Consider the following 144,179-nt stretch of genomic DNA (forward strand, 5'->3'; position numbering starts at 1 on the left):
TCATCCTCAGACAATTTCTGATGATGTCCAAAAAAGCCAAAATCTGATTCATAACGAACTGTAAAATAAATGACTTTGATCATGCTGAGCACCACAGCTGAGACCAATATTAATGATTATATGTGTTATTACATATTTATCATGTTGCAGTTGGTTTCATTGATTGAACATCTTCAAATTGCCCATTTGTGTCATGACTTTACACATGTAGGCCACCTGAATATGTTTAGTGAACAAATCTGGTCATAACACAATAAATGTGTAATAATACAGCTTAGATGGTTATTAATATGAAATAAATATTATTATGGCACATCAATCATGTGTATTTCCAGGGTTGCCACATGTTCTGGAAATCAGGGAATTTCAAATGTATCAGGGAATTTTGAAAAGAGCACTGGAAAAATCTTGTTTTTGTCTCAGTAGATGAAATGGTTTGTTTACTGAGATGTCATGTGTCATCACTGGCTGGGTGCAGCTGAGTACGTGCGTAACTTCCGTACTCCCTTATTCTTACTGCTTCTCCCCTTTATACCACTCCCCTCGAATTGCAATCAGTACCACCACCACTTCTTGCCACTAGCCTAGCAGCTATCGACAAGAGACAGGGAGGCAGGAGGAGTGGTTATTTGAATCTGATTCTCAGAGATTGTTGACGCAGCAGCCAGAGGTGGTGATCACGTATACATGAGTTGTGTCTGGGTGACTGTCTGAATATCTGTGTGCTCTTGTTTTCTGACAAAGGGTATGGCGGAAGTTTAGTTGTGAGAATGTTATTGTCTTTTTTACATGCCTGGATGTGGCTCAGCAATCATCTTTACCGTGAGTTGCTACTATCCTCATTAGCGTTGATTCTCAGAGTATTTGTGCAACTCACCAGCTACACAACCGGCAGGCCGGAAAGGACAGAAGGAAGAGTCCCTTGAAGACTTGCTACATCCCTCCAGCCAATCAACACATGAGTCTCCCTCTGCCAACTGGAAAGGCTCGAAAAAGTCCACCAAAGGCAAATGGTCTTCTGTTTCGCTGACCCAAAGATCCTCTTTGACGGTGTCGCCATGTGATACCTTCTCCTGGCCGGCCACCATTTCGCCAGTGTGCCCCACCAACCTTTCTTGTGCCCTGGATTCCTCATGTCGACAGCAGAAGAAAGCCGACACTTCTGTAGGACCACATGGAGCAGGATCCTCTTGCCTCTGTGCCCTGTAGCAGTGAGTTTTCGCAGACTGGCACTCGGCAGCTGCCGAGGTGACACCCCTTCCTATTGTCCTCATCGTGACTGTCCTCCAATGGAACTTTTGCAGCCTTTGATCCAACAAAGAGGATTTATGACTGCTTTTAGAATCGCAGCTTCTATTTGTACTCTGCCTTCAGGAAACAAAATTCATCCTCACGACTGCTTTGAGCTTTCACATTTCTTCCTGGTCTGTTTTGACCTTCCACTCGAGGTTGGCATTCTGTCTCATGGGGGAGTCATGCTGCTCTTATGGGATGACATTCATAGTCAACCCATCCATCTCCCTGACTACCTGTCATCAAGCTGTTGCAGTTTGTCTATTCCTTCCTCACTTGAGCTTTTCCCTTTCTACCATTTACATCCCTCCGTCATTCGATGTCACCAGGTTCGACTTCCTCCAGCTTATTGGACAGCTTCCTTGCTGATTTCTGCTGCTTGGGGACTTTAATGCACACCATCCCATTTGGGGCTCTTCCAGAACCTATCTGAGAGGTGCCCTCTTCGCTGCCATTCTTAATCAACTTAACCTTTTCTTCTTTAGCACAGAAGCACCCATGTTGCTTTCAGACTCGTCACACACCTATTCCCATTTGGACCTTTCCTTCTTCACTGCCTGTCCTGCACATCATCTTGAACGGTCCGTTCTTTCTGACACCTACTCGAGCGACCATTTCCTGTGTGCTATCCATTTGCTAACTCCTACCCCACCTCCGTGCACATCGAAATGGCAGCTCACTAAGGCTGACTGGAGACTTTACTCCTCCCTGGCGACCTTCAACGAACACGATTTCCGCAGTTGTCATGACCAGGTGGAATTTTTTACAAACATTATCCTTACCGTCAGAACATTCCATTCCTCACACTTCCTCTTTACCATGCTGTGTCCCAGTCCTTTGGTGGACTGAAGCCTGCTGTGATGTAATTCGCATTCTTTGGGATAACCAAACAGGCAGCTGAACTTCATTCACTAGTTCTTTTAACAGTTTCACCCCCCTCTTCCATCGTGTGCACCAACCTCCGACGGTTCTCTGGGAGCAAGATCCATTCCCCAATTTTCACACTGACAGTAGCAGACAATATCATTGTGTACCCTATTGCTATCTCCAACACCTTGGGTCGCCATTTTGCAGAAATTTTGAGCTCCTCCCACTATCATCCTGCCTACCTCTATAGGAGATGAGCAGAGAAGACTCGGGCAATAACATCTCTTCTCAGAATCCTGAGTGTTACTGTGCTGCCTTTACTATGAGGATGCTAGACCACGCTCTCACTTCATCTCAATCCTCCGCCCTGGACCAGACACTGTTAACTTTCAAGTGTTGCAGCACCTTTCTCTTGTGGGCAAGCACTTTTTGCTTAATACATACAACCGGACCTGGGCAGAGGGCATGTTTTCCAGCCACTGTTGTGAAGGCACTGTCATACCCACTCCTAAGCCCGGTAAGGACAAACAACTTCCTTCTGGCTATCACCCACTTTGTTTACCCATGTCATGAATGGTTTTCTGTGGAAATCCCAGACTGGCTTTGTTTTTCAATTTGGAGAAAGCCTACGACATTTGTTGGAGGACTGGTATCGTTTGTACTCTCTACACATGTGGCCAACTGCGCCATCTCCTTGAGGAATTTTTAAAAGACGAGTTTTCTATGTACGTATGGGGTCTGCCTCCTCGGACACCTTTATCCAGGAAAATGGTGTACCTCAGGGTTCTGTCCTGAGTGTCGTCGTCTTTGCTGTCACCATTAACCCTACAATGGCCTGTCTCCTGCCGGGCATCTCCGGCTCTCTTTTTGTTGATAATTTTGCCATCTACTGCTGCTCTTCATGAACCTGTCTCATTGAGTGGTGTCTTCAGCAATGTCTTGATCATCTTTACTTATGGAGCATGGACAGTGGCTTAAGTTTTTCTACTGACAAAAACATTTGTATGAATTTCTGGTAGCACAGCTGGTTTCTCCCACCATTTTTACATCTTGGGCCTGTTGCTCTTCCATTCATTGAAACTACAAAATTCCTGAGGCTCCTGCTTTATACAAAACTATCTTGGTCCTCCCACTTCATGCTCCCTGCAGCTTTTTCGATGGGTGTGAACCCTTCACCATCTTGGCTTCGTGCGGCAGCCCATCTTCACCTTGACCTTCATTCACTTTCTAAAGACACTGCACCAGGCTCGGTCTATTGCCTTCAGTTTCACGACCTAAGCATGGAATTTTGCAGTAGTATCTTTGTGTACACTGATGGCTCTTGGACTGACCATGGTGTCAGGTGTGCCTTCAACGTCAACCAACATTTTTTGGTACTGACGTCCGGCACATTGCTCAGTATTTACAGCAGAGCTCTTCACCCTGTATCAGATCATCGAGTACATCTGCTGACATACTCTTTTCACTGTGTCACTGCTCAGACTCTCTTGGCACCCTTCAAAGCCTCTGTGCAGTGTAGACTGTCCATCCCTTAGTGCACCGGTTCCAGGAAAGCTTCCACTTGCTCACTTTTTATGGAGCCACTGTGATGTTTATGTGTGTTCCAGGTCATATCGGTCCAAGAGGTTGCTGACACTGCTGCCAAAGCTGCATTCCTTGTACTTCAGCCCAATAATTCTTGCATTCCCTCTGATGATCTCTTGTTACTTTCTGTCAGGAGGTGGTGTCACTTTGGCATCGCCACTGGTCCTCCATTCATAGGAATAAGCTCTGGGTTATTATGCCTCTCCCAGTGGCTTGGACAACCTCCTCTCAGTCCTCCTGTGGCGAGGAGGTCATTTTAACTAGGTTGCATATTGGGCACTGCCTTTTTAGCCATCACCATTTGTTAAGTGGTGCTCCCCTACTACTTTGTGCACATTGCACCCAACTTTTAACTGTCTGCCATTTCCTGAGGGGATGCCCTTTTTTTTTTTTAGAGTTTACATTCCCTTTTGGGTTTGCCATCTGAGTTATTGGCCATTTTAGTGAACAATGCGTGGGCTGTCGACTCTGTTTTACTTTTTATCAGTTGTAGCAATATAGTGAAGGCCATTTAATTTTTAGTTCTGGGCCTCCATTTCACTATTGCGTACTTCATAGACCTTTCTCCACGTCCCTGTTTCTAGCTGTCCTATCTTCCGTCATTAAACGTTGACATGTAATCATTTTTAACTCCTCTCTTCATCTTTGTGTTTCACAGTTTTGGCATGGACACATATGACCCTAGTTGTTTTTGCACCCTAAAACAAAATGGGGGAGAAATACAAAGCCCTTACATTCTTTTGTCGACTTATGTCTTTACCTCCCCTTGAGACCTCAAAATTTGTCGGGGAAAAATTCTAAAACGTGTCTGTGGAATCAGAGAAATATCAGGGAATTTCACTTGGAGAAACTTGTGGCAAACCTGATTTTAGGTTTTTATATATGGAAATTATTTTTGCTTCTAGTATTGCAGTTCTGAATTGCTGAGTTCATCTTAAACTAAATCTTGTTATTAATCACATATACCATTAGGGAATATAACTTCTATAGGCATGTAAGTGTGAGAATCCATGGGTCCCTGAAGAAGCTTTTTCAAGATGTAGAATAAATAATTTTTTCCGCTTAGCTGAAGTACCTCAGAAGATTAAGCCATATGAGTAAACTGAGTGAAAGTGTGTTAGCAATCCTTTGTCCAGTTTGATACAGTAAGAGATTTCTAAGCACAAAATGGGCGGAACTGAGCTTCTCGGTTAACTGACTCACATGCTGGTCTCACATGTGAGTGGTATCTGCATTTCCAGGAACTTAGAACACGGGAGCCTAGTTACCCATTTATCCCTACTTTTGATATTCGTATCTGTAAGTCACTTTTATTTCTTTAGAACTGCACAATACAAGTTTTTAGGCATTAAGCTGGTACCTGTGGATCTATACAAGCCTGTTCTGTTATTATCCTGGATGTTTCTGGTATGGATGAGTTTAGATCTTGCATCAATAAGTTTGTGACACTGCAAACATTAGAGTTTTTCCAAAGCCCTCCAGTGCCCCAAGTAAATCATTTTTGCGGACTTGGCAGCAAACACTGTGTGCCACACCATATTTTATGTTCTCCCTTTTTGAGTTTAATCTTATTCCTGTCTTATCATTTGTTAATGTGACCTTCCATTTTCTGTAGTTAAAGTACAACTCAATCCATGCAAGGGGAAGACTTTTAATGCCATACTATTTTAGCTTCCCCTCTCAGAATTTTTTAATCTAAACAGTCAAAGGCTTTGGCAAGATGACAGAGGGGATAATTTCCACTATTTAATTCTACTGGAATTGAATTTGTGAGATATTATGTTGGATTCTCAGTATAGAAGCCTTTACAGAAGTCAAACTGTGTTGTTAAAAAGTTATTCTCTGAATGGTGGTTCACCATTCTAAGTGGATTTAGGTTGAAATACTATGCAGAGATGAAGAGGCTTACAAAGGCAGGAATAGGCTGGTGAGTTGCACCAAAGCAGTAGTTGGATGATGACCACAACAGCAGCTTCAACTCAGTTTATTGATGAAAATCTAGCTCTTGCCGAAATTAGCTCTCTCTCTCTCTCTCTCTCTCTCTCTCTCTCTCTGACACACACACACACACACACACACACACACACACACACACACACACACACACACTCTTCCTTCTAGCTACCACTCCATCTCTCTTACCAGTGTGTTCTCAAGGTGATGGGACATATGATTCATGCCCGGATGATATGGTGGCTCGAGTCTCACAACTTTTTATGAATGCACAGTGTGGCTTTCAACACGGCATTCTGCAGTGGACCATCTCATTATTTTGCCCACCCATGTCATGAATGGTTTTCTGCAGAAATCCCAGATTGTCGCTGTGTTTTTTGATTTGGAAAAGGCCTATGACACCTGCTAGAGAGCTAGTAACGTCCATACTCTTCACATGTGGGGCTTCCGTGGCCACCTACCCTGTTTCCTTCAGACATTTTTAAAAGACCGAGTTTTCGAGGTGCATGAAGGGTCTGCGTTGTCGGACACCTTTATCCAGGAAAATGGTGTGTCTCAGGGTTCCATTCTGAGTGTCATTCTCTTTGCTATCACCATAAACCCTATAATGGCCTGTCTCCCACTGGGCATCTCCGGCTCTCTTTTTTTTTGACGATTTTGCCTTCTGTTGCAATTCTCTATGAACCTGTCTCACTTAGTGGCATCTTCAGCAATGTCTTGATTGTCTTTACTCGTGGAGCATCAACAATGGCTTTCGCTTTTCCACTGACAAAACTGTCTGTATGAATCCCACGAACGCTGACTGCAAATTTGTATGTCCGTCTGGTTATTTGACCTGTTGTGCTGCCATTCACAAACAGCATTCCAGGAGGTGTTTTCCTACAGGATAACACTTGCTCACATACTGCTGTTGTAAGCCAACATGCTATAGTGTGTCAACATATTGCCTTGGCTTGCTCGATAACCAGCTCTACCTCCCATCGAGCACGTATTGGACATCATCTGATGACAGCTTCAACCCATCCACAAACATCATTAACTGTCCTTATATTGGCCAACCAAGTGCAACAGGCATGGAACTCTATCCCACAAACTGACACATGACACGTGTACAATAGCGTACCAGCATTTGCATTTACATTTGCAGTGGCTTGTCTCACACTCCCATTGATCCTGCAACGTTAATCACTTTACATACGTTGTCTCAACAAATATATTCCTGGTATTTCATTACTCTACATTAATTATTTTTTGGTGTTGCAAATTTTTCCATCAGTGTACCTGGCCTTTCTTTAACCATCCCTGGGGCAATGCAGAATTCTCTTCCCAGTAGCGAGAAAATGCCGTTATTCCAATTTTGAAATCACATAAATTGCCTCTTCAAACGGGCAGCTGTCGTCCAGATTGTTTACTCAGTGTCCTGCAAGTTACTTGAACATATGGTTAGTTGAAGGCTGTATTGTGTCCTTGAATCCCCGGATCTTTTGGCTTCGATCCAGGGTGCTTTTCGCCAAGGGCGCTCTACTGAAGATAATTTAGTCCACTTGAAGTGTGCTATCTGAACAGCTTTTGCTCAGCATCAGTTCCTTGTTGCAGTTTTCATTGATCTGCGTGTATATCTTATGATACCACATGGTGCCATAACGTCCTTGCCACCTTAAAGGAGTGGGGCCTCCATGGCCCACTCCTGATTTTTATCCAGAACTTTCTTCCATGTCACACTTTTTGGGTACAGGTTGGTGCCTCCTGTAGCATCCCCCCCCTGCAGGAGAAGGGGCTTGCACAAGGTTCTGTTTTGAGTGTCACTCTCCTTTTTGTGGCTATCAATGATCTGGCGGCAGCTGCATGACATATTTTGTCCCCATCATTTTTGTTCGTCCGCGACGGCTATTGCTGGAGGCAGAATGCAGGGAGCAATACACCAAGCACAATCCTGGGCTTTCACTCATAGCATCCATTTTTTGGCTGCCATGACCTACGTTATGCATTTCTGTCATCGTGTTTTTTAGGTCCGGTCTTTGATGCCTAGTTGACATGGCTTCCCCGTCTTTGCCAACTAAAGCAGACATGTAGGTCGCACCTGAATGCTCTTCTATGCCTCAGCGGTGTGGTCCACTCTACTTTGATATGGCTGTATGCAGCATTGGTGCAGTCACACCTAGATTACAGGAATCTCTCATATGACTTTTTATCAGCTTCGACATTACTTCTGGATTCGATACACTATTGTGGGGTAAGACTGGTAACAGGTGCCTTTGGACTAGGCAGCAGTTCCACTATTGTGGGTTCTGCACCATCAAAAATTGATGGCAGCTGCTCACCCATAGTACCCTAACTGTCATCTCCTCTTTCCAGATATGAGATCTACCTCCCAAAACGGCAACACAGGTCTGGGGCTACGATCACCAAGTTTGAGTCTTGGTCAAGCACACAGTTTTAATCTGCCAGGAAGTTTCATATCAGTGCACACTATGCTGCAGAGTGAAAATCTCATTCTAGAAAACTCTTTATCTGTAATTCTCTTTACATATTGGCTATTTTCTTCACATATGGGGGACATGGTCTCATCTGAAAAGTGAAAGTAAGCCTGTAAAAGGAAGGGACGGGGGAGGGGGGGGGGGGGGGGGGGCAGTGCTCAATTCTTGACCAGTGACCCTCATGTTTTTTTTTTTGTGCAATTTGGGTTAGTTTATGTTCAATCCTTGCACCCAATTTACTCTTTCATCTACCTACTTTTTTTCTCGTCAAGCAGAATGATATTTATGCCCGGTGCTTAATACCTGTTTGTATCACTTACAATGCTGGTATTTATGAATTTTTTAGCATTTGACTCCGGAAAGGCCATTTTTCTTTGTAGGGAGGTCTTGCCAACAGCAAATTTTCTGGATGGAAAGTCGCTCAATCTGCTCATATACTTTAAAATTTAAAAGTAAATCTAGCAATGCTAGAATGTATACAAAATACTGATATACCCATTTTCAAGTTGTTGTTTAAAGATTCGCGACTTTTAAAACTTACGTAGATTATCTTTTTGATCATAGAACTTTACATAAGAAGTTATTAAGAACATTGCGAATATCACATGACGAACAATTGAATGACTAAAGCAGTGTTATCAACCCTCATTCATTGACACATGTAATAAATTCATCGAAGCAGTGAAGTTCAGAGCTGTAAAAATTTCTGAAATTAAAAGTATACATTGCCTAATGAATGTATTATTTTGGGGTGAAAGAACACAATAATTGTTAGTTTTGGAATGTAATAATTCACTATGGCTTCATTTTAATTCTAATAAGTTTCACACTGTAATGAATCATTGTCTAAATGCCTCTCTCTCTCTCTCTCTCTCTCTCTCTCTCTCTCTCTCTCTCTCTCTCTCATTTGTTATAACTTACCGCTGTTATATTGTATTTGTATTGCAGTCATTACATTAAAATTGGCTATATTGATTCTGCAATTTATACTATTATGTTATTGCTAAGAATTGATTTAAAGAATAAACGTATATATTTATTTGTAAGATTTTGTAAATTTATACCACTGGAACTCTTTCAAAATATTTGATTGCGTAATACTGCCAATAAATACAATGACTTTCTTTCTTCTGTTTATAATTGTAATAGATGTTGGACACTTTGACTCCAAGTATGTTATACAGAAACGCAGTGATTTTTTGCAAAAGGCAAAACTATGTGTTCGAAGAATTGTGGAGAGGAAGGTACGTGATGTATTTTAAGTAGGTTATAAAGAGTAACTATAACAACAAAAACAATAAATTATTTGTGATTGGCAAGCTTTCGGAGCCAATGGCTCCTCCAGACAGAAGCGTTGAAGGGGAAGGAAGAAGGGTAAAGGAAAAGGCCTGTAGAGTTCCAGGAAAAGGTGTAGATTTTGGAAAAGTCACCCAGAATTTCGGATTAGGCGAAAAATAGAAACGACACATGTCATATACCAGCTATTATGTAAACACTGTTCAGCTTTCTACATCTGCATGACTACCACCAAATTATCAGTTAGGATAAGTGGGCATAGGCATAGTGTATATACTGGAAACTCACAATATCCTGTTGCAGAGCATGCTCTACAACATGGCATACGTGACCTCGGCACTTGTTTCACCACACATGCCACCTGGATTCTTCCGCCAGACACCAGTTTCTCAGAACTCCGCATCTGGGAACTAGCACTACAACGTGTCCTTGGTTCTCACCACCCACCTCGCCTTAATTTACGTTAATTTCTCCTGTCTCAGCTTTTCTTCACTGTAATTACTCTTTGCTTCACTCCGTTTTAGCTTTCTACATCTTTCATTGTCTTTCCCGTCTATTTTCACTGCCCCCTCCCACAACTGTTGCATACAATACACTTACCTTCTCACTCTTATTAACCATATACAGTTTTAGTAGTAATCTCTGTCTTGCATATTACCCTGTCTTCCACCTTTAAGCTCTCAGGTTTCCGAATCTTGCCCGATGCAGTCCCCAACAATTAGTCTTTCCTTCTCATCCTGTACCGTAAGTCTCCCATGACCCATGGTTCTGGGTGACTTTCCCAAAATCTACCCCTTTTCTTAGACCTCTCCAGTCCTTTTCCTTCATCCTTCTTGCTTCCCCTGCAACCCTTCAGCCTGAAGAAGGAGTCACTGGCTCCAAACGCTTGCCTATCACAACAGTCTTTTATGTGTGTGTTCTGCCACTGCTTGGTGAGTAGATTTTTTATCTATCCAATTAAATAATATTATAAAGAGTATCTGTGTGTGATGTTTTTATTGGTATACAACTTGTTATAAACAAAACTTATTTTTACCATTTAATATGTTTCCAGATATTTACCAGTGGTAAAGATGAAATTGGGTTGATTGTACTTGGTTCTGACAAGACACAGAATCCACTTGATTACCCAAATGTTAGTGTGGAATTTCCTCTTGCACTACCTACATGGCAGATGATATCCTTTGTGGAGAAATCTTTTCATGAAAGTGAAATAAAAAGAGATTGGATAGATGGTGTTGTTGTTGGCATGCAAGTCTTGAAAGATGAGCTAGAGTAATTATTTAAAGCTGTCTGTTTCATGACATTCCTGGAACATGTTCCAGAATGTGTGTTACACAAATCACAGTGACATAGTTGTGACTTTATAAACTTGAATCAATATGTTTTTGTAATGAAAAAGAAACAGAAGGCACAATACCTGCAGAAATAGGAAATTTTTTTGTGTGATTTTACTGCATGAATGTTTTTTACAGTTTTTCAGCTCAATAATTAAGGAGGTATTGATACAAGGCTTTGCCAAAAACCCATCTGTCACCTACAATTCCAGCCCTGTCACTGGCATTCCGTACCCCACAATATGACTGGGCCACTATGAGAGCAGCCACATCATTGTCAAATTCACTGAAACTACTGCATAGCAATTTGCTTGAGTATGGCTGCAGTTGTGGTCTTCTGTTTGGTTTAAGCACTGCGTCAATACCTTCTCTTTATAGCACTCAGAGGTCGCGATCTGCGACTGTTTTTACAAGTGGCAAGAGAACTTTTCCTCTAGTTGCTTGTTTTTCGCTGAAAGATGCAAATATTTTAGAATGTAGTGCCCTATGTATATCTGTTAGAATAGCCACAAGGTCTGAAAGTTATTTTCAAATGATTGAGCTCTTCTACAGAGTATTGAAATTCACAGATTCTTCCAACCTGGTCCAACAATGTCTTACATACTCCTCTTCTTCCATGGATTGTTTCCAGTGTTTGGAGACAAAACATTAGGCAGCAAAACGTGCCTTATAACCAAAATCTAATGAACATATAATTAAATTAACTAAAGATGTAATGTTGCACTCTCAGGTAAGACTGATCTTGAATACAAAGCCAAAGTGGAAATTAATTGTAAGCTGCAACATTCATCTCACTTTTTGTTATTGAAATTATTCACAGTGCCATAGGGAGAACTGAGTTTGTGTTTTATAGAGTCAGATACACGCTGTGGCACAGGGTGCTGTCCATTATTCTCCTGACTATGATGTCCAGCTATGGTAGTCTTCCTTCTTCTTTGGTCTCCATAGTGAATTTGATTTTGTGGCGTGTGGAGTTCAGATGTACAAAGAAGTCAAGAAGTTTGTCTCTTCCATGAGGCCAGATGACAAGTGTGTTATCCACACAACAGAAGAAGAAGAAGAAGAAGAAGAAGAAAAGAAGAAGATGGATTTCCATTTGGTTGACATCAGGGCCTCTTCCTCGAAGTGCACCGTAAACATATTCACAATCTCTGGTCAGAGTGGGCTGCCTATGCCGACTCCATCTGTTTGCGGGAGGTGGGTGTGCCATGAGTCAGTGAAGTGGGAAAGTTGACCAAGTAATATGCGTGACGTGTCATACCTCGACCGATATTGAGAACAGAATAAAAAATTCAGAGGCATTACTTTTCAGCACTCCCATGCATATTCTGCATGCAAGAAAAGCTTATGGAGCGGGTTTCTCATTCAGAAATTCTATTTCAGTGTTGGTTGTTTACACGAAGACCGTGTTAAGCATAATGGAAGAAGGAGAAATGTTTATCAGCATTCCAGATTTGGCAGTGGCAGGCTCATGGTCTGCTGAGACTCTGGTTTATTGTTTCACTATATTGCTGCTTGCATTGCTCAGAATCTCATTTTGTGCCAACATAGAATTGGTAGGTTCAGGAGGGCCATGCTAAATGCCTTGCAGGGCCTCAGTAGTGCCACCCAACTAGCACCTGAGAGGGCAGACAAGTGTTCGCTCATGCGTACGTGATCCTGCAGTGAAGTTGTGTACATTTAGTCAGGAAGTGGGCTTGTATACAGTGAGACAGATATCCACACAGACAATGTGATGGCATCTGGAGCAGCACAGACTGTCAAGCCCTTATTGCAGCTCTAGAGAGAGGTGAACTGACAGCGGTGCAACTGACAACAATGCCAGACACAGGAATGGCACTGTGTCATCATGTCAGACGAGTCTCGGTTCTGCAACATCGTCACAATTGATGTACTTGTGTTTGGAGGCTCTGATGCCAACAGACCTGGCCAGATTGTACCTGTCATTCTCATGCGGGTCCAGCATGTGATGTGATGGTATGGGGTGCAACTGGATACATGTCACAACTTCTGGTTCACATATCCAGTAATTTGGACATCAGTCATTGCATTTGTGTTTTGTTAAGGCCTATCGCTGTGCCCTATTTTCAAGGGCTCCGTGATTGTAGATTGTATTTTATTGGTCCTGTTGTCTACATAGCAGCTTATGCATAAGACATTGGACAAGTCAAGTTATAAATATACAGGCTGAAAGTAATTTCAAAGCATACATATTTAAGCTTACAATAATACACTTTACACACAAGTATTTATATAACACATTTCATAAATTTAAATATTCTTCAATGGAATAAAAGCCGTGATGCTGTAAATATGACTTTAGAGATTTTCCAAATGTATTGACCTCAGTGATAGCTTTTATGTTTTCAGGAAGTTTGTTATAAAGCTTAACTCCCATGTGAAAAGTACCTTTTTGGCACAGTGCTATGCTGATTTGAGTCATATGTAAGTTCCTGTTTTGTCTGGTAAAGTGCTCATGTATATCACAGTTTTTTTTAGCCTCTGGTCCTTGCCTATTACATTTAATTTAAAGAACAAAAGGGTTTCCATAATGTATACACACGGTAATGGGAGAATACCAGATTTCTTAAACAGGGGTTTACAAGAGTCTCTAGGCTTGCACCCAAACAAGATTCTAATGGCCCTTTTTTTGTAGTTTAAAAGTGCTATTAGCTATTTTAGAGTTTCCCCAGAAGGTGACCCCATATCTAAGACGAGAATGAAAGTACGCATGATATGCATTCAATACTGTTTTCTCACTACAGCATGATTTTAATGAACAAAGAAGATAACGTGTTTTGGTCAGTTCTGCATTGAGACATTCAATATGCTTGTTCCATCTGATGTCACTCTGCAGCCAAAGTCCTAAGAATTTGGTTTCAGTACTGTTACCAACTGGTTCGTCATTGATAGAGACTGATGGGATAAACATGTCCTTGTTAGGAACATTGTGGAATTTAAGAGCAACGGTTTTCTTACTGTTTATTACAAGCCGATTACTCTGTGCCCAGCTGCTAAGTTGTTTCGTGACTGTGTTTACTGTCTGCTGTAACTGTTCATCGTCATCTCCTTTTAGTAGAATCGTGGTGTCATCTGCAGATATGATTGATTTGTGTGCATCAATATTTAAGCTTAGATCATTTATGTACAGAAGAAACAGAAGGGGTCCCAATACGGATCCTTGGGGTACACCACATTTTATTTGTTTATAGTCAGATAAGTGATTAGATACAGTTTTTAGTTCAATATTTGTGTGCTTGACGCACACTGCCTGCATACGATTTGTCAGGAAGGAACTGATCCACTTGTTGGACAGACCTCGAATACCATATCTTTCTAGCTTTGATAGCAGAATTTTATGGTCCACCATGTCAAAAGCTTTTGACAAGTCAATAAAGACTCCTATTGTTTCCTGTTTTTTGTCCATCAGGTTTAGGATGAAATTGATGCACTCATAGACAGCAGTTGTCGTTGACCTCTTATTTCTGAATCCATGTTGTTCATTACATAGGATGCTGTTTTTATTTATAAATTTCATAAGTTTCTCATACATAACTTTTTCCAGTACTTTAGAGATGCAGGAGGAAATTGTGATGGGTCTGTAGTTATTTACATTGTCTTTATCCCCTTTTTTATATACAGGAATAACTTTTGATGTTTTTAACACATCAGGGAAAGTGCCTGCCTGAAGTGAGCAGTCGCATAAATGTGTGAGTACTTCAGTTAGGTTTGATGCGCTCTTCTTTAACACTGTTGCAGGTATACCATCAATACCTGCCGATTTGGAATTTTTTAGTCCTTTTATTGCTTTAGCTACTTCATCTTGTGAAACAGAACCGATGTACATTGATCCTCTACATGTACTTATTTTATATTCATTTGCCTGGATGCTCTTAAAGTTTGATTGTAACATATTTTCAGCAACACCTGTGAAAAAGTTGTTAAATGTGTTAGCTACTTCTAAGGGGTTTGTTACTTTTTTATTTTTATGTGATAGTGTTATATTTTTCCAAGGTTGTTTGTATTCTCCACATTCTTTTTTTATAACACTCCACATAGCCTTTGATTTATTAGCTGAATTATAAATGATTTCATCATTATGCATTATTTTTGCTGCTTTTATTACTTTTCTTAATATTTTGGAGTATTTTTTATAGTATGCGCGTACTACAGGTGAGGAATTTTTCGAGTTACATATTTCATGAAGTAGTCTTCTCTTCTGGCATGAAACCCTTATTCCCTTTGTGATCCAGCTGTTTGTTCTAGAGTTTCCCCGTATGGTTAATGTTTTCAGTGGGAATGCAAGTTCAAAGAAATGGGTTAATGTATCAATGAAAGTGTCGAATTTTTCATTAATATCATTCATTTTGTACACTCCTAGCCATTTTTCTTTGTGTAATAAGTTGTTGAAGTAGTTCACATTATGCTGATTATAGCTTCGATATGCTGTTCTAAAAGACATGTTGTTAATAATACTGCCTTGTACTTTTATGCTTAATATTTGAGCAAGATGATCACTAAAACCTGCATTGAAAATTTTTAGTGAGGTGTTGTGTAAACTCTTATTTACTAGAAACTGATCAAGAGCTGTTTGACAAGTTTCTGATACTCGGGTAGCTGCTTTTACTTCAGCCTTTAAATTGAAGGACGTTGCAAGGTTCAAAATGGTCTCCCTATTTCCACTATTCATGAGGAAGTCAATATTGAAGTCACCACAGATTATAAATTCACAATCCATTTTATTTACTTTATTTAGCAATGACTCCATTTTGTTTAAGAAAAGTTCAAAATTCCCAGACGGTGATCGGTAAACTGTAGCAATAACCAGGTTGAACTGAGTAATTTTTATAGCTGCAATTTCATAATCCTTTTCGACATTTGCCCTAGTTAAGTCAGGTAGTGTAATAAAATCTACATTATCCTTTGTGTAAATTGCTACCCCACACTGTTTGCTGTTTTTCCTGCAGTAGTAAGCAGCCAAGACAAATTTGTTTATTTTAGTATTCTGGATTAATTCTGGGTTAAGCCAGTGCTCAGAAATGCATAACACTGAGATATCATTAAGTTCATGTGTTAATAGAACGTTAATTTCGTCGATCTTATTACGCAGGGATTGCACATTATGGTGATAAATTTTTAAATCGGGCGTATTCACAATTTGGTAATTGGGAATCATATTTACAGCATCACATACCTCTAGTTTAAATTAGGAATGTCAGCAGCGTTGTATTTTTGTTCTTCTTTCTTGTTTATTTTGTTTTCCTCGCTGTTGGAAGGATGTTCAGGAAGCTGATAAATTGTTCTATCCCTTACAAGTCTTTCTTTGATGTTATCTTTTAACAAGATAATGCAAGACTACACATCACCTGAGCTGTACTGAGCTACCTCGATACAGAGAGTGTTCCACTGTTGCCGTATCCAGCATTTTCTTCAAATCTGTCACCTGTGGAGAACGTCTGTTCACAGGATGCCAAGAGATGGGTATGCCACCAGCCGCCAGCCACCAGTCGCCAGCCACTACAGTTGAAGAACTCTGACATATGACATTCAGTTGAGTAGCATGAAATGATGTACCCATGGCTGTAATCCAACCTCGATTTGATATCCAGTGTGATGAGAGCTGTTCTGCTTTTCCAGTTTCAATACTGAAATTCATATATTATTTTTATGCTATCCTAACCAGATTGGACTGTGGTGTCATACAGCATAAAATATCTTACAACGTGTTGAATTAGTTATGAGAAGTGTAGAACAGCCAGCAGGGGAAAGATGTTGGCAATGAGACAGCTTTTATGTATAACAGCAGTACAGTGTTTCACAGTGCATAATGCTTCCGCAGATTGAGAACAAAATGTGTGGTTTGCTTTCATCCATTTTCACAAACATAGCCTAAAAAATAATGTTGACATTACTGTGCATTTCACTCTGAGGCATATTGCACTCTGAGAATGTTCATCGAATTCAGTTTATTTGTATTATATTTCAGTAACAGTGACATAATAGCAAATTGGACTGTATGAGTTTTTACGGATTTTTTTTCCAGACACACACTACCATTTCTTCAGATTTATTTAATTTGGGTATAATTCCTTTCCAGCATATATGCTGTACACAAAATGTTGAACATAAAATGTAGCTATCTGCTGATTTAACATCTTGCTGAGTATACCGGTACAATATTTTGTTGTAACAAATAGTTCAATGTATTTTACACACTTATAAACTTATTTATACAGTTATAGTAATTTATACCATTACATTAATGTTGTACCTTAATGTTCTGGAAGACGATATTATAAGGAACCTCATACTTTTCCTGGATGATAATGAATTATTGCCTGAAAAAAATCTGCACAAATTTGAGTCAGATCATAACATTTCAATTTGGTCCAAAGATAGGCAACTGAGTTTAAGTTTTCAGAAATGTAAATTGGAGCACATCACAAAACAAAAAAAGACAGTATTGTATGACTACATTATCAAATAATCACAGTTTTAATTGGTCAACTCATACAAATATCTGGATGAAATGAAATGGTGACATAGACTCACTTGTAGGCAAAGCAGAATGCAGACTTCAATTCATTGGTAAGATACTGGAAAATGCAATCAGTCTATAGAGGACATTGCTTACAAAATACTTGTGTGGCCCATTCTAGAATATTGCTTAAGTATGACCCATAACAAATAAGGCTAATGGCAGACATTGAATGTATACAAAATAGTGTAGCATGATTGATCATAGATTTATTTGATGCATGGGAGAGCATCAAGAAGCTACTAAAAATTGGAAATGCCAGACAAGTGAAGATAGACGCCAAATATATGACAAAACCTAACTTATGAAATTTCAGGAACCTGTATTAAGTGAGGTATTTAGGGATTATACAATAACCGCATATGTATCACTCCTATAGGGACCATGAAGGCAAGATTAATTACAGCATGCACAGAACCATTTAAAGAATCATTCTTCCCACACTCCACATGAGCATTGAATGGGGAAAAACCATAATGTGTGGTACAACAATGTACTTTGTCGGACAAACCCACAGTGGTTTATACAGTGTGCATGGAGACATGGAATCAGTTGACAGTAGCTGGGTAATGGTTCATATTGATTCCCATTTCCCTGTTGCAGTAGGTGATCTTATGCCTCTAATTATTTTTTCATTGCTATCTTAACTTGCATTCTTCAATTCAGTTTATTAACCCTTCTTATCTCTTTGTATTAGGGCAAATGTACAGTTAACTTTTGAGGAATTTGTATTTTCAATTTATCAACTGGAGTTTTGTTTCATATGCAGCAGCAATGTTACAAATTATTTGTTTCAGTTTCTTTAGAATAATTTGCTGTTTCACGGGTGCTTCGAAGGAAATAAAAGATCTCGAAAGTGTCTTAATGACAACCGATGGCCTCATGTTGACAAGACAGCTGGTTGCCTTGCAGAGGGCAGGGCTTGACGGTCTGAACATCAGCTTAGACACCCTGCAGTCCCAACGCTACAACCAGATCACGAGGAGGAAAGGCTGGGAGCGTGTCATGGTTGGCATAGATCTAGCCTTGCAACTTGAATACGACCCTGTGAAGGTATTACTAGTGCAGCTGTCATCGCATGCAGACTTTCATAAACAAAAGATATAAATCTGTTGTTAAGAATATCAATACAAGAATCACCATTTTAAAGCAGTATGCCCACACCCTCGCCCCCATCCCCGCTCCCACCCTCACCGCTGTCTCCACACTGCAGCTGTAAGTGAAGGAAGGTATATTAAGACAGAAGAAGTAAATTTTAGCTGACGATGCTAACAGTTTCGTAGTTTATACAACATAAAAAGGATGCCTTGCAAGTTTACCAATTAAAAATCTTATATTTTCCTCCCAAGGGAGTCTTATGAGACTCAAGATCTTTACAGTTTCTCTTTTTTTCTTTTGTGTCTTTAGTTTAAAATAAGTTTCCACTATTGTGGTGTTGTTTTGGTAAAAATACTCGATTGTTTGGAAAAATTATTCTTAATTCTGTAGTCACATTTTTGTTGTGTCTAAGTACTACTGGTTTCAGTAGCAAGTGCCAGCATCAGTTCATCTTATTATCAAACATTTCTGTGCAAAATAAAAGCTGACCACTGTGGCCGAGCAGTTCTAGGCACTTCAGTCCAGAACCGTGCTGCTGCTATGGTCGCGGGTTCGAATCCTGCCTCAGGCAGGGATGTCCTTAGGTTAGTTAGGTTTAAGTAGTTCTAAGTCTGGGGGACTGATGACCTCAGATGTTAAGTCCCATAGTGCTTAGAGCCATTTGAACCATTTTGCAAAATAAAAAGCTTCTGTACAACTGCAAACTAGACATACCATTTTCAGGGTGCAGTTCACATCTATTGAAAGCACAACAGTGACCTTTACTTTTAGTAGATAAGACACCTACTGAGGTAAGTGACTTGATGACTGCACACAAGAAGTTGTCATTTATTCCATATGTAGCTACCATGCAGACTCATATTTTGTATTAGTTTGTCCTTACTCTTCCAAAAGGTTAAACCTTGTCTCTGCAGCCACAGCTTCCTCTCTTCAGCAGTTGTCTTCATCTCCATGTGTGAAGAAAATCCCATTCATTGATCATATTGTTTAAGTAGGATGTTCTCAGTCATCCCCTTGTTTTCTTACCTACGATCTTGCCTTCAGAAATGTTTTTTAAAAGATTATCGTCTCCAGTTTAGTGTCCAGTGTATTTTGCTTTGCCCTGGCCTATAACTTTCAGTGGTTCTTTCTTCTCTCCTATTTCCTTTAATTTTTCTGTCAATGCAGATAGTTCTTGTACTTCTCCTCCAGAACCACATTTCAGCAGGTCTGAGGCGAGCTTCCTTTGGCTATTCTAATGTACAGATTTTGCATCTGTGTGTCAGAACACTCCACACAAAGGTCTTTACAAATATTTTCTTAATGTGGAAGCTGATATGTTTATTCAGTTGCAGCTTCTTCTTATTTTGGAAGGAACTCTTCACCTGTGCTATTCTTTTCTTGAATGCCTTGAAATATTGATTGTTTTCTTGCAAAATGCTACTGAGATATTGAATTTCAGTTCCTTTCTTGAGTTGCTCATTGCCTGTTCTTGTGTCAGTCCTACCTCCTCCTCCTTTCTTGTCTGTAGCCATAACTTTTGTCTTCTTTGTATTCATTTTTAGCTTTAGTTTTACCACTTCTTGATTTAAGGCCTGAAACATTTTATTTAGTTCCTACTCTGATTTACTATTGTGATGTCATCAATCTGCAGTGTATATGCATGCAATTAAGTTTCCATATCGACATCATGCTCCAAAAACCACCTAACTGTGTGTGGCAGGGGGTACGTCTCATGCCACCAACTGATCCCCTCTGCCTTGTTCCACTTGTGAACAGTGCTTGGGAAGAATGACTGTCAGTACACTTCTGTATTATCTCTAACTTCTCAAATTTTCTTCTCGTGATCATTTCGTGAATTGTATATGAGAGAAACTATTATGTTGTCAGACTCTTCTCGGAAACTACTCTCTCGAAATTTGGGTAGTAAATCTTTCCGTGATGCACAACTGCTCTCTTATGGCATCTACCACTGGAGTTGCTGAGCATCTCTGTAATGATCTCACAGCGACTAAATGATCCTGTGACAAAACACTCCGCACTTCATTGGATCTTCTTTCTCTCTTCTGTCAGTCTTACTGGGTAAGGACACAGGGGTAATTTACATTCACTTAAGATTCTTCCTGTGAATCTTAGTCTGGCATCTGCTTTTCTATTGCTGTTTTATGTGGTCATTCCACTTTAAGGTTGCTCTGGATAGTTACTTCTAGATATTTTATGGTAGATTCTGTTTCCAGCAATTTGTCATTAATAGTGTAGTTGTACAGTATTGGATTTCTTTTCCTGTGTGTGTGTGTGTGTGTGTGTGTGTGATATGTTACATTTATTTATGTGCAGGGTCAACTGCCAGAGCCTACATCATTCACCAATCCTCTGCAGGTCATTGTGCAAATTGATACTGTCTTCTGTTATTGCTACTTTCTGATGGACAAGTGTAGTACCTGTGAACAATATTAAGGAGCCTCTGACACTTTCTACTGGATCATTTATATACATTGTAAATGTAATGGTCCTATCACATTTCCATGGCGTATTCCAGAAATTACCTTTTGATTCTGGTCATCTTTTCTTTGTTGTTGTTATTACTTCCTTGATGAACATATTAAGGAAGTAAGGTGATAGAAGGCACCCGTCTCTCACTGCCCTTCTGGTTTTCCTTCTTTCATATCCGGTTCAGTACTCTGACTTTAGTATATACTCAAAATTAATCATCTGTCCTTCCACTTTGGACATTACTTTAAGGAATGATGATATAATGGTAATCTGTTTATTAAACAATATTTTAACGATACACTATGCTTTCTGATCATATAGTGGCTTGATGATGGAATTTGATACTGAAATTAGTAATCATTAGACAAAATAAAAGTGAAGCTATAATAAAAGAAAGTAATATTTTGGATCATGTCAGTTGTTGTTCCAAACAACAGCACGTCAGGAATAGGTTCAAATGGCTCTGAGCACTATGCGACTTAACTTCTGAGGTCATCAGTCGCCTAGAACTTAGAACTAATTAAACCTAACTAACCTAAGGACATCACACACATCCATGCCCGAGGCAGGATTAGAACCTGCGAACGTAGCGGTCATTCGGTTCCAGACTGTAGCGCCTAGAACCACATGGCCACTCTGGCTGTCCAGGAATAGGTACTAAATTATTTGTCCGCTGATGACCTCACAGCCTAGAACACTAAAACACAAATGTTAATTGTTTGTTATGTGCCCTGGTAGAGTTTACAGCTGTTTACAGTTCACGATTGGTTGTTGGAGATTGGACATTACTCACATAGTGTATTTAGTGCACAGTGCAGAAAAAGGCAGTGTCCAGAAAAGTAAACAAGTGTAAAGGCAAAAGTTTCATGACAGGATGTTGTGTCACCATACTTGGAAGACAATTATAGCCAAAGACAGAAATTTAAAAGAAACTGGCTCATTTGAGCTGCGGAGACCTAGTCGAGGATTCTCAGTAGATAATTGTTAGCACAGTAGAATTTATAAAGAGACAATGTCAGTTCGTGTCAGGGAAGGTTGATTGGTGAGTATCTATCAGCTTTCTCGTAAAACTCACAATTTGAAGAATACACATCAAGGAAAAGGTAGAAGTCCAACAGTGTCAAATCTAGACAATAATATCGATCATCCAACAGTTTTGCAAAATCCCCAGTTGTACTTTACTTACTTACTTACTTACTAACTTACTCAGATTTGCTGTGTACCATACAAGGAACTGGTTTCCACTAGTTGACTTGATCAGCTGCCAAGTTCTCACCTTCCTCCAAGTTTGTGTCCATGGATTGAAGATTCATTGCAAAAGTTCCAGGTGTTAAAAGGTCTTCCTGTACATCTGTATCTGTCCATTGATTTCAACAACAGTGTTGATTTTGGGATTCTTCCACCTTACATGCGTAGAACATAACCTGCAATCCTCAGTCTTCTTTCAACAATAATTTTGTGCAGGCTGTGTAGACCTCTTATTCTCAGCACTTCATCGTTTGTAACTTGGTTGGGTTAACATCTTCAGAATTCATCTCTAGCATTGTTGGTGAAAAACATGGAGACTGTGTGCTGATTTTACTGACATTTTCCAAGTCTCACACATATAAACGATAAAGGAGTGTAGTCAAAGCTTTGTTGGCATATTACAGACCTAATTGCCATATGGACTGATTTTCCAGTTCTGCTGGTGATTTCTGCATCTGTGACCTCATTATTACATATAAAGCTACCGAGATATGGCAATCTGTCAACATCTTGTATTATCTTCTATTGCACTGTAATCGGGGAAGAGACGAGTAATTTCCACTTACTTTGCACATTCTGTTTACCTTATCCCTATTAATTTTCAGCCCTACACAATAGGGCATTTAATGAGAAAGCATATAAAAATTAACTTAATGCCTTCCAAGGAGACGGTCTCTACTTAGTCTCTACTCCTTCAAGCCTGACTTTGTAAGTGTAGACCAGACATGGCTTAAATTCAGAGAAATAGTATCGACAACAATTAAGAGATATATACCAAATAAATTGAAAGGATACCAAATAAATTAAAAGGGTGGTGCACAAAATATGTCAAAACTCAGCTGCAGAAGCAATGAAAAAAAGCATGTCAAAATTTAAAAGAATGCAAAATCTCCAAGATTAGCGATGTTTTACTGAAGCTCGAAACTTAGGGTGGGTTTCAGTGCAAGATGTGTTTAATAGTTCCCATAGTGAAACTTCGTTTTGAAATCTGGAAGAAAATCCAAAGAGGTTCTGGTTGCATGTGTAGTACACCAATGGCAAGACACAACCAATACCTTCACTGCGCAATAGCTGTGGTAATATTACTGATGACAGTGCTACTAAAGCAGGGTTACTAAACACGGATTTCTGAAATTTCTTCACCAAAGACAACAAAGTTATTATTGCAGTATTCAAATCAAGAACAACTGCAACTGTGAGTAACTTAGTAGTAGCTCTCCTCAGTGTCATAAAGCAGTTATGTTTCTTTCAGAGAATGCTGATACAATAGCTCCATTAGAAATCATATATAGCCCTGGAGATTCTAAAAGGTATCAGATAGATTATATAATGGTAAGACAGAGATTTAGGAACCAGGTTTTAAATTGTAAGACATTTCCAGGGGCAGATGTGGACTCTGACCACAATCTATTGGTTATGACCTGTAGATTAAAACTGAAGAAACTGCAAAAAGGTGGGAATTTAAGGAGATGGGACCTGGATAAACTGAAAGAATCAGAGGTTGTACAGAGCTTCAGGGAGAGCATAAGGGAACAATTGACAGGAATGGGGGAAAGAAATGCAGTAGAAGAATAATGGGTAGCTTTGATGGATGAAGTAGTGAAGGCAGCAGAGGATCAAGTAGGTAAAAAGACGAGGGCTAGTAGAAATCCTTGGGTAACAGAAGAAATATTGAATTTAATTGATGAAAGGAGAAAATATAAAAATGCAGTAAATGAAGCAGGCAAAAAGGAATACAAATGTCTCAAAAATGAGATCGACAGGAAGTGCAAAATGGCTAAGCAGGGAGGGCTAGAGTACAAATGTAGGGATGTAGAGGCTTATCTCACTAGGGGTAAGATAGGTACTGCCTACAGGAAAATTAGAGAGACCTTTGGAGATAAGAGAACCACTTGCATGAACATCAAGAGCTCAGATGGAAACCCAGTTCTAAGCAAAGAAGGGAAAGCAGAAAGGTGGAAGGAGTATATAGAGGGTCTATACAAGGGCGATACACTTGAGGACAATATTATGGAAATGGAAGAGGATGTAGATGAAGATGAAATGGGAGATACAATACTGCGTGAAGAGTTTGACAGAGCACTGAAAGACCTGAGTCGAAACAAGGCCCCTGGAGTAGACAACATTCCATTGGAACTACTGACGGCCTTGGGAGAGCCAGTCCAGACAAAACTCTACCATCTGGTGAGCAAGATGTATGAAACAGGCGAAATACCATCAGACTTCAAGAAGAATATAATAATTCCAATCCCAAAGAAAGCAGGTGTTGACAGATGTGAAAATTACTGAACAATCAGTTTAATAAGCCACAGCTGCAAAATACTAACACGAATTCTTTACAGACGAATGGAAAAACTAGTAGAAGCCGACCTCAGGGAAGATCAGTTTGGATTCCGTAGAAATACTGGAACATGTGAGGCATTACTGACCTTACGACTTATCTTGGAAGAAAGATTAAGGAAAGGCAAACCTACGTTTCTAGCATTTGTAGACTTAGGGAAATCTTTTAACAATGTTGACTGGAATACTCTCTTTCAAATTCTAAGGGTGGCAGGGGTAAAATACAGGGAGCGAAAGGCTATTTACAATTTGTACAGAAACCAGATGGCAGTTATAAGAGTCGAGGGACATGAAAGGGAAGCAGTGGTTGGGAAGGGAGTAAGACAGGGTTATAGCCTCTCCCCGATGATATTCAATCTGTATATTGAGCAAGCAGTAAAAGAAATAAAAGAAAAATTCGGAGTAGGTATTAAAATCCATGGAGAAGAAATAAAAACGTTGAGGTTCGCCGATGACATTGTAATTCTGTCAGAGACAGCAAAGGACTTGGAAGAGCAGTTGAACGGAATGGATGGTGTCTTGAAGGGAGGATATAAGATGAACATCAACAAAAGCAAAACAAGTGTAATGGAATGTAGTCGAATGAAGTAAGGTGATGCTGAGGGAATTAGGTTAGGAAATGAGACACTTAAAGTAGTAAAGGAGTTTTGCTATTTGGGGAGCAAAATAACTGATGTTGGTTGAAGTAGAGAGGATATAAAATGTAGACTGGCAATGGCAAGGAAAGCGTTTCTGAAGAAGAGAAATTTGTTAACATCGAGCATAGATGTAAGTGTCAGGAAGTCATTTCTGAAAGTATTTGTATGGAGTGTAGCCATGTATGGAAGTGAAACATGGATGGTAAATAGTTTGGACAAGAAGAGAATAGAAGCTTTCGAAATGTGGTGCTACAGAAGAATGCTAAAGATTAGATGGGTAGATCACATAACTAATGAGGAAGTATTGAATAGGATTGGGGAGAAAAGAAGTTTGTGGCACAACTTGACCAGAAGAAGGGATCGGTTGGTAGGACATGTTCTGAGGCATCAAGGGATCACCAATTTAGTATTGGAGGGCAGCGTGGAGGGTAAAAATAGTAGGGGGAGACCAAGAGATGAATACACTAAGCAGATTCAGAAGGATGTAGGTTGCAGTAGGTACTGGGAGATGAAGAAGCTTGCACTGGATAGAGTAGCATGGAGAGCTGCATCAAACCAGTCTCAGGACTGAAGACCACAACAACAACATATAGCCACTCATTTGATAAAGATCCATACCTAGAGACTGAAAAGTTGCTCAGGTCACACCAATGCTCAAGAAAGAAAAGAGGAGTAATCTGCTAAATAACAGACTCATATCACTAATGTTGATTTGCATTAGGATTTTGGAACATATATTGTGTTTGAATATTATGAATTATCTCAAAGATAATGATTCATTGATAAATAGCCAAGATAGATTCAGAAATATTGACCTTTTAAAACACAGCTAGCTCTTTAGTCACGCAAAGTAATAAGTACTGCCGACTGGGGCTCTCAAATTGATTCCATATTTGTAGATTTCCAGAAGACTTTTTGAAACAGTTCCTCACAAGTATTTTCTAATCATATTGTGTGCCTATGGTGTATTGTCTCTGTTGTGCAACTGGATGTGTGGTTTCCTGTCAGAAAGGTCACAGTTTATAGTAATTGATGGAAAATCGTCAAGTAAAACAAAAGTGATATCTGACATTCCTCAAGGAAGTGTTATAGACCACCTGCTGTTGCCGATCTACATTAACAATTTAAGAAAGAATCTGAGCAGTCCTCTTAGATGATGCTATCATTTACAGTCTTGCATATCATTTACTGTCTTGTAAAGTGATCAGATGATCAAAACGAACTGCAAAATGATTTAGGCTACCTATCCATATGATGCAAAAAGTGGTAACTGACCTTAAATAATAAAAATTGTTATGTCATCCGCATGAGTAGTAGAAGGCATCTACTAAATTTTGGTTACATGATAATTCACGCAGGTCTAAAGGCTGTGAAGTCTATTGAATACTTAGGAATTACATTTACAAATAACTTAAATTGGAATGCTCACATAGATAACGCGGTGGGAAAGCAAACAAAGGACTGTGATTTAATAGTAAAACATTTAGAAGATTAGGATTACTAAAGAGACTATCTACAACTATACTTGTCTGTCCTCTTTTGGAGTATTCTGCATGGTGTGAGATCCTTACCAGATAGGACTGACAAAGGACATCATTTAAAAGTTCAAAGAAGGGCAGCTCATTTTGTATTATTGGGAAACAGGAAAGTGCATGCCACAGATATCGCATGTGAATTGGGGTGGCAGTCATTAAAGCAAAAGCATTTTGCTGGAGCAGGTTCTTAAAATTTCAATCATCAATTTTCTCCTCCGAATGTGAAAATATTTTGTTAGAGCCCTCTTACATAGGGAGAAATGATCATTGTAATAAAATAAGAGAAATCAGAGCTTGTACGGAAATATTGAAGTGTTTGGTTTTCCTCAAATGCTGTAGGGGAGTGGAATGGTAGATAAATAGGTTGAGGGTGGTTCTCTGAACCCTCTGCCAGCAATTAATTGTGAATTACAGACTAGTCATGCAGATATAGATAATGTAGATAGGCTTTCAATATTGTGCACTGATTCTCTAATTTTATACATTGCTCAAATACTTTCGTGGCGCTTTGGAGTGACCCCTTCAAAATAACACTTTACCAGTGTTCTTAATATGTATTTTGGTAACCAGGTTGATAAGAAGTTACAACAATACTCTCTTATTACTCCCCAGTTTTGGGTTTTATTAATGAACAAAATCGCCGCAGTGTTCCATAACAATTACGGGCTGAAGTTTCCTGCTGATGGAACCAATATGATTTTCTGTGTTTCTGAGCATACAGGTTGTGTATGCTGTTTGGAGCCTGTTGTATGCTGAATCAAATGTTTTTATTGTTGTGATCTTCCATCTGAAGATTGGTTTCATGGAGGTGACCATGCTAGCCTATCCTGTGTGACCCTCTTCACCTCTGCATAACTACTGCAGCGTACAATAACTTGAACTTGCTTACTGCAGTCAGTTTTTGGTCTCCTACAGTTGTTACCCCCATTATATTCACAGATGACCACATATTGTGGAAATTGCATATTGTAATGTAGGATGCAACAATAAGGTACAGAAAGTTTCTGTTGAAAATTACGAATTATTTAGGAATAAAGGAGATGGCTCACCAAAAGGCAGAAGCACTGTCTCATCGATAGGCACACGAACAAAAGGTATGTAGAATGAGATTTTCACCGTGCAGTGGAGTGTGCACTGATATGAAACTTCCTGGCAGATTAAAACTGTGTGCCGGACCAAGAGTCAAACTTGGGACCTTTGCCTTTCGTGGCCAAGTGCTGAGCTATCCTTGCACGACTCACGACCCGTCCTCACAGCTTTACTTCCACCAGTACCTCGTCTTCTACATTCCAAACTAAAAGGTACGTTGCTTGGCGAGCTTCCAGAATGCACTTTCTTTTTCTAGCTGTAGGGAAAACATGTGCGCGCGCCCACACACACGCACACACACACACACACACACACACACACACACACACTCTCTCACATGCGCATGCATGTCTCCTTATGCTGTGGTCGCTCAACTGCCAGCTCTTTACTGGCCCATGGTGAGTGTTCTGGAGTGAGGTGGGGCTTTAGAGTGGGGTAGGATGGGGTGGGTTGAGGCAATGTGAGAGATGGAGAGAGATGGGAGGGGTTTGGAGGGAAGCATTTAGTGGCTCGTGGGAGAGTGGGGAGCCATCTGTGGGCTAGCTAGGGGTGCAGGTAGGGGGGTCAGGTGCCAGACAGCTGGGCACTCATAGACTAGGGTGTGACGTGAGATAACACCACACAACTAGCTGATTTGCGAGGGGGGGAGAGAGGGGTGTGTGTGTGTGGGGGGGGGGGGGGGGGCTGGGAGTTAACTTGGATTTAGGCCAGGAAGCAAAGGATGTGCTGTAAGTATGGCTACGAAAGTTGAGTATTCTTAAATAAGATCAGCTGGTGCCAATGTATTGGAAAGTAACTGGCACACAAAGTGCAATTGTGGCTCCTTTTTCTTCAAAAGTTTTAAATAGTCTGCAGAGCAAATTGAATTAGGAGGATCAGGCATTTGTGTGGGTCTAGGAAAGTAAATTGTAGAGCCAGATAAAAGGCGCACAAGACAGGAGGGGTACTACTACTCATCACTGCTGTATCGTGCTACTAGTACATGTCAGTGTGAGTGCACCGAGAGTGGTGTTGCCGTACATGCGTCTTTAAATTGGTCACCGACTGATCATTGCAGGCTGGCTGCTGGAGGCCGTCTCTGGGAGCCAAGCGTGCTGTGCGGTCCCTGCCGTGCCATCTGCTGGTGACTCGCACATATATTAGTGTGGAACAGTGCTGACTGACTCTCTGTGTGATTCTAGTTTGTAATGTGCACATCAGTGTTCTGTGTCTTGTTGAGTCCTTAGAGGCATATTGTTCGGAGGTTATTATTAAAGCCATATTTGTGCGACTTGGATCACACTTCAGTATTTATTTATTTATTTATTTCTTGTTCCATAGATCCAGTTAGTGAGTCAATCACAAGGATATGGAACGTGTCAAATTGTACAGGTTTCAATTTAAACTATACAAGGGCAATTCAATGGCAAATTGTACATAGTTTAAGTAAGACATACTATAAATACGGTAACAGATACAGTATCAGCTAGATAACATAACAACCATTTGACAGAAAAAGGAGTTTCAAATAAAGGTTAAAGGCAAGAGCACAAAGTTAAATCAGATATTAGGCCTACAAGAGTAAATACATGTACAGCCAATCTGTTGTTACAAAAAGTGAGCTAATTCCCAAATGCACAATTAAATCAATTGAACTACTTCTAGACACAATAAGTTTAGTGATGGTATACATTTTCTTTCAGGTATTCATCCACAGTATAATAAGATTTCTCTGTCAGGTAATCTTTGAGAACTCGTTTAAATTTTGGCAGTTCTGTATGAACACATTTGATATGTAGTGGTAGAGCATTGAACAGCTTAATGCTGGAGTAGTAAACTCCTTTTTGTACCAGAGTGAGACGTTTCATTTCTAAATGTAGATTGTTTTTGTTTCTGGTGTTATAACCATGGAATTTACTGTTGTCTTGGTAGATGGAATAATTTTTGCACACAAAGGTCAGCAAGGAAAAAATATACTGTGAGGCAGTTGTTAGGATACCTGCAAGAGTGTCTTTGATTAACCCCACACATTATTCTGATTGCTTTTTTTTTTGGATGGTGAAAACTTGTTTTGCAAGCGGTTGGTTCCCCCAGAATATGATAGCATATGACATCAATGAGTGGAAGTAGCGAAAGTAGGCAACCTTAATAGTGTCAACTTCAGCCACTGAAGAAATTACCCGTAGTGAAAATGTTGCCGAGCTAAGTTTTTTACATAGATGAAGAATGTGAACTGACCAATTACATTTACTGTCTATGTAAGCACCCAGGAATTTTGTTTCTTCAACTTTCTGTATTGGTTGATCTCTACATTTTATGTCAATTTCATTGGGATTACTTTGTGATGTATGGAACCTCATATAATGAGTTTTATCTGCATTGAGTGAGAGACCATTTGAGGAGAAACAATTTAAGATGTCATTAAAAACAGTAGTTGTAGTTTTTTCAAGATCATGATCAGTCAAATCGTCAATTAGAATTGTGGTATCATCGGCAAACAGGGTAAATTTGCTGTTTGTCTCAGAACAAAGAGGAAGATCATTAATAAAGATGAGGAAAATCAGTGGGCCCAAAACGGAGCCTTGAGGCACACCACACGTTATCATGCCCCATTCAGACGAGGCAATTTCTCCAGAAGAGCCATTTAGCATTACAGTCTGCTTCTGATCCTGTAGATATGATTGTAGCCACAAGCCAACAGTACCACCTAAACCATAGTATTCTGCCTTTTTCCAAAGAATTTGGTGGTTTACACAGTCAAAGGCTTTCGTAAGATCGCAAAAAATACCCACTGGAGACATTTTTTTGTTAATGGCTTCCAAAACTTGGTTGCTGAAAGAGAATATTGCCTGTTCAGTACAAAGACCGGCACGAAAACCAAACTGATTTTTGCTTAAGATACTATGGAATTTGCGATGGTCTACAATCCTCCTGTGCATGAGTTTTTCTAGAATTTTCGAGAAGGTAGTTAATAGGGATATTGGGCGATAGTTTGTAACAATGCTTTTATCCCCTTTTTTAAAGAGAGGAATCACTACAGCCAACTTAAGTCTGTCAGGGACAATCCCATCTTGTAGGGATGCATTGTATATGTTGCATAAGGCGGGACTAACAAATTTATAACAGTGTTTCAGTATTTTACTAGAAATATTGTCCACACCAGCAGAATTTTTGTTTTTTAATGATCTAATTACTCTTATGACTTCGCTTACAGTAAATGGAGATAAGGATAACTGTGGGATTCTGTTGCTAATAGCTTTCTGTAGGAGGGACAATGATTCTTCCATAGAACCATTACAGCTTGTCTTCTCTGCTGCTCTCAAAAAGTGGTTATTAAATATTTCTGCAACCAACTCAGGTTTCTTTATGATACTGTCCCCTGTTTTAATCTCTACCTGAGACATGTTCCCTGTTGTCCTGCCAGTTTCCCTCTTTATTACATTCCTTATAGTTTTAATTTTATTTTCTGAGCTTTCAATTTCTGATTTTATGCACATACTTTTAGATTTATTTATAACCTTCTTGAGAATGCTACAGTAAAGTTTGTAGTGTTGTCATTTCTTTGGATCATTACAAGTCCTGAGAGAACTGTATAACATCCTTTTTGTTCTACAAGATGTTGTTATCCCTGTAGTGATCCAAGACTTCTTGGCATTGCCTATATGACTATTTCTAACTACTTTTTTTGGGAAAGATGGACTCAAATACAGACATGAATTCATTTAAAAATGAATTGTACTTTTTGTTTACATCTGTTTCCCTATCAACTCGGCTCCAGTCTATCTCTTTTAGGCTATCACTGAATTTTTTAAGGCCCTGTTCATTTATTATCCTAAAAGATTTCCAAGAATGCTCGGAACTGTTGCACACACTGATGTAATTGAGCCTAAGCAAGTGACCACCATGATCAGAAAGGCCAAGGATTGGATGTACAGTGATCTCATTCCATGTAGACTTATCTATAAATATATTATCTATCAGACTTTTACTGTTAACAGCAACCCTAGTTGGGAAATCTACTATTGTCATCAGATTATAAGACTCCATTAAATGTACTAAATCAGCTTTACTATTGCTCTCATTTAGGAAATCAACATTAAAGTCACCAGTAATTATCAAGTTCTTGGACTTTGAGTACAGTATGGATAATAAAGAATCTAAGTGCTTAAGAAATACATTCAAATTCCCTGAGGGAGATCTATACAGTGCTAACACTACAGCCGTGAAGTCATTTACAGTAATCTCAACACCACATACTTCAATTTGTTGCTCTATACAATGGCTCTTTAAATCTAATGCATTGTAAAATATGTTGTTTTTTACATAAATTACCACTCCACCTTTTTCCATGATGGTTCTTGAGTAATGCGCTGCCTGACACACAGTATTACTTGGTTAGTACATCACCACAAACATATGGACCGGGACTGTACATGCTTTGACAGTTTGCTACGTCTCTCTCTTCTAGGACTGACATGGTAGCTGCCTTGCATTTCTTAATGACTCTGACCTTGTCAACCACAAACCGAATCTTAGTACAGTCATGATTTCCCTGAAGAGATTACATGACAGCAGAGACTTGTAAAATTGTGTTACCCATTTCTCTAGCCAGTGAAGATTCATTCTATACCTTCAGATACAGTGTCATTTAGGAGTAGAACAGCAAGAAATACGTAGCTCCTCTAACAGTAATGACAGTTTATCACCTCCCAACACTACATGTGCCAATGTTTCAGTGCATTTTTGAATATGTTTGTTAACAGATTCATCAACACAACAAAAATTTACGATCTCAGTAGCATCTTATTTTTTAACTCATACTTTACTATTCATCAGAATCTTCATCGCTGCTCTTTGATTTGTCAGAGCTCCCTGCTGTACTTTGTTTTATTTCATAGTCAGAATTAGTTGAAATACCACCTACCGTATTTACCCAAATCTAAGCCGCACTCAAACCTGAAAAATGAGACTCGAAATAAAGGAAAGAAAAAAAAAAAAATTCTCGAATCTAAGCCACACCTGAAATTTGAGACTCGAAGTTCAAGGGGAGAGAAAAGTTTTAGGCCGCACCTCCAAATCGAAACAAAGTCGGTCCATTGTAATATGAGACACAATTTAGGTCGAATGAATGACGATACAGCTACAGTAGTTTGGTTCGAGTCGTAAGCTTAGCAGTTAAGCTTTACCAGGTAGCCTTTGCTATGCGTCAGGCGCTCCATCCGTATTTATACTGGTACCCTTCCTTTTTCATGTGCTTCATCTGGTTTGAATCAATCGCTTATTTTGCTTTGATCTGATAAGTGCCGTTTTCCTTGTTATAGGCGTTTATGTCACTCTAAGCTGAAAATGCATTACTGTACTGTGTCATGCATTGTTTGTCGCATTCTGATAGTGCGTGTTTGCGGCCTGTCATCACTCGTGGCATGGCTTGCTTTTGTGCACGCTACCGCTGCCTACAATTTAAAAAAAAAAAAAAAAAAAAAAAAAAAGAAGAGAGAGAAATCATCTCATTAGCAAAACAATGGCAAGAGACTACTATTTGTTGTTCCTTACACTGCTGCTTTCTTTGATAACGATCAACAAGAACCAAATAATAGACTGCGTATGATAGAACATGTTCTGAACGAGAGTTAGGTGAAAATTTTTCTCCATTTGAAAATCTTTGCGGCCGCTTCTTTAGTACATCAAATTCTGCACAGAAATTAGAGTCATCTTGGATATAAAAATCTAGTCAGTTGCCGTGCTTCATTTCTGACTGTATCACTATTAGGCATAAGAATAATATGAATATAAACATGACACGATACGTATATTCTTCCGCGTTTGCTGTTGTCTCACTCTAGTTTCGTAGTTTATTAGGCAGACAGGATTTAAATAAGATAGCAGCAAACACGAAAGAATACGTGGCAAAATGTTTATATTCGTATTACTCTTATGATGAAGAGAATACTGCATGTGATTCACATTTCATCAGGTTCCTATTAGCAACCGTCTCTTCTCACAGGTAGGAAAAAATTCAGAACATTGAGTTGGCCATATTGACAAACATCCCAAACAGTCTTGCCGGTCGGATTTTCGTAATACATTGAAGTTCTGCTACATTCGAAGATGAACAATACGGAATTTGTATTTACTTCGTTGGATAATGTATGAAAATTGTCTTCCACCTTTTTTTTTTAATTTATTTACTGACGCAGAGGTTTTGGCGCCAGTATTTATCTTTGTGCCTACGAAGCATGCCTGTGTAGCGCTACATATATTCCACGGCAGAAATTAGTTGTTTCAGCACCTACTGACATTTTTCAGAACTTCCACTTGCTTTGCACTCGATTCCAAGCCGCATGCGGTTTTTTGGATTACAAAAACCAGAAAAAAAGTGCGGCTTAGATTTGAGTAAATACGGTACATCCTCTCCTTTGGATTCAACTTCTTAAGTATTATATTTCAAGTCAACACCTGCTAATCTGTGAGACCGAAATGATGAGCCATACTACTCTATTTCACTGTACCTGTATGTTTCATTTGTATAACATTTTATTCCATCATAGATGCTGCACTTATAGTTTCATATATGCATTGCAGCAGCAGACACAATAAAAGTAGCAATCAGCAGTGCTTAGTTTGTTGAATGGGTAACAAATATGCCATTGTCCCAGTTCCACATATCCCCAAAATTTGATTCTGCCAAATTCTGTACTCTCTGAAATCGAATGTTTAATCCAAAGATGAAAGTGAACAAGTTTGATGAAGTATTGCTAATATTGTTTATTACTCATCTTGCTGAATGAAGTGCATACCGTATCCTTTCTGAAAGGTTTGGAGAAGTAATGCACATACCAGTTTTCTAAAAACTTACATTGAGATTGTGCTCTCCTTCCTCTTGTACAAATTAGTAGAGCCCTTCAGATTACTCCACAATATGCCTCTTGGCAAGGTGGTAACGACAGTATTATGAAAAGGATAGATTGGCACTCACTGTATAGTGTAGATGTGTTGCTGGCAGGGGGGGGGGGGGGGGGGGGGGGGGGGGGGGGGAAAAGGAACACCACCTATTATTAAACACGTAAGCTTTTGGTGCAAACCCCCCCCCCCCTTTCCCTCACACACACACACACACACACACACACACACACACACGCACACGCACACACATGTGCGCAAATGCAGATCACACATACATGACCACTGTCTCCGGCTGCTAGGGCCAGACTGGGAGCAACTGTGCATCATGGGAGAAACAACGGTCGGGTGTGTGTGTGTGTGTGTGTGTGTGTGTGTGTGTGTGTGTGTGTTTTTTGTCCACTTTGGAAGAAGACTTTCTGATGGAAAGCTTACGTGTTTAGTAGTCTTTTTGTTGTGCTTGTCTGTGACCTAACATCTCCTGTATACAGTGAATAGCAATGTATCTTTTTTATAATATGGTCATTACTCCAGCCTAGATTTCTATTGTTTGTTTCCTTTTAAGACCTTATAAAGACAGTTACTGACAATTTCTTTTTTCTTATTGGAGAAAAGTAAAACCATATGGGGGCCAGACGTAGATTGTAAATGAATATGGAATAGAGTATTTTTATTCTCCCTGTATGCAGTGTCAATAACGTCACCTCACACACTTCATTTCTGGCAGCACCTCCTTCTCAACACATGACTGTCCCCCGCCACCTCACCATAGTCTTCAAGTTATATCCTATAGCACTTCTGGGTGGACAAATAGATGAAGGATGTAGTTTAAAACAGTATAACTAAACTTAAAAGTCAAACTGCCATTTTATAGAGACTGCCATCATTATTTAAACATACTAAACAACATCAAAACAGTCAAAAGAAATTTTTTTTTCAAAAGAGCGGAAAATTGTAGTGAAATTCATGAGAGGATTGTTTTAAATTGTTATATCTTAAATCAATAAGTATGTCAGCATTTCCCAGGATTTTCTGGCTTAATTAAGACTAGGTCATGCCACCACAGTGGTCAGACAGTGGACTTGACTTCCAGAGGACAACGGACCCGAATCCCATCGGGCCATCAAAATTTGGGTATTCCTTGATTTCCCTAAATGATTTAAGACAAATGCTGGGATGGTTCCTTTGAAAAAGATGACATTCGGCTGAGGAAGCTAATTTCTGTGGCATGTCTGATGACACAGTGCTGGTGGAAGCACGAGTATTTCAGAGCACACCATTCATTGCACATTGTTAAACATAGGGCTCTGCTGCAGACAACCCCTGTATGTTCCCATGTTGACAACACAGTTGAATTACAATTTCTGTGGCTCAGGAGCATTGAGATTGGGCAGTGAATCAATAGAAATGTGTCATCTGGTTGAATCATTCGAGTTTCGCATTACACCTACTTGACGGTTTTGTGCACATACACTGTCATCCAGACTGAATTGGTGCTTGCAAGGTGCACTTTGCTACAGACTTAGGCCAGTGGGAGCAATATTATGCTATGGAGGACATTCACCTGGTCTTCTATGGGTCCTGTGGTAGTAACTGAAGGCTCCATAACAGCTTTGTTCTGTGTGAACGTTATTGTGCACTGTCCGCACCCTGTCCCTAATGAAGGTGACATGTTTCAACAATATGACTTTCAGTGTCACGAGGCCAGAATCAAATTCACCCCTTCTGAATCTGATGGAATACATCTGCGATGCTATCAGATACCAGTTCTGCACCCAGAAACCACTGATCTCCAATTTATGGGAATTACATGACCTGTGCTTAGACATGCGGTGCTGCATAATGCTGGGAACATACCTCACATAATGCTGGGAACATACCTGAAATTTGTTGAACTTGTCCCACACAAAATCACTGCTGTATTGTGTTCCAACAGTGGACAAACACATTATCAAACAGGAGGTCATAGTGTTTTGTCTCATCAGTTTATATATTCAATGCTTGAATGAAAGGTGTGCTCTTTTCCTTTTTTCTGCCATTGCGTGTATGTGTAAAGCAGGATGTTCTACCATTTGGGCTTGTTTATATGATGGCTGTCAGTATTACCACCTGCAGAGATACTAAATGCTCCTTTTGTGAAGACCTTTTATCTTGAGAACACTTTCAACTTTGTTTCACAAATGGCAGCACAGTTTCATGTAATTGTTAAAATAATACTTTCAGCAAAAGATGTGTGCGTTGGAGTGGGGAAAAAGATTGGAGATGTATGTAGTTTAATTTTCATAAATTGTTAAGAAGGTTAACAGCTTGGCATGCTAAGATAAATTCAGACATTCTCTAAAAAGAGAGAAAAAGATTAATTTAACAGAATCAGTGAGGTATACAAATATAACAACAGACTTGTAGAACCATTATTTTGTAGGTTAGATTAGATTAGATTCAGCTTTTGTTCCAAGACCCAAAACATGAGACGATTCTCATGGGTGAGTAACATGCCAGAAAGTATAACATAAAAAATATAAAACATTTGAATACCCTGATCATTTGTCAGGAGATTGTCAAACTAGGTGAATACAATACAAACTGGAACAGCTAATATTTTCAGAATTGATACGCTGTCAGACTGAAACATTGTTATGCACTATTAATAAATTTATCAAACAAAAAGTACATAATCTTGACTGTTATGACAAAGTGCTCTCAGAACTGAAATCTAACAGACATTCTTATTTAAGCTGGCCTAACAGCCACTGTTAAGATATTCATCTATTGAGTAGGATGAGTTACCTATCAAAAAGTCTTTCAAACTCTGTTTAAACCATGCTTTATCTGATACCAAGTTTTTAATGGTGTCTTTCTTCAACAGATAAATTGTGTTGTAATGCGAGGTTTTAATGAAGATGAAGTGTGCAGTTTTGTGGAGTTAACAAAAGAGAAAAATGTTGATGTAAGATTTATCGAGTACATGCCTTTCAGCGGCAACAAATGGAATGATGGGAAGATGGTCTCATTTAGTGAAATGGTCCAAATAATTAGAAAGCAGTGGCCTAATTTTGATCCTCTGCCCAATGGGCCCAATGATACCTCAAAGGTACGTGCAGTATTACATATGAACATACATTGAAAATAATTTAATGTTTATGACTTACTACCAATCACAATAATACTTCACATCTGCTGGTGGTATGAGAGATGGACTGGTTTAGTTACATATTTCTCATCCCATTCAGTAAGTCTGTCCTGGCCTGGGTTTCTCTGCAGCTTTTCTACAACTCTTCCCATTTCCTAAACCTTGACAATCCTTTTCTTTCTTCCCTTTTCCATCCCCTTATTGTTTCTGCCAGAAGAAGAAGCCACTGGCTCCGAAAGCTTGCACATTTCCATAACTTTAAGGGGAGTTAGAAGCGGAAAACATTCTTTTTCACTTTTTCGGGTTTTTACCTGATTATAAAATTTGCAATTTTCCAAATAAAATGATATGTATATTACTTATAAACTTGCGTGGGAAGTATTTTATTTTATTTTCTAAAATATAATCTACACTAGTTGAAAATGTTAAAATTTTTACACGCATTACTTCAAGACCTAATAAAATCTGTAATTTTTTATATACAGGGTAGTCCATTGATCGTGACCGGGCCATATATCTCACGAAATAAGTGTCAAACGAAAAAACTACAAAGAACGAAATTTGTCTAGCTCGAAGGGGGAAACCAGCTGGCGCAATGGTTGGCCTGCTATAAGGCGCTGCCATAGCTCAAACTGATATCAACTGTGTTTTTTTAAATAGGAACCCCATTTTTTATTGCATATTCATGTAATACGTAAAGAAATGTGAATGTTTTAGTTGGACCACTTTTTTCGCTTTGTGATAGATGGCGCTGTAATAGTCACAAACATATGTCTCATAATTTTAGACGAACAGTTGGTAACAGGAAGGTTTTTTAAATTAAAATACAGAACGTAGGTACATTTGAACATTTTATTTTGGTTGTTCCATATGTGATACATGTACCTTTGTGAACTTATCATTTCTGAGAACGCATGCTGTTACGGCGTGATTACCTGTGAATACCACATTAATGCAATAAATGCTCAAAATGATGTCTGTCAACCTCAATGCCTTTGGCAATACGTGTAACGACATTCCTCTCAACAGTGAGTAGTTCGCCTTCCGTAATGTTCGCACATGCATTGACAATGCACTGACGCATGTTGTCAGGCATTGTCGGTGGATCACGATAGCAAATATCCTTCAACTTTCCCCACAGAAAGAAATCCGGGGACGTCGGATCCGGTGAACGTGCGGGCCATGGTATGGTGCTTTGACAACCAATCCACCTGTCATGAAATATGCTATTCAATACTGCTTCAACCGCACGCAAACTATTTGCCGGACATCCATCATGTTGGAAGTACATCGCCATTCTGTCATGCAGTGAAACATCTAGTAGTAACATTGGTAGAACATTATGCAGGAAATCAGCATACATTGCACCATTTAGATTGCCATCGATAAAATGGGGGCCAATTATCCTTCCTCCCTTAATGCCACACCATACATTAACCTGCCTAGGTCGCTGCTGTTCCACTTGTTGCTGCCATCATAGATTTTCCGTTGCCCAATAGTGCATATTATGGCGGTTTAGGTTACCGCTGTTGGTGAATGATGCCTCATCGCTAAATAGAATGCATGCAAAAAATCTTTCATCGTCCTGTAATTTCTCTTGTGCCCAGTGGCAGAACTGTACATGACGTTTAAAGTCATCGCCATGCAATTCCTGGTGCATAGAAATATGGTACGGGTGCAATCAATGTTGATGTAGCATTCTAAACACCGACGTTTTTGAGATTCCCAATTCTCACGCTTTTTGTCTGCTACTGATGTGTGGATTAGCTGCCCCAGCAGCTAAAACACCTACTAGGGCATCATCATTTGTTGCAGGTCGTGGTTGATGTTTCACATGTGGCTGGACACTTCCTGTTTCCTTAAATAATGTAACTATCCGGCGAATGGTCTGGACACTTCAATGATATCATCCAGGATACCAAGCAGCATACATAGCACACACCCCTTGGGCATTTTGATCACAATAGCCATACATCAACACGATATCGACCTTTTCCGCAATTGGTAAATGGTCCATTTTAACACAGGTAATGTATCACGAAGCAAATACCGTCCGCACTGGCGGAATGTTATGTGATACCACATACTTATATGTTTGTGACTATTACAGCAGCTGGCTGGAGTGGCCGAGCAGTGCTAGGCGCTACAGTCTGGAAACGCGCGACCGCTACGGTCGCAGGTTCGATCCTGCCTCGGGCATGGATGTGTGTGATGTCCTTAGGTTAGTTAGATTTAAGTAGTTCTAAGTTCTAGGGGACTGATGACCTCAGAAGTTAAGTCCCATAGTGCTCAGAGCCATTTGAACCATTTTTGACTATTACAGCCCCATCTATCACAAAGCGAAAAAAGTGGTCCAGCTAAAACATTCATATTTCTTTATGTACTACATGAATATGTAATAAAAATGGGGGTTCCTATTTTTAAAAAATGCAGTTGATATGAGTTTGACCCATGGCAGTGCCATCTACCAGGCCAACCATAGCGCCATCTGGTTTCTCCCTTCAAGCTAGACGAATTTCGTTCTTTGTAGTTTTTTCATTTGATGCTTATTATGTGAGATATTTGGCCCGGTCACTATCAATGGACCACCCTGTAGAAAGCTGTGGATTGCTGTGTTATAAAGGTTAAATTATGTGTTTGTATTGGTAGCACTGTCAAAAATAGTATCGTATCTTTTCATAGTATAAACATGCTTTGTACATCGAAGTGCTAACATTTTTCTGAGGAATAGTGACGAATAGACTGGTAAATCTCTCAAAAAGTATGACTCCAAAATGAAGTGTTTTTAAGAAATGTGGGTTTCATGGTAATAAATTTTTGAATAAAGAGAAACATTGTGTTCAGCATGTGGTGTGTGAAGTTACAGACAATGAAATACTCGCAAACTCATGAGTATCTAGAGAAACACCCATTAGTGCTTCGAAGATTAAAATAAAACATAGTGATAACACAGTTATCTCAAAACAAAACTCATGTAAATGGTAGGTTAGGTTATATTCTGATACATCTACACATCGTAACAGGGGTGTTATGTGAATGTGTGTGCTGTATGTATGTGGAGGGCCAGTTAGTTTACATGAAGACATTGAGGTATCAAATGGACTAGCCAGGAAACTTATCATTAATTCTGTCAGTTGTAAATATACTCATTCATTTTGGAGTTCTGATAAGTGTAAAGATAATTATTTTGAAATAAATGTTAGGTGGTTTTATGGATTGAGAGCTATTGGCAAAGGACACACTGCAGCAGAAACAATGTGTGTCGTGATGTATATGCCACGCCCACTTTGTAAAATGGACAAGTATGCAGGATTTATTGGAGCTGCTGTGAAATCCACTGCATGTGAGTCAATTAAGGGTGCTGCAAATGAAGCTGCTGAAATAAACGATGGTATGATTGACATATCAGTAGCTTTTGGGGCACTTGGTAGAAGCGCAGCTGAAGTTCTAAGAATTCTGTTGCTACAGTGACCAGTGGTGGATACTGGAAAGCTAATAGATTTCCAGATTTTAACCAAACATTGTTATAAGTATAAATCAGGTAATGAAGAAGGGCATATCTGTGACAGAAATTATGAAGGACAACTAGTCGTACGGAGGCCTGTGCAGCTGTTGAAATTTATAATCGATCTGTAAACTAAAGGGGAGTGTGTTACACTAAGTTCTTAGGTTGTGCAGACTCAAATGCATATAACAGTGTAGTAGCCACTCAGCCTTATGGTGAGAAGCTTATCACAGAACTGGAATGTGTTGGTCATGCCCTCCTGGATCTGGTTCATGGTGCAATTACCGCAATGCCCAGTACTCAAACAGGTCATACAGCCATAAACATTATATCCCAGCAGCAGTTGTGGATATCATAAAACCTGTTTACAGAGACCTGGCAATCCTGAATTATTGAAGAAGTGTCTGCATTGTCAGACTCAAAATCCCAATGAGTCGTTCAATAATCTTATAGCGTCAGTGTCGTCGTAACTGCTGTCTGCGTCACGTCTGCTGTGCAGCGAACTATGCTGATTTAAGTATTAACTCTATTTTTCTTACTTGTAACTTCTTCTTCCGTGTGTTTTTGCTTTTAGGAAGCTTTAATTGTCGAGTGCTAGTAATAGTGTTCCATAGATTTTGTGTTTGTTTTGAATACAGTCAGAGAAAGTCCGTTTAGTCAGCCATAGTACCAGTAGTGCTAGTGTTTGTTTTCAATACAGTCCAGAGACAGGTAGTGCTATTTTCATTGTTTTCTACAGGAAGTGTCTAGTAACCACAGTTTAGTCAACTATCAGCCGCCTTTAGTGAATTAGCAGTCTAGTTATAAGTTGATTAACTCTCTACAGTAAATTGATTTCTTAAGATGGATAGGATGTGAGACTGCTGTGTACGGACACAGGAGGAGCTGGCCACTGTTCGCAAACAGCTGAACGTGTTGATGGCCGCGGTTAGCCGTCTTCAGGCAGTGGTGAGTCTGGTGCGTTGCATGGTACACCCCAGGTGTTACATGCTTCACCCACTGACCCTGCTGTCGACACATCTTTGCGGATACCGGGCGCGGTTGTGCCACCCTCTTCCCAAGGGGAGTGGCGGGTTCAGCGGCATTCGCGGCGCACAAGGTGGAGGGTCAGTGTGGAGGCTGGCCGTGTGGCATCGCCCGTTCTGCCTGTGAGTGGACATGTGGCCACTCCTTCAGCAAGGTCCGAGCAGGCACATGGGGGGAGGGGTTTATTAGTTATTGGGAGCTCCAACGTTAGGCGGGTGATGGAGCCGCTTAGGGAAATGGCGGAAAGGTCGGGGAAGAAGGTCAGTGTTCACTCTGTCTGCTTGCCGGGGGTCTCATCCGAGATGTGGAGGAGACCGCGCCGGCAGTGATAGAGAGCACTGGGTGCACCCGACTGCAAATTGTTGCTCATGTCGGCACCAATGACTCCTGCCGTCTGGGTTCAGAGGTCATCCTCAGTTCGTTCAGGCGGTTAGCGGAGTTGGTGAAGGCGGAAAGCCTCGCGGGGTGGAATCTGAGCTAGCTATTTGTAGTATCGTTCCCAGAACCGATAGTGATCCTCTGGTTTGGAGCCGAGTGGAAGGCTTAAACCAGGGACTCAGACGATTCTACGGAGATCTGGGGTGCAAATTTCTCGACCTCCGCTATCGGGTGGAGAAATGTAGGGTCCCCCTGAATAGGTCACGCATGCACTACATGCAGGAAGTGGCTACAAGGGTAGCGGAGTATATGTGGAGTGCACATGTGGGTTTTTTAGGTTAGAGAATTCCCTCCCTAGGCCCGACAAGACACCTCCTGAGATGCGGCAAGGTAAGAGTAGACAAAATGCAACAGGGAATAACAATATTAATGTGCTAATAGTAAACTGCAGGAGCGTCTATAGAAAGGTCCCAGAACTGCTCTCATTAATAAGCGGTCACAATGCCCACATAGTACTAGGGACAGAAAGTTGGCTGAAACCAGATGTAAACAGTAATGAAATTCTAAACTCAGATTGGAGTGTATACCGCAGAGACAGGCTGGACAGTGAAGGGGGAGGCATGTTTAAAGCAATAAGAAGTGCAATAGTATCGAAGGAAATTGACGGAGATCCGAAATGTGAAATAATTTGGGTGAAGGTCACGGTTAAAGCAGGCTCAGACATGGTAATGGGATGTCTCTATAGGCCCCCTGGCTCAGCAGCTGTTGTGGCTGAGCACCTGAAGGATAATTTGGAAAATATTTCGAGTAGATTTGCCCAACATGTTATAGTTCTGGGTGGAGATTTTAATTTGCCAGATATAGACTGGGAGACTCAAACTTTCATAACGGGTGGCAGGGACAAAGAATCCAGTGAAATTTTTTAAGAGCTTTATCTGAAAACTACCTTGAGCAGTTAAACAGAGAACCGACTCGTGGCGATAACATATTAGACCTTCTAGTGACAAACAGACCTGAACTATTTGAAACAGTTAACGCAGAACAGGGAATCAGTGATCATAAAACGGTTACTGCATCGATGATTTCAGCCGTAAATAGAAATATTAAAAAAGGTACGAAGATTTTTCTGGTTAGCAAAAGTGACAAAAATCAGATTTCAGAGTACCTGACGGCTCAACACAAAAGTTTTGTTTTAAGTACAGATAGTGTTGAGGATCAGTGGACAAAGTTCAAAACCATCGTACAATATGCGTCAGATGAGTATGTGCCAAGCAAGATCATAAGAGATGGAAAAGAGCCAGCGTGGTACAACAACCAAGTTAGAAAACTGCTGCGGAAGCAAAGGGAACTTCACAGCAAACATAAACATAGCCAACACCTTGCAGACAAACAAAAATTACGCGAAGCGAAATGTAATGTGAGGAGGGCCATGCGAGAGGCGTTAAATGAATTCGAAAGTAAAGTTCTATGTACTGACTTGGCAGAAAATCCTAAGAAATTTTGCTCCTATGTCAAAGCGGTAGGTGAATCAGAACAAAATGTCCAGACACTCCGTGACCAAAAAGGTACTGAAACAGAGGATGATGGACTAAAGGCCGAAATACTAAATGTCTTTTTCCAAAGCTGTTTCACAGAGGAAGACTGCACTGTAGTTCCTTCTCTAGATTGTCGCACAGATGACAAAATGGTAGATATTGAAATAGATGACAGAGGGATAGAGAAACAATTAAAATCACTCAAAAGAGGAAAGGCCGCTGGACCTGATGGGATACCAGTTCAATATTACACAGAGTATGCGAAGGAACTTGCCCCCATTATTGCAGCAGTGTACCGTAGGCCTCTACAAGATCGTAGCGTTCCAAAGAATTGGAAAAGGGCACAGGTCATCCCCGTTTTCAAGAAGGGATGTCGAACATATGTGCAGAACTATAGACCTATATCTCTAACGTCGATCAGTTGTAGAATTTTAGAACATGTATTATGTTCGAGTATTATGACTTTTCTGTAAACTAGAAATCTACTCTGTAGGAATCAGCATGGGTTTCGAAAAAGACGATCGTGTGAAACCCAGCTCGCGCTATTCGTCCACGAGACTCAGAGGGCCTTAGACACGGGTTCCCAGGTAGATGCTGTGTTTCTTGACTTCCGCAAGGCATTCGATACAGTTCCCCACAATCGTTTAATGAACAATTTAAGAGCATATGGACTGTCAGACCAATTATGTGATTGGATTGAAGAGTTGCTAGATAACAGAATGCAGCATGTCATTCTCAATGGAGAGAAGTCTTCCGAAGTAAGAGTAATTTCAGGTGTACTGCAGGGGAGTGTCGTAGGACTGTTGCTATTCACAATATACATAAATGACATTGTGAATGAAATCGGAAGTTCACTGAGGCTTTTTGCGGATGATGCTGTGGTATATCAAGAGGTTGCAACAATGGTAAATTGTACTGAAATGCAGGATGATCTGCAGCGAATTGATGCATGGTGCAGGGAATGGCAATTGAATCTCAATGTAGACAAGTGTAATGTGCTGCGAATACATAGAAAGAAAGATCCCATATCATTTAGCTACAATATAACAGGTCAGCAATTGGAAGCAGTTAATTCCATAAATTATCTGGGAGTATGCATTAGGAGTGATTTAAAATGGAATGATCATATAAAGTTGATCGTCGGTAAATCAGATGCCAGACTGAGGTTCATTGGAAGAATCCTAAGGAAATGCAATCCGAAAACAAAGGAATTAGGTTACAGTACACTTGTTCGCTCACTGTTTGAATACTGCTCAGCAGTGTGGGATCCGTACCAGATAGGGTTGATAGAAGAGATAGAGAAGATCCAACAAAGAGCAGCATGCTTCGTTATAGGATCATTTAGTAATCATGAAAGCATTACGGAGATGTTAGATAAACTCCAGTGGAAGACTCTGCGGGAGAGACGCTCAGTAGCTCTGTACGGGCTTTTGTTGAAGTTTCGAGAACATACCTTCACCGAGGAGTCAAGCAGTATATTGCTCCCTCCTACGTATATCTCGCGAAGAGACGATGAGAATAAAATGAGAGAGATTAGAGCCCGCACATAGGCATACCAACAATCCTTCTTTCCACGAACAATACGAGACTGGAATAGAAGGGAGAACTAATAGAGGTACTCAAGGTAGCCTACACCGTCAGGTGGCTTGAGGAGTATGGATGTAGATGTAGATGTAGACCAAAAAATGTTTTTCTTGTAATGAAGACACTAAAGTGGGGGTCAGTCATGCTGTTATTGCTTTTAATGATGGCAACATTGGTAGCGTGAAAGTGCTACAACATATGGGAATTAATTCTGGAGCAAACTGCATCAGAGAATTTGAATGGATGGACAAGGTTTGCAATGGTAAAGCACTGTATGCAGCACAGTTGGCCACTACGGAGTCCAGAAAGAAGAAAACAAGAAAAAACTTAAAAAAGGTCAAGAGGATGATATACAGTATGGTGCAGGGTGCTTCTGAGTGACTAAAAATAAAATGTTAAGCATATATTGAGTTACAGTCTATTAAAACTTTAAAAACTCTTCTTGAAAATTTAGATTTTCTCTTGCATTTTCCCTAAATCTCAGAAACTACTTCGAGTAGCGAATTAAAATTTTCAGGGAGTAATAACATACGTATTCTGAGTCTTCTGAACTAAAAGAAGAACGTAATATTATGCATAAATAAAATTATTTAGAATAACATACAAAAAAGTACACAAAATTTTAACTGTGTAATTAAAAAATTGCATTTCCAAAAGCAGTGGCTGAAATGCAATTATTGTAAGACTCAGAACATATAGTTTAATGTCCTGTAAAAGTTTCTTGTCAATGGCTACAGTTGTTCCTGAAATACGGGGAAGTTAAGTCACCAAATTTAACATTGTCAGGATAGGGCGTTCAAACTCCCCTTAATGCACATTTTCTCCTTCCTCCACTTGGTGAGCAACACATTTATAGTATTTACACAACAGCAGTAGCTATTTTCTTCCAATTTCTTTTTGCAGGCATACCATGTCCCGGGCTTCAAGGGACGTGTGGGATTTATAACCTCAATGAGTGAACACTTCTGTGGCACGTGCAACCGTTTACAGATAACAGCTGATGGCAATTTGGAGGTGTGTCTCTTTGGGTATTCAGAGATATCTCTCAGGTGAGTGATGAAACATAGAATAATCATGTCCAAGTGAAAATTCATGCGAGGAAACCATAAAATTACTAGAAGACTGACAGAGTGATCAGTATTTTACCTTCAGGAGGTGAAATTCCAAAACTTCTTATAGACACATTCGTTCCTCTTGTCCTCACATTAGTCACGGAGTCCGAGTGACCTTTGAGACCTTCAGAAACTTATCCCTCTTTCCTCTCTCATGAAGGAACTGATATTTCCAAATGCTGAGTATAGAATAATACTTTCAAACTGTTTGCCATGCACATTAGGTATGTGGTTGGTATATGGAAGAGATAAACTGCAGTTAAATCCAGCAGGTACGAAATGAGTAATCTTTTCTTGAAGTTTTCAGCTTGCACCCTCCTCCCTCCCAGACATACAAACCAGATACCTCTAGCTAAATAATTTGTGAGTATATATAATTTGCCTCTGTCAGCATCATGTTACACTAACCTATTTGTGAGATTAAATTAAAGGAAAGTAATCAGAACTGGAAATTATGTAAAGACATTTTTGGCTATGTCCCTGTGTTGTATTAAAGTTAACACAGTATTTCTGTCCATGTGATGGTAACTATGATTCGCCAGCCACCGTTGCCGAGCGGTTCTAGGTGCTTCAGTCCAGAACTGCGCGACTGCTACGGTCGCAGGTTTGAATCCTGCCTTGGCTCAGATGTTAAGTCCCATAGTGCCCAGAGCCATTTCAACTGTGATTCATGATTATCAGAGTCTATATGTTCCAAATAAAAATTGGAACTTCATGTGTATAAATGTACAAATTATTAGACAATGGGACCAACAACTGACACTTTTAAATTGATGACTAGACTAAGACTTGGCGATAAGTTTGTTTCAGGACATGGTAAGGGGGGTGAGGGGTGGGAAGAATCAGCTCTCTCTTTGTGAGCATACCAGAAATCCTTTATCAACTGAAGGTAAAATAAGATATAAAAATACAGGGTCAAACAATTAATTTAAGTATCTTAAAAACCAAATGACTAATAAAATTGGAAGCTAAGAAAAGTAAGTTCATAGTAAGTAGGGTGAAACACAGGGGGCTGCAACATATTGCCATTGTTGTTTGACTTGTCTATCAAAGAAAAAAGAAATGGATCAAAACAAAATAAAAGTGAGAATGGAAATGTATCAGAAGCAAATAGGAGTAAGCAAGGAACATATTCTTTAATTAAAAAAAAAAAAAAGACATGTGAGGCAGATGTTCCTACAATTTTATGTTCAAAGCACAGCAGCCTGTGAAAGCAAAATATTTATGACATTGAAAAAAGAAAATCAGTGAGTGAAAAGTGTGTGTAGGTGAATTGTGGTGAAAGACTGGATATTGGAACTTCTGTTATGCTGCCCAGTATTAGTTGACTTGGTAGTAAAGGAGCAAGTTTGCAAGGGCGGATAACTGTTTGGCTACGTAAAATAGAGTGGGAGTATGGAAAAGCTAGTCCAAGATAGGATGAAAAAGATAACAGCAACTTAAAAAATGAACCCCATTCCCATCTAGTGAATGCAGTGGTTGACAATATCTTGTGACATTCACCTATAAGGCTCAAACAATAATTGCTAAATAAAAATACAAAATGTTGACAAGACTGTATCTAAGCTGTCACTCTCTTTTGAAACAAGGGTGTTTAAACCAACAAACACGCAGGAAAGCAGGGACAACTCACACACTAGAGAAGGATGGGCAGTATCATTGAAGGAGTGAGCATGAACCGTGTGGAATATGTGTGGTACAAGTAAAAAAAAAAAAAAAAAAAAAAAAAAAAAAAAAAAAAAAAAAAAAAAAAGTAATGATAGTAAAATTCCAATCCCGGGAGCGGAAAGACTTACCTTAGGGGGAAAAAGGACAGGTATACACTCGCACACACGCACATATCCATCCACACATACAGACACAAGCAGATATATATATGTCTGCTTGTGTCTTTATGTGTGGATGGGTATGTGCGTGTGTGCGAGTGTATACCTGTCCTTTTTTCCCCTTAAGGTAAGTCTTTCCACTCCCGGGATTGGAATGACTCCTTACCCTCTCCCTTAAAACCCACTTCCTTTCGTCTTCCCCTCTCCTTCCCTCTTTCCTGATGAGGCAACAGTTTGTTGCGAAAGCTTGAATTTTGTGTGTATGTTTGTGTTTGTTTGTGTGTCTATCGACCTGCCAGCGCTTTCGTTCGGTAAGTCACCTCATCTTTATTTTTATATATAGAAGTTTATTATTTTATTTACCGGTCTTGCAGTTTCCTTGATTTCTTGCAAAGTACAGTACAATGAAAACCTACCATATTGCATAACAAGTAGATGAGTATAAACTTCAGAATAGCATCATCGCCATTAAATGACCTATGTTTTCTTTACTAACAAGAGAAGGGACAGAAGCAATAAACACAAAATCAGAACTGCTTTTGCTTGATTACAGCAGGGACAATAATTTTTAACATCTACATTTACAACAGATCATATTTACAAAATGTTTTCGAAATTTGCTCTGTTTACTCAAATGAAAGTATTGCACTGCTCAATCATTCATTTACACTCAACCCCGACTGCTGCACATGCTGTGGGGTGTGTCATCTGGTTATGTCATATGTTCAGTGTTTCTCACCAATTTTTGGGGTATTTTGAAATGTACAAAAAGGAAAATGCAGAAAGTTATCACATTTTGCTGCACATTACCTGCGTCACAGAAAAATAGTGTATACAAATCTTCTCAGATTTGCCACTGAATAACTTTGTCCAAGCCTCACAATATTTCACCAACACAACTGTTCGTCATCTTCAGGTAGTGGTGGGTCCTGTCATCACTGCTGCAAGATGTGGCTGGTGATATTCGCACAGCAGAATTGAAATTTGTCAGGCTAGAAGCAGGAGTACGAATGTGTGGACAGGCACTCCCAGTTGGATGGAAATGCCATTCATAGTAGCCTTCTGCTTATGTGTTGTGGGCAATGACTGCACTTCTGGACACTCGTGTGGTTAAGAGCTGAATTAACTCTCTGCAAGGTACTGCATCAGGTCATACATCGGAGGATCTGGTTTCTACTGTTTTAATTTCATGGCAGTCAGTGCTGGATTCTGGGCAGTGCTTAGTCAAAATTCCATATTCCTGTTGGTAAGATTGCCCACCGTATGGATACATGCCTCATTCTTAAAAACACAGTCCTAGAGTGATGATGCTGAGGATACAATTTCAGTCCTCTTGGGAAACGTGTGGTGCCCTGTATTCAGGCAGTGCTCTGCTACCATTAATTTACTGGGTGGCATTTTTGTCAGCGCTGTTGAACACAGTGTTCTTGCACAATGTGAGGTGTCTGCCCTATATAAGGTTTCCCATAATGGCATCAGATCTTATATATGATCTGTGTTTTCTAAGGTCAAAATTGTCTTTAACTGAACACAAACGATTCCTTAGTTTTGCTGGTAGACGAAAAACACACTTGATTCTGTTTCTCTTAGCGATTCTTTTAATTTTGAAAACATGCCACTGAAATATGGCAAGAAAGCCATTTGCAGTGCTTGTCTAAGTATCTTCATTTACATCCCTACTCTGAACTTGCTTTGCTCAGAACACATTGCAAATCTGTTTACAAGAATAAACATTCTGCTGGAACACTGTTCTTAGGTGTTACAGTTCACCAGGCAGACTGTCGGTATCTGAAATCACGTGTGCTCTATGTGCCAGGGAGTGTAAGACACTACCACATTGTGCAGGGTGACGGCAACTTTTGGACCTCAAATATAACTCTGCGTGTATCAGTTTGCAGTAGAGACTAAGCCCCAGTGCTATGTCAGCTTTTCTTCTAACCGTGACATCCAGGAATGGTAAGCTGCTATCTTTTTGTACTTCCACAGTGAACTGAATATTCAGATGGAGCGAGTGCAAATGCTGCAGGGACATAGGTAGTGTCTGTATTATGTGGGCCACACCACAAATGTCTCTTCAGCATTCTGCCAGAAGGAGGAATGTTGGATATTTACTAAGGGAAATAGAGGATCTCCCATGGGAACACTGTCCACTTGATTAAAGTAGTTGGTGTTACATAAGAAATAGGATGAGGTATGCACATGTTTAAACAGCATCACAATTTCTTTCTCAAACTTGCTGCTAATAACCTCTAATGAGGGCAGCAGGGGCACTTTTGTAAGTAATGATATAACATTTGAGCTAACTAAAAGATCTGAAAGTTCTAGTTTAAGCATCTTCAGGTATTCTATGAAATCCTCTGAATTCTAAATATGATGGTCATAGTCATCCACATGATAAATTTCAAAGCTGTCACGTGGAAATTGCCAGTTGCATCTTGCAGCAGTGATGGTGGAAATCACCACCACCTGAAGATGCCAAAACGTTGTGTCACTGAAATATTGAGGGAGGGACTTGCATAATGTTATCTGGTGGGGAACCCAAAGTGTTTTTGCAACAGATCTATTAGGCAAGCCTGAAAAGTCACATATACTCCAAGCAGTAAGTACCTGTTATAAAATGGTCACATTAGTGAGCTTGGCAATTAATTAAGAGTTTATCAATAAATTTGGCTTCATTTTGCAAGAAATTGTGCTGTGTTCCAGTACTCCCTCTTCAACAAAACTAATGTCAGTTTCTGCTCCACCTCTTCAGCCCGAGATCCTATGTATACTCTTGAGCATTTGTGTAAGATACCTGTTTATTTATAAAAATAAAAGTAACTTCTATCATGACTTTCCCATTCTTGTCCAGTGGGTTTGTTATCCTGCTGTTGCCTACTGCAGACTACAAGATTACTGTTGAAGATTTCTGCAAAGTTTTTCTTCCTTTTTAGTGTACCAACATTTCACTGTGTGGTAATTGCCTGGTACTGTTTAACGGGTGTTTTAACTGTTGTTTCAGAGATGCAATACGAAGCAAATGCAGTGAGGATGACTTGCTTTCCATGATTGGGGCAGCAGTGAGAAGAAAGAAGAAACAACATGGAGGTAAGATACATTACAGCAAATGTAACTCTGTAGATAGAAAGAAAATTTCTGCTTAACAAGTCATAGCAAACATAAGAGCAAAATAGAATGAAAAGCAACAGTGATAGAACCTGTGTTTTTTGTGTAAACTTGAATTTAATTTTTTATTTAGTATTCATTCTGATTAATGCCCATTGGTCAACAGTATATTTCAGCCCTAGAATTTGGTTCTGCAAGGTCCACCAGATAACCATATATGGCTGTTGTAACTCCTTTATTGGACTTCAGAAGTTTTCCAGCAACAAATCTTTTTTTTTTTTTCTTTCTTTCTTTCTTTTTTTTTCTTTTTTAAAAAAAAGCTAAAATGCAGAAAACATCATAAAGCAAACACTCACAGAAAAGCATCAGTGTCCTTGAAACAATGGAAACTCCAGTAGGAATATCAACAATGTTGGAAAAGACAGATTACTACTTACTGATGAAGGCTGTGGCTGAAAGCTTTATGTAAGTGTCTTTTAATTCTTCCCATCTGCAGCCTAAGGTATCTTCTTTATGGTAAGTAACAGTCTGTCTTTTCCTTCATTATTCATTAGTGTTCTTTTTTTTTATTGCTGTTTAGCAAGCATCGTGTGGTATATAAGGGATGTGAATAGCGTCAGATGTTGAATCATCACTCTGGAGGATATGAAGGTGCTGCATATTGGTGTGAGACAGCATTATCTGATGAGAGTTTGAAAGAAACCTCATTGTGGATGTCCATTTGGTCCCCTGGTTAAACCTTGCAACATCTGTATTTTTGGAGTATTTGGATCTGACAGTGGCCTGATGTTGGAAAGTAAGGGCTTACTCATCATCAATGTTCCAGTTGACTACATCAGACCACTACAAGGGAGCATCACTGTGTAGTGTACTGAGTACATTGTAACCTGTTCACGTCTGTGACTGCCATCTGAGAACAAGTACAGTAAACTCTTGTGCAGCTACACTTTTGGCTAGCTAGATTGACACTTGACAAGTTTCAATTTGCGTGCACCTGGAGCCAAGCATTTGCTGGTGTTTTTTGGCAATCTACTGCTAATCAGTGCACTGGTGCGTGTCAAAAGTCCAAGTATCGTCAATTCGTGCGTGTGTTGGTTGAAGCTCTAGTGCGTTTCTTATTCGTATTGCATGGTTTCATGCCACTGCCATCTATTGGAACTCCTTGGAAGTACAGTACATACAGTATTGTTCTATGGAGCGCAACGTACGCCTGTCGAAACTGACAATTAGAGTGCGCCGCCTAACTCTTTCCACTTGTTGTCGGTACATCAAAGCTGAGTGTTTAACAGTGAACGTACAACACCCTGTTGTGTTGCCACGTGGGCTTGGGTAGAACAGAGGAAATGGCATAGATGTATCGAATGCTTTCATTTGATGGCTGCCACAGCCTGGTTTCAAAAATCAAAAGTTTGTCTAGGGCATCTCGAGTGTTGTCAAGTTGTGCATTTGTGTGTGTCTGATTTGAGGTTTTGTGCTCCCACTATGTGCCTTAAAGTGTCCAGAGATAAAAGGGGCCAAAAACCATAAAGGACTCAGTCGAGTGTCTGTAAAAAGAACACTGAACGTGACTAAGGGCACATAACATAAAATGAATGTGATCTTGTTGGAAAAAGAGCATCACACTTTGCAGAGAATTGATGCTGGTGAGCCACCCACAAAAGTTGCTGCAGAGTAGGAGTACAATTACTGATCGGAAGACAAATCGATCAGGAATTGAAAAATTTTTGTTCCATCCAAGCATTGGGCAGCGCAGTGAAATCTTGAAAAACAATGAGAAAAGGTGCACATCCTCAGTTAGAAGAGGCATTATTTTTGTGGCACGAATAAATAAGAGCCAAAGGTGTGTCAGTTTCAGGTCCTCTAATTTGTCAAAATGAGCTAATGAGCTGATAGAAGGAAAGAAGCAAGAATTCCTCGGAAGTAATGGCTGGCAGGATCATTTCAAGAAGCAGCATGGCATCCATGAAATTGCCATCAGTGCCAAATCATTATCTGGGGATGAAGCTGCTATGCTGATTTTAAGAAGAAACTGCACACAATCATTGACAAAGGAGGTTATACTGACAATCAACTTTACAAATGTGATGAAACTGGGTTGAATTACAAAATGCTGCCAACGAAAACCCTTGCCTCTAAAGAAGAAGAAATGGCTTCCAGATACAAAAAAATCAAAGAAAGATTTACTGTCCTCGCTTGCAGTAATGCCACTGGCAATCATAAACTGTGTCTTACTTTAATTGGCAAATCCAAAACACCAAGAGCATTTAGACACCAACCAACCAGCTTTCCCACTGAGGTACACGAATCAGTCTTAAGGCATGTATGAACAGTGCCGTGCCATCTTCAGAGAGTGGTTCCAGGCAGAGTTTGTTTCAGCTGTAGTAAATTACATGGAAGGAAAAGGACTTCCTTGAAAAGCGCTACTTCTTGTGGACAATGCTCCTTCTCACCCAGGTGATCTGCAAGATGGGGATATCAAAGTTGTATTTCTTCCACAAAATGTCACATCTCTATGTCAACCGATGGACCAAGGTATTCTTGAGGCGATGGAAAAACATTACAGACACAAGATGCTGGAATACTTAATAGGTGTGATTGATGCTGCAGATGATTTTGTGGAAGCTCTTAAAAAAATTGATGTTTTAAGTGTCATTCATTGATTGCTGAAGCTTGGAATCTAATTCCTCCAGTTCCTCTTGTTAGGTCTTGGAAAAACTCTTACATCGTAAGGCAACCTAAGTGGTGGGAAGGAGGAGACAACACCGAAACTCAAGCTGACATAATTTTGGTGAATTTACTGGAGAAGCTGGTTGTAAAGACACACACTTCGAAGACATTGAAGAGTGGATGGAAAATGGCATTTTTTCATGTGACTGAGGATGAAATCGTCCAAATTGTGACCGATCATAAAGCGTTAGAAGACTATGTTTCTGATGATGAATCAGAGAAAAATATTCCTCACACATTCTGTTACGAAGTGATCCAAACTGCCCTGGAGTACATCAGCCAACAGGAGGAGACGATTTATCCTGAAATAGTTTGATTTCAACGTTGGAGATGTATTGTTGCAGCAATAGTTTCTCAAGCAAAAAAAAAAAAGAAAAAAAGGCATTCGTGACTTCGTTACCAAAAAATAAACTCTAATGAAGCATCCTAGAACTTCTATGTCCATAACTTAAAAAGTTTTTTTTTTTTTTTTTTTTTTTACTTTTCTTGAAAGTTCCTCTGGACAGACTTTTCGTTCCTTTGAGTAATCTCTAGATTTGTTTCATAATTTTGTTCAGTAGTTTATTTTTTATTCAAAAGAGTAGGTAATAAAATTAAAACTCCTGTTTTTTCCTGCTGCCAAATAAGGGAGATTTTTTCTGTAAGAATGCAAAATAAACGAGCTTTTTTATACAGTATTTAAAAACTTTTGAGTTTTCAATCATAGTTTGGTGCCTTTTTAACATGTCAACACAATTTTTTCAGTAAAAAAGTGTAGGGTTATTTGCAACCATATCAGTAATGTTTTACATACCCTACGCACGTTTTACGATCGTATTTCGCAATATTGACGCAATTTGGAGTGTTCACATGTGAAAACAGGGGGACTTTGATTTATCTGGAATTTTCGTTATCGGAACTGACCACCGTCCTGATCATTTCGGATAAACAGGAGTTCACTGTAATAGTCTCCTTGCAACATGCTGTGTCATACAGCTAGGAGCAGCCAGACTATGGAATTGCCGTCCTGCGCATAGGCTGCCATTAACACCCAAGCAAATGACTGCATGTGAAGTGGTGCCATGATCAAGAAGTACGGACTGCTAATGAATGGCGTCACATTATGTTCACTGATGAGTCCCAGTCCTGCACTGCTCCAAATGACTATCGTGGAGAAGTTTGACAGTGACCCGGGGAGATGGGGAGAGGTCCCATTCTTCCACATTTTGGGGGGGGTGGGTCACAAAGGAATCCCATGGTGTGGGGAGCCATTGGGTATGACTTCAGGTCACGGCTTGTAATGGCCGTGGGAACTCTGATGGTACAGCAGTGTGTAATAGTATTGTGGTGCTATTTTTCAACAGGCCGGTGCTTGTCCACATGTAGTATGTGTCTCTTTAAATTGTCTGTGTGATGTTGATATACTCCTGTGGCCAGCAAAATCCCCATATCTGTCCCTGATATAACATTATGGGACCAACATGGACGTCAACTCCATCCCACTGCCTGTATCCATGATTGCAATGTCCAGTTACAACAGTTGTGGATCACCTTTCTCAGGAGGGTATGCAGCAGCTTTACGACATCCTCCCGCACTGTCCAGGCCAGACAGGGTGCATTGCTGTATTGATAAGTGGGCTCAAACTGATAAGTTCTGTGTAAATTTGACTCTGTTTTGTTATCACTGAAATAACATCACATACCCTCTAAATTAGCTATGTTTCAATTTGTTTTCTCCCCACCTTCTGAGTGTCTCACTTTTTTTCAAGCAGTGTAATTTAAGACAGACATAAGAATATGAAAATGGGATGGCATATCACATTGCTATTCAACTATGCCCCTAAGAAAATTGTAAGATAATGGAGAAGAGCAGGTGCACTATTACACTGACTAGAACGTAAACTTAAAGATAGAATTATATTGTGTAACCTATACCGATGACATAATACTAATTGACAAAGACATCACTGATATGCTAAAGCAATTTGAAATATTAAGGGAGCAAGCTAGGAAAATTGGACTACTAATTTCACCTGGAGAAAAAATTCTTGGCTGATACCAAAATGGCACTGGGTGAACTTATATAGGCAATGACATAGTATTCGGTGTTAAATAGTTTAAATAATTTGGTGAAAAAGACCACTGAACATCATAATGAAAAGAAGGCCATAGAATCCAGACTTCGGAAAGTACAAACTGTCTCTCAGTTAACTAAAAGTATTTTTCCTGGAACTCTAAAATCTAACATTGTACAACAGTGATCAAATTAGAATTTCTTTATGCATGAGAGAGACTCTTTGTCCAGCACAAGACATGAAAACAGCAAACTGAATTAGAAGAATGTAAAATTGTAGTAAAAATCTTAGGTCCAAGAATAAAGGATGGGATACATCACACAGAACCCAGTGTGAAATCTCCAGGCAAATTCCTAAAAGCTCTTGTTACAATGTGTCTCCAAGGAATCCAACTTGTGGGACATACAGAAAGAATGTATCCAAACAGGCAGCTCATTGGATTCCCACATACTTGAAAAATAAGATCCTACTGATGAAAACAAACAGGAAGAGACCTTAAGAAATTGGAATCACCACATTTACAGTATTCTGATGTAGTGATGAGTCACACAGAGTGCAGTTTCGCAGTAGCTTGATCGATGCTTGTACTTGTGTATGTAGTATATGCAAGTGTGTACAGCGTCTCTTCTGGTGTACTCACGATATGCTAATTTAGTGGCCGAGCAGTAAACCGGATCCCTACTCGGTTCCAGTGTGCTGTGCTAATCATTCTTCTTCACTTGACATTTATGCTTGGAGCTGCAAGAGAGGCCATTTTCCAGATAATGCCACAAAAACAACAAATTCTCAGATATCAGTTTAACTTACACGCTTCAACATCATAGACAACATTTCACATTAATATGTTGCAGAACACTAGATTAGTGTTAAAATTGCCAGAGTAAACATTGTTCTCCATGTGACAGATTGTCAAAAGATGTCCAAAATCGATAAATTTTATATCTCTGCACAGAGAAGCAGCTGGTTGCTCATTGTCATCTGTGGTGCTAATCAATGGGTTGAGCTCGTTGCTGGCACAGCGCCACCTCAGAGTAAGTGGCCCCTCATCCCAGCAGGTGTCGATGTTTAAACACCCGTATAGCTCCCAAGACTTACTGCGTCTGTGGATAACTCCATCTCTGCACAGAACTTCCCACATTTCCCACACAGTGGGCCCTCGTGTCTCTTACACACAATAAATCTTCAAACTTATTTCATTGGCTAAGTTAAATTTCGAGTGTGATGTGCTATTTCGTAAAAAATAGCAAACGGTAGACATGGATGTTATTGTGACTCTTTCCTAAGGCAACATTTGTGTATTACACTTGTAGAAGTGCACTGCAACATAAAACAGTAGACCGTAAGTTCAAACAATGGAAACTCCAGGTTGGAATATCAGCAGTGTAGGAAAAGATAGAGTGCTAATTACCATAAAGATGGCACGTTAAAATGCAGACAGGCACAGTTAAGACACTTACACATAAGCTTTTGGCCACAACCTTCATCAGAAAAAGAAATAGAAATACACACCATTCATTCACACAAGCAAGCACACTGTAGGGAAGCAGCCTACTCACGCTGTAGTAAATTCACATCAGTTTCCATTGAGTGTCAGCTAGTCTGCTGCAACTAGCTCTGACGTCATAAATGTTGCGCAATACCTTAAAAATCAAGCAAATGAACTAAAACTTTTCTAGCATGTCAGAAATAATATTAAATTAATGTGTGTTAAATATCAGTTCGATAACTTCAGCCATTTCCGAGATTTGGACGTTTTTCTGGAAAAATCATTGGCGCAACAGAACAGAGCTAGAGACTTCAAAATTTATATTTAGATTCATCTTTCATAATGATTTAATAAAAACAGTACTTTGGATTTCACATATTAAGATTTTAGTGGAAATTCATGATTTTCTGGTTTTCGTCTCAGAACTGAAGGAAGCGAGATAGATTAAGTAGGTTAATAAATAAGGCTAGGTTGTTTAGATTTAAATAGGTTGGAGGTCCGCTATGATTATGAAGATGTGTAAAGTTTCTTTTTAATACCTATAAAATTATAGCGATAGCGGATCTCAACAGGGCCAGTTCAGAGCTCATCTAGTGCGTGCAGGGCAATTAAATTAATTCTCTCGCCTAAAGTATTTAACTTAGCCACGTCAAAATTTTATTATCAATACTTACCTGCGTGCTGAATGCACGTTTAAATTAAGAGCTTCTTCGGCCATCAGCCAAAGAAGCTATAAATTATTATGTAACTTGAAGTGGTGCGTTACTAGCCCAGCGGCTAGTCGGGATAGCGGATTTGATCAGGCGTTCCCTCAGCCGTCCGCACCGCGGCTTTATATATAAGAACACTGCGCGAGGAAGCAAGGCCCCAGTTCTCTCCAGACGCTGAATGACACGCCATCTGTGTCGGTAGTCGCGTCGCATCAGTGTATCTGCTACAAACAGCCTCGGGTGCCGTATTAAGTTACTAGAGATACGCGGAACCATGAGAACATTTCATGTGAAGTGTTAATTCTGGAATGATTTTCATTAACTAGCTTCAGTTTGCGTATTGTCGTATTTTCACGTGCCGTCGCGGGACAGACATTCTACCAAATATTTAGCGTGGCGTTTGATGAAATATTTTCATCAAATTATGGCGAGCATTCTTTTAACATTTAATTCGGACATTTATAGTTGCATCAGCGCATTAGACTCTGAACTGCTCTGTTAGTTAGGTTGTAGGGATACTTGTGGTTTTTATTAGTGAATTTCAGAATATACTCAAATATTTTGGAAAACCGTTTTTGATTAGAAATCCCGGACAATCTCCTAATTCCTCAGAGCTATAAGCTGCAGCTATAAGAACATTCTCAGGCAAAGTGGGCACTAGGATATCTATTTACTGGCTCCAAGTTTTATTAAATCACTTTCTGGGGGTCACGGAGTAAATAGAGAGCCAGTGTTGAGAACGGCAAAAGACAGCAATAACAACATTCTAAAAGCTAGAAACTGATTCAACACGCAAGCATATATCCAGCAATCAGATTTTTTATTATTGTTACAAACTTATACATCCGCCGCCCCACATATGGTGCATCGGCCGGGAAACAACTAAGTGAAAGTGATTTTTAACTATTCGGATTCGCGAGTGAAATGCGACACGCAACTGAGTATAGAACAGTGAATGTGTTACGTGTGCATGTGGACGACGCAATTGGATTAACAACGCATCTGGATTGACGGAGCTGGCACTGAGTCTAGCGGTGCTGCCGGCATCGCGAGAAGCCAGTCTCGCCGCACCGCAGTCGTCCGCTGGAGCAGCCGACGCAGAGCCTGCAATTGCGGGCCACGCTAACACACAACAGCCGTCGGAGAGCCGTCTGCAGTTTAACGTGCCACGTCGCATCAGGAATCCTGGTACGCCGCGCCGGCAACGCCATACGTCGTGCAGAAGGAACTAAGTTAAGTGAAAAACTGTTAAAAATTTTACTAACCTGCACTAAAAGACTGTCGGCGATGGAACCGTCAAAAGAAACTGAGGTTAAACTTAAATCAGAACCTATGTCTGTTGAGGGAACTGTAAATCCAGACAACGGTTCGAGTGTAAATATGCATGAAAGTAGTAATGTTAAGGTGAAATATGAAGTATTGTCTCCTGGCAGTAGTGTGGGAAGGGGCAATGATTCAATAATAGAGACTCCTGTAGTAAAGCGGAAAGTAGAAATGATAAATTTAGTGGATGATAGTTTCTCTGATGAATTAAAAATGAAACAGTCATCAGAGATGGTAGAGTTTAAGAAGGAGAAGTTAGATATGACTAATCAATCAGAAGTTTCAGTTAGTTTTGATAATTCTGGTGTTGGAGCTAGTTTTTCGTCACCTGAGTGTGATAAAAAGCCAGCTCGTGAGCAACCCAAAGATGCTGGGGCTGTTGATTTAAATGTTATATTACAAGCAATAGCTGCCAGCAATGCTGAATTAAAGTCTGAAATGGTGGCCAGTCAAACAAATTTTAATAAACGGTTTGAGGCAATGGACAATAAATTAGAATCCAATAATGCTGAATTAAAGTATGAAATTGTGGCCAGCCAAACTAGTTTTAATAAACGATTGGAGGTAATGGACGATACCTTCAAGGCTGGTTGCAATAAGTTGAAAAGGATCTTGACAGTTTGAATTGTAAAATTGATTGCAATCATGAGGATATTAAGAAAAAGGTTGCTCAACAGTTTTCTGAAATGTATAAAACAGTTAAATCCGAAGTTGCTGAGGTTCGCAAAGACTTCCAAATGGAAGATGCGAAGCTGGAGCACAAGTTAACAGAAAAGATCGAGGCAGAATCTGAACTGTGCTCAGATAGATTTAAAGATGTTAATATAAAAGTAAACATATGTCAAGCAGAAGTAGAAGCAATCAAAACTGACACTACTCATATTGTACAAAGAGTAGATAATGTTGAAATGAAAGTAGAAAATATCAGTACTAACATTGCTAACATTGAAAGTAAAGTAGCTTCAGTAACTTCTGGTAATGGTAGTGTACAACAAGTTGTAGCTGCAAACGCTGCTTTTATCGGGTGTCGGCAGTTCTTGCAGTTCGATCCAGATAAAAATATCCACCCGCTAGATTTCTGGAACGATTTTGAAGATGTGATTCCACCAACTTGGTCTGAGCGAGAGAAAATCTCATTTATTAGAAGCCATTTAGCAGGTGACGCCATGCGTTGGTCAGCTGATGTTATGTTGAAATGTAAAACTTTAGCGGAATTTAAAACAGCTTTTATTAATGAATATTGGTCTAGCAATAAGCAAAATGAAGTGTTGAGAGAATTTTGGAGTGGAAAACGCTTCAATGCAGGCAAGGAATCTATTAAAGAGTTTGCTAGGTCATGGATTTCACGTTTGTCACATTTGGCGGAAAAGCTAAAACCAGAAATGATTATACTAGGTCTGGAAACCAAACTGCCATGGTACTGGCAAACTAGAATTATATCAGCCCCTAGAGACAATCTGGATCGTTTCATTGAATATTTGGAACGTGTAGAACGTGTTGCTGCCAATGAGGAGCAAGCACGTAATAACCGTAATGCCAATAATAATAATAGTAATTTTAGGAACGTGCAAAATGGCAATGTAAACATCAGAACAGTAGGTGTTCGTCATCCTAAGAGAGCTAGGAATTGGGGAAATAATTATCAGAACCAACAATGGCGTCCAAGGGATAATAATTTTGTTCCAAACAGAAATATGCATGTAAACAACAGTACGGAAAGTAAGGCTATGCCAGCTAACTATAATGAAAATAAAGGAAACAGTAGTAGACCTAGGCAGGAAAACTAGTTCCCGTCTATGAGGACACTGGCGCTCACCAGGCGGTTACTTTTCCTAAGCCAGTAGTTAAGGGAATGGGTAAGACAGATCAGAATACTCAAACTGAACAGATGGATGAAATGTCGGTAGCACCTAAGGATACAACAGAAATATTAGATCACTCACAGTATTTGATAGATACCGTGTTAGAAACGCTTTCTAAGTGGGAAGAGAAAGAGAAGGCGCAGCAGTGTAACAGTAGGGATGAGCTACAAAATACTGAATTGACAGGTGAAGAAGCAGAAGAAATTCATGCTTATATTTACGATGAGGATGATGTGCTCTTATCTAAAGTGCCTGTGCAGGATGTTGATAATGTACTAATAGATTTAGGACAGGAGATAAGTAGGAATGTAGAGGGTAGGCTGTTTGGGGTCAATGAACCCAGTAGCTGTGACCAGTTGTCACTTGAGAAGGAAACCGACGATAATGGTGAAAGTGGTTTAGCTGTAACTAATGTTATGCCCGGTCTGGAGGCGCAGAATCGCTCAGACTATAGTAATTTGGGTCATGTTCAGCAAACTAAATGTAATGAAGTCGTGCGGTGTTTCGATTTAAAATTAATAGACAGACTGGAAAAGGCAGCTGAAAATGTAATTCAGGAAACCCCTACACACTGTGACCTAAATGTAATGAAGACAGATGTTGATCACTTTAGTTGGAGACAAATCCAAAAGGAACTACTAGATGAATGTGAGGAACCACCTGTACAACCTAGAATAAGCCACCCTATAATAATAGTGAATATGTTGGGTATCAATGTACGTTGTCTCTTAGACAGTGGAAGTGAGGTGAGTGCAATATCTCAGTCCTTCTTTGATGCATTACCTGGTAAAGACAAACTTACTGTAATGAGGGTATCAGGACTAAGAATAATTGGTGCTACTGGCAAGGTGTCAAAAACAGTAAAGCAAGAAGCTTTGCTACCCTTTAACATAAATGGTAATGTAATTGATCATCCATGTTTAATTGTAAACAATCTCAGTATTGAGGTTTTAATTGGCATAGATTTCTTGTCGAAATATCAGAGTGTTGTTGACTTTGAAAGAAGCCAGTTAAAAATGGTCTTGCCAATAACCGGAGTAATTATAGTACCTTTTAGTGATAAACATGTAGTAACTGATCATGAAACTTGGGAGCTGCCTATACGAGTTCTGAAAAACAGGAGGTATTGGGACGAGGATGTTAATCTTAATAACAATAAGTTGAACACAGAAGAAGAAGAAGAAGCAATTATTTTAGACAAAATAGAAGCTAAATTGCAGGAAATCGATAGGATTTCAGGCAATCAAAAGGAAGAACTGAGACAGGTTCTAAAAAGGCATCATAAAGTATTTTCAGATCGACCTGGCAGATTCATAGGTAGCCAATGAATGCTGTAGGGAGGAGGTTGTTCTGTAACCTCTACACAGTGTGGCAACTGTGCAGTCCCCGCTGTGTGAGATCTTTCCCTTTCAGGTCTCACTCACTCTTCATCTTTTCTATCCACCTAAAATTTCTAACTCTTCTTTACAGCATTAAACTAATGAATGCTGTAGGGAGGAGGTTGTTCTGTAACCTCTACACAGTGTGGCAGCTGTGCAGTCCCAGCTGTGTGAGATCTTCTTTCCCTTTCAGGTCTCACTCATTCTTCATCTTTCCTATCCTCAAAAATTTCGACATTTTCTTTCCAAATACTAAATTTTCCAGTATAATTATCAATACAGCATTAAGCTAATGAATGCTGTAGGGAGGAGGTTGTTCTGTAACCTCTACACAGTGTGGCAGCTGTGCAGTCCCAGCTGTGTGAGATCTTCTTTCCCTTTCAGGTCTCACTCATTCTTCCTCTTTCCTATCCACTAAAATTTTCGACCTTTTCTTTCCAGACATGAAAATTTTCTGTCATGGCTATCAAGCCATGAGTTATGCAACCATTCTATCTACCGATTAGTGAAGAAAAATACCTAATGTGACAAACCTAATAGTGACAAACAATAGGGAAGTATGACGTAATTAAGATACAAATGTATTTGAGTAACAATTATGTATAGTACCCTGGTAATATAGTAACTACAAAGTGTTGTTTTATTGGAAATGGTCCACCAACAGTAATTTAAAAAGATGTATGAATTCATGTACAAGCAGGATCTGAAGTGTCAATGAGACCTAGTGTATGCTTTAGAGCTGACTAATAAATAGTAAAAGAGATTGCTTAGTGGTATGAAATATATGCAGATAAGTTGTAAGGATAAACTCACCTTGTGTAGCAAGGAAAGGCAGTATAATAGAATTGAACAGTGTTTGTGGTTGAGACGTGAAGGACACGTCCCTGAAGTATTTATAAGGTTGGAGCTGGCCATTATTTTAGTGTAGTGTGTGACAGGATACACCTACACGTATTGAGGTTATGAGTTGGAGGCGTGAATGCGACCATAGGTACCCTTATGTTAAATGAGACAGAGCAGCTCATGGTGTCCTATAGGTTTAAGGAATATAGCATTACGCTCGTCCATAATTATTTGATGCAGTTTAGTGGTAGGTCTGAAAGAGACTACCTGTGGTTTCAGCGTCCGATTGAGTGGAAATGGATTGCCACGTGAGCAAACTAATCAGCTGCAATACACTATGAATATGAAATAAATGTGCTATCCTATGCTTTAAATATTAATAGAGTGAGTGTTAAATAAGTACATACACTAGCAAAATAAATAAATAACATACTGACAGACGTGAAACATTATTTTAGCTCAGCATAAATACACTTCAAAGTAAGTAAGTACCTAATTGCAGATGTGGAACTGACAACAGCAGAGGACCAATAAGTGGATTTTGTAGTCAACTAAACGTAGTGTGTTTTGAACACTCAAAACTGTACTATTACCAAAAGTTACTCACATGTACAAAGAAGCTGAGAAAACAACCACTAATCATACTCATACTATCTCTAAGAATAAAGTAATCAAAGATGAGTCAGTTAAGTGCTTAAAATGCAAATGTATCAAGGATGTACCGAGCATTGGTTCAGTGTTCCGGCCCAGAAATAATAAATTCAGATTAAATATGATTCATCACTGTATGCCTTGAGCATAGATTTTCTCTAATACATGACTAAAGGCGTTTTGAGCCATTTGTTTAACGATTTTATGACAGTTAAGTAACCACGAGAGTAAAATTGAAAAGGTTCTGTTAACTTTGTTCCAGAAAAATGTTGAAGGATAAAATGTATATATCCCCATTTCATTGTGACCCACCCACAGATATTAAGTGAACAGAGTCTGAGGCACTCTTTTTGTTTGTTCTACAGGACAAACCAGATAATGGCAGCCTGGTAGCTGCGTGAAAGCGTGGAGTGACTTGGACACAACTCACAGTGACCCCTCCCCTTTCCCCATGTAATTTAGAGAGAACGTGAAGGACGCACACCATAGCAACTTCCCCTCCTCTACCCTTGTGAATGGAAGTGTAGGACGCCAGCCAAAGCGGCTACAACCACGTGTGTAAAAATTATTTGTGAACTTTTTCATTCAGGTTTAAAAAAGACTGCTAAGAGATAATCATCTGTTTATGTGTCATGTTATTTTCTTTGAATTTGTGTATGTAAAGATGTATTTAATGTATTTAATGGATCTAAGATTTTCATAATTTTTCAATTTGTATGTGTTTGTTTGTCTAAGGCAATATGTATGCCAAAATATTTCATGACTTTGCTTTAAAAATTTGAGTAATGACATTGTTTAAAAGGCAGTGAACATGCCTACAATTTAAATAATTAATTTAGGTAATCAGTTTTCTTTAATGTTTCTACAGGTTTATATTTCAATTTTGAATTTTCATAGGGAGTTAAACTGTACTCTTGCTTCCCTTTTTGTAATTAAATTTTTTTTCATTCATTAACATTCATAAGCAAAAAATTTAAGTAGAGGGTGATGTAGGGAAGCAGCCTACTCACGCTGTAGTAAATTCACATCAGTTTCCATTGAGTGTCAGCCAGTCTGCTGTAACTAGCTCTGACGTCATAAATGTTGCGCAATACCTTAAAAATCAAGCAAATGAACTAAAACTTTTCTAGCATGTCAGAAATAATATTAAATTAATGTGTGTTAAATATCAGTTCGATAACTTCAGCCATTTCCGAGATTTGGACGTTTTTCTGGAAAAATCATTGGCGCAACAGAACAGAGCTAGAGACTTCAAAATTTATATTTAGATTCATCTTTCATAATGATTTAATAAAAACAGTACTTTGGATTTCACATATTAAGATTTTAGTGGAAATTCATGATTTTCTGGTTTTCGTCTCAAAACTGAAGGAAGCGAGATAGATTAAGTAGGTTAATAAATAAGGCTAGGTTGTTTAGATTTAAATAGGTTGGAGGTCCGCTATGATTATGAAGATGTGTAAAGTTTCTTTTTAATACCTATAAAATTATAGCGATAGCGGATCTCAACAGGGCCAGTTCAGAGCTCATCTAGTGCGTGCAGGGCAATTAAATTAATTCTCTCGCCTAAAGTATTTAACTTAGCCACGTCAAAATTTTATTATCAATACTTACCTGCGTGCTGAATGCACGTTTAAATTAAGAGCTTCTTCGGCCATCAGCCAAAGAAGCTATAAATTATTATGTAACTTGAAGTGGTGCGTTACTAGCCCAGCGGCTAGTCGGGATAGCGGATTTGATCAGGCGTTCCCTCAGCCGTCCGCACCGCGGCTTTATATATAAGAACACTGCGCGAGGAAGCAAGGCCCCAGTTCTCTCCAGACGCTGAATGACACGCCATCTGTGTCGGTAGTCGCGTCGCATCAGTGTATCTGCTACAAACAGCCTCGGGTGCCGTATTAAGTTACTAGAGATACGCGGAACCATGAGAACATTTCATGTGAAGTGTTAATTCTGGAATGATTTTCATTAACTAGCTTCAGTTTGCGTATTGTCGTATTTTCACGTGCCGTCGCGGGACAGACATTCTACCAAATATTTAGCGTGGCGTTTGATGAAATATTTTCATCAAATTATGGCGAGCATTCTTTTAACATTTAATTCGGACATTTATAGTTGCATCAGCGCATTAGACTCTGAACTGCTCTGTTAGTTAGGTTGTAGGGATACTTGTGGTTTTTATTAGTGAATTTCAGAATATACTCAAATATTTTGGAAAACCGTTTTTGATTAGAAATCCCGGACAATCTCCTAATTCCTCAGAGCTATAAGCTGCAGCTATAAGAACATTCTCAGGCAAAGTGGGCACTAGGATATCTATTTACTGGCTCCAAGTTTTATTAAATCACTTTCTGGGGGTCACGGAGTAAATAGAGAGCCAGTGTTGAGAACGGCAAAAGACAGCAATAACAACATTCTAAAAGCTAGAAACTGATTCAACACGCAAGCATATATCCAGCAATCAGATTTTTTATTATTGTTACAAACTTATACATCCGCCGCCCCACAACACCTCACACACACATGACCGCCAACTCCGACAGCTCAGACCAGAATGCTAGTCTGTAAGTTTGCTACACAATAAAATAATTATTCTGAGCTACAAGAAAAATGGATTCAAAGAACTAAACAGCTTGAAGAAAAAAAAGGGAAGCTCCCTGAAGCAACGTAGTTTCACGAGTGTGCATACCAGTGGTAAATTATGAGAGTCGCAACTCTCTGAAATGGATACAAAGGCCACCAGATTGCATTAGCTTTGTTTGTGTCTCGGATTGTTACCAAGAATGGTAGGAGCTATAAGAGATGTGAAGAGTGTAAGATGTTGAGTGATCCCTGTGAAGGACACAGATGCCCTGTACGTCTGTGAGTCAGCATTATCAGCACGCAACAAAATTTGAAGGGGCCTAATTGGGTGTCTCCATTTGCCAGGCTGATTGAATTATGCAATATGCAGATTTGTGAGTCATTCAGATGTGGTAGTGGCCCCATGTTGGACTGCTTGGGAACGTAAGGGTGGTGTGCTTGTCAGCAAGCTTCCGGTTTACCGTGTCTGACGAGCCCATGGGAGAATTGCTGTAATGTACGCACATAGTAACCCTTTCACACCTGCACCTGTCATGTGACCAGCAGTGAGACATTCTGCAAGACCCGCGATGGCAGTTGTCAGTGAGTATGACAACGACATAGGGAGAGGGCGTGTGGGGCAGCATCGGATATGACTTGAGGTCACTCTGACAGCACAGCAGTATGTCATGGACATCCTACATCCTCATTTGCTACCTCCATGTCCAACGGAGTTACAAGAGACAGACCAGTGAAAACATATCCAGTTGTTGACTCACAAAACGGTTTTGAGCTGTGACGCATGTAGTCTTAAGTGAATCATTCATACAAAAAGAAAAGAAGAAGAAGCTAAAGTCAGAATGTGAAAAAATTGGAGAATGGAATAGATATTTGAAGACTTCACACTTGAAACTCCCAGTTTTCCTATTGTGAAAGTGCCTTTGTGACCATATGCATTTCACTGACAATAAACTTTTTTTTTCCCCCTGGGTCTTGGCTCCATATTTTTTCATCCAGTTGAGTCAGAATACTTGCATTGTATTTGTGAGGTATTGTTTCAGTCTTGCAAGCTAATCTAAAATAGAAATCCCTTTTGCATCCTAGAAAACAATGACCACTCTTTCTCTCCGATTAAGTCACCTTGGCTATTTTTGTGCAACTGCTGTTTCATTTCATCCACGGGAACAGATTGGTGCATAGAATCAGTTGTGTGTCAGATTGTCCCAAATTGTTTTTCACATTAGGTTGTAGTCAGGCTTCAACAGACATGCCACTCACTTTCTGGTATGGCCACGGCATCAAATGTTTTGCACATCTTTTTAATTACTGATCTTGCAATATCACACTGTGTTCTTTCTCAGCATTTTCATATTTGATTGTAATTCTAGGAAGTTGTTCATGAGTCATCTTACAGAGACATATGCTACATATGAATTCAGCCACCCATTCCTTAACTGTTGACTATGAAGGAACTCCCCCCATGAACCATGGACCTTGCCATTGGTGGGGAGGCTTGCATGCCTCAGCGAGACAGATGGCCGTACCGTAGGTGCAACCACAACGGAGGGGTATCTGTTGAGAGGCCAGACAAACATGTGGTTCCTGAAGAGGGGCAGCAGCCTTTTCAGTAGTTGCAGGGGCAACAGTCTGGATGATTGACTGATCTGGCCTTGTAACATTAACCAAAATGGCCTTGCTGTGCTGGTACTGCGAACGGCTGAAAGCAAGGGGAAACTACAGCCGTAATTTTTCCCGAGTACATGCAGCTCTACAACTTGACTAGAAGAAGAGATCGGTTGGTAGGACATGTTTTGAGGCATCAAGGGATCACAAATTTAGCATTGGAGGGCAGCGTGGAGGGTAAAAATTGTAGAGGGAGTCCAAGAGATGAATACACTAAGCAGATTCAGAAGGATGTAGGTTGCAGTAGGTACTGGGAGATGAAGAAGCTTGCACAGGATAGAGTAGCATGGAGAGCTGCATCAAACCAGTCTCAGGACTGAAGACCACAACAACAACAACATGAAGGAACTGACTCCTAATAAGTAAGATGATGCCTGTAGAAAAGTACAACAAAACAGTAATCTCAAAAAAGGACAGGATAGACAGTACATTCTGTAGGACATATTAAAAGTGATTGGTAAAAGAGACTTGGCATGTTAAATGCAGCTTTTGATTACATGATAATTGAATTGGATAGATAAACAATCTACTTGCTAAGTGGCAGCAGAACACACACATAAAAGAAGATTATAATTAGGCAAGCTTTCAGAGCCAGTAGCTCATTCTTCAGGCAGAAGGGTTGAAGTGGAAGGAAGAGGGGTGAAGGATAGGTCTAGGAAAAATTGTAGATTTTGAGAAAGTTACCCAGAACTGCAGATCAGGGGAGACTTTCCAGATGGGATGAGAAGGAAAGACTGATTCCACATCTACATACATACTCCACTAGCCACCATATGGTGCATGGCAGAAGGTACCCTGTCTCACTACAATAGTCTGAATAAAATTACTTGATAGTTGACATCAATCACTTGCCGCAACAATGTTGCCACATTGGCTACCAGCTACCGTTTGGTTACAGTTGACAACAAACAAGCGGCTCACTTCACAAATTATGTTAAACGTTTAACACAGAGCAATTTTTCTAGTGACTGGTGCAAGGTATGTCAGAAATGTTGGATACTCTGTCGACTATTGATTTAAAGTGACCAGTGACTGAACTGGGGAAGACGACCCGTTTTGTATCCCTGACTGTAAACTTGTGTCCTAACCCAGCCGAGAAAATTGTGGTCAGCAGTCTGCAGCAGTACTAATATCATGATCGCTTTGTTCATGGCGATTAAAGCTAACGCTTAAGGGTAAACTCAAGACAACAAAAACTCAATTTCAGGGCTGAAAGCAAATTAAAATTTCTCCGTTTCATTTGTTACCTGTAACTATCCTTACTCTAGCTGCACATGCTGCCATGTTAGAAACCAGTGAACAGTCCATGTGGGCACTTGTTCGTGGATTATAGATGACTGAGGCAGATTCCAAATGAAGAAATAGTGACAGGAAGAAAAATAAGACCAAATAGAACAGTCAAAACAATGATGAAAAATGATGCAGCAAAGTATTAAAAATAAAAAAATACATTTAAACCAATTAATTGAATGAAAATAATAATCACACTCTTTTGGTTAGATTTAGAAATAAAAATTTTGCTACATTGATGAGATTCAAACCTACGACATGCTACACATTAGATTAATCTGCCAACCATTGTGCTATGCCACAGCACTGCATGAAGTATTTATATATGTGAATGTAGTGACCCAGTTGCAACTATGAACTGCAACCTTAAAAATTTCAGTTTCACACAATGTAGTGAAAAGCTTATCTAATGTAAGATGATCTCTGTGAATATGATAACTATATGTATGATACTGAATCACACCTTGTGCTGAGTTATTCAGTAGTGTTTGGTTAGTGCTATGAATGAAATGTGTGTCTTTCATTAGCATTGTTAATGTGTGTTGTTTTTGGTGTAGCTATCGCGTGTCATGAAATACATAATAAAAGTGTCGGGCTCGTAATTCGGGATACAAATACATCAAGAAAGAATGCTGAACCAGGAATTGGAAGTGACTGGCCAATTTTGGTGGAGTTTGGCAACAGCAGACAGTTCAAGTGTGACGCTGACTACTCTTATTGGCGTTTGAAGTGCCAACTATCAAGTAATTTTATTTCAACTGTAGTCAGTTCCTTTTCCGTTCCATCTGCCAATCGATTGAGGAAAAAGTGAATGTCTATATGCCTCTCTATGAGTCCTAATTTGTTGTCTCTTATCTTCGTGGTCCTTACGCATAATGTATGTTGGTGCAATCAGAATTGTTCTGCAGTCAGCACAGTGTTCCTCAAAATCCCTCCAGGGATTCCCATTTGAGTTCCAGAAACATCTCCATAATACTTGTATGTTGTTGTTTCGACCTACTGTTAACAAATCTAGTATCCTGCCTCTGAATTACCCCAATGTCTGCTTTAATTCGACCCCTTGTGGATCCCAGACACTAGCATCCTATATGTGATGTCCATCACAGCTGAGCCACACTAGTAAAATCCACCCAACAAACGAAAGATGATTATTCACCTTCCCTACCATGACCCTCACAAGTTTGTTCCATTTCATATCACATTGCAAAGTTATGTCCAGATATTGAAACAATATGACTTCTTCATTCATGACACTACTAATGCAGGATTCTGGCATTATGGATTTGTTTTTCCAACTCATTTGCAGTAACTTATACTTTTCTACATTTAGGGTTAGCTGTCATTTATTGCACCAACTGGGAACTTTGTCCAAGTCATCTTTTATCCTCCTAAATCACTCAACAATGACACCTTCCATACACCACATCATCATCAGCAAACAACCATAGATTACTGTCCACTTTGTCCATCAGATCAGTTATGCACATAGAAAATATGAGTAATAGCGCTCCTAGCACACATCCCTGGAATGATCCTAATGATACCCTAGTCACTGATGGACACTCACCGTCAGGATAATGTAGTGGGTTCTATTACTTCAGAAGTCTTTGAGCCACTCACATGTCTGGGAACCTATTCCATGTGCTTGTACCTTTGTTAAAAGTCTGCAGTGAGGCACTATGTCAAATGCTTCTCGGAAATCAAGAAATATGGAATCTGGGTTTGTGAATTTTGTGATGGCAAAGTTAGAGGAGCAATGCATCTGCATTAAATTTTGCGTGAAACTCAAGAAAACCTTTACACAGACACACCAAATGATGCTGGGAGCCTATAGCGATGAGTGCTTAAGCCATACTTGGTCTTATGTATTATTCACACGTTTTAAAATGGCTTTACAAAAGTCAAAAATAATCCTTGTTCAGGACGCTCTTAGATGTCCCCTGATGACGCTTGTGTCAGGAACGTCAAAGAAATTGTGTGTGGCAGTCGAAGATACACTGTCTGAGAGATTGTAGAAGTATGTAACATTTCAATTGGATCATGTTATGAAATGACACAGCATCTTGGAATGCATTGTGTTGCCGCCAAGTTCATTCCACGGCTCATGAGTCAAGACCAAAAAAACTTTTGGATCTCACAAATGAGAATGAGATGTTCCTTGCGAGAATAGTATGACCCCTGCAGACTTCTTTTTATTTCCAAAGTTGAAAAGGATGAAGTTCTGCAATGGTAGATGAGATAAAAGAAAATTCGCAGACGGCACTTTATGCGACCCAGCAAGAGGTGTGTCAAGACTGCTCCTGGAAGTGGAAATGATATTGGGAGCAGTGTATCAATTGTGGAGGAGAGTAATTCGAAGGAGACAATCCATAGTAATTAAAAGATAAGCATAGAAAATTTTGTGGACAAAGTTTTGGAATTTTTTGAACAGACGTCGTATGACAAAAGGGCATGCTGAGTTGCCCATGAGCGATGCTTTGTACTGATTTGTGGACATAAACTTACTGGTCTCTATGAAACTGATTAGATTCAAACCCAGAATATGTTCAAGAATTCTGCAGCAAACTGATGTTACGGGTATTGGTCTGTAATTTCGCGGGTCTGTTCTTTCGCCCTTCGTATATACAGGAGACGCCTCTGTATTTTTTTCCCCAGTTGCTAGGTCTTTCTGCTGGGTGAGAGATTCACAATAAATACAAGCTAAGTAAGGGTCCAGTGCCATATAGCACTCTTTGTAAAACCAAATTGAGATTCCATCTGCAACTGGCGACTTATTTGTTTTTAATTATTTCAGGCGTCGGGGATGCTTACGAGGGTGGTTTGAAAAGTTCTTGAAACAGAATAGAAAAAATGTACTTATGTCACTGAAACTTTTTTGTTTTTCAATGTACCCTGCTTGTAGATTAATTCACTTGGTCCAACAGTGTTCCAATACCTCGATCCCATCTCGACAATGATTTTCCTCCAGGCCTATAAAATAGTTGTCAACTCAGGCTATCAATTCTTCATTTAAGTGAATCTTCATCCACAAAGAAAAATTTTAAGTTTAGGGAAGAGGCACGTGTGGCAACAATTCATACCTTAATTTGTGTAATTTTACCATGGCGATGGTACATGCATGCGAGCGTGCATTTGCTTGATGCTAGACGACTTTCTTCCTTATTAAACCTGGCCTTTTTCGCATATCATTTGTTGCAATTTGTCCAGAAGGTTAGCATAGTATTCTCCAGTAATTGTTTGCCCAGTGGGGAGATAATGTACAAACAGAATCCCCTTCTCATCCCAGAACACTGATGCCATGCCCTTCCCCGCTGAAGGAATTTGGTGGCGCATCCCAGAACACTGACGCCATGTCCTTCCCCGCTGAAGGAGTTTGGCGGCGGAGATTCAGCATTATTTCTACTGCCTTGATTATTGCTTTGTCTCTGGGGTATAGTAGTAAACCAAAGTTTCCTCGTGGTCACAAACCAGGACAAAAGATCTTGTTTGTTTCTCCTAAAACAGGCCAAACATCGTTGTGATATGTCCATTCTCATGCGTTTTTGACACAGCGTCAAGAGTCGCGGCACCCATCTTGTGAATACCTTTCAGATGACATCTGGCAAGCGTGAGCAATTTCATGCACTCTAAATTGGTGATCCTCCTTGATCATTATGCGGACTTTTGCAATGATTTCTAGAGTAGTGACACGTTTTGGCTGACCTATTCATGGATGATCATCATCTAAGCTCTCCTGACCAAATTGAAATTCATTTATCCACTTAGCAACAGTTGAAGACAAAGGAGCAGAGTCCCCTGGTGTTTTCTGGAAATCGGCATGAATGTCCTTCACTTTCATACCTTTCTTTATGAAGTATTTAATCACTGCTTGAATCTCGACCCGACCCCCCGTCCCGTACCGTCGCGTCTTTGCAGATAACTGCACAGGAACAACAACAGAGCCGTGTCACTGCCACAGCTCTCTTCCAAGAGCACTGACATGGGACGGGTTTACAGGCAACAGTCCAACGAATATCATGTGAACAACTTGTGCTAGTGCTGGCCTCTTGTGGTGATTGTTGTTAGGTGTCTTTGTGCTATTGTCAAATGACGGTATGTTTATATGATTCTCTTGCATGAATGATTTCTTAAATGCAAAATTTAAAACATTTATCTCCTACTGCCACACCAGACTGGTCAAGTGACTTGATGGAATTCTTTGACTCACTTAGTGATTTTACATAGGACAATAAATTCCCCTGCTTCTCAGCCAGATCTTTTGCTGAGGTATGACAGTGGTAGTAACCTTTCCTTGTTGCCATTTGGCATTCTCTTTTGAACCAAGAGTGCAGTAGCTTTTCCTTCCTCAGTATTTTCCAAATTTCATTGTTAAACCGCAGTGGCTCTTTTGCATCCTTAATTCGTTTACTAGGTACAGACTTGTTGAGAGTGCAATTCACGATCTGTTTAAGCTTTGACCATAATCTCTCTACGTCCATCTTAATGGAACTAAGTGATGTCAGTTCTGTCTAAGTAAGATGCTAACATCTGCTTATCTGCTCTTTCTGGCATGAACATTTTCCTAGCCTTCTTGACTGATTTATTAATTTTTGTAACCTTAGTTGTTATGATGTTATCATGATTATTAATCCCCATCTCTATGCTGAAGTCATTGATGATATCTGGCCTGTTTGTAACTACAAGGTCTAAGATATTTCCATTGCATGTGGCATGGCAAACTAGGTGCTCAAGACAATTTTCGAAAACCACATTCAAAAGTGCTTCACAAGATTGACTGCACCCCCTGCAATGAAGCCATAGGCTACCATCTATACTCAGTAGACTAAATTCACCTCCAACTAGTATTGCATGATCTAGGTATTTACGTGCTACTGTCTGTAGACTTTCTGTGAATGGCTCCAAAACTGTCACAGCAGAACTGGGTGGCTGATTATCCATTAATTAACGTGATTTCACCTAGACTTGTTATACGCAACCAGATAACTTCACTGTCACAATCAGCTTTGACCTCAATAGAGACAATGGACACTCCCTCTCCTACAGTGTCTAACCTGCCTTTCTGATATATATTCCATTAATCACTAAATATGTCAGAGCTTTCTGCTCTCGGTTTCAGCCATCTCTCAGTCTCTGAGAATAATTTGAGTGCGATACTTTCCTGGATGGCAGTAAATTCGGAAACTGTGTTACAAGTACATTGACAACTGATAAAATTTTGACAATCTACACTGGAGTGAATTCAAAAGATAAACCTCAACCAACATTGAATGTATCTTGGTGATAAAGAGCCCAAATAAATAAATTGATGATTTTATTCCATTTCATCTGATTGAATGAAACACACACAGCATAACTACTCAGAAAACAACTATAGTGCTGATTACATTTACTATCATACATGTAGCACTCTGAGAACATTTCACCTTGTCATAGTAGTCCTGTGTTTTGGAACTAGGCAGTGCTTCATTTCACAAAGCGAAAGGAATAGCTTGTGTAAAAAACAAAAGAAGGGGAAATAGTGGTTGCTGGTGTTTTTAACATTATCATTCAATTTAGTTCCTATTGTGAACTTTGCAGCTAGGATATGTAAATGCTCTGAGACTGCTATTGATAATATCTTTATGAACAAATCTAGGGGAAAGACGTCATATCACAAAACCAATAGTAAATGGACTATCTGATCACGACGTGCAGCATCTTGTGTTAAATGTTGAAACTTGTCAGGATAAAAAAATATTAAATCTGAGTACAGGAGGATAATAAATAAGCCAGAAATTGAGGAATTCAGGAAATTGCTCAAAGACATGAACTGGAGAGATGTTTACCTGACTCAAATGGAAAATGCAAAGCATTTATTAATAAAGTTACCTCCTCTTTTGAAAATTGTTTTCCCCTAAAGGTAACTCAGATCACACAGAAGTCAAAAGATAAACCATGGATTATACAAGGAATAAAGATATCATGTGGGGCAAAAAGGAGACTGTATCTACTATCTAGGAACGTTTCTGATATTAGAATTGTAATGCATTACAAAGAATACTGCAAAATATTGAATCAAGTAATCCAGAAATCGAAGTAGCTTTATTAAGAGAAAATGATAATTGTATCGGGCAACAAAATAAGAACTGTTTCAGATATAGTGAAGACAGAGAGAAGTGGGGCCAAAAAGGAAGTGGAACAGATAGCTCTAAAAGTAAATGAGACTTTGGTAACAAGTGCATGTAGTGTTGTAAATCTCTTAAGCAAGACTTAATTTTTGTTACTGACGGCTCGGGGTTATCAGGTTCGGTGAATGGTGCAATGGAGTATCTGGGACCAGTCTTTGAAGAACATCGTGTAGAACCTATTCGAGGAACTTTGAATTCCAACCATTGCTTCTCAGTATACTTACTCCTTAATGAAATTTGTTGCAAGTTATATATCTATATTTCCAACAAGTAGCTCAATACATGTTATCAATACTAGGAATAAGAAAAATCTACATAAAGACCTAAAATCACTTATGTTGGTCCAAAAGGGGGTCCAATATTCAGGAACACACATTTTCAATAAATTACCAGCAACCATTAAAAACTTGGTTTCAGATAAAGCACAGTTTAAACAGAGTTTGAATGACTTTTTGATAGGCAATGCCTTCTACTCTATAGATGAATATCCTAACAGAGACTGTTAGGCCAGCTTAAGTAAAAATATGTTAGATATAAGTTTTGACAGCACTTGGTTGCAACAGTCAATATTAAGTATTTTGTGTATGATAAATTTATTAATAGTGCATAACAATGTTTCATTCTGACAGCGTATTAATTCTGTAAATATTAGCTTTTCCAGTTTATTGTATTGTATTCACCTATTTTGACAATCTCATGACAAATGATCAGGGTAGTATTCATTATATTAAAATGTTTTGTGTTATACATTCTGACATGTTCCACACCCTCGAGAATCATCTCATTTTTTCGGTGTATGTAATGAAAACTGAATCAAATCAAATCCAATCACCACCTCTCATCATGTAATAACTTCACTTCTTCTTCTTCCCTTGTCGTCTCCTGTTTTTCCAGTACTCGTCCATCTCCTCCTCATGTTTTTCCCCCTTTATTCTATTCGTGATGTTCTCAATCCCCTATTTCTTCTGCATTGAAAGCCTTTTATTTTTATTTACTTATTTTTTTTATTGAGGTGAGTCTCTACGGACTGCGTGGTAACAACCGACTTCACTCTAGTGTCCAGGTCTTGTTCTTGCTCCAGCTTTGACTTCCTGCCAGTATCTTCTGAGCCCCTGCAAGAAGTGCCTTTTTATGCTCTTCAGATAATGGTCCTCACTGTCTTTCGGATGTTGATGCCATGTTAAAACCTTGGTAGTTGGTCACCAATCTTCTAAATTTGTTCCTTTCAGGAATTTCTCTCTGAGATACCAATCTGCTTAAGATCTTTTTCACATTCTTTGAACCATCTCGGCCTCGTTTTCTTAGATGGGATGAAACTCCATATTCTTTTTGTTAGTCGATCACCGTCCATTTTCATGAGATACCATAAAATAACAATCATTTCTTCGTAATGGATGCTGTGATAGGTTCTGTCTTGCTGCACGAGTCCTCATTTGCTCTCATTCGCCATTGTCCATCGACCCATCTATTACCTTAGGATTTTCCTTAATATCCTACACTCACGCTTTTCCAGCCGCTCAGCTTACCTTGTCTATTCGTGGTCAAAGATTTGGATGCTTATAAGCCCTCAGGTTTTACAACTGTATTATAATGTTGGAACTTGGCCCATATACTCATAGACTTTTTGTTATAAGTATTCTTTGTCAGTTGGTATGCTTGGTCTAACTTCCTCATCCCGACAATTGCTTCTTCTTTTAATCCATTCTCCAGGTGGATGACTTCACCGAGATACCTGAAATTCTTAACTCATCCAATTTTTTCCCAGGTTGGTTATCATCCATTCAGGTCCATCACAGATGTTCGTCATATGTTTTGTCTTTTGAATAGAGATCTGGAGTCTAACTTTTTTCAGCAATTTCTGACAGCCTATTTATCTTGTTGACTGCTGACTCTATGTTGTTAGCAAAAATGACTAGGTCAGCCGCAAAATCTAAGCAGCCAATGCACACCCCTTTGTTCTTAGGACGAAGTCTGAACCACTCTTCATTTGTTTCTCCTTGGGCTAATAACTTTCTCCACTCTTGAATGACCTTTTCCAAGACACAATTGAAAAGGTTCAGGTACCTCACCCATAAATTTAATTTTTGACACTGTGTTAGTAAGAGTTTGTTTGATCAGCTTTCTTGATGTATTATTCACCCCAAACTTTTCCAAAATATTCATTACTGCCTGTCAGTCGATGGAGTCATATACTTTCTGAAAATCAACAAATATGACCACATAGTTATTTTTCCAATTTTTTTTGTACCTGATCATGTTCTTCAAGTTAAAGATCTGTTCTGCGCAAGAATCGCCCTTTCGGAAACCAGCTTGATAGTCCCCAATCAGTTGGTTACAATGATCTTCTATTCTATTCTGTATCACTTTGGAGAGAATCTTATATGGAACAGATACTAATGAGGTACCCTTATAGTTATTGACATTCTATTTATCACCTTTTTTGTGTATACGATGGATTAAAGCTGACTGCCATTCAGTTGGTATCATCCCAGCTCTCCAGATCTCCTCAAAAAGTTGGACTAGTATATCTAGAGTTTCATTATTTGCCAGCTTCAGTAGTTCCACCACTATTGAATCCTCTCCAGCTGCCTTATTATTCTTAAAGTTGTTGATGATCTCTTTGGTCTCCTCTTTACTAGATGGAGATGAGGGGTAGTTTGTGGATTGGGGCACATACAGGGAATCTTTCTTTCGGTTCATCACAATTAAGTAGGTTTTCAAAGTAACGAGACATTATCTTGCAGTTCTCTTTGTTGGTCAGGCCGAGTGTGGTGTGCGTACTGTAAGACCTTCAGTACACACACCATCAGATTATTTGACTTGTTGCTCTAACGAAGTAAGCGAGTGTCAGCAATATGTCTCGTGGTCTTATCATGGCATGTTTATCTTCTGCCATTAGGTCAGACGATAGAAATGCCACTTGCACACTTAGAGTAGCAGATTGATGGTGACCAACTTTAAATAGAACTTGATTAATTTTCACACACATTTATTAAAATAATAACAAATATAAAAATTATTTAACTTGGTTCTGGATGCTATTTACAATTGACAATCTGAAGTTCCTTTGGTATTGGTACGTTAATCTTATTCTTACATATATCTCGGATACTTGACAAAAGTGTCTATACATTTATCTTCATGGCTATGTACAGGAATATGGTAATCTTATTAGGCGCAGACTGGATCTTGACTATGGACTGGCACAGACAATTGTAGAACTCGTACAGACTGGTACAGACTAATGCAGACTGGTACAGACTAATGCAGACTGGTGCAGACAAATGCAGACTGACTGATCGAAGATCTTTACACCCGTTATAATACCTCGCACGTTCATGTATCACTGCGTGTGTGTGATGCGCGAGGAGAAAGTGTTCTATGTTAGCAGCAATCTCATTGGCTGCGTTACATATTAATACGCGGATCGGCGGAAGCAGAATTTGGTCCGTCTCTATGGCAGCGCCATCTCGTAGTGGGGAGATGGACGAGTGCTGCGCCTGCGCTGTTGTGCTTAGCGGGGCGCACTCTAGTGGGAAATTTGTGTACGCGCTGAATACGCGGAACTATGTACACAACACTGAGCTTTCCATTTTCGTCTCTAAAACAAAAACTAGGGGCTTGGTATCCTTTCAAATTCGATTTGAACGTCTGATAGAAGTCTCTGACATTGTTTATCTGGAAACGCTGATCGATCTGTTCTAACTGCTGTTTCTCATGCAGTAGAGTTCTGGCTGCATATTTTTGAACTTCATGGAATACATCAAAATCATCAGGTCTCCTGGTAGAGTTCCACTATTTCCATGCACTTGCTGTTTGGGCCACCACCTCACCACAAACCTCATTCCACCATGTATGATTCCTCTTTTTAGCTGTCAGGATTGTAGTATTAGCTGCTTGTTGGATCATGGAGGCAATGTCTGCCCATTTATGGGATTCAACTGTCAGTTACTGGTGGCATTGTTCCATTACGTTTTGATTGATTTTGAGCTTCGCAGTATCATATTTATGAAATTTATTTCGGGTTTTCACAGTCTTATTGAGAGGGATGAAATTAATTTTGATCTTGGAGAGGTGATGATCCTTTTACATTCAGTATGTTATCTGTAAAAAGGTTTCTTTCTATTATTTCTGATTGTTTGATGTTGTTTCTTTCTTATTTCTGTAATCCATGCTATCATTGATTCCTTCTTCCAGAACTACTCATTCAGTAGAGGTCTCTAAAAAAAGATTAATCTTCTTTTAGCCATTACTTCTGATATTTTCTCAAAATTTTTGTATATCTCCTCATTACTTCTCATTTTCCAGCCATCTGTAGCTTGTATTGCAACCATTATTTTCTAATAATGCTCCTTTGTGGAACCTCTGTTCTGTCCAGCTTATAGTTCATCATTAGGCATCCTCATCCATGTAAACATCCTGGTCATACCACTGTGGGATAGTGTTTAAATTTGTTTTTTTTAGTTGTACATTTCTTGTTGTAAATATCCTTTGTCAAACGATTTGCTCTCTCCAGTTTGCTGACTCTTGCATCTACTGTTAATTCTTCTAGTCCATTTTGTTGTACAGTTTGTCCAATATATTTAAATTTACTTACTAATGCTATTTTACATTTTTGTTTTTCTAAGAATGTTGATGCATTGTTTGAAATTGTCATCAATGTCGTTTTTTTGGCTGAAATTTTGGGACCAGCTCTCTTTGCTATTTCTTCCAAAAGATTTGTTTTAATAACTGTCTGTCAGATTTTTTGAAAGTATATCAGAATCATCTGCAGAAGCCAGGCAGTTTACCTTAATTCCATTTGTTTTTCGTCCTAAAACTATTGGTTCAATTTTGTGATTTTTTTCTCCAAATTCCAATAACTTTCTATTTTTTCTAGAATGTAGTGTTACAGTAAAGGTGATAAACTGTCCCCTTGTCTAACACCAGTTTTTATTTCAAATGGTTGAGATACTTCTCCCATAAATTTAGCTTCAGTCACCCTATTTGCTAGTGTTTTGAGGATTATGTTTGCTTTAACACAAAATTCTTTGATGATTTTACCCATAATTTCTCTGCCTACCAAATCAAATGTTTTCTTGAAACCAATATGTGATACTATTATTGGTTTGGTGATTAACAGTCTGTGGAGAATTATCAATTTTCTAATAAACATCTGTTCTGTGCAGGGTCTTCCCTTTCTAGAGCTCCTTGAGATTCTCCCAGTTATTTGTCTAAAGTTTCTACAACTCTGTCCAGAGAATTTTTGATAATATTTTGTATACCACTGGCAGAAGTCAGGCATCTCTGCAATTGTTGACATTTTGTGTGTCCCCTTTTTTTCATAGCTGTGGATTAATGCTTTCAATAATCTCTTCAGCTTTCCAAATGTTCTCAAACAGCAGTTGTAGATCATTTGTGTGTTCTGACTATTTCAATAATTTTGCTGTAGTGGAGTCTTCATTTGTTGCTTTGAAGTTTTGGAATGATTTGATGGCTTCATGAATTTATTGTTCTGTTAGTGGAAAATCGTCCTCCAGATGTTGTGGGACTGCTATTATATATTGCTACAATGTGCTGTTATTGTTATTGTTGTTGTTGTTGTTGTTGTTTGGTTGCCTGTTCTTCAGCACTATCTTTCTGTTTCGTTTATCTATTTGCCGCCATTTTAGCCCATTTACCGGTATTTTCAGCTTGTTCTTCACTTATTTGACCTTTTGGTGGCTCCTCTTGAAGAGATCTTATTTCTCAGCATTTAAAATTACATCATCTGCTGCTCTTTCGCATCTGAATTTCATCATGTCCAGTCTAGTTTTTTCATTCATTTAACCATCCATCTTCCATGACTCAAGATCCTAAATTATCATCCTTATTTCTTGAACAGTCTCATTTCTCTTTTTACATTTTCCAGATGAAGAAACTTTTGGTCCTCAAAGCTAAGATTAGTATCAGTTTTTTTATTTGTTTCTGCCTATGGCTGCTATATCTCTTTAGTTAGAATATTTTCTCTCTCTGTATTTGATTATAGTCTAAGTCTGAATATTTTTATAAGTACATTTATTGCTGTAGCAATGAGTAAAATAAATTGTATTGCACTGCCTGTAGCATGTAGCACCATTTTGACTGTTAGTCCTCTTGCTGTACAAAAAGTAGCTTTGATGATTACTTAATGCAAGTATTTTGTAAGAGCTGTGGAATGGTTAGTATCTGTTTATATTTTTCTGATTAATTCAAGCTCATCAATGCACATCCTGTGTTAAGGAAATATTTGCACTGAATTTATTGTGTGTTAAATATAAGCAGTGGATCCATTGGGGTAGTCTGTTTGGTAGAAATATGTCAAGGTGAACAAAACAGGAGATGGTGAAGGAAGAGAGGGAAAAGATCAACATTTGCTTCTCATCAGCAATATAACTGGGTTGAAACATTCAGTGAAAATTATCTGTGACAGGAAGTTGTCAGAAATACATTTTTTGAAGAAACTTTATGTTTGTATAAGCATTTATTAAATTTAAAAATTGGATTTCATGTGTTAATACAAAAGGTAATGTTTTGCATTGCAGGCATGCTGAACCTGTCAAAGATGAAGAATCGGCCAATGATTCTTATTGGAGGATAACAGTATGTATAACTTAAACTTGAGATTCTTGAAAATAAAGCTAGTCAGTATTTCTTAACAGTACTGATTTAAATACATCTAAAAGATCGCTGTTACCTAAATGAAAGTTGACGAGCAAAGTCTTAGTGGACATTTGTATAAATTTGTCATAGGTGTTATTTACAAGAAGAGTAAATAGTTTCAATAGGAATGTGGTGAGACATTTAACAAATGTGATGACCACACATTAATAGGACCTTGTAACATTACCATTATGATATTAGTAAGCTTTTATGTAAATAACAGAAACCCTGTCTCTATGTTGCCACGTATAACCCTCTTACTAAAATTTTGTTTAGTTTCCAAATAAAATACACTGTGGACGGATAGTCCTGTTTATAGGAAAAGATAATCAATAGAGTTATCCTTCTTACAGGATTTACCGTGTGTTGCGTCTAATGGATAAGTAAATTGGACTATTCACTTCTTTTCCTAAGATCTTACCCAGTGGCTAGATAGAAACACAGTATGAATAATAATATACTGAAGCTAGGACAACTCATTTCCAAGTTCATTTAGTGGTTTAAAACATGTACTTAATGGTCACCAACCTATCCTGGCAATGAAATAGTGAAGTATTGGAGAAGCAGAAATGTGAATTTTGCCTACTTTCTTGCTACTGTTTAGTTTGGCTCTTCGAATAAATTACCCCACTTAAACAATTTTGGGCTACATCTTTATACATTATGATTTAAAAAAAGAAAAAGCCCAGTAGATAACTTCAAGGAAGGTAAAAAAAATTAGCCGGGGATGGGGGGAACAACCTTTAGAAAAGCACTTTCCATAATCAAGAAACTTAAATACTTAGACACTAAAGCACACACTTTTTAACTGAACATTTCACTTAAAGAAAACCTCTTTCTTGGTGGAATTTACTTTCAAAAGCTATTATTCTTTGAACTAATTCTGTATAGCCATCTAACAGGTTCTAGTAACTTGGCTTCACTCTGATTGAATTTTATGTAAGCAAACTATAACACTTTGCAATAGTTAAGAAAACATTTTTATTATTTACACTAAAGCAATTTAAATGGTGCCTCTTTATATTAACTTGGCACTTCACTCTGATTGAATTTTATGTAAGCAAACTATAACACTTTGCAATAGTTAAGAAAACATTTTTATTATTTACACTAAAGCAATTTAAATGGTTCCTCTTTATATTAACTTGGCACTTCATAAGTCTGTAAAACAGGACACTCGGATCAATCAAACACCAGGAAGGAACCCTATACGGATGTATGATTAGGATGAAATGACAGGGTGAGCCAGTTTCCGTAAATTTCAAGAATGATTATTAAATCACAGTTTAAATTAATGGTTCATGCTGTACAAAGGTAAAAATAGAAAAAAATCTTATCTGGTGGCTATATGCTTGGGTTTGGCGAACAGTTATGACGGCTACACTACCCACACTATGGCCTGCAAGTTTCTTGCTGTATGGGCTCAATTTCTCTTCTTGGCTTCATTCAGTTTTACATACAGTAGCTCAACAACTCGCAGCTATGCTGTAAGCTGTTTGCAGTCTTCAACCAAGGCATTTTTATGGAAATTTGCAGGCAAAGCTTCGGCTCCACAAAGGAGTTACCTCAATCACTGCCGCCTACAGACTGTGTGACTTACTTCCCACACTTGCTCAAGGTAGCACGCCAATTCGCCTTTCGCACCTTTTCCACTCCCCACAGCTATTTTCGTTTCAAACAAAAGCACACTGGCTTTTACATAACACCTATTTCTTACATTGTTCCTAAGCATGACCATTTCTTAAATTGTCAAATTTACATCAACATGAACAATTTATACACACAAATATTTTTAAATACAAAATGTTATCAAAACATTATTTAGACCCTTGGTATCCTTTGTAGAGGACTTGGGCAGGTTTGTCCCATCCTAGTACACATTATTTTGTTACCTCCCTTCAGATATTCCATTTAGCTACATCTACAATAATTCCCAATGTTCTGCCTTTTGAGGTGTCCAGTGCGGGTTGTTTTTATTTTTTATTTGATATGCGTATTCCATAGATCCGTACATGCGAGTGATTCGCCTGAATGTAGAACATGTCAATACAATTGTACAAATACAATTAATGCTACAGAATAGTAATATAATTCAATGATATAGATATTACAAGCTGTCATTAAACTAGTATAGCAATTCTCAACATAACATTATAACTATAACATTAACACTATAACATTAACATAATATTGTATCATCCATCTAATAACTAAATACATCTATTATTAAGGGAGGGCATTACTTCTGGAAAAGAATTCATCTAACGAGTACAGTGGATGGTCGAGCAGGTATTTTTTTAACATACCTTTGAACAGCGTTTCATTTTCTATTGTACATTTAATATAATTAGGCAATGCATTAAAAGTCTTTATAGCCGCATACTTTACTCCCTTCTGTACAAGTGTTAAATTTTTTAGTTCAACATGTAGATCATCTTTACCTCTAGTATTGTAGTTATAGTATGAACAATTTGTTTCATACTGAGCATAGTCTTTATTAACTACATTCATCAGAGAGTATATGTACTGACATGTTGTGGTCAGAATACCTAACTGTATAAAAAGTTTTCTACATGAGGTTCGTGGAGGAACCCCACACATGATTCTGACTGCTCTCTTCTGAGCATTTAAGATTTTTTTTGAGGCTGGTGAATTACCCCAGAATATTATTCCGTAACTCATTAATGAGTGAAAGTACCCAAAGTAAGACGATTTTAAAATGTTGATGTCCCCAAAATGAGTAATTATTCTTAGAGCAAAAGTTGCTGATGAAAGCCTTTTTAGAGTAAGGGACACATGCTGTTCCCAGTTGAGCCTACTGTCAATGTGAACCCCCAGGAATTTAGTGGATTGCACCTGTTCTAGTTCCTGGTTGTCATGAGCAATTACTATACTTTCTAGAGTTTTATTTTTGTGTGGAACTGTATAAAAATAGTTTTTTTAATATTAACTGAAAGAGAATTAATTGAAAACCAAGCTGTAACTTCTCTGAGTATATCATTAACATCAGTCTCCATATCAGCAGTAGACTGACCATCAACGACAATGCTTGTATCATCAGCAAACATTGTGAATTCACAATTTTTACTAATGGACAGGGGTAAATCATTAACATATATTAAAAACAGCAAGGGTCCAAGGACAGATCCCTGGGGAACTCCATGCTGAATTTTGCCCCATTCAGAATCCACTAGATTAGGAGATCCTTTGTTGCAGCCATGTAGAACCACCTTTTGTTTCCTGTCTTGAAGATATGATTTTAGCCAGTTACCTATAGGCCCTTTGATTCCGTAATGATAGACCTTCTCCAAGAGTATCTTGTGGTTTACACAATCAAAGGCCTTGGAAATATCACAGAAGACACTAACTGGTGACTTCTTACTATTAATAGACTCCAAGACATCATTTGTGAGTGAATATATGGCACACTCTGTGGAAACCCCTTTTTGAAAACCAAACTGTCTGTGGTTAATAATATTAAGTTTATCAAGATGTGCCACAATCCTGTTATACACTGCCTTTTCAAGAACCTTTGAGAATGTTGTTAAGAGAGAGACAGGACGATAATTTTTTACATCTGTAGCATCGCCAGACTTGAAAAGAGGTCTCACAGTGGCATATTTCATTCTCTCTGGAACAACTCCCTCATAAAGAGACATGTTGCAAATGTGAGCAAGTACTACACTTACATCATTACTGCAGGCTTTCAACAGTTTATTAGAGATGTTATCTATACCTGATGATCCTTTACTTTTCAATGAGTGAATTATTTTTTTTATTTCATTAACAGTTATGGGTGTTACATTTATATCATTAAAACATTGTGGGAGGTTAAGTTTCAGAATATCTAAAGCTTCTCTTAGGTCACCACTGAACCTATTTGAGAGGTGACACTTAGAAAGTGGTTGTTAAATGTGTCTGCTATCTGTTTACTATCAGTTATTTCCAAATCGTTAATTTTTAGGACAGCAGATTTTTCGTTGTCAGATGGTGAAGTACCTGTTTCCCTCTTTATTACATTCCAAATTGTTCTGATTTTATTGTTTGAACAGTTAATTTTAGATTGCATGCACATACTTTTAGATTTTTTAATGACTTTAGTTAAGATTTTGCAGTATGTCCTATAATATTTCATCTGCAGGGGATTATTGGATTGTCTAGATATTATATACAGTTCCCTTTTTCTCTGGCATGATATTTTTATGCCCTTGGTGAGCCATGGTTTTTTGCTTGATTGCCTGTTCTGTAGTCTACAGACCTTTTTTGGAAAGACATTTTCAAATATATCTGATAATTCATCAGTAAATAAATTATATTTTGTATTAACATCATTTGCAAGATAAACATACCTCCAGTCAGTCTCCCGAATGCATAATTTGAATTTTTGGATATTTTCCTCATTCATGTTTCTAATGGTTTTCCACTGTGCACTAGCTTTGTTCTGATTTGTATTAAAGTTGTCAATTGTGAGTATTTGCCCATCATGATCAGAGAGTCCATTTATGACTTTTTCAACTTTGATGTGATTAGTTTTACTCATATCTACAAAGATATTGTCTATTAGAGTGCTGGAAGTGGCAGTAGTTCTTGTGGGAAAACTGACAGTGGAGACAAGGTTGTAGGTATGCATTAAGTTTGCAAACTCTGTCTTAGAAGATGAGCTTCCTAGGAAATCTATATTAAAATCTCCAGTCACTATAATGTCCCTATTTTTTCTTGTGAGATACAATAGCACAGAATCTAATTGTTTCATGAATACTTTAAAATTACCAGATGGAGCCCTGTATACTGCTACGATTACCAGTTTCTTGTTACCTTCTACTATTTCTGTGACACATGCCTCAAAGTCTTTCTCTACACAATATTTCTCTACATCTATTGTATCAAAGGACAGGCTGTTTTTCACATAAATAACTGCCCCACCTTTGCACATATGCTTTCTACAAAATGAGGTAGCTAAACCATAATTTGGTATATTGAGCATTTCAATGCCAAAAGTGATATGGTGTTCTGTCAGACAGAGAATATGAGCACAATTTGCGCCTGTTGGTTCATCAATATTTACAATAAATTGGTCTAACTTACAGAGCAGGCTTTGAATATTTTGGTGAAAAATTTTGAGCTCATTTTTAATTACATGATTAGTTGTGGTGTTACCATTGCTAGGACTGAGTTTTATTACTTTTGATATACCAGTATTACAGGAACAGTTTTCTGCAGGGAAGAGGGAGCTGTTGTGCTGGTAACACCCACATTTGTTGTTATTAACTACATTACTTACATTCTGATTGGAACCTTCCCCCTTCTGCCCCAGTACCATAAAAAATCCCCATTTGCAGCTGAGGACTTTCTTGATCTCAGGCACATCCTATGTGGAGCAGCTGCAGTCACTACTGTGCTCCTTTTTGCCATAGAGGGTGGATCTCCTGTTGGTGAGGTTTCTACACTGTCGGCTTGTACACTTGATCCTGTGGGGGTTGGTGTTGCTGTTTCTGCTATTGATGACTGTTCTTCCTCCTTAAATGCTGCTGCTTCACAAGTTGGCGGTGGACTAACGTTTCCCACTTGAGTTGTAACTGCTGGTGCTGTCTTGCTTTTGTATAAAAGACCTGTTTGTGTTGATTCACATACAGGTGCTGCTGCATATGAAGTCTTCCCTTCAGCTGTTCCATTAGGTTTGAAGGAGTATTTTGACGACACTGTATGTATTTCTTCCAATGGTACAGTTTCAATGGGCACAGGTGCTTTTAGAATGATTGGAGGAGTGGTGTTTTCAAATAGTTTGAATGTTTCTGCTAATAATGCTTTAGCGAGTACACGTTTTCCTAGCCAGTTCCTGTGCATTCCATGCCGAGTAAAATGGTTTCTCTCTTCGGAATTACTGTCCAAAAACTTCACGTCCTTGAATGCTTTGCATACCTTTTGAAACATTCTGTTTGTGAATTTGATTTCATTATTTACACATGAACTGTTTATTAGGTCATGTCTATATGGGATGCTAACGATGATTGTTTTTCTTGGCGAGATTCTTTCCAGTGCATTTCGCAATGCTGTGATTGCATTTTTCGACTCATTTTTATAAACATCGTTAGCTCCAGCAATAATTACACAAACATCGTTTGGTTGAGGGCTTAAATCTTTAATTATTTGCTGGAAAGGAGCCCCGGGTTTTGCTGTGGCAGTAACGGAAAATTTAGATTGCATATTCGTAAGAATAGTGGCTAAATCTCGTCCATGGCTGTCTGCAAAGATATAAACTTTTGGTTTTGTCTCGTCTTCTCTCAATAATTTCATTTGTCGGTGTTTCTCTTGTGCAATGGGCGCAAACGAGTTTTTCGTAACTATAGCAGATATTGGAGCACTTTGAATTTCAGTAACGGTTTCTTTGAGAGTGTTGTAGTTTTCACTTTGTACATTTTTCACAAAAGGATTAAAATCGACATTCAAAGAATTAATTAACGATTCGATGTCATTCATATATTTTTTAGCTATTGCGAGTTCTTCTTTCAGCACATCAGAGATGAGTTCTTCAGTACCAGCATTATACATCTTGACTGCACTTTTTCGACCACTGCACTTAACAAAGCCACATACACAATTCGGATTTATCACTTTTCTGTTGTTCATACACGATAGATGGATCCATATATGTGGAAAAGAGCACAAACAAATACCGCTATGAATACTGTTTTGGCAGACTATGCACTTTAAACTAAATGTAATACGATTTTCTACGGCACGATTTACTACTGCTTGCATACTCAACGCCACTTCCTGGGTGTATTGTATCGAGTTAGCTTTTTCAAATTTCCATGTGGGTTTATCAATGTATTTTGTAACTGATATTTCAGCACCAATGATAACTTTTGTGAGCCAATGTACACTCCTTGAAAAATGTTTCAGTACTACTATTGAGTGATTCAGTGGTAATTTGTTCTCATCAGTGGAAAAGATGGATGGGTAAGGTTTTGTATCAGTTTCCATCTGCCTGCCCAAAACGTTTTAAATTCCTTGGCATCAAACTTAGATAATTTCTTGTGTGTTGATCCATTCGAACAATGGTTCTCTATTTTTGTCTCTATTTATGTATCTCCGGGTTGTGTTTTGGAATTAAAATCTTAAACATATACGTGCTGTCTAGTTGCTGTGTGTAAGACTAGTGTCAGACACTTTCCGTTAGGTGATTTGTGGACTGATGTAATAACCAGGCCTTTGAGTTTTATTCTAATTACTTCTACATCACTAATTTTCTGACAGCTTAAGCCAGCATAATCCAAGAGCTGTTTCTTTTTTCATTTATTGTGGTAGCACCTAACAATTGAGAGGAGTATTGATATTGCTTTATATTGCGTAATCTTGTATGTAGCTTCTGAATTATCACCTAAATGCATTTCCTATAGAGCTATAATACTGACGGCATGCTCATCATCTAATTTGCTTTGGTAACTGCATTTGTCACTTGTTAATCCTACATTAATTTGCATAATATGGACACCTTGCCTGATAATTTTTGACTGTAAGCTCTGAGAAGTGCTGGACCATCTTTTGTGTAGAGTTTTTGCTGTATGCTCCTGCAGTCACACTGCCTTGGTGGACCATCTCGGGGGTTGTCTACATGCCACACAACAGTCTTTTTGGTGTCCCGTGTGAATGATTCACTGGTAAATATCCTGTCCCATACACTTTTGTTTGTAGACAATACTTCTGTGTTAGCTGAAAATAGAGCCAGGAAGCAGTAGTCTCAGTACCTCAGAGAATTAGTTTCAGGTAAAGTATATGGATCTAACATATCTAAAATGCACATGGTTTAGTTTGGAAACCACACAAACACCCAAATGTACACACCCGCAGTAGCTGCACGGGGTGGGGTGGGGGGGTTGGGGGGTGGGGGTGGGGGGGAGGGGGGGGCAGAGTGATTGGAGAAGACAGTACATTGTCTGAATGGGAAAAGATTGGTGGGTACAGAAGAGAGAAGGGAAAAGGTGAAGTGATACAGTGGGAAACAAATTAGCAGAGGTTTAGGTCAGGTGGATGGCACTAGATGTGCTGGAGAGACAATTTCCACCTGCGTAGGTCAGAGAAACTTGCACTGGAAGGGAATATCCAAATGGTATGTCTAGTGAAGCAGTTGTTGAAGTGGTGTACAGCCTCTTGGCAACTGCAATGTCAAGTCTGTGGTTTGCCACAGTTTGGTGCTGGACATTACTGCGAGTGAACAGTTGGTTACTTGTCATCCCTACATGGAAAATTGTATGGTAATTGCAGCATAGCTGATTTTTAACAGGTTGCTTTTGCACATGATCGTGCCTTTTATATGGTGGGAGATTCCTGCGACTGGACTGCTGTAGGAGGTGGTGGGTGGATCTGTGGGACAGGTCTTGCACCTGGGTCACTCACAGGATTAGGGGCGGACAAGGATGTTCTCTAGATTGTGTGGGCAGTGGAACATTACTTTGCAGGAATAGGGTAGTATCTTGAGTACAGTATACCCCATCTGAGATAGCCAAAGCCCCAGTGAAGGATGTGGTTGAGCTTTTCAAGGCCTGGGTGATTAGATGAGTGCTGACCATTGTCTGGTTAGCAGGGTTACAGGTGTGAAATGAGGAGATGGCACGGGAGATCTATTTATGAATGAGACGGATAGGATACTGTGGCTCTGGTAGTGCTATTGCCATATTTAGACAACTCCTGCTTTCCACTGGGGATAGGGAGTCCACGTGTGACAAGGCTGCATGGAAGAGCCTTTTTGACATGGAATGGGTGACGGCTGTCAAAGTGGAGGGAGGTACTGTTGGTGGTTGGTCCACTTGACATGTATTTATGGATATCGATGTCTAGTGATATGGCGCATTGAGTTGAGAATAATCAGGTTAAGATGATTTGGGAGTAGGTTTTTAGGTTATGGAAGAAGCAGTCTATACCATGAGTCCAGATCATGAAAATGTCTCAATTACTCTGAATCAGACAATGGGTTTTAGGTGTTGACAGGATAGGAAGGACTTCTCCTGATGGCCAATATAAAAGCTGGTATAGGATGGCACCATGCGAGTACCCATGGCAGTACTACAGATTTGTTTATACAGGGATAATCACTTAAAACCTGCACCACAAACATTGCAGAAATGGAAAGTGCTATTGACGTGTGGTTTTCACAGAATGGATTGGTAGTTGGGGGCTTATGCTAGTAACCAACCAACAGGTTGTAGTGATATTAGAAAGTGCATTTTTTGTGCAAACATAAACTTTTTTAAATGAAACTATGCCTATCGGTATTAACTAAAAGTAGGGTAAATTAGTCTATCAGCGGTGTTTGTTGCAGGAGTCTAGTGTGAGCCATTCATGAGATATCATATTTTGAAAAGGTCCCACGCCAACACTTGTACATTAGCTGTAAAGTTCCCACACCAACACTTGTACATTAGCTGCGGTAGCACAAACCAAAGAACAGTCCAAGTCCATACACTAGTTATGTGGATTGTGACCAGTAATGAGACAATTGACCATCACAGGCTGTGTTCAAAATGACCACTGGCAGCACCAGTATATGCTCCCATTCTGGTATGGAAAGACTGCTGCACACATACCAGTATTTCAGCAGGGACAATCTGACAGGCTGCAGTAATACATCATTGCATATCATCAGATGTAGTTGGTATGCCCTTGTAGACAGTCTTTCAGCTTTCCCCATAGAAAAAAAGGCTCCAGGCATGAAATTTGGCGAATGGATCAACCGAGATACAGGTCCTCTGCATCCAATCTAATGATTTGTAAACAGTTTGTGAAGCCATGTTGTACATCGTGCACTGTGGGTTGTACAGCCATCGTATTGGTACCACAAGTTGCTCCTAGTCTGCAGAGGAATCTCTTCTAGCATCCGTGGAAGATGATTTGTTAGGAGGCTGTGATACTTGTGCGCATTCAGTGTTCTTTCTAAGAAAAACGGGCCTATGAGCTGATGGTTCACTGCCTCACACCACACATTTACACTCCAAGGATGCTGAGATTCCACCTGCCACAGCCAAAGACAATTGTTAACAGACCAATTGTGCTTATTTCAGCACTTTACGAGGCCACGATTGTTAAAATTTCCTTCACCGCTAAACAAGATACATGATACATCTGGAGTATCCTGTCTTAATGCCCATGTATGGAAGTTAACACAATTCTCTTGATCAATTCCATGCAGCTCTTTATAGAAAGGGATACACCTACATCAATGGAGAATGCATAGGACACTTGCCCGATTAATGCCATTTCCACATGCGATTGTGCAAGAGGTAACATGTGGATCAACTACTTGTTTCATCTGTTATGTTGCTAAGAGTTAGGCTATGACTTCCACATAACTGGTTGAAGAGGTTGCCTAGCAACTACCCACACACACAAACACACTGTAAGCAAACAACATCATACCTAGCAACTACCCACACACACACACAAACACACTGTAAGCAAACAACATCATACCTAGCAACTACCCAGATTGAGTGGCACAAACTAGTATTGGTGTGGAAACTTTTAAAAATACTGTATCTCATTGACAACCTGTACTAGAATCCTGCAACAAACCCCACTGACATTCTGATTTACCATATTTTTAGTTTGTTAATGTCAGTAAGCACAGTTTCATTTAAAAAGTGTACATCTGCACAAGAAAGGATTTTTACAATCTGTTGATTGGGTAACAGTAATGAGTCCCTGTCTACCAATCCATTCAGTCAAAGCCGCAAATCAATAGCACTTCATACTTGTGGTGCGAGCTTTAGGCATTTCACCCTGTGACTTGGTCTTCGAAAGTGAAATAATTGTGAGTCAGGATGTGTTTGGGGAAGGGGATTTGGAAAGAGGTGGTGGGTTTGGTATCAGGAGGATGTTTGGAAAGTGAGGCCATGGGCATGGGGGATGTTGTAAAATGATGTTGCATCCATAGTAACCAGCAAGGAGTCATGTGGTAGCAAAACAGGAACTGCAGAAAGGCGGTGAAGGAAGTAAGCATTGTCTTCACTGTAGGATGGGAGGTTACAGACAATGGTTTGCATGTGATCTTCAGTGGGAGGATTGTACCCAGCCACAGTTGGGCAAGTGGAGAGACCTGTGTAGTTGGGTTGGCGAATAGGTAAAAAGGAAGGAGTGGTGTGAGGGAGGAGATAGATCCAGGAGTCAGGTTATGGGATGGACTTAAGGTCTTGGAGAGCTGCTGGAGTCTTGTTGGAATTCACGGATGTGATCATGGTTGTAAGGTTTGTATGCAGAGGTGTTAGAAAGTTGGTGAAGACTCTCAGCCACATAGTCACTATGATTCATGAACACTGTGATGAAGCTTTTATCTGTAGGAAAGATGATAAGGCACGGATTGATTTTAAGGATATGGGTAGCTGTGTGTTAGATAGGAGTGATGTTGGTCTCACTAGGGAGGATTTAGGAAAGGAAAGTAAGGCCGGGTTAGAAGTGATGAATTCCTGAAAGATAACCAAGAGATGACTGGCTGGAATGGGAGGTTCAGGGTGGGAGGGAGGCTGGAACTGTTTTAAGCAAGGTTCTATGTGAGGTTTTTGTTGGCTGTTATTAGTGGGATGCATCATCATCATCATTTAAGACTGATTATGCCTTTCCGCATTCAGTCTGGAGCATAGTCTTGATCTATTTCAACAGTTTTTATACCCCTTCCCTTCCAACACACACACACTAGCCACCAAGGAAGAGCCTACAGCTTTGATTCAACCCCCCCCCCCCCCCCCCCCCCCGCCTCTTCCAGTCATACCCTCATACCTCCATAACGCACATTGAAGAAATTTCAGCTGCAGAGATTAGGTAAGGAAAGAAGGTCCTTTACAAGTCCAGCACACTTGAATTTAGGTTTTGGGCTAAAGGTGAGGCCTTTAGAAAGTACCAAGACGTCTGCAGGGCTAAGAGTTGTGGCAGAAAGGTTGACAACAGTTTTACAGGATTGGTGCTTAGGATGCATATATCTCATGGAGGATGGAGGAATTCGTTGCGATTGTGGAAGATGGAGTATCGAACAAAGCATAGTTAGGGAGGTATGAGGGTACGACTGGGGGGGGGGTGGGGGGGGGGGGGGGGAGGGGGTTGAATCAAAGCTGTAGGCTCTTCCTTGGTGGCTAGTGTGTGTGTGTGTGTGTGTGTGTGTGTGTGTGTGTGTGTTGGAAGGGAAGGGGTATAAAAACTGTAGAAATAGATCAAGACTTCACGACAACTAGCAGGTTTAAACGGGTGGGTGTTGTAATAGATATGTAGAGGTGGAGGTGATGAGGCTTGCACAGGATAGATTAGTATTGAGAGCTGCAGCAATCCAATCTTCAGACTACCACAGCAACAACAAAAAGGTCATAAGATGGAAACAATTTTGCATCGTAGTATCTCCCTGTTTCCACTCCATGTAGTTTTCACTTGTGGTAATGTGGCGTGTGTACAGAGATTTATCGGGTGTTGTTATTTTTATTGTACTGTATTAACAGGATTTATCAAGAGTGGTGATAACATCAATTTGTGACAATAAATCTTTGTCATGTGCAATCTATAATACTGTTGTTCCATTTGTAATAAACAACTTCTTTGATGCTGTTTTCCCAAATAAGCCTAAATTTTACTGTTATTCACATGGACAGAGGCAGAGTAAGACATGGGAGATAACTTCAGCTGATCTTCGAAGATCAATTTCTTGAGACAGAGACAGTGTCATTATTATTATTGTTATTCTTTACTTCCTCAGACGTTAAGTCTGGTTAAAAATGGAAAGTGACGTGGACCTTGATAAAGCGTCACTTCCTTTCAACTGTATGGTATGTGTTATATTGCATTTAGGAACTTTCGGGTAATTGAACATGTGTCAATAATTACTGATTTCTGTAGTTGTATATATATGTTTGGATGTAGCTGTATTGCGTTGATGTACTGGTGGATATTGTGTGGTATGACTCCTGTAGTTGATGGTATAATTGGTATAATGTCAACTTTATCCTGATGCCACATGTCTTTGACTTCCTCAGCCAGTTGGATGTATTTTTCAATTTTTTCTCCTATTTTCTTTTGTATATTTGTTGTATTGGGTATGGATATTTCGATTAGTTGTGTTAATTTCTTCTTTTTATTGGTGAGTATGATGTCAGGTTTGTTATGTGGCGTTGTTTTATCTGTTATAATGGTTCTGTTCCAGTATAATTTGTATTCATCATTCTACAGTACATTTTGTGGTGTATACTTGTATGTAGGAACATGTTGTTTTAAAAGTTTATGTTGTAAGGCAAGCCGTTGATGTATTATTTTTGCGACATTGTCATGTCTTCTGGGGTATTCTGTATTTGCTAGTATTGTACATCTGCTTGTGATGTGATCTACTGTTTCTATTTGTTGTTTACAAAGTCTGCATTTATCCGTTGTGGTATTGGGATCTTTAATAATATGCTTGCTGTAATACCTGGTGTTTATTGTTTGATCCTGTATTGCAATCATGAATCCTTCTGTCTCACTGTATATATTGCCTTTTCTTAGCCATGTGTTGGATGCGTCTTGATCGATGTGTGGCTGTGTTAGATGATACGGGTGCTTGCCATGAAGTGTTTTCTTTTTCCAATTTACTTTCTTCGTATCTGTTGATGTTATGTGATCTAAAGGGTTGTAGAAGTGGTTATGAAGTTGCAGTGGTGTAGCCGATGTATTTATATGAGTGATTGCTTTGTGTATTTTGCTAGTTTCTGCTCATTCTAGAAAGAATTTTCTTAAATTGTCTACCTGTCCATAATGTAGTTTTTTTCTGTCGATAAATCCCCTTCCTGCTTTCTTTCTGCTTAATGTGAATCTTTCTGTTGCTGAATGTATGTGATGTATTCTATATTTGTGGCATTGTGATCGTGTAAGTGTATTGAGTGCTTCTAGGTCTGTGTTACTCCATTTCACTACTCCAAATGAGTAGGTCAATATTGGTATGGCATAAGTATTTATAGCTTTTGTCTTGTTTCTTGCTGTCAATTCTGTTTTCAGTATTTCTGTTAGTCTTTGTCTATATTTTTCTTTTAGTTCTTCTTATTATTGTTATTGTTATTATTATTATTATTATTATTATTATATTGAATTATTGTTAATTAATACCCCCTTAAGGAGAGCACCATCAATTTTCAAGGCTTTTTTTCTGTCTATTTCATTTGTCTTTCAAAAACTTCTCATATATTCATTGTGATTCCTCTTCCTCTCTTCTGTACCGTTCTTCCCCATTTTCTTCTCTTTCAATATCTGCTGAAATTTCTGTTTTCCAGTTTTTTACTCTGTATTTTTTCCTGTCTGTGATGTCTTCTGTGGAGATGTTTTGTTTCTTGAGGTCCTCCATGGTTTCCTATACCCAGTTGGTTTTCACTTTATTAGTCATAACTATATAAAAAATATTCTTGGTAAGTCTGTTTTTGTGCATAATTTGTATGTGTCTCTAGAACCTTGTCCTTCTTTACCTGGTGCTGTTTTTAATCCTCTGTTTGTATTTGTACAGTTCTTTTGTCAATATGTTTATCCAGATCCCCTCTCTCTGAACTGGCCTGTAGATCTTTCCTTCTGTTTTTCCATCTCTTTGATTTTTGTTTTTCCCTTCATGGCTGTTGTTCTGAGGTGTACAAGGCCTGTGGTAACTACTGTACTACAGTGTCTTAATTTGGCATTGATGGAAAAACTTCTTTTGTTATAATTGTTCCATATAAGTCTGAATACCTTATGTAGTTTTGTGATTCTTTTTTCATTGGATGTTGAGTTCAGTCTTATTTTCTGTGTAATCTCTTCCAGGCACTGGAAACTTTCTTCATGTGATATCTTCCCATACTTTGTTACCAGTGGGTGTCTGTCTCTTTACATTGTGTCAATGTACAAGTTTTTTTCATTTGAGATTTGTAGTCCCGTTTTGATTGAGATTTGATAAAGAGTTTGTAGAGCTTTTTTGTCTTCTTTTCTGTTATTTGTTATGATGGCTATATCATCAGCAAAGGCCAGACATTTTATCTACATGTGCATATATATTTCGAAAGTCATGGTGTGGTGTGTGACATGATCTGACTACAGGTAGAGTGCAGTCTTTGTTTGGCACGGCACTTGGAGGGCGACAGTTCAGTCTTCACCCATCTGTCTCTTTTGTCCCATGTCCTGATTATTTTCTCCAAAACTGAGTTAAATAGAGTGGGTGATGGCCATCCTCATGCCTCACTCCTGTCTTTACTTTGAACGGTTCATAGATCTCTCCCATGAACTTCACTTTCAATATTGCATTTTTCATGTTTCTTGTCATATTAACATCAAAGATAATGATAATGTGCAAGAATAATGTAAGGCTAGCATCTTTTTAGTCACATGTTTCTGCTGATACAGCTTATATTGTACACCTGGAAACACAATGTCAATTTTGTTCTGATGACAACACATGTCACCTGGGAATAGTAGATGTACTGGCAATGGTTTCAGTGTCATCCGCCAACAGATAGTGTAATGGCATAGCTATCAGAGTGCTATATGTGTCTACCCTTTAATAGGAAATGCTCACAGCCAGTGTGATGCAGACATGTGAAGCAAGCAGGCAACCATGCCAGGAAGGCACACTCGTGATTCTTATAGCCAACGAGTGAGTTTAAAAAGGGGTCAAATTGTGGGCTTCCGAGTGGCAGGATGGTCCTTTCGGGGGAATTGCCACACAAGTTGGATGTGCTGCGTCAGTTATGCAACATTGCTAGTATCAGTAGTCACGTGAACATTCTCACACACGTAGTCGAGGTTCTGGACATCCACACAGCACAGATGCTCACTAGGATTGTTGTACTGAAAGGGCAGCAGTTGCAGATCGTACGGCTACCACAGCACAGATAAAAGGTCTTGTGAGGCCCAGATGTGTCAACACAAACTGTTGCGAAGCAGTTATTGCCAGTTGCGTTACGGACGTGCACACATCTATCCCGTCTTCCAATCGTGCCTCAGCACTGACATGCATGGTTCGAGTGGTGCCATCAGAGGATCTCTTTGAGGATGGCATGGCACGCCATGGTTGTAAGTGATGAAAGCAGATTCCGCTTGCAGACAAGTGATGGTCGTATCAGCAAATGACATAAATCTGGTGAGCACTCTCTTGTAGAGTGCATTAGTCCAAGATACAGTGGCCCTACCCCAGGCGATAAACTACAACTCTCATTCGTCTGTGGTGTTTCTGCACTTGGTACATACAGAATGATGTTACACCCGTTATTTTTGCATTCTTGCAACTGGAAGGTAATGTACTGTTCCAACAGTACAGTGTTGACCCACACAATGCCCACAAAACTCAGTGTTCTCAGAAAGATGAACAGTGACTTCCCGGGCCACCATGTTCTACGAGTTTGTCTCCAACCGAGCACATGTGGGAACATGGGATGAGAAGTGACTCGTGCAACTTGTCAACCAACAACTCTTACATAACTATCTGAACAGATTGAGCATGTGTGACATAATTTATCTCAGGACAGTTTTTGCCATCTGTACTATCGACTGAATGCTATAGTCAGTGCCTGCATTGTCAACAGTGAGGGCTACACCACATACTAATGTGTGTGTTTTGGCATGGGTCGATACATGCTAGCTGAGAAGCATTTGCAGTATTGATCTGTAAATGTGATCATTTCATGTACTCCATATGCACTGTTGCAACATTAAATCTGGAGTGAATTTTCTTCTGGCAGTGGGCACAAACTTTTACCTCACAACTTTGATACATTTTACTTTTTCTTTTTCTTAGTCTTTATCCCCTGCTATCACAGTCTCAGCATGTTAATGTGGATTTGGCAGTATTAGTGGTAAATTGTGGCCAGATGCCCTTTCCATGCCACCTCCCCCCACCCCCCCAACCTTCCAACCCACACCAGGGTGAAAGGTATGTACCCTGTATCTGTATGTATCTAATATTATCGTGTGTGAAAGTGTGAGAATGTTTTCAAAATGTTTGAGGATCATGTAACTGATGTGGGGTGTGCATACCAGTCTGCTATTCATCTAGTTGGATGTGGACAACAGCCTAAAAATCATGTCAACACTGGCTCTAGCTGCATGCTAACGTTGGCATCTACCCAGGAGTATTACAATTTCGATAGAGTACAGTAGAGTTTTAATGATTTATACAATACTTTTATGTCATGAATTTTAGAAAATTGATTGAAGATGTCTTTCTGTTGTTGTTTAATTTATGATATAGCCGCAACAGAAAATCCAACAGAATATGTTAATTATTCTGGTCTTGTTCATTTCTGTATTTGTTCTGTGTTAAAGTAATTGTTCAGACGCATACAACATAAAAGTTAAAGTAAGGTCTATGATGGCAGGCAGTGACTGGGCTGTTGTCCTGACAGCAGGTAGGGTGCAGCCTTTGTTCACCGTGGCACTAGGAGGGAGAGGGTTATGGCCTATCACCCCAGCTTCCTTTTACCCCTGGGAAACATCCCCAGGAGTCATCTGATAGCAGGTTGGTGTCACCTGGGGCGATCCTGCAGTCACTGGAACAAGGAAAAATCCCCACGTTTATGTTTTATGGGGAATCGAGCCCAGGACCTCCTGATTGGAGTCTAGTGCGCTACCCACTAGACCTCCACAACCACCGTGCTTATGGGATATGAAATGTCTGCATCTATATGACTACTCTGCATTTCACAAATCAGTGCCTGACAGAGGATTTATCAAACCACTTTCATACTGTTTCTCTACCGTTCCACTCTTGAACAATGTGTGGGGAAAAGTAACACTTAAATTGCTCTGTGTGATCTCTGATTTGTTGTGTTTTATTATAACGATCAATTTTCCCTATGAAGGTGAGTGCTATGAAAATTAAAATGTTTTTGCATTTGGAGGATGAAGTTGGAGACTGGAATTTTGTGAAAAGATCTTGCCACAGCAAAAAAGTATTTCTTTTTGTGATTACTATCTCAACTCGCATATCATGTCCGTGACTCTCTCTCTCCTAATATTTTACAATAATACAGACTGAGCTGCCCTCATTTTGACTTTGATTTCCTCCATCATTCATATCCCATGGTGTACTTGTGCATTGGCATCTTGAAACACAACCAATGATCATCCAAATGTCGACTATATGACAGGTCAGTAGTTTCGAGGATCCTGTCATCAAATTGCACAGCCCTCAAATAGCCTCATTAGAAATGATATGTGTCAGACATCTGTATACCATACTGGCCCAAAACATGACTGATCCATCTGCCTGCTAAACTTAAAAGACTGGACTGCAGGTCTGAAACTCATTTTTCACTGGAGCGGACACAAATGAACAAGAATTCTCTGTGGCTCTGAACAGTAGCTGAGCACAAGCAGACACCATTCTGTTGCATTTGGTTAGCATTCACAGGTGTTCACTCATGTTCTGCCCATTATCAGTCCTTCGATGAACTGTCAAACGAAGTCTCCATCATCTCTGCATTGGTGAGAGCAGGAGAGAAAGAGCTAAATTTTGGTGTTTCATCAGTGAACTTTTGTCTTCAACTCAAGATCTTTGAGCAGCAGAATGGTCTGAAGAGAATGTAATGTTTCTGATAACAGAATAGATGCTCGTGAATTCCAAGATGTCCACACCATAAATGCCAAATAAAAAGAAATGGAATTGACAGAGAGTTTCCGAGGTACTGGGAACATGAGAAAGATGATAATTACAATAGATACTTTCATCAGCCAGGAATGGAGTGAATAAGCACGAGCTTCGTATTTGTTTTTATTAAAAAAGAACAGCACAACAAAGTTCCTTGAAAGTAAACATGTACAAAAATGTATCCATCATTCTGATTAAAATTACGTACATACCCCACACGAGCTTTGTATTTGTTTTTATTAAAAAAGAACAGCACAACAAAGTTCCTTGAAAGTAAACATGTACAAAAATGTATCTATCATGCTGATTAAAATTACGTACATACCCCACAAGCCACCTTAGTAATTTCTTGCCCTGTTCCACTGACAAATAGTGCTAGGAAAAATGATAGTCTATATACCTCTGTACAAGCCCTAATTTCTCTTGTCTTTGTGGCCTTTACATGAATTGTAAATTGGTCACTGTAGGATCGACCTAAAGTCAGCTTCAAGTACGAGGTACCTAAATAGTTTAATAGTGTTTTGTGAAAAGAATATCATCTTCCCTCCAGGGGTTGCTATTTGAGTTCATGAAGCATCTCTATAATACTTATGTGCTGGTCAAACTTACTGGTGACAAATCTCTGAATTGGTTCAATGTCTTCCTTTAATCCAATGTCGTGCAGATTCCAAACACTCAAGCAATGCTAAAGAATGGGTCACACTAGTGTTGTGTCCTTTAGAGATAAGCTACACTTTCCTAAAATTCTTGCAATAAACCAATTTGTCCATTTGCCTTCCCTACAACCAATTTTGCTTGTTTCATGTTTTACTGCTTTGGAACATTATGCCTAGGTATTTAATTGACATGACTGTCAAGCAGCATACTACTGATGCTGTATTCAAACATCATGGGATTTTTTTTTTCCTTCTCATCTGCATTAACCTACATTTTTTTATATTTACAGTAAGCTTCCATTCATCTCACCAATCACAAATTTTGTCCAAGTCATCTTATATCCTCCTATAGTCACTCAATGGCGACATTTGCTCATACACAATAGCGTCATCAGCAAACAGCCTCATAGTGCTGGCCACGTTGGCTGTCAGATCCTTAATGTACACTTATTAGCCAAAACATTATGACCACTGCCCACTGCGAGTTGAATGCTGCCTGGTGGCATTGGGGGCATGTGATGCAGTAACAAAAATATGTAAATAGAGCAGACGCAGATGGTGGCTCACTTTAGGGAAGATATGGGCTGCAAATGGGGAAATCAGTTGAGATAAGTGATTTTGATAAATGGCAGATTATTATTATGCTGAGCCTGTGACACACATCTCAAAAGCGGCAGTGCTGGTCAAATGTTCATGAGCTATCTATCACTAGGTGCTAAATGGTTAGACATCCATGACTCTTCACAGTACTTGGGGTTTGGAGGCATGTCTGACTGCAATGTGGATAGATGGTGATTTGTAGCACAATGCTGGTGCACGCACAAGTGTTCCATAGCACACTGTTCATTGTAAATTCTGGAACACGGAGCTCCGCAGCAGACCACTCCTACATGTTCACATGTCTACCCAACAACATCATCAGTTGTGATTGCAATGGGCACAGGACCATTCGGATAAACCATCAATCAATGGAAATGTTGGCTCTTTGGGTGAATCCCATTTTTGCTACACTAGGTTGGTAGGTGTCTCCACAAAAACCATCATTGAGGTGAATGGCAGCTCCAAATGTGCAGCACACCATGGATGCTGGCTGGTGGGAGCAGCATTATGCTTGGGAGACATTCTCCTGCACTTGCATGTAGTAATCGAAGACATGCTGACAGCTGTGAATCACCTATGTCCCTTCATGCTTGATGTCTTCCCCGACAGCGATGTAATCTTTCAGCAGTGTAAATGTCTGTGTCTCAGAGCCAGAATCATGCTACAGAGGTTTGAAAAGCATTATAGTGACGTCATGTTGATGTCTTGGTGGCCAAATTTGCCTGATGTAAACCTAAAGAACCCATCTGGATCGCTATCAAGCATCATTACCACGTATGCAAATCAGTGATATGTTATTTACGTGAATTACAAGACCTGTGTGTAGACATCTAATGTTTCATACCTCCTCAAACCTAACAACAAGCTGTCTGATCCCTGATATGCAGAATCAGTTATGTATTTTGTCCCAAAGATGGACAAACAAGCTATTAAGCAGGTCATAATGTTTTGGACCACCAGTCTAAACAGGATATTACAAAAAGGTACAGCCAAACTTTCAGGAAACATTCCTCACACACAAAGAAAGAAAATATGTTATGTGGTCATGTGTCCGAAAACGCTTACTTTCCATGTTAGAGCTTATTTTATTACTTTTCTTCAAATCACATTAATCATGGAATGGAAACACACAGCAACAGAATGTACCAGCATGACTTCAAACACTTTGTTACAGGAAATGTTCAAAATGTCTTCCATTAGTGAGGATACATGCATCCACCCTCCGTCGCATGGAATCCCTGATGCGCTGATGCAGCCCTGGAGAATGGCGTATTGTATCACAGCCGTCCACAATATGAGCATGAAGAGTCTCTACATTTGGTACCGGGGTTGCGTAGACAAGAGTATTCAAATGCCCCCATAAATGAAAGTCAAGAGGGTTGAGGTTGGGAGTGTGTGGAGGCCATGCTATTGGTCGGCCTCTACCAATCCATCGGTCACTGAATCTGTTGTTTAGAAGCGTACGAACACTTCGACTGAAATGTGCAGGAGCTCCATCGTGCATGAACCACATGTTGTGTTGTACTTGTAAAGGCACATGTTCTAGCAGCACAGGTATGAAATCATGATAACATACTCCATAGAGTGTAGGTGGAAGAACATGGGGCCCAATCAAGACATCACCAACAATGCCTGCCCAAACGTTCACAGAAAATATGTGTCGATGACGTGATTGCACAATTGCGTGCAGATTCTCGTCAGCCCACTCAAGTTGACTGTGAAAATTTACAATTTGATCACGTTGGAATGAAACCTCATCCATAAAGAGAACATTTGCACTGAAATGAGGATTGACACAATGTTGGAGAACCATTCGCACAAGTGTACCCGTGGAGGCCAATCAGCTGCTGATAGTGCCTGCACACGCTGTACATGGTATGGAAACAACTGGTTCTCCCGTAGCACTCTCCATACAGTGACGTGGTCAATGTTATCTTGTACAGCAGTAACTTCTCTGACACTGACATTAGGGTTATCGTCAACTGCATGAAGAATTGCCTCGTCCATTCAGGTGTCCTTGTCGTTCTAGGTCTTCCCAGTCGCTTAGTCATAGGCTGGAATGTTCCGTGCTCCATAAGATGCCGATCAATTTCTTCGAACGTCTTCCTGTCGGGACACCTTCGTTCTGGAAATTTGTCTCGCTACAAACGTACCGCGCCATGGCTATTGCCCAGTGCTAATCCATACATCAAATGGGCATCTGCCAACTCTGCATTTGTAAACATTGCACTGACTGCAAAACCACGTTCCTGACAAACACTAACCTGTTGATGCTACGTATTGATGTGCTTGATGCTGTTACTGTAGAGCAATGAGTCGCATGTCAACACAAGCACCGAAGTCAACATTACCTTCCTTCAATTGGGCCAACTGGCGGTGAATCGAGGAAGTACAGTACATACTGACGAAACTAAAATGAGCTCTAACATGGAAATTAAGCATTTCCAGACACATGTCCACATAACGTATTTTCTTTATTTGTGTGTGAGGAATGTTTCCTGAAAGTTTGGCCGTACCTTTTTGTAACACCCTGTATAGAGAATGAGAGTGATCCTATCATACTTCCCCGGAGCACTCCTGAGAATAACCCCAATACCCCTGCCTCTGATGAACACTCACCATCAAGGACAACATTCTGGCTTCTACTACACAAGAAGTCATCTCGAGCCATTCACATATCTTGAAACCTAATCTGTAATTTCAGACCTTCATCAACAGTCTGCAGTGGCGCACTGTGGCAAACACTTTCTGGAAACAGCAATGTGGAATCTGCCTGTTCCCTTCATCGCTGATTTGCAGGATATCTTGTGAGAAAGGAGCAAGTCGAGTTTCACACGAACGATGATTTCTAAATCTGTGCTGATTTGTGAACAGAAGCTTTTCTGTCTCGTGGAAATCAAAGTGAAAATACATTCAAGAATTCTGCAGCAAACCATTGTTAAGGATATTGGATTGTAATGTTGTGGGTCCATTTTTTTACTCTTCTTATATACAGGAATTACCGTGCTTTTTTCCAATTGCTTAGGACTTTGCATTAAGCAGGAAATTACAATAAATGCATGCTAAGAACAGGACCTATGCCATAGTGCACTATTAGTCGAGAGACCCATTGCTGAAATTTTGACATTATGTTGGCTAGACAGTAGGTTGGAGGATTCAGTTCTGATACTGCACAGCTCTCAAATTATACTTACTAGGTGTTAGAGGCATTTGATATCCATAGGTGACACCAGACCAAAACCAGACTGACTCAACTATGTGCTGAATCTGTGGGTCTTCACACTTGAGACATGCATTGGTACCTGGCCATTTCCGCACCCTTCTACAAGGATCATCAGGTATCAAAGAAATGCTTCACTTATTGTGAAAGGAATACAATACCACTGATCCAAGTTCCGCTGGAGGACACCCTGTATCACCACTAGTAATTTCCTTTCCTGTTGCACCACAAACAGAGTGAGGGCAAAATGACTTGTCTATATGCCTATTAGTCGCAGTAGATTGTTCTGCAGTCAGCGTCAACAGCCATTTCTCTAAATTTTCTCACTAGTGCTCCTTAAAAAGATTGTCGCTTGCCATCCACCGGTTTCCATGTACACCACGATTCTTTGTGCACTACATTCCTCGGGGGTTTGTACTGTAGTACATAATGGACACCTAGAGACCCCACTGAATGTGTCGAGATGGTTGTGTACCGTGTGAGTCAACACAGCTCTCCCCATTATCTGCAAAAAAAGTCACAGTGCAGTTACAGTAAGTTCCCGAGGTATTACCTGGCAGCTATAATTTGAAGTTAGCAGTCATCAGTTGTTGTTGGCTCTGAGCAATCTCTGTAGTGCTGATTTTTAACATTTTGTTACTGCAAAGGCTGTGGAATGTTCATTTGATGTCGCTGTAGCGTTTGCCAATTGTGTGGTAACTTTCCATGCTGACAAGCATTCTTACTGTAAAGTAACAATGCCTGGGCAGTCTTTAAGCATTAACGCTTTAATCCCTTTGCAACGTCAAATTTTTTGATGTTATATTGGACATGTGATCAGTTTGTTTATTTATTTATTTTTGTAATTTTATTTTTGTGGTTTAGTACAAAAACTGTAGTGGTAGTGTATTTCTCCTAGAGCCCTTTTGTGAGCTGCTATTTTCCTCTGTGAAAATGAGGCAATTTTTTTTTCCAACTACACAAGTGACGATAGTAGTGATCTGACAATAAACAAAAACTGTTTGTTGTAGCAATTTTTATGCATCTGGTACAGTGTACTATCACAAGATACCAGGTACATCTACAGATGGTAATATATATTCCCAAAAGCTTTGTAAAACCACTAAGTGGTTGGCAAGTATGCTTCCCGAGATTCACAAAAGACATAATTGTGTTTACTCGAATCTAAGCTGCACTTTTTTCCGGTTTTTGTAATCCAAAACACTGCCTGTGGCTTAGAATCAAGTGCAAAGTAAGCGGAAGTTCTGAAAAATGTTGGTAGGTGCTGCCACAACTAACTTCTGCCGTCGAATATATGTAGCACTACACAGGCATGCTTTGCAGGCACAAAGATAAATACTGGCGCCAAAACCTATGCGTCAGTAAACAAACTAAAAAAAAAACAGGGGTGGGGGTGGAAGACGAGCTTTTTTCTCTGCCCCAACGTTCAACCACTGCATTTCCATACTTTATCCAACGAAGTAAATACAAATTCCGTATTCTTCATCTCCGAATGTTGCAGCCTTTCAATGTACTATGAAAATCTGACTGGAAGACTGTTTGGGATGTTTGTCAATATGGCCAAGTCTACGTTCTGAATTTTTGTCCTACCTGTGACAAGAGATGGTTGTTAATAGCAACTTTTATGAATTGTGAATCACATCCAGTATTCTCTTCACCATAAGAATAATTCGAATGTAAACATTTTGCCATGTATTCCTACATGTTTCCTGCTATCTCATTTAAATCCTGTCTTCCTAATAAACTATGAAACTAAAGTGAGACAACAGCAAACGCGGAAGAATATATATATCATGTCATGTTTATATTCGTATTATTCCTATGCTGAATAGTGATACAGTCAGAAGTGAAGCACGGCAACTGACTAGATTTTTAAATCTAAGATGGCTCTAATTTCTGTGCAGAATGTAATGCACTAAAGAGGCGTCTGCAAAAATTTTCAAACGGAGAAAATTTTTCGCTTAACTTTCGTTTGGAACATCTATCATATGCAGTCTATTATATGGTTCTTGTTGATCATTATCAAAGAAACCAGCAGTGTAAGTAACAACAAATAGCAGTCTCTTGCCATTGTTTCACTGATGACATGATTCCTCTCTCTTTTTTTTTTTTTTTTAATTGTAAGCGGCAGTAGCATGCGCAAAAGCAAGCCATCCCACGAGCGGCGACAGGCCGTAAACACGCATAATCAGAATGCGACAAACAATGCATGGCACAGTATGATAATGCGTTTTGAGCTTAGAGTGACGGAAACACCTATAACAAAGAGAACGGCACTTATCAGATCAAAGAAAAATAAGCAATCAATTCAAACCAGACGACGCACGTGAAAAAGGCTCTCTAGTATAAATATGGATGGAGAGCCTGACGCATAGCAATGACTACGTGGTAAAGCTTAACTGCTAAGCTTACCACACGCACCAAACTACTGTAGCTGTATCGTCATTCATTCGACCTACATTGTCTCAGGTTGAAAGGGCTACTCTGAGATGAACAGGTTGCCACAGGAGAGTAATGCATGGACTTTAACTGTTAGTTGCCCTGAATGTGAGTCCAGTGAGCTCACCACTGTGCCACCTCGCTCGATATATTTTGAGAGAAGTTCCTGATTTAACCATTTCACAGGATGTGGGAAGTGTACTTACCATCAACTGTATTTCTTTACTGTATTCCTGAGAACACATCATACGAGCTCTGTATGCACCTGGCACCTGATGTTAGTTTGCTGCACCAGCTGAACTTTCTGTCTGTTATGAAATGTAGCTTTTAATTGTCATTAAATGTCACTTGTTCCTTTCAGAAGCAGTTGCAAATATACGTGCCACCAAATAATGTTGTTTTGAAGGCCACTGGGAAGTATGCTTACTACCAAAGTAATTTTTCCGTGATACAAGGGGAATATACTTACCACAAAATTAATTTCTTTTTTGGACTGCAGAAAAGATACTTACCACCAACTGACCATACTTACCACTAATTTAGTTGTTTTACTATGCTCTTGGGAAAATGTTGTACCTCCTCTGGATGTGGTTGACCTTTTGTGATAATATGCTAAACAACTGGTGTCTGTTTGTCATGACATCAGTGCTGTTGTCACTTGTTACAACAGAACACATTGTTTCATTCTGCAATATATGCTATTGTGACTTGTCTCAGCTTGTTTCTTTAAGCAGTGTTAAATGAAGTTTCTAGGATTGTAAAATAGATAGTCAAATAAAAACAGAAAATTCCTTTTTTTCACATGTAGTAGTAACTCATAACAGCTTACTAAAGACAGTGGGAAGTATACTTACTACTATAGTTTTTTGCTCCTAAATCACAAAAATAAAATAATCAAAAATTAAATTTAGTTGAAACTTCTAAAATGATACCAAAACAATTAACTTTACAGGGCTGCTACAAAAAATGTGCCTACAAATGGGTTAAAAACAAAGTATGCAAGCTGTGGGGGCAGTGTGAAACTTTTTTAAGCACTGTATTTGAAAAATATTATTCATTTTGTTCCACTTCTAGAATGTTAGGTTTTGTGGATTTTTGCCTGTACATTAATGGGTGTGGATGCGTTCAGTGGAGGCAAGTGTGTCGTGTATGATTTTTCTCAGTAAATATGTCCTACTGACGTTGCAGTATATCTCCAATGTTCTGGATGCATCAAATGAAGTTTAAAAGACAGCTAACTGCTGCTGCTGGTATGCCTCTTCATGTAAATGTCAGAGTTACTATTATTATTCAATACAAAAAGGAAGATTACCAGCTTAGCAATTTGCTGAAAATGAGTTCATTAAAGGGAATATTACAATTAACATCCTGTTAACGACAAATTAATTAGAGATGGGAAGCAGCCACAGATTGGAGAAGGAAATTAATACATTTCATACTGTGCTCGAGCACAGGCAATAAAAAACAGTGAGCAAACATGATGCGTGTACTTGTTGCCTCAGGGTCTCCTGCGAAACTGAGGTGCTTGAGTAAGCTACATCACACTGCTTCGTTGTGTACTTGTTGTCAAGCCAGTTTATGAAGTACACATCCCTCTTCATTTTTATATAACTTTGTTTTGAATGCACTGTACAAGAATATTGAATACCTTGAAAATTATCGAGTTCAGCCATTCATTCACATGTAATATTCCAACAGCTCCATCACCGATGAGAGCCTTCAGGGGTGTAAAACGAGTAAGTGAGAAGTGCCACTGAACTACTAACAACCATTTTCATCTACTACTAATCTGCTCACATTAATCATTATTCAAGGGGATCAGTTCTACATCATTTTATTTTTATAAATATACAGAGAAGCAACTACTTGAAAAAAGCCAATGCTCTGCTACTTAAACTGCTCTGCCACTATTTTGATTTAATACTTCATGCTAAATGGGCATTTAATTCTACACAGGACACTGTCATCTAAACTTATTCTGATAAATTCATATACTTCCTTCCTGTGCAATGTCCTTTATGCTGTCAATGCCACGTTGGGACCAGTACAGTAGTTTCTGTTCCGTGGAGAACCAACCGTACCTGCACATAGGCTATTATTATGATGGAATCACCACTTCAAAAGGCATTCCAAAGCTGCTGCCAGCTTCCCTCTGTGGAGTAAACCATCTACCATTCCTGTCTGCTCCTAGAGAATATGTTGCATGGCTAAATATGGTTTTCTGTTAGAAAGTGTTTGTGCGTTGTGTATCTGAGGTGGGACAGGTAGGTAAATTCACATATCCAGGTAAATTATTGGTGGACTGGCTAATAAAACATTTTTTACTTTAAATTTGAATATTTGGGGATTTCCAGATTGCTCCTAATTTCGGCTGGGAGATGTTAAAAGGGTGTTGCACCTGAATATAAAACAGTTTTCTTAGCCCTAAGCTCTTTACGGGTGTCAGTCCTATTGAGGAGGGGTACTCCTGGGCTGTGCACCAGAGTTTCTCCTGGGCCACCTGCAGCATCTGTACTTGTAACATGCCAAGGTCATTATACGAGTGGTCAATTGGCCATAAAGAGGTTTGGTTGGATATGTTTATGTTTAGTGTGCAATACTGCTTTCCCGTATTGCCAGTTGGTCAGCTAGATATTTGCAGCTGGCAATGCCATTTAGTTTTGCTGTAACGCAGGGATTCACCAGTGTTTATTTTGTCTGTGAGCTTGTGCTGTCCACAGGTGATTAATTGTCCCTAGATAGAAGTGTTTTTCAGCAGTTGTGTTTTCACCCGTGGTTGTGGTCGTAGTTTCCCAGGTTAAGAATGAAGTGATTGTCAGAGTGTCTCAAGTTCCTGTACAGTAGTGTGGTTGTTTTTTGAATATCTGTGTGTGAGTCTCAAGGCAGTATTCTCTGTGAAGGTCGACAGTGTGTGTGGACTGTGGTGCACTTCGTTGTGTATCACCTGTAGGCGGCACAGGCGGTCAGAGCCACGTAACCCCAGACTGCAGCTGCATGTATCATCATGGGTCTAATCAGTATCATGTACACGGACCTCGATATCCTCCTATTCAGTGTGCTTTACCTGTTGAGCTTAGAGTAACACTGTTTGAGCCTTGCATTTGCTCAGTTGGCCTGTCACTGCAGTATTTGACTTTCACACTGAAACATATTGGGCGTGTGTGTAGTGTTATTTGTCTGCAGTCTTAATGTGGGGTCCTACCCACTCATCTCATATAGGGTGCCTAAAGGATGCTGCATTCTCAAAATGCTATACAACAATTCAAGCAAACAACATTAATAGTTTTTATTACAAATAAGAAGCTTGACAATGCTTGACCTGGAATTTACAATGGTGTCGCAAGCAATAGGCGACATGCAGTATAAATCCGAGTCCTTTGCTATATACAATGTTCGTGCAAGTTTGACACACAGCTTGTGGATCACTAATAACTGTTATTGTAGCATTCTGCGCTAGGCCTGTCCGTATACTGTCCTAATCCTGTCCAAATACTGAGTGGCCGAGGCTGGCAGGAGTGGCACTTGTATTCTCTTTGTCTAGGGGCCTGCTCCCATTGTGGTGTGGTCCTTGCCAGTGGGCTATTCGCTGACGGTGTGTTCACTGCCTTCTTTGCTCTTGCGATCTTAATTTTCATTCCAGTGCTTGTGGGTATGCCAGAACACTTAATGATTGTGCAGTTGTTATGGTTTGTCAGTGAACAGAACTGCTTCACACTTGTCAGCATTTGCTTTAACACACTGTCGTTCCAGCTAGGCAGTTTTGTTTGCAGTTGCGAATTATGCCTGATGGTTTCCAGTCTTGCACTAGGATGGTAGTGTCATCTACGTAGATGGTTGCCATTATGTTTTGTTCAGTTGGAAAGTCATTGACGTAGAGATTAGAAAAGAGGGGCCCTTGGATGCTGCCTTGGAGTACTCTCACTTGTATACTGTGTTGTGTTGACTGTTTGCCCTGAATGTCGGTGTTGAAGCTTCTGTGAGTGAGATATGAGTGTGTAAGGTGTACGAGCTCGTCGGAGAGACTAGCAGTGCAGAGTTTGCGAATGAGACAATTGTTCCGTAAATGACTGAAGACCAGGAACAGTGCTCCTGTAGCTTTATGGTGTTGGGGGTGTGTGTAATATGTTCTACTACACGGAGGAGTTGTTGTGTTGTGGAGTGGTGATTGCTGAATCCAAATTGCTCCAGTCTCAGCGAGTCATTGGTGTTGCAGTGCATAGTAAGATGTTTGAGAATCATCTTCTCAACAATCTTATTTAGGGAGCTCAGCAGGCTGATGGCGCCATAATTTTGTGGTAGGGAGTGGTATTTCCCTGGCTTCCTGAACATCAGGACAGGGAAGTGTTGATGTTGTAGAATGGTATTCATCATATGTGCGAGATGCTCTATAGCTTTATTCGTGAACTCCTGGGTGACATGGTTTTGAAAGTGATTGGGACCAGGAGCTTTTCTAGTTGTTTTGTGCTTAATAACCTGTGTAATTTCATGTGTAGCAGTATGTATTGTTACATTGCACTTGGGCTGGGTTACAGGCCATGTAACCTCCTGGTCCATTTCAAGTAGCAGTGCTGGATTGGAAGGAGCCAGATTCAGTGTGAATGATGTTGCTAGTGTTCTGGTCATCAGCTCATGCTTCCCCTCCATGGAGTATGCTGGTCTGTAAGGTATTTGTAAACTTGGTGTGTAGTATTTCTTCTTGGTGGAGTGGACAGCTATTTGCCACACTCCAGGTCATGTGGTGTGCAGCCCTGCGAGTCTATTGTCCCAGTTTGTGGTTTTAAAAGTTTTAATTTAGCCTGTATGATCCCCTGGAGAATACTAATATGCTGTTTGTACATCCAGTATCTCCCGAGATGATCTCTCATTGACATTGGCCCCTGTATTTCTGGGAGCAGGGCCATTGAGCATTCTTGTGGTGTAAGTACTGTAATGGTACCTGCTATTGCATCCTGAACTGCGGTGGTGAGGGCTTTGACAGCTTCAACAAGTTTCCTGCTTTGTGTAATTTTGGGAATTAGTGGGATACGACTTTTCAAGCATTTCCTTGAACAATGCCCAATTCACACGCTTGTAGCTCAGTATCCTGTGAGATTCATCATACTGCTGTGTTTCTTGCGAGTAAAGTATTACAGGTGTTTGATGAGGCTAAATCATGTATAATTTCAATGTTGATTGTGACTATAATGCCTATCACATCTAATGTCTATCACATTTAGTCTCTGTTCCCTGTTTTAAGTGTCACCTCAGCTGGCACTAGTGTAATGTAGTTTGGGCGCAGTGCATGTTCGCATAGTTTTTTTGCTATTGGTGTTTGATCTTTGTTAGTTCCAAGCAGAGTGTTTAGCATTAACATCACCAGTGGCTATTAGTCACTATGCTATGTTGAGTATTGTGCTGATATCGCTTGTTATGATATTACCAGATCAATTGTATATCGATATCAATGTAGTGTTCACTCAATTGACTTGACCCTAACAGCTGTGGCTTCTAGTCTTTCAGGTTCAGGGATCTTAATATTTGTGTATTCTTTGTCTCAATATATGAAGATTGCTGTTCCACCCACAGTTGTGCCTTCAGGTGGTCAGTACAGTAGATGTAATATCTTGAGAAGAGTAGTTGTTTGTGTAACTGGAGCTCAGCTTCGTTCATGAGAGCATTCCAGATTCCCTTCTCCTCCATAAATGCAGCTAGCTCTGCCCTTTTGTTGCCAATCCCATCTGCATTCCAGAATAGCATCTAGGTCAAAGTACTGTTGTTTGTGTTTTGTGGTGTATTATCTATGGAAGTGTGTGGGCAGTGTGGTGATAGCAGTTTGTATAGCAGCCATGCACTGGCTGTGTGTAGCCGTCATGAGTTTGTGCATGTGTTACGATGAAGAGCCTCAAGAGGATCTTAAGCCATGTGAGTGGGATATAGTGTCTCCACTATGCCTCTGATTGTGGTGAGAATGTTTGTTATGTCAGCCAAGGTGCTGGCAGTGGTGTTGGTGGCTGGTGGTCCTTATGTTGGTGTACTGGATGGGCTGGCTTGTGTGTTATTCATGGTTCGTATTTCATCTGGGGTCACCTGTGTTATTGCTGTGGTGAGGGGGGCAAGAGTGTGAGTTACGGTTACATTGTTCCTTTTAATGTGTTCCTATGTTTGTCTGGTCTGTTGTTGGTGTATTTGTTGTGGTGTGATAGTGTCCCCTCTTTTGTTTTTTGGGTACCTCTGTTTTATTTCGTGTGTTTGTGGTTGCCCTAGTTTGGGTGTGTCTTCTGTGATATCACAAGTGTCACAATCTGGCCTAGACAGAGTTGACTTGGTGTTGTCTGGGACCGGCAGTGTTGTCATCAGTACAGGGGCAGTTTCTAGCATTGCGGGTGTGGGTTGTGGTTCTGTTGTTGTGGGAGTGTGCCGTGAGTTTGTGGAGCTCTGTGCATCCTCAGTTCATCCACTTCCACTGACAATGCCAGTAAAAGAGATTCCACACCTTACTGGTTGGGGGGTGGGGAGTGTCTTGGAGCTGTTCTGGTTACCACTTGTCTGTCTTTGGCACTTTTGCACCTTAGAGCTTCTTTGTATGCTGCACACCATCTGTAGTTTGCACATGGACCCCTCCACATTTGGTACATTTGATAGTTGTACCAAGTTTAAAGTGTCGTGCTACACGGTTACCAGTGCATTTGCGGCACCGTGTGCCAGATCACATCGGGTGCCGCATGGCCAAACTGCTGGCAGTGGTGGCACTGTTGGGGGACACACGGAAGTGTGTATATTTCTACTACGACCATGTGAAGCAGGAGCATCTGCGTCAGAAAGTTGCAGGAGTAAGCTGTGTCATCGAACTCCACTAAATAGTTTGGCTGCAATCTGTGTGTCACGAATCCAAGAATTCATCTCATGGTCTCACAGTCCCAGCTGAGAGCTGTGATTATACCATGAAGAATGTCATTGAGGGTTGTGGTGTCAACTCCTTTCACGATGTACATTCGAGTTTTCCCCCCTTGGGTGTTATATTTATGATACTCAATTCCCCCAGCTTTGACGATTTTCAGGAGATTTGTGCAATCTGTTTTGTTGCATACATACAGTGATACATGGTCCCTTGTGAGTTTTGTGTTTGGTATATTGTGGGGAGTGACATTCTACAAATGTCTTTTTTAGCTTGCCGGGGCAAGTGTAATTGTGTATTATGACCAGTGTTCTGCGTAGCGGCTGGGGTAGTGTTGTGTAGTTGAGGTGCTGCAGAATTGTTTGTATGGTCCCTCATATTACCGATGCTCAGAACTGGTGTTGGTAAAAGCACGCTGCATTTGCCGTGTGAGTCAGTAGGCTCAGTTGTTCATGTATGTTGCTGCTGATTGCATTTTGGACCCACCAGCTTCGAAGGTCCATCTTTGTTCCACGGAGCTGTCACTTCCAGCTCGAGGACTACTGCGGTGGTATTGAGGGCCTCTCTAGTATATTCACTGGTGGTGTGACTGGTGTTGGTGTTGCTGTTGCTGTTGCGTTGCTTCCACCCGTCAGTTGGACAATGAGCTCATGCTGTCTCCGAGCCATTGCTTCTTGATTTGTGGCAGCAAAGTCCAGATTTAGCTGGTTCGTCACTTACTGATAGGTGGCAAAGCAAGACAGAAACGTCAAAGGGAACAGATGGCACTCCTGCCTCTTGTGCTGCAGTCTTGCTACGGGTCGTCGGGTGGGATCTGCTTGGTGGATCTGCGTCTCCCAGACATAAGGATACTTTTAAGGATAGAATGTGGATATGAGACAATTTTACTTTTTCGTCTGAAAAGACAATTTTGCTTTTTTAGTGTACATACAGAAGAGGGGAGTCCTTATGACTCACTTGTGCAAGATGCAATGCTCAGTGCAAGAGAGCACGGGTGGAAGACGGCAGCCTGTACTGGACAGTGTTGTCCAATGTGAACGTGCCCCGGACACTGAAATACCCTATTAAAGAATGGGAGAGTCACACTGGGGAAGTTCCAACCACAGTTGCAGGAACTTTGAGCCAGAACTCATGGCCACCTAGCACTGTCAAGTGTGTAGCAGCGTGTGCTTGTAGGTGACACTCCAAAGAGTGTCCTGTGGCATCTACACCAGTTTTAGCGTATGTGTAACACAAATATCCTCTCGCAGCTACTGCAGGTACAGGGGGAAGGCAGCTGCTCAGCTGCGACTCACCCATAGTACTGCCCGAGGTTTTCCTTGGTGGGAGGACTGGAACGAGGTGCACCAAGCCTTGTGATGCCCATTGAGGAACTGTTGGAGTGAGACGTAGTGACTCTGAGGTCAAGAAAGCTGGCAGTGACCAGAACAGGGTGTGCTGACTCCCCCCCCCCCCCCCTCCCCCTCCCACCATACTGCTTTCAGTGATGCCATTGCAGAGGATTACACTGTGGTTGGTCATCTGGTTTTTATGTGGGCCAGAACATGAAGCTTTCCTTTGCTTTTTTTTGCTAAATTGACTCATACTTCTGGACACAAACACCTATACAGAGCAAATGTATTGGCATCCAGGGTTGGGTTATTTGGGGGGGGAGTGACAGTTTGTTATTGTTTCCGCCCCCCCTCACCCAGCTTCCCTCAAAAATGCAACTCGCTAGCAACCTCGCTGTTAGCATACGACAGACATCTACAATTTTAATAACAATAATAAACACACAAAAATATATTAAATTATTCAATATAATAGTAACAATACAAATAGGTGGATCAAAGAAGGAAGAAAACATAGAACAAACAAAAGAACTTCATAAAGTGTACAAACTGACATGGACACACTGTAATAAAAGAAACATTTCAGTACAAGGCAAACACATGCGCTATAATACAGTTATAGTATCAGAAGCACTCTTCGCATCAGAAATGACCACAATCTGTGGACCAGGCACCACAAAGCAGAAAGAATACAATGCAAAATCCTCAGAAAATTTTTTGGAGCAGTGCACAGAGATGGCATATGGATGAAGAGATCAACCAGAGAATTATAAGAACACAGAGGCAGATTCAGTCACAATCAGAAAACACCGACTAACTTTCTGTGGACACATACACACAATGAACAGCGACAGATTCACAAAGGGATTTAGGATGTAGTAAATGCCTTAATCAAAAAAACCAGTTGGTTTAAAGAGATAGAAGAATGCCAAAACGAGCAGGAATCAGAATGGAAATGATGAATGAAAGAGACAAATTCAGAATCAAAATTATGAACATAAAACTTGAAGTAAAGGGAAGGAAGAAAACAGAGAAAATATGTACATATCAAAGGAAACAGGAACACAGTCAAAGAATGAAAAGATTTTGGGAAGAGAAAAGGGAGGAGGAAAGAAGGAAAAAGCTGAACAACCATGTAACAACGAAGTTGAACTCTGTCAGAGTGTGTGCTCACCATCATTATTTCAATAAACATTATGACTGAACAGAGGTCTGCAAACACATGTGAATGAGGGGAATACTGTTTCTATCAGTGATTTCCAACTGTGTTCGGGAAGTCATTCTTTCTGTTGTTGTTGTATCGGATCTGTTGACAGCTGGTATGTTCAACCCAGTGGTGTGCAGCTTTACCCGGCTGGAATGTTGTCAATCAGACCAAAAGCATGTCCTTGTGGGCAGACCCTAGCACGAGCAACTGAAAAGTGTCCTTTATTAAATGTAGCTTGTCATTGCTGGAAGAACTTGGCATTTTTGACACACTTCTGTTTCCATGCTACCTCCTTCTCCAAAAGTTATGTGTGCATTTGGAAATTGGTGAAGTATGAAATATAAAGACATCGTGTCATTCTGCCACATCTGTCTGTAGTGTGCATTTTGGGGTGCGTGTACGATACAAGGCATTTAGGTATGATGAGGTTACTTAGCCATTAATGTTCACAATGGCTGGCATAAAGGAAACATGACAAGTATTACATTAGAAAGCAACAGCGATAGCTTTCCGACCGCATAAATTCTACTAGGCAGAGTCAGAAGCAGACACAGTGGCCTGTGCCAGTTACGAGGGTTGGAAGTGGCTGAAATGTGAGTCGTGGGACAAAGAGAAAGAGAGAGAGAGAGAACACACAGACAGCACCATAAAGCATTCCCCATCTCTTTCTGCACAGAATGCACCACACTGCTGCCTTCTTAAGTGCACCCCAGTATAATATGTTGTTTGGGAAGTGGGTGGTAGTTTTCACCATTGCCACGACCTCCCCTTATATCCACTCCTGCAAGATTGTGAAATCTACAGCCACTGAGGAGATTTATGTGAGATGTTCCTATCAACTTTGTGTAATATTCATATTGCACACTTCTGCAGACAAAACAGATTTTTGACCTTAGCTTAGGAAAGAAAAGAATCATAACAGATCATTAAGGTTCAAAGAACTTGTCTTGAACACTGTAAGGGATCCGTGATCCCACAAACAAAGATGCTAGTATCTGACGCCCAGGTCGATAGCGGACAGGAGTAGATTGTCGAGCGCTGCAGTAGGCAGTGAGACTAGTGCTGAGTGCGCAGTAGTATGGTAGAGTGTCAAGTGAGCAGTAGAGCAGGAAAGACGGGCAAGAATGGTGGTCGAGTGAGTTGTAAACGGTAAAATTCACTGGAGTATGACGAGTGAGCACGTCCCCCTGATCGTCGTGGGGTTGACTCTCACTAATGCCGATTCGCAAGTGATAAGAAACAGAAAGTGACAAGTGCCGAATTATGTGTTTCACGTCAACCGTGTCGGCCAGCAACAACCATGGATTGCAGTGAGGATTGTTGTGAATGTTAACCATCAGCATTGCGTGTGACAAAGTACTGAAAATCAGCAATCAATAAAAAGAGATAATCACAATTAGACGTGTAAGGCAAAGGTAGCAACTGCCTCAGAATTTGTGTGTTAGTAGGAAATATATATCAGTTGTACATCACAACCTTTCTGATTCTTAACAATAGACAAACTTTCAATCATTAGCTATTCCGTCCCAGAACAGCCGCATTCGGTTGAAATACTCCTGAAACCACAGCAGAACAACCAATAGCCTTTCATCCATTAAGCACACGGTCATATATCATAATAATTAACTGTTTGGTGGCTTCGGTAAATTACCAAAAATCCAGTAAAGGAATTAATCTGGGGTGTTTCAACACGAATGCTTAAAAATTCTTTTGTAGTTAACCTATTTTCAGATTATGAAGAGTTGTTTGTTACAGCTTGTATTTTTGTTCCAGGTGGCCCTGAACTTGATGGCTGTAGTGATGTCGTGAAGGCACAAAGTTGGAAGTTGTTAAACCTTCAGAAACAAGATTTTCAAAAGTACTTCTTCTGAGATACCAATATTTCGCCCCTGTTTGTGTCGGATACACAGACGTCTCAGTTGTTGTCACGTAATTTGAGTGTAGTGACTGAATCTAGAAAACAGTTTCTTTTGCTTCCCTGTGCCCCAAGCATTATGTGCAATGCAGGACTCCTAACAAAACAAACACACAGAGCACAGCCCTCTGTCTTCTCTTGCCGTTTCTGCAGTTTGGGAGCACAGTCCGAAAGTCAGACTCATGTTGACCGGTCTGGCAGGGCGAAAATGGTCAACGTGGGTTCGAAGCTGGTGACAGAACGGACTGCTACAGCACGAGCAAAGGTTTTTGTGGGACCCGAACTGATGAAACTCATACGAGAAAATGGCCTGAAGGTACTTAGCGTTGCTCGCCTGGCGGGAATTGTGGGGTCCAAGCAGACGTCCAGCCTTATCCCTCTGTGTCATAACATATCTTTATCCTCTGTGGCTGTGGACATTGAACTGGACTCTGCTCTCAACTGTGTGATTATAACTGGCACGGCAAAGTGTAGAGGGCAAATGGGCATGGAGATGGAAGCTCTCGCTGCTGTATCGGTGTCTGCCTTAACAGTGTACGATATGTGCAAAGCTGTGAGTCATGACATTGTGATATCTGAAATAATGCTTCTGGCCAAAAGTGGGGGAACTAGAGGAGACTTCCACCGGACATGAGCATCTGTGTGGGGCAGTGAAATAAGTTAAGTATACCTGGTGTGATGTAGACAAATTTCAAAGTCTGTTCGTAGTTATCATAAATTATATACACATCGAATTGGCCTGAATATAAGTTGCACCTTTAATTTCGAAAAAGAGAGAAACTTAATTAAAAATAATTTGTCAAGTTGCCCATTTACAAAAGCTTTTCAAAATGTGATTTACCCTTAACCAGTTTTTTTGTAGTACACTATAGATAAATTACACACAAAAACAAAGCTTTCAGTTGCAGTTTTCATGTAAGACACTCTTAACTTCACTAACATTCATTGTTTTGTCACTGTCAGTATTTTTGTCACTCTCCTCCCAAAGTACAGTGCCGTCGCTACAATCCCGGGCATTGCATGTGCAGCATTTCTTGAACCGTACCTTTAAAAAGCACATCTGTTAGATGAATAACTGTGAGTTTGAAATTTGCAACGTAACTGTACGGAATTCCAAAATTTTCTCTCAATGTTGTGCTTCATTGGTGAAGAATAAATTATATTCTTTAGTTAGAGAAAAACTGTGCCTGTCCCATTGTCTAAAATAGTGAAACTGTGAGAATGGTAATACAGAGGGGTCCAGAAAAATGTAGACTCTCTTTGATAGTCAATATTGATGGAACAAAATGGCATAGTGTCAAAATTCTTGCATGGGAGGAAGATCATTTTGTGTGTTCAAAGTGACACCTGTTAGCAGCCAAGCAACATCAATGTTGCTGAATTGTTGACTGAAGTACAGCTGTCAATGTTGCCAGTGTGGTAGCTGCACAGGATGTCTTGATGGTTTCTCATATCTCATTCAGTGTAGCTGGGTTCTGTTGGTAAACTTTGTTTGTCGAGGTCCCCCATTGGTAGAAGTCGAGAATTGTAAGGTCCCATGAACTTGGTGGGCACTTGACAGTTCCTCTTCGACTTATCTGTCGTCCAGGTATATTTTCATCTAAGTAGAATCTGATATCTCTGTGGTGGTGAGGCAGAGTACAGTCTTGTAGGTAAAAATCTTTTGTTTCCAAACACCACTTGGATGGCTAATAAAATCAATGTTTGCCGTATATGATACACCTCACCAGTTATGTACCTTCAAAGAAGAATGGGTCAGAGAAACAATACTATGACGGACCACACCACACATTAACACCAAGTGAAGTAACATGTTTGTCCATGTGAACATGAGGATTTTCAGCAGCCCAATACACGCAGCTATGACAGTTTACATTACCATTCAGGTTGAATTGTGCCTCATTAGGCCAGATAACCTTCCCTGCAAACCATTCATCTTCGTGAAGCATGCCTTCAGACCACTCGTAGTGCTCCATCCTTTGATTCGAGTTGTCCTCATTCATAGTGTGAAACAATCTTGGAATGTACACTTTCCACTTTGCAGTCTTCAGAATTTATCATGCACTTGATCAGCTTATCCCACTTCCCCATACACAATGCTTCATAGATTTTTGAGATGATCTAGAAAAATGTTGCAATACAGCAGTGCTGGAACCTGGAGGTTGATGTTGTTGTTCAGAGGACCTTTCCTTGTGCACATTTTAAACAGCATTGTCGGCTTAAAATTTATACCAAATACAATAAATTGTTGTTTCAGTACAGCCTTGCATTGCTCAAACAATAGTTGTACTTCATCCAGTGCTGCATTGTCATCTGCTGGAAACCCACACGACAAGATCTGTTGGGAAAACAGTGGTTTATGCTACCACTCAAAATTGCAGCCATATAACACTTTGTTCCAAAGGTAATAACTATCAGAGAATGTCTACATTTTTCTGGATCCCTCTGTAGTCACTACCTAAATGGGATAGCAACAAAGAGAATGTTTGCATTGCTACCTCATACACAACAATTGATTTACAAACTGTAGTGATATTTTTGTTTCATTTCAAACTTAAGAAAAAGCACTACAGTTGAGGTTTCTATGATTCATAAAAGTCCCAGTTTTTATGGGAGATTTTTTGTAGAAATGGTGTATCTTATATTCAGGCCAATATGGTACCCGTTTCCATCCTGTTTTAAGTCTTAATTCAAAATATTTATCTTTCTTTTTCCAATACCTGATCAGTTTGAGAGAGATATTTAAAAAAAAAAAATAAGCACTAGCAAGTACGTTAATTTGCTATTGTTAAAACTTTTTCTCGTGCATGTTCTCTACAATTTTGATATGACACCACCTGCACTCTTATCTTGTTGCCAGTAAAAAGTGAGTAAGTAGGTCATTAAACTCTCTCTCTCTCTCTGTGCCCTCCCCCAGCTGTGTGGTAGTGTCCTCTGTGTTGCTCTATTGTTTCAATTTTTGATGGTCCCGTGCTGTGAAAAGTTGAGGTGAAGTGTTCATTCTTAAATAAATAGTGTGTGTCAGCTCTTTTCTCCTAGGATCAGGTTGTCATTGCTGTGTTCATTGATGTAAAATGACACTTTTTTAACAGTTCCTAAAAGGTGCACCACTTCATTGACACTTGTGCTCAGGTGTAGAGCATATTGGCCAGACTAATTTACATGTTTCAGCTTTACACTGTATGGTATCCTCTTTTTTAAAGGCCTGTTATCTTTCTTGTGTGTGACTAGTCCAGAGATTGAAAATGTTTTATTTTGTAAGTTACCAATCCAGAACAGGTTTCTGTCAATTTAATTCTTCAGGTTTTTCCAGAAGTTTGCTGAAATTCCTGAGTTGTCCTTTGCACAGTTGGACATCATTGTCTTCCTCGCATATTTCGGTGACATTAGTTGTTGCTTTTACAAAGTGCTACTTGAGACTGACCGTCAGATGGAGCAGGTCTGTAATTTGTTCCCTCTGCCTTCGTGCTTCATTTTCAATCTGCTCTGACAGACATCATCCTCGGGTATCCGTGTTGCGTGATATTCCGAGTGTCATCTACACTCACGGGCACGATTCTTGTGTGTTATGTTTTCAGTCCAAGCTGGTTGGTAGAATTCTGTTTGCGGGCTGTCCCCGTTTGGGGACAAGGATCGGCAGGGCATGAAACCCTAATCTTTCATCTTTCAGTTAACTCAAATGTCGAGTGTCACTTTTTTCATGTACTGCGGTTACAAATATAAGAAAATACAAAATGAAAATTTCTCAACATAGTCATGTTTCTTTTCAGTATGTTTCTCAGATCAGTACACTGCAATGTAAATATTCCGTTAAAAGAATATATTTTTGATTGTTTCTTCAGTCAAAGATGCATTGCCTTTTTGACTTAACAATCAATGTCAAATCATTGTCCCTCAAACAATCCTGCAGGGGTTTGACAACGTGAGACCATGGCTTTATGGAGGATCACCTAGAATTAGCTGCCGTCTTTTCTGACATGATTTTAAATCGATGCTATCATCACTGTTTCTTTTGCTTAGGGTTTTGAGTCTAGGAATGATGCAAACAATCAGCAGTTTATTTCTTTCTTACGTGATCTTGTTTTCTCCTCCCTAGCCCCCTTTCTTCTTTCATTTGGTAGCCTCGAGCAAATTGAATATTCCTGCTTTTGTTTGTATTTATTAATCTGTTTGTGCCTCTAATTCTTAAAAGACTTCATTATGACACTAATAATCTGAAGCAGCAAATTTGGGGGAAAAAGAGCTGCATTCATTTATGCTGTTGTAAAATGGAGGAATTGGTTGTAGTTGGAAAAAAATCTGCCTTTTACAGCTGCTGATTTTTGTCATTTATTTTACATAGCCCACCCATGATCTACAATCAGGTCTTCCTTTTTATGTTGTATTTTTTATAAGAATGTTGAAACATAGATGATTGTTATGCATCTTTGCAGCACCTAAACTTGAATATTGTACTTAAAAATGTTATTTGTTGTCTTTTTTAAATTAAATTGTTATGTTTAAGAAGTGAATTAAATAATTGTTACCTGTGACATAATTTTGTAGCAGCTAAACTTAGATGCTGGTCTTCAATATTTTAATTTTTATAGTTTGGGGTATGATTGTTGTAATTAGAAAATGAATGTGTGCTTTGTGCACTATGTTGTTACAGTAATTTGGAGTTTATTTTGTATATCATCTGGTGTAAATTATAAGAATTTAAGCAAAAACTTCTGTCTCTCAACAGCTTTCTTAATAACACTATTCCAGTAACTGGATATGCATATTGAAATATCTGTGTTGTATATTAGATTCTATGACCTGTACCGAGGCAATATTTTGCGGTTGCAAATTTTCTTGACTATTATTAAGTGTGTGTGTGTGTGTGTGTGTGTGTGTGTGTGTGTGTGTGTGTGTGTGTGTTGCTTATGCCCTACATACGAGTCCTCCAAGCTACTGATGATCTGACCAATGTACGACATGCCAAAATGCTACGGCTGCATGGGGAGATACAATTAAATCCCATCCCCCCCCCCCTCTCTCTCTCTCTCTCTCTCTCTCTCTCTCTCTCTCTCACTCTCTCTCTCTCTCTCTCTCTCTCAAAGATCAGCAGGTTCAGGAATCTAACACAGAAAGAATTTAATCACGGTTTCTTTTTCATCTCTATCATACAATGTAGTCCAATTTTTTGCTAATACAGAAATAACATTTTGTGATTTATGTAGTGTACTCTTCAAAAGATCTAATGATGTCCTCATTCCTTTCTTATAAACAAAACAAGAAGAAACTGACAATAATTGTCATTAAAATAAAACACAGAACAGTGTCTCCATAGCATCAATGAGCACATCCTTTCAGCACCTTTGACCCAGGCAGTGAACACAGCAACGGTCAGTCTATGACTTGCAGCAGGTGAATCCCAGTCAGCTGCATTGCTCATACACCCCACATAAATAATAATAAACAAAATCTAACAATACACATAACCAAGTCTTGATTTGTGACAGTATACCGCTGATGACAAAAAAAATTAGACCCAAAGATTTTGAGATGTGATAGAATAGAACTTTTGCTCTAGTTGAAGCGGTAACATACAAATGTTGTATTCACACTGTTAAAAAGCTCAGAAAAGTGTTATAACTTTTTCAGAAGTCTAAATCAAACTATGGAAACTCTCGGTAGGAACTTAGAAATATAGGAAATGATAAAGTGCTACTTACCATAAATACATGTTAAGAAGTCTATTTTTTTTCTTTTAACAAATCTAGCACTGCATATTACTGCCAAATTAGTGATTACCTATGATTGCCCCAGTGGCAGAAGTATGTATAATAATGTCAAAACGTTTGTGACACTACACACTAGGAGAAGCTCAAGTTTCAGATACACGTTGATTGCGTTCTTGATGATGCTATCTACATGTTCATCCACACTCTGCAAACCACTATGAAGAGTATGACAGAGGGTACATCTCACTGTACCAGATATTAAAGCTTGTTCATGTTTCCTTTCCTCCATCTTGTACTTCAACTTTTCTTCCTTAAACTTATCCTGTTTCTAACTACTCTGATTTGCTTTTGTGGTTAGTGTGAATTTAAACTCAGTTGCCATAAATATCTAATATCTTTTATTGAACAGTGAATGGATTATTTTATATTTCATTTAATGCTGTTCTGCTCTTTGTTACGGCACAAATGGTGTTCCCTACTTTTGTGCAATTTTCACACAACTTGAAAAAATGGTGAGATAAACAACTAGCTTCATTATTTATTTATGTTTTGAATGTACCACTAATGTTTTGAATGTAACCAAAAATGCTTGTTGTTGTAAAATATACTTTCAACTTGCCTCCTTCACTAGCTGAAAACCTTTTTAGTTTCTCATGTTACCCCTGATGTCTTCTTTTTGGTTGATTCATTTATGATAACATTTTACTGTCCTGAGTAGTACCTGTGTATAAATATAATTTTATTTTTATTTTTAGTGATGTGTGTTTTTATGTGCATATTCTTTCAGTCCTGTGTAATGTGAGTCTCTGTTTAATGGTATGGTTATGTTGTCTTCAGACTTAAAGAATTGATGTAGAAATTTATAGTTTTCAGCATGTGGTTCAACAGATCCTTATTGTGTTCCTAAATTGGAAAAGTCCTAAAAACAGAAACTAGAAAATAACTGTATAGAAATTTTGGACCACCATTGGTTAAATATTTTATTACCAACCCAAGAAATAAATTGGGAACAATGTGCAGCATCTTATTCAGTGTAAAAGAAAACTCAAATTTAGTTAAAAGTGGACCACTTGAGTTTGCTAAAGGCATAGAATCGTGTGTTTCTAGTGTTCTTAAATCCATTCAAAACCCTCGAAAAGAACAAAAAAGTAAGAGAATATAATATTGAACTTACAGGCCTAAGTCTGGAAACAACATTATAATTGTGTGTATTTGGTTTTGTTTCTATGCTGTTGACATCCTGTACTGTTGATTTGAAATTATATGTGAGAGTTGATGTTTGGAAGCTAAATGCAGGAAAGAAGACCATGAAGTGAAATCCACCCTTCATGTTCTCAGTTGGCAGAGAATGTGGGCAAAGAACTGGAAATCTTTGAGGTACCAAATTGTCAAGGGCTGTGATATTGCCCTTTTAACGTCACTTAGAGTAGACATAGTTCTCTTAGTCCCAAGTGTAAGACAACATTTTTGGTACCTTACAATTTCAGTGGTTTCCATTTACAATTTCTGTTTACAGTGCTCATCATCAAATGTTTTGGTGTTGTTATTTGATTTCATATAAATAACATAGAGGTAGTTATTTTACATACTATTATGTTTCTGATAGCTTTTTCTCACAAAGCATACTTTAGGCTCGTATTTTATTGTAAAATATTGAAACTGACAGACATAAAGACTTGCATTTTCTGCATGTCTTCTGTCACCAGTTTCGCCTCTAATATTGACTGCAAAGCAGAAGTGATCGGCATAGAAAATGATGGAGTAAGGGTGGTGAGGTGGAGAGGGGGGGGGGGGGGGAGAAATGTAATATTGAAACTAAAATCAAGAAAGAGAGCAGTCAATTGAGGATACAATGAAACATTTGGGACCTCATTAACTGCAGGATCGTTCTAGTAGAATAGAATTGTATAAAAGATTACTGCCAAAGAGAAGTGTTAGAACTTCAAGTTTAACACATATATTTAGGAACAACACAACAACACATATAAGTCACTGAGTAAGTTGACCTGTGTACAAGTCGGCATTCGATTCAACACTGAGTCTCAGTCTAGCGGCCGCTGCTCGGCTGGCCGCTTAGGTGGTGCAGCTGCTGCATGGCTGGCAGACAGCGCCGCACGTAGAGGACGCGTGTAATTGCGCGGCAGCACTTTGAATAATCGGCGAGTCACAACATTTTTCCCCCCTTTGAAATTGTTGCACTGGTCTTGATGGAGGTGTCCTGGAGATGGCTAATGTAAAGTCTCGAGGAGGAGGCTTCCCGTACGGACGGAAGTGTCCCCGATGATAACGGGTCGAGATGACAGGAGACGTGGGTGATGTGTCGGCATCCATTGAAGGAGGAGGCGAGTAGATGTACTCTGACAGAGGATGATCCTCCGGTTCCTGCATGGGCACGTCTCCTGGTGGCGTCCGTTCTGGTGCTGGCATCGCGATGACGGTGAGAGGGCTGCGTTGTGAGTATTGAGAGATGCCAAGATCCTGGGCATCAGGTAGAGCCAAAAGTGGTGTGGCAGCATTCGGAACAGGCGTTGCTGGCACCCGAGGCCGAAGCTGGTCCGAATGACGCACTGCAACACCCGTGTCCATCTGGATTTCATACAGGCGTCTACCACGGTGTCGTAAGATGCGGCCCGGGCTCCTTTTTGGCCGCCTGCCATATCCGCGTACCCAGACGAGGTCGGCGGCGGTGAACTGGCCAAGGGAAGGCACCCGCGGCCATGAGGAGGGAGGCCGCAGAAGATGAAGTAGCGTGCGGGGCTGTCGCCATGTAAGAGCTCAGCCAGGCTGTGATCGCCCATGGGGGTGAAACGGTAAGACGCCAGGAACTGGAGAAGCGCATCATCATCAGCAGAAGAAGTCAGAAGTTTCCGCATCTGAGCCTTAAATGTGCGGACCAGCCGTTCAGCCTCACCGTTGGATTGTGGATGGAACGGCGGGGCCGTGACATGAGTAACGCCGTGACGAGCACAAAAATCTGCAAAGTCGGAAGAGGCAAATTGCGGACCATTATCAGTAACAAGAGTAGAGGGGAGGCCTTCCAAAGAAAAAATGCGGGTGAGAGCACTGGTGGTTGCCGCGGTGGTAGGTGACGTGCAACGGACAATGAAAGGAAAGTTAGAGTAGGCGTCAATTACAAGGAGCCAATAAGTACCTAAAAAAGGTCCCGCAAAGTCAGCAAGAATGCACTCCCAGGGCTTCTCAGGCGAAGGCCACGGTGACAAAGATGACTTTGGGGCAGCGGCCTGTGACGCACAAGGGCCGCAGGCAGCCACCATGTGTGCAATTTCAGAGTCAGCGCCAGGCCAGTACACATGACGGTGCGCCAGAGATTTTGTGCGAGACACACCCCAGTGCCCCTGGTGAAGGAGGCGCAAGACCGCAACACGCATAGATGCAGGTACCACTACACGCGGTGAAGCATTGTCAGTGGAGAGGAGGATAATACCATCCCTAGCCGTAAGGCGGTAGCGCAAAGTGTAGTAGTTCCGCAACGGATCAGAAGTCTTAGCGGACGGGCGATCTGGCCAACCCTCCTGAATACAGCATAAAACCCGGGAGAGGGTAGGGTCAGAACCCGTAGCAGCTGCCAGCCTGTCCGCAGTGATGGGGAACCCGTCCACAACCCACTGCTCGGCAACATCCAGGTGGAAACACCAAAGTTCGTCCCTATTGAATGCCTGATCAGGACCCATGGGAAGGCGAGACAAAGCATGAGCATTCGCATGTTGAGCCATTGGCCAGAAATGAATCTCATAATTGAAACGGGACAAGTAAAGAGCCCAACGCTGGAGGCGGTGTGCAGCCTTGTCGGGAAGTGACGTTGATGGATGGAACAAGGAAACAAGTGGTTTGTGATCCGTAACAAGATGAAATTTTGAGCCATAGAGAAAAACACCAAACTTATGAAGAGCATAAATAATGGCCAAAGCTTCTTTCTCAATTTGGGAATACCTTTGTTGGGCATCCGTGAGCGTTTTGGAGGCATAAGCGATGGGTTGTTCTGAACCGTCAGAAAAATGGTGTGCAAGGACTGCACCGACCCCGTATTGAGAGGCATCTGTGGCAAGAACAAGATGTTGGCCAGGTCGATAAGTAGCCAGGCATAGTCTTTAATTTCTGGAAAGCCGCGTCACATGACGCGGACCAGTGAAAAGGCACGTTTTTATGCAACAGGGGATGCAACGGCTGAGCCACCGACGCCGCAGATGGTAAAAACTTGTGATAGTATGCTATTTTCCCCAAGAAGGCCTGCAGTTCCTTAACAGATGTAGGGCGAGGAAGGGCATCGATCACAGCAACAGTGTGTTGAAACAGTTGAATACCATCGCGAGAGAGTTGGAACCCAAAGTACGTTATAGATGCCTGAAAAAATTGTGATTTCTGAAGATTACATTTAAGACTGGCAGTCTGTAAGACATTAAAAAGTGTGCGGAGATTTTGAAGATGTTCGTCAGTGGTGGAGGCAGTGACAACAATGTCGTCCGTGTAATTGATACACCCAGGGACAGGGAGCAATAATTGTTCCAAGAATCGCTGAAAGAGAGCAGGGGCACTAGCAACCCCGAATGGCAAGCGTTCGTATTGATAGAGGCCGAAAGGCGTGTTAAGGACCAGAAACTGCCAGGAAGCAGCATCGAGAGGAAGTTGATGATAAGCTTCTGACAGGTCAATTTTAGAAAAATACTGTCCTCCAGCGAGTTTAGTGAACAGTTCTTCAGGACGGGGCATAGGGTAAGTGTCAATGAGGCATTGAGCATTTACAGTGGCTTTGAAATCGCCACAGAGACAAATATCACCATTGGCCTTAGCAACTACAACAACAGGAGAGGACCACTCACTGGAAGTGACAGGAAGTAAGACCCCTGACGCAGTGAGACGATCCAACTCCCGTTTTACCCAATCTTGAAGGGCCACAGGAATGGGCAGAGCCCGAAAAAACTTAGGCCGAGCCGTGGGTTTGAGCATGATATGAGCTTCAAAGTTGTTCGCACAGCCTAAACCGGGAGAAAAAAGGGACGAAAATGTAGTCGACAAGGAATCCAGTTGAGCATAAGGAATAGCGTCAGAGACAATATTGACAGAGTCAACTATGGAGAACCCAAAAACGCGAAAGGCATCGAAACCAAAAAGATTTTCTGCGTTGGCAGAACTCCGGAGATGGGAACTTGCCCTTCAGTATATTCTCTCTTCTCGTTATCCGCCAGGCCTCAACCTCTGCTAATTTCAAGTTGCCGCTGCTCATAGCTCACCTGTCTTTCAACAACATCTTTGCCTCTGTACTTCTGCCTCGACTGACATCTCTGCCGAATCGCTTTGCCTTTACAAATGTCTGCTTGTGTCTGTGTATGTGTGGTTGGATATGGGTGTGTGTGCAAGTGTATACCTTTTCTTTTTTCCCCCTAAGGTAAGTCTTTCCGCTCCCGGGATTGGAATGACTCCTTACCCTCTCCCTTAAAACCCACATCCTTTCGTCTTTCCCTCTTTCCTGATGAAGCAACCGTTGGTTGCGAAAGCTAGAATTTTGTGTGTATGATTGTGTTTGTTTGTGTGTCTATCGACCTGCCAGTGCTTTCGTATGGTAAGTCACATCATTTTTGTTTTTAGATATATTTTCCTGCATGGAATGTTTCCCTCTTATTATGCGTTCAGTTAACTAAGTAGAAATCAGTAATATCTTATCTCAGTGAGGAACTTGAAACTTTCAGCACAGGTCAGGAGCATGTAGAGGTGCTCTTCCTCTACTTGAAAAGAACAGTTGACCACGCACTGAGTAGATAGGTTCCTAGTAGAACAGTTCATAATGGGATGGAACCTCCGTGGTATACAGTCACTGTAAAGAAAACTTCTAAAGGAACAGAGATTACTGCATAATAGGTGTAAAACAAAGTGTAGGATTATAGATTGAGAGACGCTGGATGAAACATGTTTGGCTGTCAAGAGAGCAATGCATGAAGCCTTCAATGACTACTGTAGCAGAATATTGTCAAATGACATTTCACAAAATCCAAATAAATTCTGGTCGTATGTAAGGGCTGTTAGTGGCAAAAAAGTTAGTGTCCAGTCCCTAGCAAGTGAGACAGGAACTGAAATTGAGGGTAGCAAAGTAAAAGCTGAAATTCTGAACTCGATTTTCAAATGTTCCTTTGCAAATAAAAACCCAGGAGAACTGCCCCAATTCAATCCTCGTACACTGAAAAAATGAACGAAATAGGTATTAGTGTCAGTTGTGTTGAGAAACAGTTGAAATCATTAAACAAAGCTCCAGACCCCGATGGAATCACAGTCAGATTCTATATTGAATTTGTGGCTGAGTTATCCTCTCTTCTCACTGTAATCTATCCAAAAAACCTTACCTAGTTTTTGGAAAAAGTTACAGATCACACCCGTCTACAAGAAGGGTTGTAGGAGTGACAAAACTACCATCCAGTAGCCATGACATCAATTTGTTGTAGATTCTTAGAAAATATTTTGAGCTCAAACATAATGAGGTATCTCGAACGGAACTACCTTCTCAATATCAACCAGCATGGTTTTCAAAAACATAGATGATATGAAATCCAACTCTCACTTTTCTCACATAACTTGCTGAAAGCGTTGGATCAAGGCAACAGGTAGATTGTGTTTCTTGATTTCCTAACAGTTTTTGATTCTGTTCCACACCTACACTTACTGTGAAAAGTACGATCATATGGGGTATCAAGTGAAATACGTGACTGGAGTGAGGACTTTTTGATAAGAAGGACACAGCATGTTACCTTGGATGGAGAGTCATCATCAGATGTAGAAGTAACTTCAGGTGTGCCCCAGGGAAGTGTGTTGGGGACCTTGCAGTTCTTGTCCATTAATGACCTTGCTGTAAATCAGGATTTTTGCAGATGATGCAGCTATCTGTAATGAAGTGCTATTTCAGAGAAGCTGCATAAATATTCAGTCAGATCTTGATGAGATTTCAACATGGTGCAGTGATTGGCAACTTGCTCTGAATGTTTAGAAATGTATAAACTTAGTATCCTGTGACTATAATATTGGTGAGTCACTGTCGGAATCTGCCAACTCGTACAAATACCTGTGTGTAACACTTTGTAGGAATATGAAATGGCATGATCACATAGGTTCAGTTGTGGGTAAAGCAGGTTGTAGACCTTGGTGTATTGGTATAATAATGGGGAAGTGCAATCAGTCTACTAAAGAGATGCTTACAAGTCATTCGTGTGACCCCCCCCCTCCCACCCCCCCTAGACTATTGCTAAAGTGTGTGGGACTTGTACCAGATGAGACTAGCAGGAGACATTGAATGTATACAAAGAAACGCAGCATGGTCACAGGTTTGCTTAATCCATGGGAGAGTGTCACAGAGATACTGAAGGAACTGAAATGCAGACTGTTGAAGACAGGTGTAAACTATCCCAAGAAAGTGTATTAGCAAAGTTTCAAGAACTGTCTTTAAATGATTACTCTAGGGATATACCACAACCCGCCCCCCCCCCGCCCCCCCCCCCCACCCGCCCCCACATATTGCTCTCACAGGGGTCGTGAAGATAAGATTAGAATGATTACTGCTCACACAGAGGCATTCAGACAAATTCAGACAATCATTCTTCCACGCTCCATACATGAATGAAACAGCAAGAAACCCTGATAACTGGTACAATGGGACTTACCCTGTACCATGCACCTCCTGGTGGATTGCAGATTATAAACGTAGATGTGAACTGACAGTCTTTTACATGTGCATAAGGGAAACATCTAATCACCTTTATTTTACCAAGACAAAATTTATGATTTTCTAAAGTTTCAAACCTTGACAGGAAATAATGGATTAGGCTGTCCGTAAATTATAAACTAACATTATTGTGATGATGGAAAATCTCATATAAAGACGTGAAACAAATACTAACAAAGAGATAGAGGGGTTGGCCAGTACAGCCAATAGATACACAAAACATAACAGAAAATTTACGTATCCTAGCTTTTGGAACTTTGTTCCTTCGTCAGGGAGGAGAGAGGGGAAAGAAGGGGAAGAAGAGAAAGTGGATTCAGTTACTCACAACCCAGGTTATGAAGCAACAGGGTAGAGGTAAACAGGGAGGGTAGCAAAGATGGAGGCATGGGTGTATACTCTACAGTATGTCAACATGTTGCCTTGACCTGTTTGATAACCAGGTCTGGCTCCAATTTAGTGCACACGGGACATCATCGAACAACTCCAGTGTCTCCCAAAAACAGCATTAACCATCCCTGTTTTGATGACAATGTGAAACAGGCATGGAACGTCATCCCACAAACTCATAACCAGCACAATGCATGCACGTTTGCATGCTTACATTCGGGCAGTTACACTGGATTTCAATGCATTAGTGTATCAGATTTGCAATGGTGTATCTCGCACTTATATTATCCTGTGATCTTGCAATGTTAATCACTTAAATAAGTTACTTAGACATATATGTTCCTGAAATTTCATTACTCTACGTTAATTACTTTTTGGTGTTGCAATTTTTTTTTTTTTTTTTCAGTGTACATGATGACTACAATAATACATTATAATGTTTCTCCAGTGGTTTCAACATTAACTTTTTAACAGAAAAGATTTTGCTTACAGTTCATTTTTAAGTTAACATTTCTAAACTTTTTAACAATCCATATTAAAGCTAGCAATAGTAACTATATTAATAATTGCTACTGTAAACAGTTACACATATGGACATCAGTTTTGAATATTGGGTTTTGAGTGTAAATAATGTTTTATGTAAGTGTTTGTATTGATACTTAAAATTAAATGTCATGTAATGAATGTCCACTGTTTTGTTGGATCAAGTTATTTACGAACGCGATGTACTGTGTTCTTCCATTAGAGAATGAGACTGTATTGTTTATCGGTTTCATTACAAAATGCTAATAAGCTTTTAGTTAGAAAACCTTCTATAACTAGAATTATTAATATGAGAAAAATAGGAACAATGAAGGAACGGAAGATCAGTTGCAGAAACAAGAGTAGCTCTGAGTTGCAAGAGTGGTTGCTTTTCCCACCCATGTAATTAACTGGCATTATCACCACTATTAACTTACCGTGGTTTCACATCTCATCTGTTCATTGTTCCCCATGTCCTGCCCTTGTGTTCACCCTTCCTATTAGACCATATATGCCTCTGTTACTGTAATCGATATGTAAACAATATTTATCACATGACCTTTTTTTGTTACAGGTTGTAATATTTGACATTGCAGCTTTTGAAAATGGAGCAGGATGTTGTGCCCTCTTTCCTATTGGAGTGTTTCTCTGTGATCAGAATTGGAGGCAGACAATTCACTTGAACTTCCATTGCTGTTGTTGATGTCTTTGAATCATGTTGTTTCTTTGTGATTAATAAAAAAATTATACAATCCAATGGTTTCTTCACCTTGTCTTTAAAAATTCCAGACCTATTGTTCAAACACATATTTTGAGAGTTATGCATCTGAGCATTTTTGTGGAAAGTGCATTTCACACATACTTTCAAGATAAATTGAATAATGACCCCCATTTTGTGTGTTGGGGAAGATAATTTGATACAGCTAAATGCATATACAGGTACACACATTTGCTCGTGCCTGAGACAAAGTGAGAGTGATTCAAAGGAAGAATTCACTACTTTTTACCTAATTTCTGAATAACTCGTACTTTCGTCAGAAATGTCACAATGCAAAGTTGATTAGATAAAGGGACAAAAATGAGAGCAAAATATAATTTGAATATCAGAAAAAATAACCAATTAGTGTTTGTGTAATACTTTACGGCAAGCCTAAAATTAATTTTTAAGCATTGGGATATCTGGGATGGAATAACAATAATATGGAATAGGATAGCTTTCTGCTCCCCACCTAGAGGAGACACTGAGTGGCAGACTGGCACATTGAAGGAAGATTTTTAGATATTAGAAAGTATGGGACAGTCCTCATCTAGCAGGTGTGGTGGTGTGAGGCCGGGGTGGGAGCAGGTAATGGCCTAGATATGTGAGACAGAGAGACTAGCAAAGGTTTAGGTAACGGGGTTTACAGGAGTGAAGAATATGTCGCAGCTAGAGCTTCTAGGCTTCGTTCCTGTGGCCCCACACCTCAATGCCCTCCCCTGCTCCCATTCCAACCTCACACACTATTACGTCCCCCTAGTACACTTCTCTCTGTCTGTCCACCTCCACACTGCCAACCAGCAGAGACTCCCTATGCTGAGGTGGGCTCTGTCCATTAGATTACACTCGTAAGATGAAAATAAACATTATGCAGCATGAAAGAATTATCTGTGTGGGATGGAAATATGTAGATGTGATGTACGTGCACAGACAAAAAAAAAAAAAAAAAAAAAAAAAAAATAAAATAAAATAAAATAAAAATTACAATGTCAGAAAAATTGAATGATTTATTCAAGAGAAAGAGCTTCACAAATTGAGCAAGTTGGTCCACCTCTGACTCTTGAGCAAGTTTGGCATTGATAGATTTGTTGGATGTCCTACTGAGGGACATCAAGCCAAATTCTATCCAAGTGGCACATTGTATTGTCTAAAACATGAGCTGGTTGGGTGGCCCTGCCCATAATGCCGCAGACATACTCAGTTGGGGAGAGATCCCGTGACCTAGCTGGCGAAGATAAGGTGTGGCAAGTATGAAGACAAATTGCGTGTGGGCAGGCATTATCTTGCTGAAATGTAAGCAAATGATGGCTTGTCATGACGAGAAACAAAATGGGGTTTATAATATCGTCAACAGATGTCTGTGTTGTAATGGTGACACAGATGACAACCAAAGAGGTCCTGTTATGAAAAGAAATGGCACAGTAGACCATCAGTCCTCGTTTGGCTGTATGGCAGCCAGCAGCCGGGTTGGTATCGCACTGCTATCTGGTGTGTCCCCAGGCATGTCCCTGGTCTGGAATTGCATTGACTGGAATATAATTGGCTTCAGTGATGAGTCCCACTATGAACTGAGCCTCAATGATCATCACAGATGCGTCTGAAGACGCCCCAGACGGTGGGATACCACCGTGAATGCCACATCCCATACGGTCCAACTACCAGGACTGATGATCTGGGGTGCGATTTCTTTTCGTAACAGATCACTTTTGGTCAACAGACAACTATGCTGTAAGGGTGACATGGATGTCACCCCTACAGCATAGTTGTCTGTTGACAATACTGTACATCCTATTTTGTTTCCCTTCTTGGCAAGCCATACATTGCTTACATTTCAGCAAGATAATGCCTGTCTGCACACAGCTTGTCCTCATGCTTGCCAAACCCTACCTTGGCCAGCAAAGTTGCTGGATCTCTCCCCAATTGAGAATGTAAGGAGCATTATGGGGAAGTCCGTTAGACCACCTCGGGATTTTGACTATCTACAGTGACATTTGAATAGAATTTGGCATGATGTCCCTCTGTTGGACATCCAACAACTCTATCAGCCAGAGCCAAGCTTGTATAAGGGCCAGAGGTGGACCATCTCATCCAATTTGTGATGTTCTTTCTCTTGAATAAATCATCCAGTTTTTTCTGAAACTGTAATTATTTTTCTGTCTTCACATGTATGTCACATTTACTGATTTCAGCCCTATTTGGTATTTCGATAATTCCTTCAGTACCTAAGTGTTTTTTTGAGTATATAGTATCTGACAGTTTCTTTTTTTTCAGTATGCTTGTCTGCTGCCCATTGCCTGCTCTAACTGGTGAGTAGCAATCTGTCCTATTTCATATTGTTAGAATTATCTTTTGACACTCAATATTTATGATGCAAGCAAACTGTTATTGCCACTTGACATGATGGTGAATGGTACTCTGTTAGCCATTGGCACAAATGGATTGACATGATAAAACAAGGGTCCACAGCTATTACAAACTTTTTGAATGTGATAAATACAGCTTACTGCTGTCAATACTTCTGTTAATTACATTTTTGATCGTTTGTTATTTTCAAGCATACATGTCAGGTGCTACGACACCTTTGAATTACTGCAAATGGACAAAGATGACCAGACTCATTTCTCTTCAGTAGAAACAACTATCGACAAGAGAAGAAACTTAATGTCATTCAAATCTACTTTTTCATTGGTAGAGATCTTTCACTCATGGGATTAGCAGCAGAGATTAAAAAGAAGCAGCAGCAAACAGATCCAAGGCATCCATTGTTTGGAACTCATGTTCTTCCATCACAACTCCTTATAATAGTATCAGCTCTGGAGAACTAAGTCCCAATTCATTTTCTTGTAACAAAATAGATTGCCATTACCTTGCAGTTAAAAATGGGAAGCTTTACATGAATGTCCTACATGCAGTTTTTTTATACTTGTGCTCTTTGAGTTCCTGTCCTAGAATACATTAAAATATTAAAAAATGTGTAAATTAATCTTTGAAACAATCCAAACCTTTCAATGGAAACCAGGAAAGACTTAGAAACATTATCATTAAAAAAAAAAAAATCAAGGAAAGATAATGTAAGGAACAATCAGGGAAAGTCTGCTGTACCCTTCCTGTTGTGTACTGTGTTATTGTTATTCTTAATTTTTTAAAATTTGATAATGGCCATTAAAGACCATGCAGAATTGCAATTGCACATTACTAGAAGCTGCCTTTGCATTCTTCCTCCAACAGCCCGTTGTATTTGCTCAGCGTAGAAGCCTTTAAAGTTGTAACTCTGGTTGGTCTGAGACGCCGCCTAGATTTAATCCAGCCTGTCAAAGATCCCTTTGTCATTCCCCTGAACTACGTCAGAAACTTAAAGGTTGTTATCAAGAGTATTAAAAATCTGTTTTGTCAACCTGACCTTCAAACTTTTGTCTTCCTGGCTCGACTGGTGCAGGCAGTATTTCTCGATTTCTGAACAGCTTTTGACTTAGTGCCAGATTGATGCTTATTATCAAAATTGCTACTGTGAGGGTTATCGGGTGAAATATGTCACTGGAATTGAGGATATTTTGGTAGGAATGACTTACATGTTATCTTGGCTGGGGAGTCATCATCTGATGTAGAAGTAACCTCAGATGTGTCATAGAGAGGTATGTTGTGACCATTCCTGTTCATGTTCATGTACATTAATGACTTTGCAGACAATATTAATAGTAAAGTACTCTTTTCACAGATAGTGCATTTATCTAGAATAAAGCACAGTCTGAAAGAAATTGTACAAACATTCGTCAGATCTTGATAATTTCAAACTTTCTTTTAAATGTTCAGACATGTAAAATCGTGCATTTTGCAAAATGAAGAAAACGCAGTGTGGTATGACTACAGTATCAGGGTGTCTTGCTTGGATTAAGTCTATTCGTACAATTACCTGGGTGGAGCACTTTGTAGGGATATGAAATGGAACAGTCATATAGGCCCACTCAGGGGTAAGGCAGGCGAAAGACTTAGATTTTTTTTGGTAGAATACCATAGAAATGCAGTCATTCTACAAATCATTTGTATAATCCATCCTAGAATATTGCTCAAATGTGTGGGACCCATATCAAAATGGATTAATGGGTGATTTGAATGCATGCAGAGAAGGGCAGATCAAATGGTCACAGGTTTGTTTGACCCAAAGGAGAGTGTCACAGAGATGCTGAAATAACTGAATTGGCAGATGCCTCAAGATAAGATGTACACTATCCTAAGAAAGTATGCTTACCAAAAGACGACTCTAGAATATGTTACAACCTTGTAACTATTGCTCCCATAGGGACCGTGAGGACAATATTAGATTAATTACAGCATGCAGAGAAAGATTTAAATGGTCTTGAAACATGAACAAGCTTTAATATCTGGTACAGTGAGATGTACCCTCTGTCATACTCTTCATAGTGGTTTGCAGAGTGTGGATGAACATGTAGATAGCATCATCCAGAACGCAATCAACGTGTATCTGAAACTTGAGCTTGTCCTAGTGTGTAGTGTCACAAACGTTTTGACATTATTATACATACTTCTGCCACTGGGGCAATCATAGGTAATGACTAATTTGGCAGTAATATGCAGTGCTAGATTTGTTAAAAGAAAAAAAAAAATAGACTTCTTAACATGTATTTATGGTAAGTAGTACTCTATCATTTCCTATATTTCTAAGTTCCTACCGAGAGTTTCCATAGTTTGATTTAGACTTCTGAAAAAGTTATAACACTTTTCTGAGCTTTTTAAAAGTGTGAATACAACATTTGTGTCTTACCGCTTCAACTAGAGCAAAAGTTCTATTGTACCACATCTCAAAATCTTTGGGTCTAATTTTTTTCGTCATCAGCGGTATACTGTCACAAATCAAGACTTGGTTATGTGTATTGTTAGATTTTGTTTATTATTATTTACGTGGGGTGCATGAGCAATGCAGCTGACTGGGATTCACCTGCTGCAAGTCATAGACTGACTGCTGCTGTGTTCACTGCCTGGGTCAAAGGTGCTGAAAGGATGTGCTCATTGATGCTATGGAGACACTGTTCTGTGTTTTACTTTAATGACAATTATTGTCAGTTTCTTTTTGTTTTGTTTATAAGAAAGGAATGAGGACATCATTAGATCTTTTGAAGAGTACACAACATAAATCACAAAATGTTATATCTGTATTAGCAAAAAATTGGACTACATTGTATGATAGAGATGAAAAAGAAACTGTGATTAAATTCTTTCTGTGTTAGATTCCTGAACCTGCCGATCTTTGAGAGAGAGAGAGAGAGAGGGAGAGAGACAGAGAGAGAGGGAGAGAGAGAGAGGGGGATGGGATTTAATTGTATCTCCCCATGCAGCTGTAGCATTTTGGCATGTCGTACATTGGTCAGATCATAAGAACCTTGGAGGACTCGTATGTAGGGCATAAGCAACACACACACACACACACACACACACACACACACACACACACACACTTAATAATAGTCAAGAAAATTTGCAACCGCAAAATATTGCCTCGGTACAGGTCATAGAATCTAATATACAACACAGATATTTCAATATGCATATCCAGTTACTGGAATAGTGTTATTAAGAAATCTGTTGAGAGACAGAAGTTTTTGCTTAAATTCTTATAATTTACACCAGATGATGTACAAAATAAACTCCAAATTACTGTAACAACATAGTGCACAAGGCACATATTCATTTTCTAATTACAACAATCATACCCCAAACTATAACAATTAAAATATTGAAGACCAGCATTTAATTTTAGCTGCTACAAAATTATGTCACAGGCAACAATCATTTAATTCACTTTTTTAACATAACAATTTAATTTAAAAAAGACAACAAATAACATTTTTAAGTACAATATTCAAGTTTAGGTGCTGCAAAGATGCATAACAATCATCTATGTTTCAACATTCTCATAAAAAATACAACATAAAAAAGAAGACCTGATTGTAGATCATGGGTGGGCTACGTAAAATAAATGACAAAAATCAGCAGCTGTAAAAGGCAGATTTTTTTTCCAACTACAACCAATTCCTCCATTTTACAACAGCATAAATGGATGCAGCTCTTTTTCCCCAAATTTGCTGCTTCAGATTATTAGTGTCATAATGAAGTCTTTTAAGAATTAGAGGCACAAACAGATTAATAAATACAAACAAAAGCAGGAATATTCAATTTGCTCGAGGCTACCAAATGAAGGAAGAAAGGGGGCTAGGGAGGAGAAAACAAGATCACGTAAGAAAGAAATAAACTGCTGATTGTTTGCATCATTCCTAGACTCAAAACCCTAAGCAAAAGAAACAGTGATGATAGCATTGATTTAAAATCATGTCAGAAAAGATGGCAGCTAATTCTAGGTGATGCTCCATAAAGCCATGGTCTCACATTGTCAAACCCCTGCAGGATTGTTTGAGGGACAATGATTTGACATTGATTGTTAAGTCAAAAAGGCAATGCATCTCTGACTGAAGAAACAATCAAAAATATATTCTTTTAATGGAATATTTACATTGCAGTGTACTGATCTGAGAAACATACTGAAAAGAAACATGACTATGTTGAGAAATTTTCATTTTGTATTTTCTTATATTTGTAACTGCAGTACATGAAAAAAGTGACACTCGACATTTGAGTTAACTGAAAGATAAAAGATTAGGGTTTCATGCCCTGCCGATCCTTGTCCCCAAACGGGGACAGCCTGCAAACAGAATTCTACCAACCAGCTTGGACTGAAAACATAACACACAAGAATCGTGCCCGTGAGTGTAGATGACACTCGGAATATCACGCAACACGGATACCCGAGGATGATGTCTGTCAGAGCAGATTGCAGATGAAGCACGAAGGCAGAGGGAACAAATTACAGACCTGCTCCATCTGACGGTCAGTCTCAAGTAGCACTTTGTGAAAGCAACAACTAATGTCACCGAAATATGCGAGGAAGACAATGATGTCCGACTGTGCAAAGGACAACTCGGGAATTTCAGCAAACTTCTGGAAAAACCTGAAGAATTAAATTGACAGAAACCTGTTCTGGATTGGTAACTTACAAAATAAAACATTTTCAATCTCTGGACAAGTCACACACAAGAAAGATAATAGGCCTTTAAAAAAGAGGATACCATACAGTGTAAAGCTGAAACATGTAAATTAGTCTGGCCAATATGCTCTACACCTGAGCAAAAGTGTCAATGAAGTGGTGCACCTTTTAGGAACTGTTAAAAAAGTGTCATTTTACATCAATGAACACAGCAATGACAACCTGATCCTAGGAGAAAAGAGCTGATACACACTATTTATTTAAGAATGAACACTTCACCTCAACTTTCACAGCATGGGACCATCAAAAATTGAGACAATAGAGCAACACAGAGGACACTACCACACAGCTGGGGGAGGGCACAGAGAGAGAGAGAGATTTGGAATTCGGTACAGTTACGTTGCAAATTTCAAACTCACAGTTATTCATCTAACAGATGTGCTTTTTAAAGGTACGGTACAAGAAATAGTGCACATGCAATGCCCGGGATTGTAGCGACGCGACTGTACTTTGGGAGGAGAGTGACAAAAATACTGACAGTGACAAAACAATGAATGTTAGTGAAGTTAAGAGTGTCTTACATGAAAACTGCAACTGAAAGCTTTGTTTTTGTGTGTAATTTATCTACAGTGTACTACAAAAAAACTGGTTAAGGGTAAATCACATTTTGAAAAGCTTTTGTAAATGGGCAACTTGACAAATTATTTTTAATTAAGTTTCTCTCTTTTTCGAAATTAAAGGTGAAACTCATATTCAGGCCAATTCGATGTGTATATAATTTATGATAACTATGAACAGACTTTGAAATTTGCCTACATCACACCAGGTATACTTAACTTATTTCACTGCCCCACACAGATGCTCATGTCCGGTGGAAGTCTCCTCTAGTTCCCCCACTTTTGGCCAGAAGCATTATTTCAGATATCACAATGTCATGACTCACAGCTTTGCACATATCGTACACTGTTAAGGCAGACACCGATACAGCAGTGAGAGCTTCCATCTCCACACCCGTATGCCCTCTACACTTTGCCGTGCCAGTTACAATCACACAGTTGAGAGCAGAGTCCAGTTCAATGTCCACAGCCACAGAGGATAAAGATATGTTATGACACAGAGGGATAAGGCTGGACGTCTGCTTGGACCCCAATTTTCCCGCCAGGCGAGCAACGCTAAGTACGTCACCTTTCTTCAGGCCATTTTCTCGTACGAGTTTCACCAGTTCGGGTCCCACAAAAACCTTTGCTCGTGCTGCAGCAGTCCGTTCTGTCACCAGCTTCGAACCCACGTCGACCATTTTCGCCCTGCCGGTCCGGTCAACATGAGTCAGACTTCCGGACTGTGCTCCCAAACTGCAGAAACGGCAAGAGAAGACAGAGGGCTGTGCTCTGTGTGTTTGTCTTGTTAGGAGTCCTGTATTGCACATAATGCTTGGGGTACAGGGAAGCAAAAGAAACTGTTTTCTAGATTCAGTCACTACACTCAAATTATGTGACAACAACTGAGACATCTGTGTATCCGACACAAACAGGGGCGAAATATTGGTATCTGAGAAGAAGTACTTTTGAAAATCTTGTTTCTGAAGGTTTAACAACTTCCGACTTTGTGCCTTCACAACATCACTACAGCCATCAAGTTCAGGGCCACCTGGAACAAAAATACAAGCTGTAACAAAGAACTCTTCATAATCTGAAAATAGGTTAACTACAAAAGAATTTTTAAGCATTCGTGTTGAAACACCCCCGATTAATTCCTTTACTGGATTTTGGGTAATTTACCAAAGCCACAAAACAGTTAATTATTATGATATATGACCGTGTGCTTACTGGATGAAAGGCTATTGGTTGTTCTGCGTTGTTCTGCTGTGGTTTCGGGAGTATTTCAACCAAATGCGGCTGTTCTGAGACGGAATAGCTAATGATTGAAAGTTTGTCTATTATTAA

At 39.7% G+C, this 144,179-nt stretch overlaps 1 protein-coding gene across 1 annotated transcript; it reads left to right on the plus strand.

Moving 5' to 3' along the window:
• Positions 1 to 17,887: 17,887 nt before the first annotated feature.
• On the plus strand, positions 17,888 to 83,180 carry LOC124571364 (molybdenum cofactor biosynthesis protein 1-like). The gene is made up of 7 exons (XM_047131112.1): positions 17,888 to 17,911; positions 18,012 to 18,049; positions 18,143 to 18,398; positions 37,511 to 37,735; positions 46,706 to 46,851; positions 51,742 to 51,827; positions 83,125 to 83,180. The coding sequence occupies exons 1-7, from the start codon at positions 17,888 to 17,890 to the stop codon at positions 83,178 to 83,180; spliced, it is 831 nt and encodes a 276-aa protein (XP_046987068.1).
• Positions 83,181 to 144,179: the final 60,999 nt, after the last annotated feature.

The sequence above is a fragment of the Schistocerca americana genome, unplaced genomic scaffold (genome assembly GCF_021461395.2).
Source record: "Schistocerca americana isolate TAMUIC-IGC-003095 unplaced genomic scaffold, iqSchAmer2.1 HiC_scaffold_17, whole genome shotgun sequence".
Classification (NCBI taxonomy): domain Eukaryota; kingdom Metazoa; phylum Arthropoda; class Insecta; order Orthoptera; family Acrididae; genus Schistocerca; species Schistocerca americana.

Excerpts from the sequence above, each read along its gene's own strand:
- LOC124571364 (XM_047131112.1), top strand. The coding sequence starts at position 17,888 with ATGGAATCAGTTGACAGTAGCTGG. Across the intron at positions 18,399-37,510 it reads TTGAATACGACCCTGTGAAG|ATAAATTGTGTTGTAATGCG; the intron begins GTATTACTAGTG and ends TTTCTTCAACAG. Across the intron at positions 37,736-46,705 it reads GGCCCAATGATACCTCAAAG|GCATACCATGTCCCGGGCTT; the intron begins GTACGTGCAGTA and ends TTCTTTTTGCAG.